We start from the raw sequence: 144179 nt of genomic DNA, 5'->3' as shown, positions 1-144179 counted from the left end.
GTTTGGAACAGTTTATGTCTCAAAATGGTCCAAATGGCTCTCAGCAATATGGGACTTAAGATCTGAGGTCATCAGTCCTCTAGACTTAGAACTACTTAAACCTAACTAACCTAAGGACATCACATACATCCATGCCTGAGGCAGGATTCGAACCTGCGACCGTAGCAACAGCGCGGTTCCGGACTGAAGCGCTTACAACCGGTCGGCCACAACGGCCGGCAGTTTATGTCTCATATAATTCTGAATCTGATACGTATTATATGCTCATTCTGGGGTTTCTTAGCGTTTACTCAATTCCTAACAGATCTCTGCAGGTTTCAGTTGTGCAGCAGTTTACGTTTACACAGGACTGTGCATGAAAAAGCGAATGAAGTGGGTGAATTCAGGGAGCAGCGTATATATGTTCATTTTATTTTAGACTCTTCGGTGAAACGCAGTAAGAACAGCGCGTGTGTCTTTTTTATGAGGGCTGCTAGGAAAGTATGGAGCGATCGGTCGCGATATGGAAGGCACAACGAAAATTAAAACGTTTTTATTTGCAACAGTTAGGTACAGCTTCCAGCTACATCTCTACATAGTCGCCTCTCCCTGTCGTAATGTTGTATCAACTCGCCAATACTCTCCCCATAGAAGGCAGCTTCCTGTGTTTTCCAGCAATTTTCTACATTGGACCCCAGCAGCCTATTGTCTGTGCCAAAACGTTGTGTTCATAGCGAGCGGTTCATCTGAGCAGAGACGAAGATCAGAGAGCCAAGTTCGGGCTGTACGATGGATGATCAAACACTTCCCATCGAAAAAGCTGCAAGAACGTCCTCATTGCCCCTGCGGTTCGCGGCCGAGAACTTTCATGGACAAGGAACGGCCAGCCATAGTGGCCGAGCGGCTCTAGGAGCTACAGTCTGGCACCTCGCGACCGCTACGCTCGCAGGTTCGAATCATGCTTCGTGATGCCTGGGTGTTGTGTGATGTCCTTAGGTTGGTTAGGTTTAAGAAGTTCTAAGTACTAGGGGACTGATGACTCAGAAGTGAAGTCCCATAGTGCTCAGAGCCATTTGAACCATTTGACAAAGAACGGCATGACAGTTACATTATGTGGGGTTGCATGAAATCAGGCGAAATCTCTCGTCAGGCTCCCTTATAAGGCAGGACACACTATTTTCTAGGCATCTTTACGCGCTCACTGTTCTCTCTGAATTGAGAAGAGCGACGTGAAATTATCTATGGGCATACTAGAAACACTGTCCCACACTGCAAAGCTTCGTCGGATTTTCACAGTGCTTTCCTAATAGCCCTGTCGATTCCCGAAATAATTTAAACCTCTATAATACTTGAGGAATAAAAATCCCACTTTTTTTTAGAGTTACAATTGATTCGCTTATCGCATTAGTCTCATCGTATGCCCTGCTAGTAACATTATATTTGTTTAAGACGATATTATCTTATTCAATCTTGACTTGAAGCATGCCACCAAAGTTTCATTTTGCTCATTTTTTTTTTCTTTCTCTGAACAATTATTATAATTTGTCATGTATTTCATTAACTCATTGTGTCATATATGTTACCTACGAAATGACAAATTCTTTGGATGCTCCTATTTTATATCTTTGTTCTCACAAAATTCATTTATTTATCTGCAGTTTTGTTGAAAGGCTCAAAGTAAAAAATCTTTTACATAATAACTGTACAAATTTTGGTGTGTTCTTTATTGTTAATATGTAATATAATCTACCAAGAACCAACGGAACAGTCAGTTAACGCGCCATCAATACAATAGATGATTTGTCACAGAACTGGGAGTGATACATTTTGTCTCCTCTGAGTGGACGGTTTGAACCAGCGATTCTGTCTTCTGTTTTGTGCTGTCAGAATTGAAGCGAGCTGGCGGGGACGGCAAGAAGACTGCACAGGATAAACAGTTTAATGGCCAAGACTAACAGTTTTACGGTAGCGAACTAAGAGGTTACTGCAATCGAGGAATCGTATTTATAACTACTGAGGTAAGTTCTAAATCTCATTTCATTAAGTGCGTTTCATTAACTTTACTTGTGGGTAAGTCACTCTGGCGCTTCTCTGAACAATTGATCGCTTTACAAACACTGCACATATTTTAGGGTATTAACGACTGAACAAACAGACTTTGTTCTACAAGTCGGGACACTACCCTCAATCGGTCTATGCGTTTCCAGAACAGTTTTAAGGTTTCATCACATATCTTCCTTATGCACAAAATTTTGCCGCTTACGATTGCAGCCAGCCAGTGACAGAACCTTGTAGTTCTTCCTGGAACTTAAAGCGTTTGGGGCCAAGTCACTTTTCACATGCACTGTACGTAATCGACTCATAAAAAAAAAAAAAGGCTCTCAGCACTATGGGACTTAACATCTGAGATCATCAGTTCCCTAGAACTTAGAACTACTTAAACCTAACTAACCTAAGGACATCACCCACATCCATGCCCGAGGCAGGATTTGAACCTGCGACCGTAGCGGTCTCGCGGTTCCGGACTGAAGCGCCTAGATCCGCTCGGCCACCACGGCCGGCATCGACTCATCATGCGGATAATGGAATCTCTCATACGAAAACAAATGTTCGAGAATACCGCATACATGACCGATACTATTACTATTTCTGGCACAAAACCTAATATTACAGTCTATACTACTAACTGGTAGATAATTGATGTATGTGGGTACATACATGACAATTTGTCAGTTTACTTTATTATGTGTAAAAGAACATTTCTCGCAGTATTCGCAGCTAATAAATAATTCTGACTCTGTATAGTTCATTGTTTAAAGCTATGTAATGCTGTAATTGTTTATATATAATGGGACGTTATTCAAAGAAACTAAATTGTGCACAGATTTTTATTTTAGTCTTCAGTCTTTTTATTGGTTTCACGCAGCCCGCCACGAGTTCAATTCCTGAACCATCCTTTTCATCCCATAGTGGCACAAACGCGCTATGTCCTCAGTTGTTCGTTGGTTGTATTACAATCTCTGTCTCCCTATACGTTTTTCCCTCTGCCGCTCCCTCTAGTAGCATCGAAGTCTTTCACCACTGTCTTGGCGCACGTGCTATTAACCTGTCTCTTCTTCTTATCAGCTTTTTACATACGTTCCTATCTTCGTCAGTTCTGCGGAGAACCCCCTTAATACCCATTTTATCAGTTCACGTCTCACACGCTTCAGTACTCTTCTTTTACGGTTTTTCCGTAGTGCATGATTCACTACTAATATACATGCTGTGCTCCAAACGAACGCAAATTTCGTCCCCAAATTAAAGCTTATGTTAAATGCAAGCAGACTTCTTTGGACCAGGAATGCCCTCTTTGCATGTGCTAGCCTGATTTTTACGCTCTGATTGTCTCGTGTGTCGTGTGTTATTTTGGTTCCAAGCTAGCAGAATTCGTTAATTTAGTCTATTTCGTGCCACTAATTTTGATATAAAGTTTCTCACTACTCTCATTTCTGCTACTCCTCATGCCTCCCGTATTTCACCAGTTACCTCTTGTTAGTGCGTATTATACACTCGTTAGACCTTTTCATTTAAAATATACTCTATAGACTTTTCGGAGATATTTAGAGTATGTGGCGAAGTCTCATTAGCTGTCCTGATCAGTCTTATTACCACGGCAGAGAGTTAAATGAAATTATAGGCGCGTTTTCATTCGCGGAGTCGTATTGCTTACGCATTCAAGAGTTCATTAGGGCTGTTAATTAGTTAATTATAATATCAATAAACGTAATCTGCTTATTAATGCATTAAAATCAATTTATTCGAGCCAGCTAAGACCAGCGGTATCTTTCCTAAGTAGAGGAATAACGAATTCCCAGAGGCAGACGCAGAGGCAAGTGGGTGCTTCTGGAGAGGTAACAACAGCATCAGCAGTTGTCTCATACAGAATAATTTAGTCATTTTTTTCCAAGTTCTTCTGCGAAGAAGTCAACGACTTTTCCACAGTGGTAAGACCTGTTCCCGTCAGATCATCAAAGTGCTGTCGGCTGTGGCTAGCACTTGGGCGGGTCACCGTCCTGGTCCACCGAGTGCTGTTGGCAAGCAGGGTACACTCGGCCCTTGTGAGGCCTTACTGAGTAGCTACTTGATTGAGAAGTAGCGGCACCCGCCACGAAAACTGACGACGCCCGAGAGAGGATGTGCTGACTACAAGCCCTCCGTACCCGCATCCAGTGACGCCTATAGGCCGAGAATGACACGGGGGTCGGTCGGTATCATTGGGCCTTCCGAGGCATGATCAGACGGAGTTCTGCTAACAAGGGAACCTCCCCATCACAGCCCCCTCAGATTTAGTTATAAGTTGGCACAGTGGATAGGCCTTGAAAAACTGAACACAGATCAATCGAGAAATCAGAAAGAAGTTGTGTGGATCTCTGAAAAAAATAAGCAAAATATACAAACTGAGAAGTCCATGTGCAAGATAGGCAACATCAAGGATGGTATGAGCTAAGGAGCGCCGTGGTCCAGTGGTTCGCCGGTACGGTAGCTCAGCGTGTTCGGTCAGAGGGTTAGCAGCCCTTTGTAATAAAAAAAAACTGAGCTAAACGACGTCCGCCCCGAGCAGATGCAACGAACAAAAGCGAACAAAATGAGATTTAAAAAAGTGGTTAGCGTGAGCAGCTGCGGAATGAAGGATCCTTGGTTCAAGTCTTCCCTGGAGTGAAAAGTTTAATTTTTTATTTTCAGACAATTATTATCTGTCCGTCCGTCCGTCCGATGCGAGGTAACTGCGCCGTAGTATGGGGACGCTACACATAAACAAACATCGAAACACACGACGTCAGTTGACTGCAGCGCACGGAAGAGAGAGTATTCCTGCTAACGAGGCTCCCTGGCTGGCAGTTGACTGGTTCTTAGCACTATGCGACTTAACTTCTGAGGTCATCAGTAGCCTAGAACTTAGAACTAATTAAACCTAACTAACCTAATGACACCACACACATCCATGCCCGAGGCAGGATTCGAACCTGCGACCGTAGCGGTCGCTCGGCTCTAGTCTGTAGCACCTAGAACCGCACGGCCACTCCGGCCGGCGGCAGTTGACTGTTCGCTAATTTGGACGAGAGTGCATTAAATACGTGAGATGTATTCCGTGGGCAATATGAATCCAGCAAATATAGCTCGCGACTTCAATAACAAGGTCAATGAATATTTTCCGAACTGTAAGGAATCGGAAAGTTCCTTAAGGAATCGAACGATTGTCGAACATTTGTATGATTATTTCCTACATTTGTTGATAAACAGTACATGTGGTGATGACGATACCTTGCTGATTGCTGCGGGGCTGTATGTACCAGCTGTATGTACCAGATGATGAGATTGTTGACGATCCGTACGAAGAACACGAAGAGGAAATACTGCGACTTCAATCTGATGGTATTTCTTTGTGTTACATGAAGGAAATGCTCCAATACAGGTTACTGTCCAAACCAATCAAAAGACGCAAATATAGATTATGGAGTGAAGTAACAAATAAATTTAAGAAATTTAAAGGGATGGAGGAAAAAAGCACAATTAAATATTGCAAATGTTTTCAGTTCCCATTGGAGAGGCACGTCCTTTCGTCTACTAATCGCACGGTTTTGCGGTGCGGTCGCAAAACACAGACACTAAACTTATTACAGTGAACAGAGACGTCAATGAACGAACGGACAGATCATAACTTTGCGAAAATAAAGAAAGTAAACTTTTCACTCGAGGGAAGGTTTGAACAAAGAACCTCTCGTTCCGCAGCTGCTCACGCTAACCACGCGACCACGGCACTCCTGAGCTCACACTATCCTTGATTATATTGCACATGGACTACTCAGTTTTTGTCATAGTTCCAGACAACTTCTTCCTCTTTTCTCGATTGATCTGTGTTCAGTTTTTCAAGGCCTATCCACTGTGCCAACTTATAACTAAATGTGGGGGGGGGGGGGGGTGCGATGGGGAGGTTCCCTTGTAAGAGAGGGGAACTACATCTGCGTACTTTACTGTGTAAACTAGAGTTTAGCAGATTATTCCAAGTTTCTGTTTCTGCGTAATCTCAGCGCTCATCCTTGTGTGAGGAGGCTTCCTCGTGTAATTGTCCGCCATCAGAAGAACTATGTTGCGTCTCTACGTTTCAGTCTCAAGTTAGTTCACAGCTTGTAGTTACGATCAATGCACTGGTGTTTGTATATGTATTTCCTGCAGTAGCTTTCGAATAAACAGAGTAAAGAGTAACTGTTGATATATCCATTTTCAGTAGTGAAATTTCTATCTGGTGTTAATAGTTTGCGGATCTTACGGCGTCGGGCTATAGCGAGAACGCTGTAGAGTAGATTTTGGTGTATGTTTATTTTCCTCGTTATATTTCGCTTACATTCCAACTTCAGTAGCGCCACAGTCGGGTAATTTTTCTCTCTTCGGTGCGGGGGGCGAGGGAGGGGGGGGGGGGGAGTTTGCCAGTACTTTTTAATTTAATCTTGACTGCTTTGTTTATATTTATTGAGAGTTTACATCAATTTTTTACACTGTACAGTATGGCTAGAGACTGTGCTTGTTGTTAGTGGATGTTGTTGTTGTCTTCAGTCCTGAGACTAGTTTGATGCAGCTCTCCATGCTACTCTATCCTGTGCAAGCTTCTTCATCTCCCAGTACTTACTGCAACCTACATCCTTCTGAATCTGCTTAGTGTATTCATCTCTTGGTCTCCCTCTATGATTTTTACCCTCCACGCCGCCCTTAAGTGCTAAATTTGTGATCCCTTGATGCCTCAGAACATGTCCTACCAACCGGTCCCTTCTTCTTGTCAAGTTGTGCCACAAACTCCTCTTCTCCCCAATTCTATTCAATACCTCCTCATTAGTTATGTGATCTACCCATCTAACCTTCAGCATTCTTCTGTAGCACCACATTTCGAAAGCTTCTATTCTCTTCTTGTCCAAACTATTTATCATCCATGTTTCACTTCCATACATGGCTACACTCCATACAAATACTTTCAGAAACGACTTCCTGACACTTAAATCTATACTCGATGTTAACAAATTTCTCTTCTTCAGAAACGCTTTCCTTGCCATTGCCAGTCTACATTTTATATCCTCTCTACTTCGAACATCATCAGTTATTTTGCTCCCCAAAGAGCAAAACTCCTTTACTACTTTAACTGTATCATTTCCTAATCTAATTCCCTCAGCATCACCCGACTTAATTCGACTACATTCCATTATCCTCGTTCTGCTTTTGTTGATTCATCTTATATCCTCCTTTCAAGACACTGTCCATTCTATTCAACTGCTCTTCCAAGTCCTTTGCTGTCTCTGACAGAATTACAATGTCATCGGCGAACATGAACGTTTTTATTTCTTCTCCATGGACTTTAATACCCACTCCGAACTTTTCTTTAGTTTCCTTCACTGCTTGCTCAATATATAGATTGAATAACATCGGGGACAAGCTACAACCCTGTCTCATTCCCTTCCCAACCGCTGCTTTCCTTTCATGCCCCTCGACTCTTATAACTGCCATCTGGTTTCTGTACAAATTGTAAATAGCCTTTCGCTCCCTGCATTTTACCCCTGCCACCTTTAGAATTTGAAAGAGAGTATTCCAGTCAACATTGTCAAAAGCTTTCTCCAAGTCTACAAATGCTAGAAATGTAGGTTTGACTTTCCTTAATCTATTTTCTAAAATAAGTCGTAGGTTCATTTTTGCCTCATGTGTTCCAACATTTCTACGGAGTCCAAACTGATCTTCGCCGAGGTCGGCTTCTACCAGTTTTTCAATTCGTCTGTAAAGAATACGCGTTAGTATTTTGCAGCTGTGACTTATTAAACTGATAGTTGGGTAATTTTCACATCTGTCAACACCTGCTTTCTTTGGGATTGGAATTATTATATTCTTCTTGAAGTCTGAGGGTATTTCGCCTGTCTCATACATCTTGCTCACCAGATGGTAGAGTTTTGTCAGGACTGGCTCTCCCAAGGCTGTCAGTAGTTCTAATGGAATGTTGTTTACTCCCGGGGCCTTGTTTCGACTCAGGTCTTTCAGTGTTCTGTCAAACTCTTTACGCAGTATTGTATCTCCCATTTCATCTTCTTCTACATCCTCTTCCATTTCCATAATATTGTCCTCAAGTACATCGCCCTTGTATAGACCCTCTATATACTCCTTCCGCCTTTCTGTTTTCCCTTCTTTGCTTAGAACTGGGTCTCTATCTGAGCTCTTGACATTCATACAAGTGGCTCTCGTTTCTCCGAAGGTCTCTTTAATTTTCCTGTAGGCAGCATCTATCTTACCCCTAGTGAGATAAGCCTCTACATCCTTACATTTGTCCTCTAGCCATCCCTGCTTAGCCATTTTGCACTTCCTGTCGATCTCATTTTTGAGACGTTTGTATTCCCTTTTGCATGCTTCATTTACAGCGTTTTTATATTTTCTCCTCTCATCAATTAAATTCAATATTTCTTCTGTTACTCAAGGATTTGTACTAGCCCTCGTCTTTTTACCTACCTGATCCTCTGCTGCCTTCACTACTTCATCCCTCAGAGCTACCCATTCTTCTTCTACTGTATTTCTTTCCCCCATTCCTGTCAATTGTTCCCTTATGCTCTCCCTGAAACTCTGTACAACCTCTGGTTTAGTCAGTTTATCCAGGTCCCATCTCCTTAAATTCCCACCTTTTTGCAGTTTCTTCAGTTTTAATCTACAGTTCATAACCAATAGGTTGTGGTCAGAGTCCACATCTGCCCTGGAAATGTCTTACAACTTAAAACCTGGTTCCTAAATCTCTGTCTTACCATTATATAATCTATCTTTTAGTATCTCCAGGATTCTTCCACGTATACAACCTTCTTTTATGATTCTTGAACCAAGTGTTACCTATGATTAAGTTGTGCTCTGTGCAAAATTCTACCAGACGGCTTCCTCTTTCATTTCTCTCCCCCAATCCATATTCACCCACTATGTTTCCTTCTCTCCCTTTTCCTACTCTCGAATTCCAGTCACCCATGACTATTAAATTTTCGTCTCCCTTGACTACCTGAATAATTTATTTTATCTCATCATACATTTCATCAATTTCTTCATCATCTGCAGAGCTAGTTGGCATATAAACTTGTACTACTGTAGTAGGCATGGGCTTCGTGTCTATCTTGGCCACAATAATGCGTTCACTATGCTGTTGGTAGTAGCTTACCCGCACTCCAATTTTTTTATTCATTATTAAACCTACTCCTGCATTACCCCTATTTGATTTTGTCTTGTTCCTCCTGCCACCGAACTTCACTAATTCCCACTATATCTAACTTCAACATATCCATTTCCCTTTTTAAATTTTCTAACCTACCTGCCCGATTAAGGGCTCTGACATTCCACGCTCCGATCCGTAGAACGCCAGTTTTCTTTCTCCTGATAACGACGTCCTCCTGAGTAGTCCCCGCCCACAAGGACGATTTACTGCTGTATGTAAACGCCTGGAAGCTGCACTGATTGCAGTTGACAGGCTTCTGGCTCAAAGCTGCGGCGACATCGGGACGCCAGTGACGAGACGTGCGACACCACTGGTGCCGTCGCAATTCCCTGGTGACCTGCTTGTCGTTGCGTCTTCTGACACACGACATCTGACCGGTCGGTTATCGCACTGGACTCGTACTGGGGGGGACGACGATTCATATCCACGTCCGGCCATCCAAATTTAGATTTTCCGTCATTTACCTAAATCGCTAAAGGCAAATGCCCAGGTGATATCTTTGAAAGAGCATTGCTTATTTCCTGCGCCATCCTTGGCACATTCCGAGCTTGTGCTCCGCCTCTAATGACGTCGATGTCGAGGGGACGTTAAACCGAATCTGCCTGATCTGACCGGTCTGGCCGGCCGGAGTGGCCGAGCGGTTCTAGGCGCTACAGTCTGGAACCGCGCGACTGCTACAGTCGCAGGTTCGAATCCTGCCTGGGGCATGGATGTGTGTGATGTCCTTAGGTTAGTTAGGTTTAAGTAGCTCTAAGTTCTAGGGGACTGATGACCTCAGATGTTAAGTCCCATAGTGGTCAGAGCCATTTTTGATCGGTCTGTCCTCACTTGAGAGTGAGTGGCGGACAGTGGTGCGCTATCCACTGGACCCTCTTACCACTAAATCTGAGGGGGGTGAGATGGGGAGTTTCCCTTGTAAGAACGGTGATCTTTTTTTTTTGTGAGTCATCAATCTTGTGACTGGTTTGATGCGGCCCGGCTCCAACTCTTGTTCTGTGTAACCTTTTCATCTCAAAGTAACTTTTGAAACCTACGTTCTCAATTATTTGCTGGATGTATTCCATTCTCTGTCTTCCTTTACAGTTTTCAATCCCTACAGCTCCCTCTAGCACCATGTAAGTAATTCCGAGATGTATTAACAAGTGGCCTATCTTCTTGTAACTCTTTTCCATATTGTGCAGAGAACCTTCTCATTTCTTACCTTATCAGTCCGCCTAATTTTCAACACTGTTACGTAGCATCGTATGTCAAAATGCTTCGATTCTCTTCTGTTCCGGTATTCCCACACTCCATGTTTCACTACGATGCAATGTCGTGCTCCAAATGTAAACTCTCAGCAATTTCTTCCTCATATTAAGGCCTGTGTTTGGTATCAGTAGACTTCTCTTGGCCAGGAATGCCCTTTTTTGTCAGTGCTAGTCCGCTTATTGATACCCTGTTCGGAAGTACGAGGGGGTATCAAAATGTTTGGAGTCTAGCTCTGTAACACGTCAACAGATTAAACTGGTGCATGAAGATCCTCGGACAAGAATCCACAACATTGGTGCGATTGCCAGTGTGTTGTGTGGAATAGTGCAGGCAATCCTCACGCGTGATTTCTTCATGCAGCGTGTTGCTGCCAAGTTCGTTCCCAAGGATGCTGACCCAGGGGCAGAAGTAACACTGCGTCGAAGTCTACCAGAACCTCGATTAGCGTGTTATAAATGACCCGTCCTCAATGTAGGGCAGCGTAGTAAACCTTTTTTACCTACCGCCTACATTTGTATCTCTGATAATAGTAAAATTTTCTAACCGCCCACAAAATGGTGATTTATGAAACAGGAAAGTAACTATATAAAATTCATAAAACAGATTTATAGTAAGTTAAAACATATAATAATAATTACCTACCAAATATTTTATGTCAAAATTTTATGAAACCTCATGCAAATGTTTTTAAACCCCCCATCGCCTACCGCCGACCTCGAGAGCTGGGACGGTTACTAGTGGGCGGTAAGGACCACGTTGACCACCACTGATGAGGAGGATCATTGCGGATGACTAAATGTCAAAGCTCGTCGTTTTGGCATAAATGCAAAAATCTCGCTCGATTCGTAGAAGATATTTGACACGTTTCGAGAAGAAAACTTCCTGGACACATTTCAGCAGTGGCTGAAAAGCTAGGAGGGCTGTGGTCCTGTGTAAGATGACTGTTTTGATGGTGAGGGTGTGTAATTGTTGATTTGGAGAGTGTAGTAAAAATTGCTGGTCTCGAAACTTTTTGATACCCCCTCATCGTTGCTCTTGGAACAGTAGGAATCAAGGAGCAGCAATACCGTTACTTAAGAAATAGGGCCGGCCGCAGTGGCCGAGCGGTTGTAGGCTCTTCAGTCCGGAACCACGTGACTGCTACGGTCGCAGGTTCGAATCCTGCCTCGGGCATGAATGTGTGTTAATCAGGTTTATGTAGTTCTAAGTCTAGGGGACTGATGACTTCAGACCCATAGTGCTTAGAGCCATTTCAACCATTTTAAGAAATAGGCTGCTTCGCATATCAACCACTTATTTTAAGAATTTGTTTGGTACAAGTAATAAGACGTCATTGTCTGAAAAGTATGAATTTATTATGTTTCTTTGTGTTAAAAGGAAGGTGAGTGTACTATGTTCAAAGAGTTGGAGGGCAGTGCACCGATGTAACATTACGTCTCCCTGCACCATAACACCTGGATCCCGTGGTGGCCACGCGGTTAAAGGCGCTACAGTCTGGAACCGCGCGACCGATACGGTCGCAGGTTCGAATCCTGCCTCGGGCATGGATGTGTGTGATGTCCTTAGGTTAGTTAGGTTTAAGTAGTTCTAAGTTCTAGGGGCCTGATGACCTTAGAAGTTAAGTCCCATAGTGCGCAGAGCCATTTTTTGAACACCTGGATCCTGTTCACCAATGTTCCTGGATGAATTAAATGTTTCCACCTCTCGCCATGTGATCTTCAATCTGCTCTCATCTGAGAAGAGAAGGCGCACTCACTCCTCAACGGCACAGTCCTTATGCTCTTGGCACAATCGCAAATGGTGGTGCTCATGTGCTGGTGTCAACGGAACACAGCGTACTGTCTCAGGTAAGGAGACCACCCCCATACAGTCGCCGTGCCATAGTGGAGTCCTCTTAAATGTGTCTGCAACTGCACCCGATGATTGACGTGGATCCTTTCTTGCCTATTGCACAATGTAGTGGTCATCTGCTACTGTAATTGAATGTCTTCGGCCTCCACTTCTCCTTCAGGCAGCAGTGCCCGTTGTTTGGATCACGCCCCAGACACGTGAAAACAATGCTGTGAGCAATACGAAACTCCTGGGTTACATTCGTTAGACTTCCAGTTTCCCGACGATTCTTCCCCATGTGAAGTCATCCAAATGTTGTCTCTGGGCCACACTGCAGTGAAGACCACCACCACATTGCACAATAAGTGCTCGCTGATCGAAACGCGCTGTCTTTTCCCATTCCTTCACCTGCATCGTGTTGCGGGGCCAGCTCCAGTGGCGCTATGTCACTCTGACCTCACGCCATGTGGCGTCTAGCTTTCTCGCACAACTAGCGAAAATCTGGAAACAAGCTCCCACACTCCGATTCATTCCCGCTAAGGTATTAATGCGTTATGTTAATTTATCTATGTCTCTGTTACCTTTGGCATAACAGTATATATAGCTTCTTCCAAGGCACCATCTGCTAGCGGCAAGCCTTCCTTCCAGGACTTGGTGCAGTTGAGCTTCTGGGCCAATCCAGGCTTGCAGCCTACAGCAGCTCGACTCCTGTCCAGGGGCCAACGGATCACAACCAGGTGGCGCCCCGGTGAGGGCTCCGTGGTGCCTCACGATGCCACTCACAAAGGTGGGATTCACCATAGGGTGCCTGTCATCCTCTGAAAGTGTGTCACTGACGCCACTCGCGCACAGCGCAGCGCGTGTAACTGGGACACTTCCCGGAAGAAGGCTGTGGGTGTCAGCATTCAGGGAGCATACGACCAGACCTGTCGGCTGGTTGCCAGCTGACACCATGCGCATGTGCCTACCTTGCCACTTGCTGTGAGAGTCGTGCCCGCCACACTGCAGCATCTTAGTGTAGCTGCATGGGGTTTAATAAAGAGATTGACTTGTTAGTATTGTTTTAATGAGCTGATACAGGCCTGCATCTTCGCTACGACTCTCCACCCCTGCACGATCCTGCACCGAAGTGGCCCGCCACCGCTGGGTCTGCTTCAGTTGGCGACTGAAGATGAAACTACAATGCCTACAACCACCATAAGGAGATGAAGAAGTTGGCTCAACTGCTGCGGGGACTGAGTGCAGTCTTTTTTATTTTGGGTATCAAGGGTAATCAACAAGTCTTTTGCCAAGTATGTAATTGTGGCGACTAGTAGCACGCTATGTTCTGTAGGTGTATAGATAAGAATGTTAATTTTGCGATATGTGTGAAAGACGAACAAAACGTAGGTCATTTCCTAGGAGGGTGTAAGGTGTTAATCATGTGTAGCGATTCAGGAGAAGAAGCTGAGTGTTGTAATGAAGCACTCGTTTCTCTCAGTGTATAAAGTAAATATACGAACACCTACTCAGGCATAGCACACAAGAACCTCGTGTATTCGGCCCTCATTCCGGATTTCCGGTTAATCCGAATTGGTTTTTTGTTTCCTTCTCCTTTTCTTTAACACAAAAATGTACCGTGCAAAGCTGATATAGTACGGTATATGAACAGTTATGTTAGGATTGCAGGCAGCGTTCAGATCGCCGGTCCCATGCTTCTAGCTACCGTTACAAAAGTGAGCGTCGATCGGTTCCTTTCAGGATTAAGAAGCTGTACTGAAGCAAACGAAAGTGGCTGTTTCGACAGACAAAAAGGTGGGAGCATTAAACAAAAGAGAAAAAGAGAACATCTCAGAAATATAGTGGCAGAATACGGTGTTGGGGAATCGAGTACGTCAGACCGGAAGAAGAACAAAAAAGACATTGAATATTTCTGCTGCAAAATGATCACTAAAGACTGAATGATAAAGAAAGCAAGGAATGAACAGTGGATGAAGCGTAATTCTTTTGGTTCAGTAAGAAAAGAGAGCATGGTGTTCCGATATGTAGTCCAGTCCTACAGGAAAAGGCGCTACATTTAAACAGCAAGCTATCGGACGCCAGCCTAGCTTCACAGCCAGCCAAGATTATTGGAAAGACGGAAAGCTCGTCGTAGCATACGCCAACTTTCAGTAACAGGTGACAGTTTTGCGGGGGGTGCAGTGGCTGGAGAAAATTTCGGGAAAGAATGTAAAGAAGTTATTTCCTCCGAAAACCCACATCAGATTTGTAATGCAGATGAGTCTGAATATTTTTGTCGGATGCTACCTGTTAAGGTGCTGGCTTCTAAATTAGATGACCCGGCAAGGGGTTATAAAAGGTGTAAGAATAGAGTTACAATTATGCAACTGCAGCAAAGCACCCAGAAGACATAAATTCCCTGTCCCGTTTACAGGAAAATCGAACCATCCAGGGCCATTGAAACATTTTAATCAGGCCTATTTGCCAGTGGTCTACAAGTCAGATATTTCCAGATTATCTGGATTTTCCGTAATCCGGATTACATCCTGTCCCACCCAGTCCAGGTAACGAGGCTCCTATGAAGTTAAGTAACAGTTAGAAGTATTATGGTAATGTTACTGTGACGTATCCTTCTCATAATTTGATATTGTTTGCCACGCTGCTATATTCTTTGAATAGAGTTCTGATGGAGTTCTAAGAAATTTGCGTTGACTTGCACTGTTTGGAACGGGGAGTGGTTTTGAACGTTGTAATATGGTTCGGTACGTAAGCATGTAAAATAGTAAGAAATGTTGGGTTAGTGGTTTGCTTAAATATTGGTTTGCTTAAATGTCTTTATCATGCATGTGTGTGTGTGTGTGTGTGTGTGTGTGTGTGTGTGTGTGACTGAGAAAGGGTAATCATATTCTGGTCAGTATCACTGGAAGTGGGGTTTCAGTACCACAAGGGGCTATGATGTAGAAGGTGTTTAAAAATTGTAGCAGCCGAAAGAGATAAGTTACAAGCGGGCAATTAAAAGCTGTTGAAGAGCCCGGAAACACTTCGGGCAAGGAAGAAGCAAAAAGCTAATCGCACGTCTCCGGAGTATATGGAAGATCTGCTGAGGACATATAAGGAAACAAAGAATAGGTTCATGAGAGACAGAAAGGAAGCGGAGAGAAGGAAAGGGAGTAGCCAGAGAAAATGAAAGTGGAAAGGGAGAGGAATAAACTTGTTTAGTTTACATGTGCCCGTTAAACATACGACTACTACTGGTGTACTTAAGCCTGTCAACTCAGTGAGGATTAGGCTAGAGTCTTACGCCTGGTGGGACGATATCGTGAATGGGAAAATTAGATAATTTGTGAATAGTGTAACGATGTTGTGCAGAGTTAGCCCCAAGCGCGGAGTACTACTGTTGTGGGAGTTAAAAGGAGTAAAGTAGAAAACAGCTCCATTATTGCGTGGACTGTAGTGGCTGTAACTTAGCGAGTTTTGGGAGAAACGCTTGGTGGAACTGAACATAACAAGTAGTTAATGTTTGCTGAGCGGTCGAGGACGCTCTTACAATAGATGACTGTAGCTTAACGAGTCTCAGGAGCCCGACACTACAGTGAAACGTAACGGAGAGTTACGGGTAAGTGGGATTTTATTCTGAGTAAATATGAACAGAAAGCTAAAGGCTTGGAAATGGTTATCTCTAAGCAGGTATGCAGAGGGCCTACGGCCAATGACGAGATTAGCGCGAGCAAGGGACAGGGTTTTACCGGCAGGGCTATTACAGGCGGCCCCAGGACAGCAGCGATGGACCGCAAGTAGATGCATCCTCAAGTATAGGGCTGGCTAACGCCAGACGTAGTATTCACTTCAATAACATGAAATGATTCTAGGAAGAATAGTACAGTTAATACAAGAGCCAAATCAATCAACTGAGTGCATTACATCGTATAAAAAATTGCCAACTACAATCATAAGTAAGTTTACAATTCATTATACCACAAAAGTTTATTGTTACTGACCGATAAATACTGTTATGATACACAATAAACCATAAGGCCGTTAATGGCATTGCACAGAAGCCATCAGCGAGACAACAACGAATATTACAGTTTTGTTGTTAAATGTTCTATAATATTAAGTTTTATATCTAATGGTACTGCACCAGACCGTTCTCCACAATTACATTGATGAAATGAAGCCGTATTAAATTACAAATGAATGGGTTTATTAATCTATGATCAATTCTGATGACAATATGAGTGAGGGTGAGCTAAAAGCACAAATAGGTCGACATTAATAAGATATACAATTAAAATAATAAGAATTGGTGTCAGCAGACATGTCATGACACAATTTGTCAATTAGAATCATTAGTGTAGGACTGGTGGTCCACTCCTATACCAGTCAAGCACACTACGAAGTTTGTAAATTGGTGGGGAGCCGCCAGAGCTCTCATTGGCTGAAGCGTAATGACGATGGGGGATGCTGGTTGTGGATGAGGTGCTCGTGGGAAGAGAAGGAACGAAAAACAGGGAGATCAGTTGGGGACATCAAACGAGAAGGAGAGACTTTAGTTTTCTGCCATACGAGAGTACGACAGAGTGGGGTGATTAAATTTACCTACAGACACTTTGCATCGCTTATTCGACCTAAGTTATGAGCATCTAAGAATGCCGGTGAAGCAACACGTATTGTACACTATGTGATCAAAAGTTTACGGACACCTGACTGAAAATGACTTACAAGTCCGTGGAGCCCTCCATCGGTAATGCTGGAATTCAATATGGTGTTGGCGCACCCTTAACCTTGATGACAGCTTCACTGTCGCAGGCATACGTTCAATCAGGTGCTGGAAGGTTTCTTGGGGAATGGCAGCCCATTTTTCACGGAGTGCTGCACTTAGGAGAGGTAGCTAAGTCTATCGGTAAGGCCTGGCACGAAGTCGGCGTTCCAAAACATCCCAAAGGAGTTCTATAGGATTCAGGTCAGGACTCTGTGCAGACCAGTCCATTACAGGGATGTTACTGTCGTGTAACCACTAACCACTCCGCCGCAGGCCGTGCATTACGAGCAGGTGCTCGATCGTGTTGAAAGATGCAATCACCATTCCCGAATTTCTCTTCAACAGTGGGAAGCAAGAAGTTGCTTAAACATCAGTGTAGGCCTGTACTGTGATAGGGCCACGCAAAACAACAAGGGGTGCAAGCCCCCTCTATGAGAAACACGACCACACCATCACACCACAGCCTCCGAATTTTACTGTTGGCACAAGACACGCTGGCAGATGATGTTCACCAGGCATTCGCCATACCCACACCCTGCCATCGGTTCGCCACATTGTGTACCGTGATTCGTCATCCCACACAACGTTTTTCCACTGTTTCTATCGTCCAATGTTTACGCTCCTTACACCAAGCGAGGCGGCGTTTGGCATTTTCTGGCATGATGCTTATGGGCAGCCGCTCGACCATGAAATCCAAGTTTACTCACCTCCCGCCTAACTATCATAGGTACTTGCAGTGGACCCTGATGCAGTTTGGTATTCCTGTGTGGTGGCTCGGATAGACGTCTGCCTATTACACATTACGGCCCTCTTCAACTGTCGGTGGTCTCTCTCAGTCAACAGACGAGGTCGGCCTGTAAGATTTTGTGTTGTACGTGTCTATTCACGTTTCCACTTCACTATCACGTCGTTAACAGTGAACCTAGGGATGTTTAGGAGTGTGGAAATCTCGTGTACAGATATATGACACAAGTGGCACCCAATCACCTGACTACGAAGTCCTTGAATTTCGCGGAGCGCCCCATTCTGCTCTCTCACGATGTCTAATGTCTACTGAGGTCGCTAATATGGAATACCTGGCAGCAGGTGGCAGCACAATACACCTAATATGAAAAACGTATGTTTGTGGGGGGGGGGGGGGGGGGGTGTCCGGATACTTTTGATCACATAGTGTATATGTATCGCAGGCTGATTTGATTGGGGAGTCTGTCTTCTTTCGTGTCACACTATACAGCGGAAGGGGTGTGATACATTTCAATAATTAACTTTAGTTACGTGTAAAACTGCTCATAGGATATCCATTCACTGGGAACTTAGACCTTACTGAATAAACCATCTGATTTTAAAAGATAAATCTGTAGTGTTGCCTATGTTTATTACAAATGTTTCCCAGGTCGTTTATTTCATTAATTTATAAAGTGCATAACAATTCTGCCCTCAATTATTCTATCACAGGATCACCTTTTAGTAAAACATTTTGCCAATACAGCAACAGGGCGTAAAGCAGACAGTGTACAGCTCGTCCAAATGACACTTACGAGCCAAACTTTATTCAGAGCCGCACGTTTGTCCCTCTGTCGCATAAAATGCGGGGCACTAACGTCGCACATCTGAGGTAGGTGTAGTGCCATATGGAGCGTGAGCTGCACTAAATTGAATAAGTATGAGGATAGCAACATGTGTTATTTAATTGCCGTAGTTTCTATCCCACTGGGTGATAATGGGTGCTGTTTAGAGACCTGGGACGTGGGCCAGACGTAGAGAGAAGTACATGTGTCACCGATTTTAGTGTCGTGGAGAGTGGAACTGCAGGCAGTGATGGTATGGTAGATACTAAGAAAATGTGCAGGATGTTGTTACACTGATACAGTGTGCTGCAGGTGTTGTGGAAGAAACGTTACAGTCCCAGATATGTACTTCCTCAGAAGTGGGATTAATGTAGCGTCATCAGATTGGAACGCAGACAGTGATGGCGTGGTAAATACTAATGGCTCTGAGCACTATGGGACTTAACTTCTGAGGTCATCAGTCCCCTAGAACTTAGAACTACTTAAACCTAACTAACCTAAGGACATCACACACATTCATGCCCGAGGCAGGATTCGAACCTGCGACCATAGCGCTCGCGCGGTTCCAGACTGCAGCGCCTAGAACTGTTCGGCCACTCCGGTCGGCGGTAAATACTAAGGGAAATGTACAGGAGTTATTAAACTGATATGTTGCAGATGTAGAGGAAGCTGTACAGACCCAGGTATTTCCTCAGAAGGGGTGTGAACATAGCGTCATGCAGAGTGGAACTGTAGACAGTGATGGTAAGGTAGATACTAAGGGAAATGTGCAGGAAGTTGTTATACTGACATATTGCAATTGTTGCGGAAGAAACAACCTTGCCGAGCTAGCTGCTGACGCGTACTGTGATTTGTTTACAACGCAGCAGCAGTCTGATACGTGCAACGAGCGTATTAGTCGAACACAACATTATTGCACCTTGGAGTGAAGGCGTTTCGGCCGGCTTATCGTGCGACAGCGCGTAATGGGGGTTGCGGAGGGAAGGAAGGACGATACGATTACATAAGCAATGAAAACTAGTTCACCTTGGTCATTTGCGTTGTGAAGTGGATGGTCCATCACACAAATGATAGAAGCCGAGTTACGGGTTTCACTGGAATCCGTTCCAATTTCATTCGCCGTATCAGTTTCCACAGCATTGTCGTTGTCATGTGCTGCATTTTCATCTTCACTCTCCGGACCGTTATTCATTGTTACATTCCCTATTGCTTGTCCCGCCAACTCATATCCGAGTCAATATTCAATCTCAATTCTTTTACAGGTTCGCATAGTTTTAATCAATCATATTGGGTAATCTTAGGTAAAGACTCTTTCGCTAATTATTTTAGGGTAGTCAAATTAATGGTTTTACTTTGCAGTTTTTTGTTTCATTGTGTTCCACATCAGCTCTGTAGGGTTCAAAACACAGTGCTTTTGGTGGGAGCCTCGGAACAGTATATCTCTTAAGCATTAAAACTGCATTTGTTTTAAAAACAGGCATCGGCTTACTATAATGCACAAAGCTTATTTCTTGTTAAGCTCAGTTAAAACTGATTTTATTCTGAATTTCTGAATGAGACATTCGGTTATATCTTTTTACGAGTTGCAGAAGTAGAGGGCTACATTTCTCTCGACAGTATGATACAGAGTTTTATTGCCAGGTGGGGCGTTAGGAATCAGTTTATCCTCTAACAGTTTGTGACAATTAGCCTCCATTTAAATCATCGTGATTATCTTGGGATTTAGATTTCGAATAGTAAATTAAGTGTGCTCCCTCTATGAAACCCATTGCTCTTCCAGTGTGGTCAACAACAGCTCTTTGGCCTGCCCTGCTGTAAACCATTATACCCGGTACTTCTTCATACTGCCAGCTCTGTTTCATGCTATAACGCGTGTGCATCAATGTTCCGTCCGTGAATGCTAGAGAATACTACTGCTTCATTTGGCCCCTTTGCATTATTTCCGATTGCCCTCAAGGTCAGGATGATTCTCTTATTTTTACAATTTTTGAAATGAGATCCATTCTTGTTCAATATTTGCGGAAATGTTTCCCTTTCCCCTGAAAATATATCTCAATGTTGAACATATAAGCAACTTTCTTAGCAATGAGATTTCCTTCTTCGGCTCGTAAGATTCCAAAAATTTTCTTCGAAAAATTGCTTTAACGAAGTAATCTAGAGAAACTACCCCTCTTCCCCCCTTCCATCCTGTTTTTCCCCACCCACCCTCTCTTTGACTCCATTCTCTCTCCCGAGTCCTTTGGCTTTCCCCTCCTTTGGCTTCCCCACTCCTTCTCGAGTTCACCCGGCTCCCCTTTTTATGTGTCCTCTCCCTCCATTGGCTCCTCCCCTGTTTGCTTTTTCCTCTCCTCCCCCTTTTTTCTCCTCATCTGTCCGGGGCATCCCCCCCCCCCCCCCCAATCTGCCTTAGGCTGTGGTGTGTCATCTTCATGTTTATTCTATAGTGCAGTGTTTAGGTGAGCGTTCAGTGTTGTGTGTCCCCTTTTTTACATGCTGCGAACAGAAACCAATAGGTCACCGCTAAGTGACTTTTTATCTCTTGCGAGCAGAAACCTGACTGTCGTCGTGTTTTTTAATTGTCTGTCGTACTATTGTACCTGTCTACTGACTGTGTGTCCTAATTAGCATCACCAACCCTTTGCTTTTATATTGTAACTTCCACAACATTCCGCTATTTTACTTTTTCAAAAAGTCGGCGTTTTTATCGCCTGTTTTTATTGTTTATTACCTTCTTGTTATGTTTTCAACTATTCTGTAGGCTGACGAGCGGCGTAATAAGCTGCTGCCAGCCCGCCCCCCTCTGGGGGGGAATCTAAACTCAATAAAGGAAAAAAAATAGAGAAACTACCTTTCTGAAACAGCTTCGTTTTCTAGGAGTTTTAACTTCTCCTCGGTTTCCTCCGCTTACTTAATGTCTTTCAAAATATATTTTTCTGACTTCCCTGCCATTGTTGCCACCTGCACGATTGCTTTCTGTAGAGGTATCATTATCTGAGTGAATTTTTTTTCTTCCCAGCAAAATTCTACAACTCAGAGTATTAAGCTGTTTTCCACTTGAATGTGTCCACTTTCGCGACATCTTCCCCTTTTTTTTCACCCTCAGGGATATTCATGATTATGGATTACACCACACCGCAGTACTGACGATATTTCATGAGGACACGCTGAACCACTTGACAATAAAGACATAACTGAAAGCCATTGAACGTGCGATGCGTTTTCCTGGGTCACCACTGTACTTGGTTATCGTAACATCACCGCGTGTTTCGGATAAAGGCCACCTTGACCAAGTGCAATAATATGGTGACTGGCTATTAATGTAGGTGAAACATACGAGATAAACCTGAGATTAAACTTTGTGCAAGAACATAATGCCAAAATTGACCTTCAACGACGGGTGGTGGAAACTAGTGGGACACCATTCCAGCTAGGGCAAACTGTCTCCAGCAGACTGCTGTCAAAGGGTTCATCCGTCATTAAGCGACAAATTAATTAAACTGTAGACCAAACCGCTAATCCTTAATTCGTGTGGTATTGTGGCAAAAGGCACTAGGAAGTTGCTTTGAGTGAGCAGAGGTATCAGAAAGTTGAGCATTTCAGGAATAATTCAGTCTGAGTGGTAGCACCGTACGCGATTCATGTTTGAGGATAGGGTGGGGAATATTTTTTCTAGGAAAGCATAAGGGGAACTTTTGTCACAGGAACAAAGCTCCAAATGTCGTTACAAAACAAAGGGTTAAAAAAATCTGTATAGACGAAACAGATCTTGAGTGTAAGGGAGTCAGTCAATATTCTGTTAAAGGACCTTTGTTAAGGATAATGTGTAAGGGAGAAAGAGTTTTTCAGTATCATTCTAATTGTAAGTGGAATGTGAGGAGTAAGAGATAGCTTTTGCATGCATGACATTGTAACAAGTGTAGTAGTAAGGAATGTATTTCCTAGTGTTTAAGATGTTATAAGACATTAATTTTAAACTTTTCGTGGCAAATAGAATGTTCAAACAAATTTATGGCTTGCAGCCTGTCGTCGTTTTTCATACCGTGATATTTCGGTTAGGATGCTGGCAGCAATCTCAAGGTGAGCCATTGAAGGCTGACAAAGGCGTGTTTTTTTTCCTCTTTATTGTAATTTCATTCCCTGCCCATGTGGGCAGGGGAGGGCTGGCACTGGCGCAGTCCACCACTCTTCAGCCAATTGGCTTTACAAAAATACAGAAAAGTGATCGCATGAAAAGGGGCCATAAAAAGGGAGACATAAAAAACACAGTAAATGGAGATGATGGGAGTTGAAATATATTCTAAGATGGGGACATGCACTGGGGGGACAGTTAAAAAGTCGACATACAGTTAAAAGAACTCAGCTGGCAAATCAATGTGCACTTAAAAACCACTGGAGGCAAACACAAGTTAAAAGTTGGCCACTGGATAAAAATCACACAGAGCAAGACACTTAAAAAAACCACTGGAAACGACGGAGCTCTCATGAAGAATAAAAAACTGCTGGTAGGGACCTGCTGAGGGACTGGAGGCTGGAGGGGAGGGAAAAAGAGGGGAGGAAGGTGCGGTGGGGGGGGGGGGGGCTGGGGCGGTGGGAGGAAGAGGAAAAAAGGGGGCAGGAGGTGCACCAAGAGGCAGGAGATGGGCAGGGCCAGAGATGAAGAGGGAAGAAAAGCCATGAGGGAGTGCAGAGACACTGAAGGGGAACATGGGAGAGGGAGAGGGAGAGGGTGTAGGAGGGGGAAAGCCACTCAGGAGAAGGGAGGAGAGGACAGGGAGGCCTTAGGAGGAGGCAGGAGGAAGGTGGGGTTAGAGTTTGTAGGAGGGGTAGACATCAGGGCGAAGCTCATCATCTGGGAGGGGGTAGGTGCTGGATGTTGCACGTTAAAGGAGCGGTAATGGTCTGGTGGTGGAGAGGAAGGGGGACACCAGGGGGTGGGAGGGGGGATCGAGTCGGTGGACAATATACAGGGTGTGATTGTGTTCGAGGAAAAAGAGAAGGTGGGGAAAGGGGATGAGGTCATAGAAGATGTTCATGGGGGATGGAAAGCGGATATGGAAGGCGAGGCAGAGTGCATGGCGTTCTAAGATTTGGAGGGCTTTATAGAACCTGGGAGGGGTTCCAAGTGACACTGGAATAACAAAGGATGGGGTGGATCAAGGATTTGTAGACGTGACAAAAACGTGCTCTGTTCTGCCTTATGTAGTGCACTGCGAATGTTCTGCGCATGCGTCAAACTCAGGTTGACAAACAGACCACACTTTCCAGCGGCAGCACCCTCCCTCATGGAACCGCAGAACTCAGATGTCCTCTCTTTATCGCTCGCCACAGCTGTTGGCGCACTCTGTTGTCTTCAATTAGAGCATATACTGGAGATCACAGGGTCCCATGCTCTGTTCAGCTGGTAGACACTATCACAGTTCAACTGCTTTTCCGCCAGGCGTATTTCCACGGATTCTTTAATAATGGAGTCCCAAAAAGATGTTGCTGTGGTGAGAAACATCGTTCTGTTATACTCCATTGAATGTGCTGTGGACATACAGCGTTAAGCAACAGCGGATTTGGCAAGAACAACGTTGATGTTCAGTGTAGCGCTATTTGTGAGTGCGTATGGTCTTTCCTCTGTAATCCCTACCACATTGATAAGGTGTTTTGTAACTTCTGGCCTTCCGCAATAGCAAGTCCCTTTCACTGGAAACGATGGAGCACTCATGAAGAATAAAAAACCGCTTGTAGGGACCTTCTGAGGGACTGGAGGCTGGAGAGGAGGGAAAAAGAGGGGAGGAAGGTGCGGTGGGGGTGCTGGGGCGGCGGGTGGGAGCTGGTGGGCGCATAATCTCTTTCACCTGAAGTTTACAGAATATTTTTGCTATTTTAAACGAAATGTTGCCCACAAGAGGAAGAAAAGCTACAGATTTTGCCACTGTGTTCTCCTCTGTATCCTCTTCCAGATTCTCGGTTTTAAATGACAGTGCCCTGTTAATCTGCTGGGTAGAATACCCATCTTTCCAAACAGTGTCTTTAGATGGCTAAGCTCTTTAGGCAAACTATCTTGATCTGAAGCAGTGCGAGCTTTAAGTACGAGTGTTTTAAGTACGCTCATGGCTTGCGACGCATGATAACTTGACACCTGCAAATACAAATCAGTATAAGTGGACTTACGATAAACTGAATGGCCTAGAGAGCCATCATTTTATCGTGTAACCAAGACATTCTAGAAAGGCGAACCACAATTTTTCTTTATTTCCGCAGCGAACCGAATGTTGTCATGAAGGAGGTGAGGTGATGGAAAAACTCCATCAATTTATCTTCTCCATGAGACCGCACTATGAAAAAATTGTCCACATATCTTCAAAATACAATTGGTTAAGGGTAGATGATTCAAGTGCTCTCCTCGAAACCATCCAGAAAAGGGTTGGCTATCAAGGGAGACAAAGGGCTGCGCAAGGCGACAACGTCAGTCTGTTCAAAATATTCTTGGTTGAACATAAAATAGATAGAAGATAGATCACGTCGAAACAAAGCAGTGATGTCCACCTGAAACTTTTTGTCAATTAGTGGCAAAGAATCTGAGAGAGGAATGTTTGTAAAAAGTGACACCACAATTCAAAACTAACCAGACGGTCATAACAGCTTAGAGGGAGAGCCCCCAGTCTACTAATAAAGAGCTGAGTTACGGATGCGATGTGAGCATTTGCCCACCAACGGTCTGAGCAAAAAAGCTAGATGTTTGGCTAAATCATATTTAGGAGTTCCAACGTTGATCACTATTGGACGTAATGGAACATTTCCCTTAAGAATCTTTAGAGGACCGTAAGTCTTGCCGGTATACAATCACGTGTTCTTAACCTCTTACTGATCTCTTGTGGTAAGGAGGAGGAGTTCAGTAGTCAGAAGTTTTCCGTAGCACTAGTTCTGTAGGAATGACTGATTACGACCCTTTCTCGTATAAGTAGCTGCGACTTTTTAGTAGAGATGTTCACAGTCTGGAAGACTACCTATGAGGAGGAGACTATGGCAGGCACCGGCACACCACGGGCCCGGCTGGCTGCTACCATGGCGCCATCCACCACCATGCTCGTGGGCCAGCCCAGGCTTGCCCAGTAGCAGCTGGACTCCTGCCCAGGTTCGGCGTTTCATGACCAGGGCGGTAAAGCTGCTCTCCTTTGTACGCTGGTGCGGTCAGGCATCTTGGTGCTTCGTGCCACCACTCGCAGATGCAAGACTCCAGCCAGTAGGCTGACATCCTCCGTAAGACTTCAGGTCGTCTTTCTTGCCTCTGATGCAATTCACTCACGCACAGTACGGCACGCCTGATTCGGATGTGTGTCACGATCAGGCTGCAGGCGTCAGCATTCTGGGGCACGTACTGCACATCAGGACTTGCCTACTGGCAGCTATTCACCAACTGACCCACACCATGTGCGCCGATTTCGCCACGTATCCTAAGGGGCATGACCACTACACTACAGCATCTGAGTGTAGCTGCTTGGGTCCGAATAAAAAGTGGTGGACTTGTTAGTATCGTTTTAATGAGCTGCCGCCAGCCTGCATCCTCACCACGGCCCTCCGCACACAATGGCCCGCCACCCCCGGGTCGATTTCATTGTTAATGTGTTATTGTTATTTACAGACCTGCAAATTATCGATCGAAATTATTAATCATATGTGACAATTTGGAACAGAGACTGTTAAATAAATATATTTTTAAATACACAGTTGCCTCATTTCTCATTACAGTATGACATCTGTTATCAACATTTTGTTCATCTCTACAACTACGATACACTTCTCACTACTGATGTAGTTGAGGAACTTTCCAACGAAACGGTATACAGGTCTGTGAACGAAACACACTATAGGCACCGCTCACGTGAATTAATGACCCGAGCGACCATCAAGTAAAGTATTAAGAGTTTCTTAGCTTACAGACAGACTGCACCAGAGGAGAAATCTGGTGAACGCGTTGACAAGGCAAGATTATTGGACCATTTTACTTCACTACTGGTGCCCTTGTCACATCTTAATTGTATACTAACATTCTCTGGATGTCTTCCATATACATTTTTTTAAAGGTAATGGATGATAGGACATTTGTTAAGGTGTCAGAAATTAACCTCCATAGTCCTTGAGGAAACTGTAGAGGGTAAAAATTGTAGAGGAAGACAGAGATTGGAATACATCGAGCAAATAATTGAGGGCGTAGATTGCAAGTGCTACTCTGAAATGAAAGGGTTGTTGGCACTGGAGAGCTAGTCGCGCTGTGATGCATCAAACCAGTTAGAAGACCGATTACTAAAGGAAAGGATGATGAACTTCCTTCTTCAAGTGGAGGTTCATGTCTGTCTCGATAACTTTCTCTTACTTTGTCAATGTCTTAGCCTGCACTGACTCTTGATAAAATCCCATTTGTTTTCGTTGGAGCTATGCCAGTGGTAATGGCTGCATCACTCCACTTCCAAATTAGAATCTACATCTCTGTAATAAAGATATCATTGCACTGGTACCTCCTATGGTATTCACAAATTGAGAGTTGAAGCTGAATATCATGTAGATGGTCTACTGCTAAAAAGATAGCATAAATGGAGACACTGCTGTGTTGTCCTATCTTACACTGAATGTAAGTACTCGTATCTGTGCTGTAGTATGACATTAGTTTCATCCCTGTGGCAAGTTTAATGCAAAAGGTAAATAAAGTTTGCAGTCAACGAAGGTCTTTTTTTAGCCTCTCTCGGCATGTCTTATCAGTTAGAAATTGTAGTTAAATGATAACTCTTCTTATATGACTTCCCGTTATTTTCAGACTAATTCAATCATTTGGGCATTAACGTTCGTCTCCGCCCAAAATGGACCAAAAATTATTAATACTTTCTCTTACCAGATTATTGTCCTCCATTCATTATTCGCTGCTCAGTGACCAACAGGTTCGAAAATGACGTATAATTACGTCATGTTAGCACCTGTGCATAGAAGTGAATTGTTGTACACAAGATGCCTCTGCCTCAACAACCAGAACGCTTGCGCTTTGATATTCGTGTGCCTGTCTTTCTGTCGGCGCTGCATTACCTGTAATATTTCTTAGATTTCTCACCTTTTCATCACGGAATCGATAACTTCGATCGTAAGGTATTTATGATCACAGAGCGTTCCTTATCGTTCCTTGTTATCCTTAGGCGCATCCGAAAACAGGCACATTTACGACAGAATCAGACTTTCTGGTTACTCGAAATCAGATGAATTATTAAGGCACATTCATCAAACGCTGTTTCGGACAATCAAATGATAAAAAAATGACAGCTTAGTTCGCACTGACGTGAAAGGCACTCCGGCGTCCCATTATTGGATAATCCGATGTAATAGCGATAAATTTTCACTTCGCTGCCTAGTGTCACAAGTGATTTAATCAGGTCTGTGATCGGATTTTGGAAAACCTACCATCTGAAACCGACACTGTAATTTAAAGTTAAGGATAATAAAATGAACCGGGTAGTTAATCATAGAGAAGTACCAGTGAAACTGTAGAGGGAAATTTCTGTTTTCACACACCTATTGCACGGCACACTCTTAGACCTACACAATCACCTACAAAATCTGTGCAACACACAGATTTAACGCCGCGTTTTTCTTACGGTCTACACTTTCCGAATCCTTCGCATTGAAACTACCCTGCCAACTTTCCAGAATTAATTCTTCTTCTCCTTTATCTCATTTATTGTAATTTCCATCGTTTTCATGATGTGGTTTCAATAAACTTGTTACATAGAAGAAAATATACGACCAAAATCTACCCATCGAAGCATCGTTATACCTTGGAGAATTGTTTCGATAGTGACTCGTTTTTAACGCTTGGTATGTATCAAGCTAACATGAGCTGAACTTCTTCCAGTTCAGCCTCCTGCTACCTCCTATGGTATTGACAAATTGAGAGCTGAAGCTGAGCTAACAAGATGGCATAAATGGAGACACGTTTGCTGTCGATGAAGTGCATCGTACGACCATGAGAAGTTTTGTTCAGCAAATATCATACTTGCCTTAGGACTGTTGACTGAAGTCTGCTACTTCATAAGTTTACATCGTTACGAGTGTCACTTTATACAAATTCAATAAAACTGAAACGATATGAAACAGTATACAGGGTGTAAATTTTAAGTTGACAAACCAGAATAACTCGAAAAATACGCTTCACACAAAAAAATGTGTAGAATCCAAAGTTGATTATTTTCGAGAGGGACATCTGCTGATGCTAAAATTAGCCCGCCACCCCAGCCCTCTGGGGGTGGCGCGGGAGGCAACTTTAAAATTTCAAATGGGAACCCCCATTTTTTATTGCTGAATCAGATTCTACATAAAAAACTAGGCACATTTTGTCTTAAACATTTGTTTTGATTCTTGGTAGTTGGCGCTGTAATTCAAGAAAATCCATGTTCTCATTTTTGCGTGGAAAATGGTTACGGACAAATAAAAAATACTTAGTTACTTCGTAAATTTTGATTCGGTTAGTTAGTTAGTTAGCTATTCAGGTGATTTGTTTGATAATTAAAAGCTGTGTGGCCTCATGACCACGAAACAAACAAAACTTATCCGAATCTACGGCAAAAATTAATATGTGGGTCAACATTTATTAAACTCTAATTCCTCTCTCTCAAACACCACCCTATGGGGAGAGAGAGAGAGTTTTAGTTTTAGCGAATCAAAATTTACGAAATAAATAAGTATATTTTATCTATCCGTAACCATTTTCCACGCAAAAATGAGAACATGGAATTTCTTGAATTACAGAATCAACTACCAAGAATCAAAACAAATGTTTGAGACAAAATGTACCTAGTTTTTTATGTAGAATCTGATTCGGCAATAAAAGAAATGGGGGTTCTCATTTTAAATTTTGAAGTTGCCTCCCACCCCACCCCTAGGGGGCTGGGCTGGCGGGCTAATTTTAGCACCAGCAGATGTCCCCCTCGATAATAATCAACTTTGGATTCTACACATTTTTTCGTGTGAAGCTTATTTTTCGAGTTATTCTGGTTTGTCAACTTAAAATTTACACCCTGACACTGACAATGTTGAGTGTTTATGGAAAAAGTTCAAGGCAATCGTAAAATGGTTCAAATGGCTCTGAGCACTATGGGACTCAACTGCTGAGGTCATTAGTCCCCTAGAACTTAGAACTAGTTAAACCTAACTAACCTAAGGACATCACAAACATCCATGCCCGAGGCAGGATTCGAACCTGCGACCGTAGCGGTCTTGCGGTTCCGGACTGCAGCGCCTTTAACCGCACGGCCACTTCGGCCGGCAAGGCAATCGTAAAATGCGTTTTAGACACGTACGTGCCGAGTAAAACTGTGAGGGACGGGAAAAACCCACCGTGGTACAACAACAAAGTTAGGAAACTACTGCGAAAGCAAAGAGGGCTTCACTCCAAGTTTAAACGCAGCCGAAACCTCTCAGACAAACAGAAGCTAAACGATGTCAAAGTTAGCGTAAGGAGGGCTATGCGTGAAGCGTTCAGTGAATTCGAAAGTAAAATTCTATGTACCGACTTGACAGAAAATCCTAGGAAGTTCTGGTCTTACGTTAAATCGGTAAGTGGCTCGAAACAGCATATCCAGACACTCCGAGATGATGATGGCATTGAAACAGAGGATGACACGCGTAAAGCTGAAATACTAAACACCTTTTTCCAAAGCTGTTTCACAGAGGAAGACCGCATTGCAGTTCCTTCTCTAAATCCTCGCACAAACGAAAAAATGGCTGACATCGAAATAAGTGTCCAAGGAATAGAAAAGCAACTGGAATCACTCAACAGAGGAAAGTCCACTGGACCTGACGGGATACCAGTTCGATTCTACACAGAGTACGCGAAAGAACTTGCTCCCCTTCTAACAGCCGTGTACCGCAAGTCTCTAGAGGAACGGAAGGTTCCAAATGATTGGAAAAGAGCACAGGTAGTCCCAGTCTTCAAGAAGGGTCGTCGAGCAGATGCGCAAAACTATAGACCTATATCTCTGACGTCGATCTGTTGTAGAATTTTAGGACATGTTTTTTGCTCGAGTATCATGTCGTTTTTGGAAAGCCAGAATCTACTATGTAGGAATCAACATGGATTCCGGAAACAGCGATCGTGTGAAACCCAACTCGCTTTATTTGTTCATGAGACCCAGAAAATATTAGATACAGGCTCCCAGGTAGATGCTATTTTTCTTGACTTCCGGAAGGCGTTCGATACAGTTCCGCATTGTCGCCTGATAAACAAAGTAAGAGCCTACGGAATATCAGACCAGCCGTGTGGCTGGATTGAAGAGTTTTTAGCAAACAGAACACAGCATGTTGTTATCAATGGAGAGACGTCTACAGACGTTAAAGTAACCTCTGGCGTGCCACAGGAGAGTGTTATGGGACCATTGCTTTTCACAGTATATATAAATGACCTAGTAGATAGTGTCGGAAGTTCCATGCGGCTTTTCGCGGATGATGCTGTAGTATACAGAGAAGTTGCAGCATTAGAAAATTGTAGCGAAATGCAGGAAGATCTGCAACGGATAGGCACTTGGTGCAGGGAGTGGCAACTGACCCTTAACATAGACAAATGTAATGTATTGCGAATACATAGAAAGAAGGATCCTTTATTGTATGATTATATGATAGCGGAACAAACACTGGTAGCAGTTACTTCTGTAAAATATCTGGGAGTATGCCTCCGGAACGATTTGACGTGGAATGATCATATAAAATTAATTGTTGGTAAGGCGAGTACCAGGTTGAGATTCATTGGGAGAGTCCTTAGAAAATGTAGTCCATCAACAAAGGAGGTGGCTTACAAAACACTCGTTCGACCTATACTTGAGTATTGCTCATCAGTGTGGGATCTGTACCAGATCGGGTTGACGGAGGAGATAGAGAAGATCCAAAGAAGAGCGGCGCGTTTCGTCACAGGGTTATTTGGTAAGCGTGATAGCGTTACGGAAATGTTTAGCAAACTCAAGTGGCAGACTCTGCAAGAGAGGTGCTCTGCATCGCGGTGTAGCTTGCTCGCCAGGTTTCGAGAGGGTGCGTTTCTGGATGAGGTATCGAATATATTGCTTCCCCCTACTTATTCCTCCCGAGGAGATCACGAATGTGGCTTTCAGACAGTCGTTCTTCCCGCGAACCATACGCGACTGGAATTGGAAAGGGAGGTAATGACAGTGGCACGTAAAGTGCCCTCCGCCACACACCGTTGGGTGGCTTGCGGAGTATAAATGTAGATGTAGATATACGCCTAGAGATAATATAACGGTTTACGTTATTTCTTAATAAATTTAATGCTACATTAGCCAATTTTGTTTTGTAATGGTGAGACGAGGAATTAAATGCGGAAACCACTCAAAAGCTGAAAGCTGCTGAGGGAGCAATGGAGAGACGTGTGTTGGTAATTACTTGGAGGGGCAGGGAAAGAAACGAAAGCATCAGAGAACACACTGGCTTGGCAGATGCAATTATGACTAATTGAAATAAAGGTGACGTCGCCAAAAAAAAACTATCTAGATGAACAGATGGAAGACGTATCAAAAATGTTTTTGATGGATTCCAAGAGAAAAGACAACACTGAAAACCGCTTATCAAAACGACAGCTTTTAGAACTGATACTTCTTCTGCGTATTCTAAAATTCCAAACATGCTACAAGGATATTTGTGAAGCATGCGGTCGATCACAAGAGCGGTATAGTGCGCGCAAAATGCCGTCGCCGCTAGATGCGTAGTCAGCTGGGGATGCGGGAGAGAGCGGCAGTGGTGATGGGGGGGTCGTTCAGAGCGCTATCGTTCTAAAGTGAAGCCTATGCTCAAATTTTTTGTAAATAGTAAGTGAGGCCTTTCCACGCCCGCATTTGCATGGTAACCATTCAGAAAGATCTGTCACATCTGCTTTCGTTAGTATCTAAGATGAATTCCTCCGAAAATGAACGATTTATTTTCGCCTGGCTTGTTCACCATTTGTAACTTTCAGAGTAGTGTCACGGGTGGAGAATTTGGAGTAAAACCTACACATTTCTCTTGTTGCCGTGTCAAAATGTGTTTCTTTTGCCAAAACACAGCGTGGTTCACACTGTCTCACCTCACTAAAACTTTGTGCAGACACAGTTGCGAGAGAATTCTGAAATAGTGCTTTATCAGGTTTATTAAGTGAGGTACTGAAGAAAAGTAAAGTCATTAGCTTATGAAAAAGCACATCTTAGGTGCAAAAAAACGTGTAATGTCTTCACAAATGTTGTTCCAAAACCTAGAGCATTTCTCGTTCCACCAGCTATCGATGGCCTTTAAAAATTACATCTTTCCACTGAAAAAGTCTGTAGTTACTGGAATAATAAGGTAGATAATGAAGTTTTACGTGATAACGATACAGAAAATACTCTCCTCTTTGCGTCCTATCATTTGCCAATATCTGAAACCGTTTGTGAAATATGAAGAATATAGTGGATATTTCACTCTGGCATGTCGTTGGCGCGGCCCGGTCGCAAATGAGTGCGCTATATCAGATCAGTTTTCTCCCAAGTTTTCTACCCAAGTGTAAAGAAAAATTCAATATGTTAGCTAAATTTCAAACGCAGCCACATATTATGTAATATGCACCAAACCCAAAATCATAGCGACCACTATTTTTCATTGCACACTTTTCCGATTATTGCGCAGTGTCTTACTTTCACGTAAATATCACAGTAACTATGACCATTAACGAAATGATGGGCACATCATGAACCTGACATATAAAGCTATAAGTAAAGCAAAAACGATTTTTTTGACCGAATAGTTGCTGTAAAATCATTTGAGAAAGATGTCAGCCTCGATTCTGTCATCGCTGACCGGCCGAAAGACAGAAAACACTTACCTGCCTTCCCTTCCGAACAAACGAATGAACTCGCCCAGCGCTTTGGACGAAAACTGGTCACTGTGCTTCGAGCACCGTATCCTGTGAGAGCTACAACACAGTGTTTTACGAACTTAGCAGGAATTTTGAACTGATATAGATGTACGTAAGTAGATAAGATTTTCTGTTGGAATGTATCGTAAGGTTTTAAAGAAAGAGAATCCACTTCAGAGACGGTTAAGAAGAGAAAGCATAATCATTTTCATTTCCTGTTGACTTTATAATAATGCTGAGTTCTTTTCATTTAACAAAGTCAGACTTAATAGTTTTTACCATAAGACATAGGATTTAAATCCAGACCAAAATGGTGTTTCTTGGTTAACGACCCGCTTGGTGAGGAATAACCATAAAGTTAATGGGACTTCGCGAAAAGATGCAGGTTCGACTTTCGTATGGTAAAGAATTAACGATAGAGTGTTAATGACGCTGTCGTTGCATCACCAAGCAAGTCACAAGCAACTGAAATTAAATAGCAAAAAAATTACCTAATCAAAAGCGAAAATTACTTAATTAATACAGATAAAACAGGATAATTGAAAGGTAGATTATTACAAATTAAAATAAATTTTTAAATAAATTGTCCAGTTATTATTGGTAAAAATACTGCAAGTGAGGCACTCACATCAGTTTCGTGCCGCTGCCAAGAGAGGAACAGGGAGGCAATAACAGAACCCTTTCTACACAAATAAGGTAATTGTGCTTTCATGAAACAAACATTAAAACAATGTCAACGTGTTATAAGGACTAGTTTAAAAAATACTTTTACTTTTTTACAAGTACTGATCTTTACCGTCCATTTATTCAGGCTAAAGTACACAACGTACACAAACACTTTAATCAGGCGCAAGAGCCTACTTTCTTACTTTTTGTAAGATACGCGCTATAATATCTCAAGTGGAACACTTTGGCGAGCTGTTGAGCTAACCGTTGGGTAACGAGCCCGACCGTTCGTTTCACTGGGAAGTGTCCGTTTGAGAGGCACAAGGCAAGTGGAGTCTAGTGTTTCCTTGTCTCGGCTTCCTGTCGGTGCTTTCCTACTGCAGTGGCGCTGCCAGCAACGTGCTAAGTTGCATTGAGATCGATTTATATCGATCATTCTCTCGCGTCGAACAGCTTCACGTATCATTATTTACAGCATTTCCAGATCTTTAATGTGTATTTATCGATGTTCAAACTTAACGTTCACTGTTTGGTGAGGCGGTCAGCTTTCGAGGCATTATACAGAATCATGTTTACTAGGGCCAATGAATTCATCACAACCTCGTCTAGTAAAAGGTTTTCCACTAGTTTCTACTGAATATGGAACTAATTTGTTCAATTCGTTATTTTGTAATAGTCTATTACACAACGTGTTTCACCCAAGGTCGCTTGCTTTACCATAGCAATGTCAATGCTTTAGATGGATTAATAATTACTTCAATCAAAATTTATGAGTTTTCTTAGTAACCCCATGCTGCTGTTTAGAGGTTCTATTATTTTCACGATAGTGTGTGCACTTTGCAACATATGTCAAATGACGACACGGGATTTTTCAGACTCTCTGCCTACGGTAGAGAGACCAGTCTTGGTGAACAACTATTACACTAAATATGTGTTGTTGTTGTTGTGGTCTTCAGTCCTAGGACTGGTTTGATCCAGCTCTCCATGCTACTCTGTCCTGTGCAAGCTGCTTCATCTCCCAGTATCTACTGCAACCTACATCCTTCTGAATCTGCTTAGTGTATTCATCTCTTGGTCTCCCTCTGCGATTTTTACCCTCCACGCTGCCCTCCAATACTAAATTGGTGATCCCTTGATGCCTCAGAACATGTCCTACCAACCGATCCCTTCTTCTAGTCATGTTGTGCCACAAATTCCTCTTCTCTCCAATTCTATTCAATACCTCCTCATTAGTTATGTGATCTACCCATCTAATCTTCAGCATTCTTCTGTAGCACCACATTTCGAAAGCTTCTATTCTCTTCTTGTCCAAACTATTTATCGTCCATGTTTCACTTCCATACATGGCTACACTCAATACAAATACTTTCAGAAACGACTTCCTGACACTTAAATCTATACTCGATGTTAACAAATTTCTCTTCTTCAGAAACGCTTTCCTTGCCATTGCCAGTCTACATTTTATATCCTCACTAGATATGAATGTTCCTAAAAACTTCAATCGGCACTACGCTTCAGTTGTTTCTTTGCATGCTTTTCAGATAAGAAGGTAAGTCATCATCTGGAGACGCAGAGAGTGTTGGCGGTACATCGCCATACGTAAGACGTCATCTCTGTGTCTTTAGATTTCAGGGCTCTAAATAGGGAGAATTAGATTAACAGATTGGTCCACGCATACTCACAGCATGTTACTTGCTCACAGTGTGGGTTACAAGCACGTTGTTGAGATCAAATGTTCATTCATGGCCCCTACTATTTCGTTACGCACAGTACTTATCTTTCAATATGTTCGATACCGTTTAATTTGCATTCAGATAGCTCTATAAAATAATTTCATGGGTCTAAAACTCTACGAGGAAGAGGACATTTATTCGAGGCATTTTTCAAGATACTTATTTGCATGTAATCAGAATTTAAACAGGAGATACGTAGCTTACAAGACAAAGACGACGACCTAGCGAAAGATGGAAAATGATATCATAATAGCATGCAGGATGTGATGCAGTCAAGTGTAATATATGTTATGAACTTTTGGCTAGCAATGGGTACCGATATTTTCATTTGTAAGTTAAAACTGTCATATAAAAGTACGATTACTAAAATTTATTATTTCATGCATGACTGTTGATGTTTATGTGACTAGGATAATTCTGAAACTTTAACACGAGAAACGTAAATTTATTTTCACTGAGTATCGTTAAATAAATTAGTTGATTTAAATAAGATCTTGACCAGAGATGTAAATAACTGAATTCTTTGCATTTTTATGTAATCTTTGTTATGTCTTGCATTTGGTGGTAAGCTTGGGAGAAAGTGAGTTATGTTTGAGGTATTTTAAGGAACAGTTGCGAAAGAATTTGTGGAATCTTTTGTGAATTATAGGCATGATTTGTGTAAGTGTAACAAACATAATTTTGTGGCTCCTATATTTAGTGAACCAGTCAACCGAACCAATAAAAATACAGAAGGTATGATGATGAAATTTTTTATTTGTTATTTAGTGAATACTCTCGATCCTTACAATCCTGGAAATAATATAATTTTTCGTAGAAGTAAAACCTGCAGCTATTGTCATATTTTGAGAAAAAACAACAAAGCCAACATCAAAAATGGTTCAAATGGCTCTGAGCACCATGGGACTTAACATCTGAGGTCATCAGTCCCCTAGAACTTAGAACTACTTAAACCTACCTAACCTAAGGACATCACACACATCCATGCCCGAGGCAGGATTCGAACCTACGACCGTAGCAATCGCACGGTTCCGGACTGAAGCGCCTAGAACCGCTCGGCCACCGCGGCTGGCAAAGCCAACATCAAAAGATTCAGATCGGTACCATTTTAATAGTTTAGTACTCTGTGCACGTCTTTTCAATGTCATTCAAAAATAACTGCTATCCATACTGCGGATAAGTTATCGCGTAAACATTATTCAAAGAGGCTTGTTACAAGGCGCAACTTGGGTGCGTGTAGATGAATACAGTAATGCATGGAAAAGTATAGTTGAGGCATTACCCGGGCTGAAGCTGCTGTTGTTAATGTCATTATGAAAAACATGATCATAATGACGAACTGTGATATGTCACCATTATTATCAACCATTAGACATCCAGTGCTACACAAACGCCTCTTCTACTCTTTTCCATGCCCTACCGTCTTCAGTAACATACATCCACGTTGCATGTGCACGTTTTCTAATGTGATCCATCTACCTTTTATCAGCTTGTCGTCAAGGCCTTTTCTTGGGATGAAGTAATGAACTGCCATAGCTGATCAACCACCCTTTTCCCAGGTACGTTTCATTTTCATTAGAGTCGTAATAACGTCAGCTTATTATTTAGTGATCCATTCATTTACTATCAAGTTTTTATTAGCAAATCGTAACTATAAGCTCCACCCCAGGAAAGGTAATTAAAGATGAAGTAGACCTTATTTTTACAAAAATAATAATTTAGACTGCAGAGTTGAGGCAGGATCCGGAAAAAGAACGTAAAATGTGATTAATATTGTTCATAAAACAATAATAAACTATTTTATATACCTTCTTCGTTTATTCTTTTTCCAATATTCGCAGAAAAGTATGTGACGTCTAACTATTTATTTCGTCGATTTAATCAGTCTTAATTAATTCAGTTAGGTCCGCTTAATTCTTCATACTGATACTATAGCAACTATAGATCATTTGCGTGTGCTTCTTGCTAATGGCAGAATCAAACTCTTCCTTAAAAAATTGACACTTCTTCTCTTCCTCTACGGGACAACCTAGTGCTTGCGTGGAAGTGACATCAAAATGATGTCAGTCGACGTGATCACGAAACTCGGTAACAATCGACAAAGTGTCATGATCGGCTTACTGTGAAGTGATGCCATATTGGATTTCTTCGCATTTGCTTGTTTTGTCGGTACAAGTAAGACAGTATGTCGTTCGAAGGCAATGGCACATTGAAGGTTTACCACAAAGACGTCAATCTTGGTACGATTTCTTGTAATTAAACGTCAGTTGATGACGCATTGGCTATAAAAGTCTTCAGGAGAACGTAAGACGACCGATATTGTTGTTGGAAGTTCAGTGTGTTCACCGTGGTGTGATGAATGACTTATTCAGCGTCTCGTATGATAGGGTTTACATAACAGCCAAGCTGAAAAAAACATGTCCTGCAAACTGAATATGGCCCACCATATTTTCAGACAGCAAAGCTCGCACATGCACCACGGACTTAAGGAAGAAGAGGGGAAGAGAACTGCAGAGGCCGGATCCTGATCCGGATACCATGAAGCTTTCAACAACACGTGGAAAAAGTGAGAGAAAAAATTACCTTCATACGACTCAGCAATCACATGGTGGACGAAATGCCCGAACCCACTATAAGAAAACAGATGATAAATTATTCCTGGGAGAGAAAAAATTGGCAGAAACTAGGAAATGAATTTTACTTTCAATAATTATGAGACCTATAGGAACTTGAAGCATCAGTAATCAACGACTACGTGTCAAAACAAAATCTTAATGTTAAAATGGAAACAACTTGAAGGCTGCAAAATTAGACCCCGACGTCAAAATGCAGTGCCAGGAGAACAACATCACTATACTATGCAATACGTGAAAGCAAGTGCAAGACAGGAAAAACAAGAAACCAGTGAGCATCTCCCGACGGATAGATACAAACAAAGCATCATGAGATGAAGCAAGAAATACGCACCCACCCTAAATAGTTATTTTCTAATATAGTAACTAACATAAGGCCTCAAAATGACCTGATAACAGGAATAACAGGAAGACTCGACCTGGAAGAACTCAACAGCCTGTTAATGGAGATACCGGAAGAAGAGCAGAGGACGGTATAAAATGAAACCAGCAAAACAAGTCGCCAGGACTGACGGCATCACATTCACAGCTGCACCAAACATTTGGAAAACAAATGACAGCAAAGCTAAAGTGCGTGAGTAATGAACTGATGGGCTCTCATAATGAAATCCCATATGAATTGTGGGAAGGAACAATAGTTCTCATTCCAAAACAAATGACAAGGAATCAGCAGCAAATTTAAAACCTCTGGCATTTATAAACTGTGATTACGAATGATGCGCACGCATTATACTCGTAAATGAAAGTCAAATCTGTAACGAACTTCATAACTGGACCATATTCATCGACCATGGGCAAAGACACAACACTATGTGACTATAAGGATACCATATCGACCGCTGAAGCTTGTAAAATGAAATGCGCCATGATATTTATGGATTTCGAAAAAGCATTCGAAATAAACCGTGCTCATAATTTGCCGCAAATTACACAGAAATTTTCGCCGTTATACGATACACTGCATGTCAATACATTCTGAGTATTGACGTAATACAGATAGTGGATTTAGTGAACTCCAACGTAACCTCCAAATTAAATTACGTGGCACAAGTCATGCATTGCCAAAAGATGTAGCTAAACGAATTTCATCTGCTCTTGGCCACTTCGTCAGCTGTAGACATATTTTGAAGATCAAATATGAAAAACTAACATTAACAGCAACTACTCACCATAGGCTGTCGTTAATGTTAGTATTTCATATTTAAACCTTACAACTGTGTACAATAAACTGCTAGGTCTGTACATCTGTAAGATTTACAAACAGTGGAAGAAATCGCCGAACAACATGATGGCAACTCTCTTAAATGGAACAGATTCCACGTATCAAGTGAATTATACACTCTGAAGTATTTCGTCATAGAATATAATTATATTAAAATGAGAAACTTTGAAAATACATGACCAAAGTGAAAGAAGTGCACAAGAACTTGATGCAAAGTAAAAGTAGGGATGTCATAGAACACATGTATAAAGACTTTTAACTGGCACAAAGTTTGGAAGATTAGCCGTGACCCAACCCGCTATTGCCTATCAACGTTAAGGGCAGAGGGGTACTACGCTGTCAAAAGAAAAATTCCAAAAATCTCAGGATCACGATCGATTCATTGGGCAGATTCTCCATTGTGTACCACCTGCAATCTCATTGACACTGAAAAGCAGCAACTTGTATGTGGAAATGCAACTAACTTATGGTTTCCCACTACAAAAAAATTGCAAATATCCAAAGAATGTAGTCCAACATGTTAACACTGATGAGTCTTCTACACCCAGATAAAGAACCTTACCATAACATGCAAAAAACTTTCGTCAGCCTGTTAAAGTAACATACAGTACTTTACACACTCTCAAAAAGAGACGGGAATGAAGAAGACTGCACAGCACCAAAAACTATAACAAATTAACAATTATTATGGGATTCATCCTCAAAAAAATTTCGTGTGATTTGTATAAGTCTATCACGCAATAAATTACTCAGTGGACTATTTCTTACAGATTCCCGTATTAAAGATTAAAATGCGACTGTCTTGTTCAGTACATGATTATTTACAAACTGTGGTTTAGTTTTTTTCTCACAATCGATTTTAATTCTAATAGCAGGGTATTTAAACCATTAGACAAATTGTTACTCTGGTATGAGTTGTTTCCTCGTAAGGTCAGACATTCAAATACGTTGGAACTAATTTACGATCAGAGTTGATACGCTTACCACACATTATCCAAAAAGCGAAAGATCTCTGTCTGTAATACTATATGAAGACAAGTTGTTTAAATTTGTTACCAAAAATCTTAAAAAGATATATAGATATATAGGGTGTGTCAAATGTATACACACTTTGAAGCGTCATAGGAAATGTATTTCCCATTCTACAAATTTCTGGAAATGGAAAGCTTAAAGTCCAATTGGAAAAATAAATGTACTTTGCAAATATGATTAATGTTCAAACTCGTGGCCTTCAGCATCAACACATTTCTGAGTCCGAGTCACCACTGATTCTGTACATCATACCAAAGTGTCCAATGAGATTTCTGCGCACACCGCCTGAATCTCATTCCAAAGTGTGTCCAGGTTACGTGGTTTACGCTTGTACACCTCATCTTTTCCTGTGCCCCATAAGAAGAAATCCAGCGGCGTGAGGTCTGGAAAGCATGCAGGAAACTCGATTGGCCCCTGCGTCCTATCCACTGGCCTGGCACATTGTGATCCAGGTATGCTCGTACATCCCTATGATAGTGCAACAGGGCGCCATCTTGTTGGAAATAAAACTCATCATTACCGTATAATGCACGAATGGCAGGGAATATGGGATCAGCAAGCACTGTTAGGTACGTTTCTCCAGTAACAGTACCTTCAAAGCGGAAAGGCCCAATGAGTCCCCTTGCAGACAAACCACACCACACATTTACACCAGGCAAATTCACACCCTTTCAACCGTAATGTGAGGATTATCTTCAGCCCAGTACACACAATTGTGCCCATTGACAGTTCCATTGAGTTTGAATTGGGCTTCATCCGACCGAATTATGCTTCCCATGAATCTCGGATCACGTCTCATCATTTCCTGAACCCATTAACAAAATTCTAACCTTCGATCTGGATCGTCGTCACTTAGCTGTTGCACCAGCCTTGGAATGTACACACAAAACCTGCCTTTCTTCAGAATGCGTAGCACACTATTAGCACTTACATTACTCTCACGTGCCGCTTGCCTTGAAGATTTTTGAGGCGAACGCTGAAACAATTCCAAGACCGCAGTTGTGGAATCATCACTTGTAGCTGTACAAGATCGCCCTGATCGACCTCCATGCACATCACACACTGTTCCATGAATTTCGAATTTGTGTCGTAGACGTGTAGTTGTTAACCTTGAAGGTGGTTCTGTACCATACTCACTTCTCTACTGTCTTCGAACCGCAGCTACATTCTCAAACTTCCGGTATCGCTTAATTATCTGCTTCCGCGCTTCAAGGCTCAAACGCACGTCCACCATGTTGCACTTACTTCCTTGCCACTGCTGCCACCTGTTGAAGAAAACATTACTTTCTCATGGATATTTAACCCCGTAGAACGGGAAAAAAATTGTCTATGACAGTTCAAAGTGTGTATACATTTTTTTTAACCATAGATACGTGTGTTTGTGTGAAGTCGCGCATCATGCACCCTATTGTACACGGTATGAACCGTAACACGACGTCCTGTGGCTCCACGAAAAGCATTATTCAACACGGTGGCGTTGCTGTCAGGGTTCCTCTGAGCCATAATTCGTAGGTAGCGGTCATGCACTGCAGTAGTAACCCTTGGGCGGCCTGAGCGAGGCATGTCATTGACAGTTCCTGTCTCTCTGTACCTCCTCCATGTCAGAATAACATCGCTTTGGTTCACTCCGAGACGCCTGGACACTTCCCTTGCTGAGAGCCCTTCCTGGCACAAAGTAACAATGCGGACGCGATCGATCCGCGGTATTGACCGTCTAGATGTGGTATCGATAGCTATGATGCCACGGCGTAGGTACAAGTTCATATGTTGGCACTACGAGACACCGACGACAGTGCCCTCTAGCAGGGGCTGTTGAGATCTACGAGCTCCGCTGCAGATTCTGCCCATTTAATCAAGAGCAGACGGTCTGGAGACATCGCTTCAACCTCAGCTTGCTATTGAGACTATGTACTACATACGACGGGTCTAAGGCTTCGCACTTCAGTGGAAAGTTATGTAATCAATTACTATTGTGATATAGTAAAACCATTTCTAAGAGCAGTACCGAGAATCTTACCTCACCTGCTCCTACTCACTTCCTACATTCGGCCTACCCTTCAGTTTACAGAAGCAGACGCACGCGCCGCCTTCCAGGCGGGATACATAACTAGGCATGGTTGAACTACAGACAACACGAGCCGTGTACCTTCTTCCTGGTGGAATGACTGGAACTGATCGGCTGTCGGACCCCTCCGTCTAATAGGCGCTGCTCATGCGTGGTTGTTTACTTCTTTGGGCGGGTTTAGTGACACTTCTGAACAGTTAAAGGGACTGTGTCTGTGATACAATATCCACAGTCAACGTCTATCTTCAGGAGTTCTGGGAATCGGGGTAATGCAAAACTTTTTTTGATGTGTGTATATATGAGAGTTATTCAGTAATTGAAGAGACAAATTGGTCTGGATAAAAAGGCGTCTATTTTTACAAAACAATACTTTTTCAAGTTTTCAGCATAATCCCCTTGAACATTTATGCACTTGTTCCAACGGGCTACAGGATTTTTTATTCCGGCTGCAAAGAGCTCTTTATCTTAGTGTTTGAACCAATTTCCCACAAACTTTTTCATGTCCTCGTTGTCCTGGAACCTCTTCCTACGTAATGCCTCCTTCAGTGGACTAAACAAATGAAAATCATTAGGTGCTAAATCAGAACTGTAAGGGGGATGAGACTGTACTTCCCAGCCCAATCTGTCGATGGTTTCACAGGTTAGTTGAGCAATATGAGGACATGCGTTTTCTTGCTGGAGAATCACACCTCTGCTCTGAGATCCACGACATCTCTCTCTCTCTCTCATGGCTGGCTTCACCTTGTTTTAAAGCAAGTCCGAGTAGTATTGGCTGTTCATTGTACGCTGTTCTTTGAGGTAATCACAAAAAACTGGACCTTCAGCATCCCAAAACACCGTCACCATGACTTTTCCTGCTGATGCTTGGGTTTTGAATTTTTTCTTGACAGATGTGTCGGTGTGCTTCCACTCCATGCTTTGTCTTTTTGATTTTGGCTCATAATAGTGAACCCATGTTTCATCACAAGTTAAATATTTTGTTGAGGAAGTGCTCCTCTTCTCTTTCATAATGTTCCCTTAGCTCTGTGCACACTCTCAACCTTGTTTCCTTGTGTAGCCGCGTCAACTCCTTTGGGATCCATCTTGCACATGTTTTGCGGTACTTCCGTTTGTTACAGATAATGTTATGAATTGTACCAGTACTAACTTGAAACTTATCAACTATCATTTCCACAGTCACAAAGCGGTGTGCACAAATAATGTCATCAATTCGACTTTCAAGTGAAGTAGTTGAAACTGCAACTGATCGGCCAGAACGGTGTTCGTCAGTCACTGAGTCGCGACCATTTTTGAACTGCTCTACACACTTGTAAGAATTTCCACGATTCATACAACCTTCACCATAAACTGTAGACATTCTACAGTATATATTCATTGGTTTCTCGCCTTCAGCAAGTAAAAAACGAATAACAGAATGTTGTTCAACAAATGTGGACATTTCAAGCTGACTCTCAATCTTGAAATGTATTTTTGATGTTATTAACAAAACAATGTTGATACATCACAGTGATGCCAACTTAAAGCCATAAAAGCATCAAACTTGCCCTACTAACAGTTTTTTCCAAAGACCAGTTTGTCTCTTTAATTATTGAATGACCCTCTACATATATAGTAGGGGAGCTGTTAGAGAAATCTCCAACTTTTCTTAGCTATCTTCAATTTTTTACACTATACTGTAATAAGCATTCAGACAAATAAAAGCCATTTTTTTAAACAATAATGTACAGGTTTTCTGTTAAAACAAACTGAGAAGAAAAGTGCTGCGCTGTAAAAATGAACAGCTTCATTTTCTTTCTTGCAGTCAGTGTTAACTTTGACAGCTGGGCCTTTAAAGCACTTGATGAATTGTTTCTCCCATATATATTCTTTCTCCTTATATATAATTTTAAACATAAATTGTATACACAACTACATGCTGTTTTGTTTTCTTCCTTGCAGCTGGTTTTAACAGAAAAAGTGTATTTATGCCTTATCAACTAATGATTAGAATGCTACTACACAACCTGAATCCTACCCATTTGCAGCAAGTTTTGCAGGAAGTTTTATGCAACTGCATTTTGTACATCTTTTTAAATCGTTAAAAACAATAAAAACCAAAAAACAAAAGAGTCTCTTTCAGTTTTCATTCACTTTCTATATTATTTATTGTAATTTTGAGTTTCATATCTTCAAAGTGAGGGCAGTCGCAACATGGAGCCGAAATTTTCCTTCTGACACAACTCCAGTTATACCTCAGACTAGGGCCTATATCCAGTTCTAATATACATAGTGTCTCAAAAGGTACATTACAACTTCAATGTATTTTAGCACCCAAACTAATTAAGATATTCACACCATATTTGGCTTATGTGACAGACAAAATAACAAAGCTTTGTTTGGTAGGTTGTCGTGCATGAAGCATAATGGCAACAGTTCAAGAAAAGGCTCAATGTGTGGAATGGTATATTCAGACCAAATCGGACACATATGTTCAAAATAGCTTCCAAACATGGTATAGGGAGCACCAACCGTCATGGACATAGATACGCCAGTGGCACTGGAATTTTATGCTGACAGGAAACGTTGATATGAAGCATCGTACTGGACGACTTGGAACAATTGAAGCCGACACAGAACGGCTACGGTTGGCTTTTCAGCATTCACCGCAGAAGTGTTTTTGGACGGCATCGAATGAGTTGCAAATCTCTAGGGGGACCGAGTACCAGGTCCTTTGGAAACGCTGACAGATAAATCCATACCGATTGCAACTGCTGCATGGACTGAAACTAGACGACAAGTCACTAAAAGTGTAATTCACTGTGGATCTTTAACGGTTAGAGGAGGATGGAAATTTTCTAAAGACCCTAGCATTTTCTGACGAAACAATATTCCATGTGCGTGGTGAGGGAGACAAACGCATTGTTCGAATAAGGAAACAACCAGTCCGCATTCTGTGACGGAAGAGCTACTTAACAGCGCGAAAGTGAATGTGAGGTGTTGTTTGATGATTAGCTGCAGTGTACGACCATATCTTCTCAGGAAAATAAAAATAAAAACAGTTAATTCTAGCAATTGCCTTGGTATGCTGGAGCTGTTTGCGATACCACAACTGACTGACCGCCAACACACAGTGGTTTTCCAAAAAGATGGTGAACCGTCACACTGGGCTCAGACTGTGCGAGATGTTCTAGACCAGGTGGATTGGTCAGGGTGGTCCAGTTTATTGGCCTCCTAGGTCGCCCGACAATACAGCTGTGGGCTTCTTTCTAGACTTCTTTCTATGGGCATGTGCCAAGGACAAAGTCTACCAAACGCCTGTCAACCACATCAGTGATTTAAAGAGCCGAATCGTTGCTGCCATTGCCACAGTTGTTACAGATGGGTTGCGCAGAACGTAGATAGAGTTTGAATACAAACTGCCACCAAAGCCCACAAGTTGAAACTGACTGACAGGCATAAAAACTTTTTGACGTAGAGTGTCAAGTAAGTCAAGCATACTGTGAATATCTTAATTAGTTTGGGTGCTGTAGCACATACAAATTGTACCGTAACTTTCGGTGAGACTTTACTGGGTTAAATAAAATTAAAAAAAAAAAAAAAAAAACTGGTTAAGGAAGTCAAGTAACGGGGCCGAAGGAAGTAGGTTCGCATACCACTATATTCTTTTTTTTCCATTTTCGCGTTTGTAACAGATCATGGGACGCCCTTATTATAGTGACAGAAGTATATTTTGTAATGTTCGATGTTGTTTACGAGTAAGAGCAGTCTTTCTCAGGAGTGAGTTTGTTCGGCTTTGTGACTCCAGTCTGATTAAAAAACGTAAGATTAAATTGCAGCGAGAAAAGCAAGCAGTAATGAAATTTATATTCATGCTTGTCACGAATGTTTGTTTATTTCCGAATATGTCGCGATTTCAGAGGTTGTGGTTAGGCAGGCATCTAAGAGCACAGCTTAAATTGTTGCGAGTGGCGCTAGCAAAGCTAGCGTCATTATCGGCTTATTGGATTAACTGCCAATTTGGCGGTGGCACAGAGTGTTATGTCTTTTTGACGTCATTTCTGCGTAAGATTCGAGTGACACCAGCTTCTCCCTTCCTATACAGAAGGGAAAACATAAGAGGTTAGGCAGATATGTACATTCGATCGTTATCTGCGTGGAGGTACACTGAAGAGCCAAAGAAACTGGTACACCTGGCTAGTATTGTGAGCACGCGGAAGTGCCGCAGCATGTCGTGGCTTGAATTAGACTAGTGTCTAAAGCAGTGCTGGAGGGAACTGACTCCATGAATCTCGCAGGGCTGTCCATAAATCCGTAAGAGTACGAGTACGTGGAGAGCTCTTCTGAACAGCACGTTGCAAGACATCCCAGATATGCTCAGTAAGGTTCATATCTGGAGCCATTCTATAGCACTTCTGGACGTGTGGGTTGTCGCATTGTTCTGCTGGAATTACCCAAGTCCGTCGGAATGCACAATGGACGTGAATGGATGCAGGCGATCAGACAAGATGCTTACGTACCCGTCACCTGTCATGGTCGTATCTAGACGTATCGAGGGTCCGATATCACTCCAACTCCACACGCCCCACACCCTTACAGAGCCTCCACTTGCTTGAACAATCCCTTGCTGATATGCAGGATCTATGGATTCGATGCTGAAAGGCAGGTTTACAACGCCGCCCTCAGGCGAGAAGGCACAGTCCAGCGGGTACTCTATACAAGTGTGAAATAATCAGGGCAGCACAGGGTACTGACATGCTGTGAAGAACCCATACGTTGCAGTTACAATAGCGCCTATTGACCTTTGTTTCGGGGCCTAAACAGGTTGAAGAAAGATTACATTGTAATTATTAAAGAACACCTCACTTCTCCCCTTGAGAGGAACAGCGTCAGAGGTGTAGGGGAAAAATGCATAAATAAGCAAGCCCAGAGGCAAATCAGGCAGTTGTGACACCATTCTGTCTGCATCTAGAACCAGAGAGAACGACTGCTTAAGTTGCCCGTCAACCACGATGACCTCTGGTGATGGATATCCGCAGCCAGCCAGCCCACTCAAACTGCCACCAACCTCAGCTGAACGGATGCGTCATAGCTGTGGCAGGACGGGCCGTACCTTGGAGATGCACTGGTGCAAAGAGCGAGAGGGCTACTGGACTCCGCTCTCTGAGTGACCTAGTCTGGCATATTGCAAGCTGTCTTCCGCAGAAGCGGGGCCAGGGCGCGATTTCATAGTTTTCCGGGTGCAGAGCTATCTGGAGTCACTGATCAAGCTGCCCTGGGCAGACGGCCGGAGCTGCTAAGGCTCACTGCAACGACAGGGGACGGCTTTAATGTTCTACATGGGTTCCACGAGTTGTGCTTGAGGGAGCAGCCAGTTGTGTCCCGGGTTATTGGAGCATCCAACACACATGGTGGCCACTTAGCCCTGGCGTGAGTGGGAGTGCTCCATCTGCAATGCTGGGCAGCTAGACACCAACACAGCAGATTTCAGCATCGATATTGGTGCTGACACCCACACGCACGCCGCTCGTCGCCGTCACCGGGACCAGCGAAAGGCCGGCTGTGTACCTTCGATGCAATAGTCAGTGACACACTTGCCGATGTTTCTCTGCATGCTTTGGGGTGAGTCATCCGTCTTTCCCAAACCATACCTCTCGGTCGTTCTGTCATATTGTAACCCATGAGCTCATGGGGCTGTAGCAGTGTGGTGTCAGAAAGTGATCGTTCTGCTCTCCTGCGAGCTTCTGTAAAGTTTGGAAGGTAGGAGACGAGGTACTTGCAGAAGTAAAGCTGTGAGGACCTGGCGTGAGTCGTGCTTGGGTACCTCAGTTGGCAGAGCACTTTCCCGCGAAACGCAAAGGTCCCGCGTTCGAGCCTCGGTCCGGCACACAGTTTTAATCTGCCAGGAAGTTTCATTTCAGCGCACACTAAGCTGCAGAGTGAAAACCTCATTCTGGAAACATACCCCAGGCTGTGGCTAGGCCATGTCTCCGCAATATCCTTTCTTTCAGGAGTGCTAGTCCTGCAAGGTTCGCAGGAGAGCTTCTGTAAAGTTTGGAACGTAGGAGACGAGCTACTGGCAGAAGTAAAGCTATGAGGAGGGGGCGTGAGTCGTGCTTGGGTAGCTCAGTTAGCAGAGCACTTGCCTGCGATAGGTAAAGGTCCCAAGTTCGAGTCTCGGTCCGGCACACAGTTTTAATCTGCCAGGAAGTTTCATAATATGTTGTGTTGCAAAGTGTTCATTCCACATCCAACACTACATTTTGGTGAGAGTTGATTATGGTGAGTGGAGAGTGAGTCAGCAGCACTTGATCTATGTTGGGTGGTACCAGTTCAACACATGTGGTGCGATGAGTCTGAGTTTTATTTTTGTGATTTTTGATGTATGTTCTAGTTGTCAGAGTTAGTTGTGTGAGCTAGGGTGCAATACGTTTAAAGTTACTTTTATGAAGCCAGAGGAAGCCGTGGACATATCTTTGTTTAGAGGTAATAGTAGACATGCTAATTTAGTGCCAGTGAGGTGTTCATTTTGCAGTTTGTTTGGGCGCGAATTGCGTTATAGCAGAGCTGCAGCAGATGTTTGTTCTGTATGTAGGCGTACTGGTCATCTGTCTAATAGTTGTACTGAGTGCAGATGAGAGATGATTCGCCAGAGGAATTAATTTTTTTTGACGGGTTAAGTGGGAATTTGCGTTTTTTATTTTATAAACAATTGCATTAAGGTGGAAGCAGAGTATGCAAAATGGTGGAAACATGTGCTACCACCTCAGATGCAGTTGCCACTTTAACTCAGCGAGTGACATTTCGAACTTAATCGTGAGTTAGAGACTCTTCAAGAGAGTCACGATCAGTCGCAATCAGAGTCATGGGAGAGTAAGTCTTGATTGGGAGTACCTTTTGTCCCGTATGACCTAGCAGTGGTCGCACTGATTGATCCCTTCTCGGACAAGGCAACAGAGGAAGTGACAATTTTCGTTAAGGCTGTTAGGGTCGCTGCAGAAGCATATGGTGCTCAGATGAAGTATCCCCGTACGTTGCTAATATGGATATGGCAGGGGGTGTCAAAGCATATGTCGTATACCACGAGTTGTTGTTGTTGTCTTCAGTCCTGAGACTGGTTTGATGCAGCTCTCCATGCTACCCTATCCTGAGCAAGCTTCTTCATCTCCCAGTATCTATTGCAACCTACATCCTTCTGAATCTGCTCAGTGTATTCATCTCTTGGTCTCCCTCTACGATTTCTTCCCTCCACGCTGCCCTCCGATGCTGAATTTGTGATCCCTTGATGCCTCAGAACATGTCCTACCAACCGGTCCCTTCTGCTTCTATTCTCTTCCTGTCCAAACTATTTATTGTCCATGTTTCACTTCCATACATGGCTACACTCGATACGAATACTTTCAGAAACGACTTCCTGACACTTAAATATATACTCGATGTTAACAAATTTCTCTTCTTCAGAAACGCTTTCCTTGCCATTGCCAGTCTACATTTTATATCTTCTCTATTTCGACCATCATCAGTTATTTTGCTCCCCAAATAGCAAAACTCCTTTACTACTTTAAGTGCCTCATTTCCAAATCTAATTCCCTCAGCGTCACCCGACTTAATTCGACTACATTCCATTATCCTCGTTTTGCTTTTGTTGATGTTCATCTTATATCCTCCTTTCAAGACACTGTCCATTCCGTTCAACTGCTCTTCCAAGTCCTTTGCTGTCTCTCACAGAATTACAATGTCATCGGCGAACCTCAAAGTTTTTATTTCTTCTCCAAGGATTTTAATACCTACTTAGAATTTTTCTTTTGTTTCCTTTACTGCTTGCTCAATATACAGATTGAGTAACATCGGGGAGAGGCTACAACCCTGTCTCACTCCCTTCCCAACCACTGCTTCCCTTTCATGCCCCTCGACTCTTATAACTGCCATCTGGTTTCTGTACAAATTGTAAATAGCCTTTCGCTCCCTGTATTTTACCCCTGCCACCTTTAGATTTTGAAAGAGAGTATTCCAGTCAACATTGTCAAAAGCTTTCTCTAAGTCTACAAATGCTAGAAACGTAGGTTTGCCTTTCCTTAATCTTCCTTCTAAGATAAGTCGTAAGGTCAGTATTGCCTCACGTGTTCCAATTTTTCTACGGAATCCAAACTGATCTTCCCCGAGGTCGGCTTCTACCAGTTTTTCAGTTCGTCTGTAAAGAATTCGCGTTAGTATTTTGCAGCTGTGACTTATCAAACTGATGGTTCGATACCACGAGATAGTGAGTAAATCACAAATCAGCAGTGGGGCGCTGGATTGCCCTAGCAGTACCAAAACCAGAAAAGTGCGCGATTTTTGCGGGACAGATTAAGTATGTTGTCGATGCAGCACAATGAGTCTGAGGAAGTGTTCAAATGGCTCTGACCATTATGGAACTTAACATCTGATGTCATCAGTCCCATAGATCTTAGAACTACTTAAACCTAACTAACCTAAGGACATCACTCACATCCATGCCCGAGGCAGGATTCGAACCTTCGACCATAGCGGTCGCATCGTGGGTTGCGCAGATTGTGCGGGCAGCATAACGAGCTGGGCTCGGATGGGTAAATGTGGCACGGGGCATGGCTCTGCTCCTGGGTGCAGGGTTGTTTGTGGTCACTAACCGAGCTGCCCTGAGCGGATTCCCGGAGCTGCTAAAGCTCACTACGACGTCGACAAACGGGTGTTTCACGTCAGTGCTCTACCGGGGGTCCACGAGTCACGCTTGAGGGAGCAGTCAGCCATGTCCTGGGCTACCGGTGCAGCCAACATACGCCGCAGTCACTTAGCCTTGGTATGAGTAGGAGCAGTTCGTCTGCAGTGCTGGACAGGCAGACGTCGATGCAACAGATTGTTGCATTGGCATTGGTGCTAACCCATGCATGCACGCTGTGCAACGCCATCACCAGGATCAGTTAAAAGACCAGCTGTGTACCTTCGATGCAATAAAGTCAATGACGCACTTGCCGGTGTTCTCTGCATGCTTTAGTCTGAGTCACCCCTTTCTCATACCTCTCAGTCATTCTGACGTATTGCAACTCCTGAGTTCTGAGAGTTTGTTTCACAGGATTTGCTAGCCATACTCTCTCAGTGTGTGAAAGAGAATATTCAGCCACTGAATTAGAAACATTACCTATTGTCTACACTTTTAAAAAGTTCCATTACTAGTTTTAGGGTAATCATGTCACTGCCTTCTGCTATTATCAGGCTCTGAGTTTTGTTCTAAGCCGCAAACAATTACTTGCCTACTTTGCATGCTGGTCTTTATTTTTACAAGAGTGTAACCCTCAAATAGCCGTTTTAGTGGAGTAAGTATTGTGTTAGAAGATGCCTTATCCCACCGTAACCAAGACCCTCGAGAATTTTCCGAGTTAATTGACCAAGCATCAGTTTACGGAATGTTGCTCATCAAAGGTATCAACTACAGGCAATATTACATAGGCATGTGTAGGAGTGTGGAAACTCTCCAGGATACTGACTAGTGGTGGCAAAGAGTTAAACAGTTACTACTTCAGAATCGTGTTGCCAAACTATCACATCACTGCGGAATCCATAATAATATATTACTCTACAGAAAAATCCACAATCTGATTCTTGGTGTGTGTGTATTCTCATAGCCTGTCAGCCTAGTTTAATATTAATTATACATGGGGGCAGAATGGTACTGCAACCTTTTTCGCTACTTTCCAGATATATTTAGAACAGTGCAACAATTTTTAGAACTTGTGTGATCTGCCTGGAGACTAAATCATCGAAGAAATGCTGTCAAATGGAGCTACATTCAATATTGCCATCTAAACCACTTCAAAATCTGTTGATTGACATCTCCAGCCCTCTACCTCAAGCCCAAGGTGGAATAAAATACTTGGTTGTCCTTTATGATATCGTCTCTAAATATGTCAGGTTGTACAAATCAAAAAATGCCACATCATTCCCTATCACTAAAAGAATTACAAATGATTATATACAAAGATTGGTAAGCCTGGCACGTTACTGGCAGACACGGTTCTAACATTACAAGTGTAAGTTGGAAAGCATTTCTACGACAACAACAAATCAAGTAAATTTTAATTTCATAATTTCATCTGTGGCAAAACCAGTGACTGGATCTGCAGTGGATTGATTAGCACCAAAATTGCTAATCAGCTAACATGCTGGATTAAATACCTTGGGCCTTTGGAACAAATTAATAATTTGTCACATACCTCTACACAGTACACTCCAGCTGAATTAAAGCTTAGACAGTCAGAAAGAAACGAGTGGCTAGTCCCACTTCCCCAAATCCCAAGGAAGGAAAAATCCAGGGAAGAGAAAATAAGATAAACACTTACTATGTAGACCGAAAACACTCACCTAAGGAAAACATGCTATGATAAGAAGTAAAAAAAAAGACTCAAATGGCTCTGAGCACTATGGGACTTAACATCTGAGGTTATTAGTCCCCTAGACTTAGAACTATTTAAACCTAACTAGCCTAACGACATCACATACATCCATAACCGAGGCAGGATTCGAACCTGCGGCCATAGCAGCAGCGGGGTTCTGGACTGAAGCGCCTAGAACCGCTGGGTCACAATGGCCGGCAGTTAAAAGATACTCAAGATTTCCATGTGTGTGTGTGTGGGGGGGGGGGGGGGGGATACGATACTCTTAAGAACCCATCCAAAGCCATCCCTTTTAAAGGAGAAATCGCAAATGCCACCTGACATATTTAGGACGATTTACAATGGCTAGAATACCACATGAGTGGAGCTACTTTTTAGCCTTATGTGACTCAAACAAAATTAAAGACCTACACCCTCACCAAGATCTAAACAAGTACATATAATAACATTAAGTAGAACAGAATAGAATCTTTATTGTCACAAGACATGTTAGATACAATCATTTGACTGAAACATTGGTGACTGATCAGTGAATAGTTCTATGCCAAACTAAGTATACCTTAAAATGAGATATATTAAAATAAAACATATGGATGCTCCCAGAAGCAGATTACAACATAAAAACATAATTAAGTGTTAGATTCTTCCTGTATCTTAAAATTTCCACAGTGGTTTAAAATCATTCTTTTTAAGTACTTCTCACGTTTGTTTCTCTAGTTTATATATATGGACATCCTTTACAGAACATACACTTTCATAAAAGTAGTATCTAGATATTTAGATACATAGTTCACATGACACATAGTATATAAGTATGGTCAAACATAAAAGAACATATATCCCCATTAAAAGGGAACATAAACATACACATAGAACATAATGGAGAAAAAACAGGAAAACAAAACAAATGTAATATCTCCTACTTGTCTTTCTCGTTTATAAAATCATTCACACTGTAGTAGCATTTGCTTTTTAAATATTTGTCAGTGTTTACGCCTTTGGGTTCTAACTTGCAGTCTTTCAACTTTGAATGTATTTTGTTGCTAAGCTTCAAAGCCATGTAATATGGAGTATTTTCAAATAATGTTAGTCTGTGGCAAGGTAGCATGTTTGTGTCTTGTTTCATAAGCATATGTAAATGAATTTCTCTCAAAAAGATGTTTCTTTTTTAACTCAAAGAGAAGTGTTTCGTATATAAACATGGAAGGAATTGTCAGTAAGTCAAGGCTTGCAAATAAAGGTTTGCATGATTGTCTCTTGTCTGTTTCAGTCATAGCTCACAGCTTGAACAGTCTGAGGCGGCTTCCTTTTGGAACTCCCCAAAATATTATGCCATATATTACAAGTGATATAAAATATGCATGATACACAAATTTTCTAACAGCTAAGTCAGTTACTTTATTTAGAACCCTCATTGCTTCAGTAAGCAATCCACATGATCAGTCCATGAGAAGTTTTTGTTTATGGTCACTCCCAGAAATTTAACAGATTCTGCAGTTATCAGTTCTCTACCTTCATAACTTAACTGTGTTATATATTCAACAGTTTGTTTGGTACTGAAGTGCACAATTGGTGTTTTTGTTAGGTTTAGTTTCATAGCATTATTATTTACCCAATTTTTTAGTTCTTGAAGAGACTGTTTAGTTTTCTGTGCCAATTCTTCAATGTTTTTACAGCAGACAGTTACCTTACCTGGCATGTCATTTATATAATATAGAAATAGTAATGGGCCTAGTATGGACCACTGCAGCACAACTGCTTGTATTTCCTCCCAACTAGAGCAAGCTTTCTCGCCCTTATGTTATATAACCACCCTCTGTTTCCTATTTTTGATATACAATGTGAACCAACTTAAAGATTTTTCATGGAAGCCACAGGAAGCTAACTTGAGGAACAGCTGCTTATGGTTTACCATATGAAATGCCTTACTGAGGTCACAAAAGATACCAGATATGCTCTACTTGTTATTGCTTATTTTAGTGATTAGTTTATTAATACCATGCCCAGTGCTTTGGCCTTCCTAAATCCAAACTGATTATTAAGAATAATGTTATGTTTTTTGTTATATTTTTTTCTAGTAGGTTACACACTACTCGCTCAATTGTTTTAGAAATAATGGGTAATATTGATACTGGGTGACATTTTCCTATCTCCTCTTATCTTCCCTTTTTGTGGATACGTCAAACTTCCATATACTTCAGTCTGTCTGGAAAGCTGCTCTCATCAAACGATTTATTTATTATGTGACAGACTTGGGGTGCAATATTATCACATCCTGCCTTTATTATTTTTGTTGGAACTTCATACCAAGCCACAGATTTGATATTTTTTAAGGATTTTATAATTTAGCCAATGCATAGCAGGATACATGAGTGAATTTGAATTCTACTGATCTGTGCCACATTGTATTGGGGCTTGTGTGTGGAGGAGGGAAATCGTCAATTTTGTTAGAATTTATGAAATATCTGTTGCATTCTTCGCAAATATGTCTGGAGCTTGTAATCATTTCGCCATCTATTTCTAATTTATGATAAAAACTTTTTGTTTTTTGAGCCCCTATTTCAGTCCTGACAACCTGCCATACAGCTTTTGATTTATTTGTGCCATCTGATATGTATTTACTGTTTGCCCTTTGTTTTGCCTGTTTAACTACTCTACCAAATATTCTTTTGTATTTGTTTACATAGCTGACAAACTCTGCATCATGGTTGTTCTTTGCTTCCATGTGCAGTTTCCTCTTTCTAATACTAAAGATCCTGAAACCTTCAGTTATCCATGAGTTCTTTTTACAGTTTTTGTCATGTGCTGTTATGAAGGAGAAGCATTCATTGACAACACTCATGAATTCTGGTATGAAGGCATTGCAGCTTGTGTTTACTGAGAACCACTTGCTGAATGGCAAGGACGTTTCATTTTGTCTTGAGGCAAATGTATTCACATTGTGTTGTGTAAAGTTCCTGACTTGTTCTACTGTTGCAGTTTTATCTAAATTTGGCAATGAGATAAAAAAGGGCTGAATGATCAGATACACCTAATTCTAAGATGAACTTTTCTGTAGCACCATATCTGATGCTGCTCACTATATTATCTATATATGTTGCAGAAGATGCAGTTATTCTAGTGTACTCACAAAAGTTTAATGTTAAGCCATTTGTAGATAACGCAAACCTGTCATCAGCTCTTACATTTATGTTGAAGTCAGCACAAATTATGACCATTTTAAAATAACTTTTCTACCTGCAACCTACATAAAAAGGTTTCAAATTTGTCTAAACATGCACAAGTAGCTGAATAGCCAGGGATATGATATATACTAATAATTAATATGCCATATTCCAAAAGTTCAATGCAGCAGCTTTCAAATAATAGTTCCTCGTTCAAGCAATTAAAAGTCTGCCTGACTTCGAAGCTTAGTGATTCTTCTACTAAAATGCACGATCCTCCAAAACCGCTTTTTTTAGTGGGTTTATCAAGTTTATATTTTCACTTTTAAGCCAGTGCTCCTTTAAGCATATAACTTTTACAGAACTTGTGTCCTCAGGGAAAAATTTCTAGTTCATACAATTTGTTCGTCATTCCTACTGATTGACTGCCTATGTTAAAATGCATTATGAAATTATTACGAACTAAATCAAATAGAGAATTATTTAATTGCTCATCGAAAGTGGCACCTAAGTGGGTCTTTAATTCTGAACTGCATTCCCTTATTTTGTTTCTCGTGGACCAAATTCCATGGGAATTGGTCCACTCTGTTATAGTCTGTCTGTCAACTGAAGAGCGAGCAGCGCTTTTGGTGGGGGAAGTGGCCTTTCCCAGAAGAACCTTGCCACTGGCCTACAGGGCATCCCAAAATCAGTTGCCCGTTACCTGGCTAGCGGTGTAGTTCGGCGTGCTGTGATATACGTCCTTTCTGTTCGTGGGATCTTAGTTGCCAATCTCAGTCAGTTGACTTTGAGTACTCACTGATATACTTCAGTATCCGGAAGTGATGGATAATCGCCCTGCATTGCAAGAAAATGTGGAGAATACGAAGGAGATATTTGCGCAGAACGAGCGTTCGATCGTCTCGAATGTAATTACAGCTTGTGTTAAGGAGGCAACATAAAAAGAGCTGTTGGCTAATATTACCAGTCCCAATCAAAGTGCTGAAGTTTATGCAAACGTCAGCCTCGCCAAAATAGGACGCATAAGGAAGGAACGCGAAAACAAGGCGCATGGTTTACTGGGATCGCCGCGAAGAAAAACTAATAATTTAGGTAGGAAACCCATCGTTATAGACAGTTTCACACAATCGGTCATTCGACAAACGATGGAGGTCTTTTACATAAACCAAAAAATAATGCCCACATTACGGAAATTACTCACTGGCGTGAAACAAAAAATACATTTTCGTTGCAGAAAGATGTTTTACACAAGACATTGCGTGAAATGGGATTTACCTGGAAATACTTTTCAGACATGTTTACAAAGACAATGACAAAAAAAGCAGGGCGAATCGAACTAATACAACACACGTAATTATAAATTTCTGATTAATTTTTAAACACTCTTCGTGTTGCAAGAATTGTTAAATTTTAATGCAGCCCTTCAAAGAAAACTTCTACCTTTTAGTAGAAACACAAAGTAAGAAGAAGCCTTAAATTCTACAGACTGATTGCACTATATCTGGTTCGTCTTACGAATAGAGGAACATACATTCATATGAATAGGCATTCGGTTCTATGTTTGTAGTAGAATCCTGACTTCTGTTCTTACGTTAATATTATTTACTCTATAATGTTTTGTTTCGAAGAAGCTATCGTCTTTTGTTTTCCTTGTACTCTTAACGCATTTGTCTAAAAATAAACGCAGACAGGACGTATCTGTATACGGCGTCGCCAAGATTTAAAGCGCGCGCCGCGGCAGGGACTGTACTACGTTGTGGAGCAGCCTGTAGAAGCGCCCTGTGACGTAGCAGGGTAGGCAGAGTGGGGACTCGCGCGCTCGCTCTTCAGTTTACCGACAGACTATAGCTTCCCTGCGAAGGATCGCCCAACACAATAACAGACTTATTTCTGCTTTCGTTGACGAGAGAGATCTCTTCAAGAGCATTGCTTATATTAGAAGCTTGCAGGCTTTCAAATATTATGAAATGAAATGATGTGGTGGCCGTCAATTACGTACCCTCCGACTCAGTGTTGAAATAGTAAAAGTTTTGGCTGGTTTCGTTGTCTAGGGACTGGGATACGTAGTGGCCACATTAGAAGCCAAATACTGCTGAGTCTATAGTATACAATATGAATATACACATGAATCAAATGCTCGAAGGTTCCTATCACTCGGCAATTGCGAATGTAATGTAGAGATTTTGCAATTAAATAAAATCTGCAGGTACTATCTTAACGACTTTAAATGATGAGTACCGTAGTAGAAGTACTTTCGAGAATGTGGTATATTTCTGCAAAACACTTATTGGTGTCGATGGTCCAGCAATTAAATAAAATGTAAGTTGAAGAACCGGGAAACAATAGATTCCTACTGCACGTAATTAGTTATGAACAACATAGCTCGCGAGATATTCACTTCTAAACCCACACTACGTCTTCACTGTAGATGCCACGGAAATCTCAGAAGTGCACAAGTCGGCACTCCGAAGTATTTCTATCTCTCGCGACAATGTGCGAACTGCTCCACTCTCCAAGTCTTTCCCCCGCCTGTACGTCGCGCCTTCACTTCCAGCACTCCCCCGTGACCTCTCCCGTGCTGCCCTCTCGTGTCCTCTCTCGAAACGATGCTCCTCTCCCACTTCCACCCAGTTTACCCATTCACGAGTGCTGTGATTGGCTAGAGTGCTCCTGCCATATCTTCAAGCCAATGCACATTCACAAACATAATTAAACCCTTTCGAAATACTGGATTTACATTTAAATAACTTGAAATTAAATAAATGTTCCTACGGCTGGACCATAAACACGCCCAAATACACTTTATTAAATGCATAAGCAAACTGAATAAACATATATCAAAGGAATAGCAACAAAAGATAGGCCAGTAACATAATGTCTCTGTGCTTTCTAAAACACAGTAAATATTTAACCAATTCCTTCATGAATAGTATATATTGGATATAAACAAAATAAATAAAAACATAGACGAATAAATATAGTTATAAGCATGCTGCTACCGTTTTTTCGTGTAACTGTGGAGAACTTATAGTCTGACGCAATCAATATTAATCGGCTACTTTGACCTCCAAGAACTCATGTACAATTCAAGTTACATGCCTGTAATTTATACCAATTTAGGCTTACACTAATAGCTTTCTAAGGACACGTCGATCGACAAAATCGGATGAACCGTTTAGATTTTGGAAATTCGTTGCTGGATGTTACTTGCATAATTTACAGTCAGATACTAAACTTTAAACTAATAAAGATATTGAAAATCTGATTACACCATCAAAATCGTCGTGCAAACAATGGTAATGTACATGTTTCTTTTTAAGGTATCATGATTCCTCTGGCTACTATTAATTTCTATATGAACTGTGAAATGTCTGCCATTAAGGTTTCACAAAGTCCGCCATCTTTGGCACTCCCAGCGTACGAGGCTCTTTCATCGGCACAGCGTCACCAAGGAATTCCCAGCCACGCAGCTGGACCACGCGCTGGGGCTACCGCCTGTTGCTCAGCTAATGTTCAGCACCACGTGGCTGCTGCCAGGTCCCAGCTTGCCGAGTGGCCCGTGCGGACACGCCAACTCCGAACTTAAGAATATTTTCAGGGCGCCACGACTCGCCTGCTACCTCACAAGCTAGCATCCTTTTACCAAATTTGTTGAGATGCATTCCATGGTATGTGAAACAGTTTCTTTCATAGTTACTAATGTATATCACATTAACATTCAGAAACTTGGCGCAGAAGTTTTTCAACTTCAAATTAGTAAGTCTAATTTCCCTGTTAACGCACGACCAGTCTGGTAAGTCATTCTTACAAGGGAACCTCCCCATCGCACCCCCCTCAGATTTAGTTATAAGTTGGCACAGTGGATAGGCCTTGAAAAACTGAACACAGATCAATTGAGAAAACAGGAAGAAGTTGTGTGGAACTGTGAAAAAACAAGCAAAATATACAAACTGAATAGTTCATGGCAAGATAGGCAACATTAAGGACACTGGGACCGCAGCAGCGCCGTGGTCTCGTGGCAACGTCAGCAGCTGCGGAGCGAAAGGTCCTTGGTTCAAATCTTCCATCGAGTGAAAACTTTAATTTCTTATTTTCAGTTTATGTGACAAACTCTTATGTTTTCATCACTTTTTTGGGAGTGATTATCACATCCACAAGAAAACCTAAATCGGGCAAGGTAGAAGAATCTTTTTACCCATTCGCCACGTGTACAAGTTAGGTGGGTCGACAACATATTCCTGTCATATGACGCACATGCCGTCACCAGGGTCGTATAGAATATATCAGATGTGTTTTCCTGTGGAGGAATCGGTTAACCTATGACCTTGCGATCAAATGTTTTCGGTTCCGATTGGAGAGGCACGTCCTTTCGTCTACTGATCGCACGGTTTTGCGATGCGGTCGCAAAACACAGACACTAAACTTATTACAGTGAACAGAGACGTCAATGAACGAACGGACAGATAATAACTATGCAAAAATAAAGAAAGTAAAATTTTCGCTTGTGGGAAGACTTGAACCAATGACCTCTTCTTCTGCAGCTGCTCACTCTACCACGGGACTACGGCGCTCCTGTGTTCACGTTCTCCTTTATGTTGCTTATGTGGCCATGACTGATGACCAGTTTGTATATTTTGCTTATTTTTTCACAGTTCCACACAACTTCTTCCTGTTTTCTCAATTGATCTGTGTTCAGTTTATCAAGGCCTATCCACTGTGCCAAGTTATAACTAAATCTGAGGGGGGTGCGATGGGGAGGTTCCCTTGTTAGTGGCAATGTTGCTACGATGACATTGGTGAAACACAGGAACCCGCACTAGCCTCATTCCTGTAGACGTTATTAGCACCCCTCTATGAGCACAGCACAGTCAGTCCTTGTGAAATCAGAACATTTTTCGTTAACACTCACCGTTACGCTATCGAAATTTGCTCCAGGTTTTACGATGCCAGAAACTTGAACGCTGTCATTCAGACTGTTTGTCGATAATTCCGGAATATTTCGTGCATGACTATCGCCAAATAGTTTCAATTTCTTCTTTTGTAGCCGTTTCTCCACTGGTGAGCCGTTATTTGACTTACATTTAGCATATTCCTTTGAAAAACCGTTATTACACGAATACAAAAATTATTACAAAAATTAAGTTACTTATTTGATAAATGTGCCAAATCATTTTATTCAAGTTTACGTGAAAATACTACATCTGTACACATTGGAATACTAACGCCTTAAAGTTTGTTGTAGGACAAGACTTGTCAGGCAGAGTGGTCATGGCCCAGATGAGGGTTATGTGGACATTTTTGAGGGTCACGTAATGATCTGGAATAAAACTGTTTTGTACTGTGTTTAATTTTGTGTTTCACTTTCAGAAAAGTGTTAACGTTGTCTGCATGCAGCGAAAGATGAGTTATAACGATTCACTTTTTACAGACATTGGTTTCAATTTTTCAAACGTCAGTAATTATGAACAACTCAAACTTATGCGTTGTGCTATTCGGGCACTTCATAGCCTCTGCTAAGATCAGTATTTAGCTGCTAACTTCCCACCAGATTCCAACAACTGTGCTCATGAACTAGCTGTGTTGAAGTTTATGGCTCGTAACATCTATAACTAATTAGCCCTATCTTTGGATGAGATTGATCTGATAAGACTAGAAATGATATTACTGACTTCAGAAAATTAGTTCGATATTTTAGTTTTGTCTTTCACTAAACACGCAAAGTTGTGCAATATGATACAACGTGGGATTTACTATGTGGAGCCCGATGGCACGGAACTTTCAGGCAGTATTTTCGTGGACGACCACAAGAAGTGGCGGACAGTATTGGTTGGCTTAAAGTTTCCTATATAATAGGTGAAGCACATTCTGTCTTATGACTGGCTCTTGGTAGAGAACAGATAGTCCCTGTTCTAGTTGATGGCAGTCGGTCGGTAGAGTAACAGAAGCTCTTGCGTTTAGATCCAATTTCGTGGCTGTGCATTTGTTAGCGGTGCAAATCTTTAGAATCGGAAGAAATTTTTATTTAAGTGTCCAAATGGCTTCAATACTGCAAACGAATCTTATATATGTGCATTTGTGTGAAATTAGTTCGATATGCTGGGCTACTGTCATGGTTTCCACGTTTAACCAAGCTAACACAAGATTCATGCTCAGTTAAATAAATGTGATGGTATCCAACACTAACTGTACACGTAATCATTGCCAACATGGTATTAAATATCAGTTTAAACTTCTACAGCAATTCTTTTATCATCAAAGGTGAGTGAAAACATAAGATCACTTGTGGTCAATCACAGCATATGGTCTAAGAAACGGACATCTTTAGAAGATTCGAGGTGAATGGAAAAGAAATTGTTATGGACACGTCCATCTCCATTGTCCACCTGAACTCTCAGAGAAGAAACAGGCAGCTCTCTCAATAACAGTGTCTTTAAATGTTTAGTGAGTGATATACAGACATGCTCAAAAGTATCAGAACGACCTGAATTGCATTTCGCCTGATTCGCATGTAACCGGCATAACGCAGCTGTCTAGCAGGTCCTCTAATCGCTCCTTGGTACAGTCGTTTGACTATTGAAAATGGCTCCAACATGTCACCACTAGAAAACACTGCTCTGTCTCGCAATAACTCATGATCTAAAGTAATACCGCGACACTGAAAATATCAGAGAAAACGTTATCACAGATAAGACTGTCGTTAAGGCTTGTAAGTTCACATTTATTACAATAAATGACATACCCGAAATGTTACCACTCTTATTATTACGTCAGATAGGTAATGCACGTGATAAGTTCGTCGTATTCATGATTTCCTCTGCAAAGTAACATACAGGAGGAGGAGGAGATTAGTGTTTAACGTCCCGTCGACAACGAGGTCATTAGAGACGGAGCGCAAGCTCGGGTGAGGGAAGGATGGGGAAGGAAATCGGCCGTGCCCTTTCAAAGGAACCATCCCGGCATTTGCCTGAAGCGATTTAGGGAAATCACGGAAAACCTAAATCAGGATGGCTGGAGGCGGGATTGAGCCGTCGTCCTCCCGAATGCGAGTCCAGTGTGCTAACCACTGCGCCACCTCGCTCGGTAACATACAGTACTTATTATTTAACACAAAATGACATTAAAAATTTAAGTTATTCACGAGCTGCTAGTTGAGAATATGTATGAACTTCAAATGACACGACGAACCGACTCGTTCTGCATATGGATTCAAACCCAGGTCAGGCAGACTAAGCAAATACTCGTGACTGACGCAAACTAACAGTCATTCCTGGCTAGGCATACAGAGACAGTATCAGTTAGCAAATATCAACTTTAAATTACATAACGCAAACATTTTTAACGGACGCGAATTCCTCCCCAGCATCTCTTGTCCCTGTTAACGAACTACGAGAGATGTTAAATATTGCTTCTTCACAAGTAGCTTACTTGAAATGCCGTGAGGTAAAGCTTTGTGTTGGACAGGGATTCGAACCCAGAACCTAAACGGATTGATATCGAAACACAAACAACTGTGACATATCGGATTTTCTCGGCAGTAGCTAGATGTTTTAACTGAAATGACGAGACGAAACATTAATTTTTTCCTTCCCAGGACTCCAACCCGGCACCTATCGCTGTTATATTCTAGAGAAAACGAACGTTAAATACGGGTTTGTTACATCAGCAGCGACATGTGAGTATGTTTGAACTAGAAATAATATGACGAAGAGTTCGGTGCTGACTGGGAATAGAGCCCCACACATATCGTTGTTGACTACACACAAAGAGACGTCAGCTACCGAATTTTTCTCCACCAGCAGCTCGGAATAACATCTTGAACTTACAGTGATCTCGCAAATAGTTCTGTGTCCCACTGGGAGTCAAAAACGTCAGATATCGTTAGTGTTGACAACGAATGAAAAAACATTAAAAATCAAAATTATTATCCACCAGCAGATAGGTGTTCTCATGCTAGAGTTTGATAATACATAATAAAATCTTTAGTGCCGGGCCAGGATTCGAACCCATTCACATGTAATATGTGGAGATGTTGAGGAATCTGCAGTTTTGAACAAACGACGAATTGTAGCCGAGCTGTATTGCCACGAAGGGATCAAATTCCGCGTTAAGGGCGGTCTGAGTTGCATTCTCAGGTCAGAACCAATTTTATCGACATACAGAAGCTCAGATAAAAGATGGACTAAGTGTCCTGTGACCCTTCATAGCGTTTTTTTCGTCACTAGAAATAAATAACTAGTATAAGAAAGGTTACTGGTGATAGAGTTTCTACATGTCGCCACTCCAGACTTTATTGTGGTTCAACCTAACGTCGGTATTTTATTCTTCATCAAACATTGTTTGACAGCTTCAACTCAGAACAAGTTTTCTACTTGCATGTAATCAATAAACTGCATGTGCATCGTCAGACTGTTATACACTCCTGGAAATTGAAATAAGAACACCGTGAATTCATTGTCCCAGGAAGGGGAAACTTTATTGACACATTCCTGGGGTCAGATACATCACATGATCACACTGACAGAACCACAGGCACATAGACACAGGCAACAGAGCATCCACAATGTCGGCACTAGTACAGTGTATATCCACCTTTCGCAGCAATGCAGGCTGCTATTCTCCCATGGAGACGATCGTAGAGATGCTGGATGTAGTCCTGTGGAACGGCTTGCCATGCCATTTCCACCTGGCTCCTCAGTTGGGCCAGCGTTCGTGCTGGACGTGCAGACCGCGTGAGACGACGCTTCATCCAGTCCCAAACATGCTCAATGGGGGACAGATTCGGAGACCTTGCTGGCCAGGGTAGTTGACTTACACCTTCTAGAGCACGTTGGGTGGCACGGGATACATGCGGACGTGCATTGTCCTGTTGGAACAGCAAGTTCCCTTGCCGGTCTAGGAATGGTAGAACGATGGGTTCGATGACGGTTTGGATGTACCGTGCACTATTCAGTGTCCCCTCGACGATCACCAGTGGTGTACGGCCAGTGTAGGAGATCGCTCCCCACACCATGATGCCAGGTGTTGGCCCTGTGTGCCTCGGTCGTATGCAGTCCTGATTGTGGCGCTCACCTGCACGGCGCCAAACACGCATACGACCATCATTGGCACCAAGGCAGAAGCGACTCTCAACGCTGAAGACGACACGTCTCCATTCGTCCCTCCATTCACGCCTGTTGCGACACCACTGGAGGCGGGCTGCACGATGTTGGGGCGTGAGCGGAAGACGGCCTAACGGTGTGCGGGACCGTAGCCCAGCTTCATGGACACGGTTGCGAATGGTCCTCGCCGATACCCCAGGAGCAACAGTGTCCCTAATTTGCTGGGAAGTGGCGGTGCGGTCCCCTACGGCACTGCGTAGGATCCTACGGTCTTGGCGTGCATCCGTGCGTCGCTGCGGTCCGGTCCCAGGTCGACGGGGACGTGCACCTTCCGCCGACCACTGGCGACAACATCGATGTACTGTGGAGACCTCACGCCCCACGTGTTGAGTAATTCGGCGGTACGTCCACCCGGCCTCCCGCATGCCCACTATACGCCCTCGCTCAATGTCCGTCAACTGCACATACGGTTCACGTCCACGCTGTCGCGGCATGCTACCAGTGTTAAAGACTGCGATGGAGCTCCGTATGCCACGGCAAACTGGCTGACACTGTCGGCGGCGGTGCACAAATGCTGCGCAGCTAGCGCCATTCGACGGCCAACACCGCGGTTCCTGGTGAGTCCGCTGTGCCGTGCGTGTGATCATTGCTCGTACAGCCCTCTCACAGTGTCCGGAGCAAGTATGGTGGGTCTGACACACCGGTGTCAATGTGTTCTTTTTTCCATTTCCAGGAGTGTAGATAACATCAGAGAATTCGCATACATCGTTGATGATTAATTTCGCTGTCATCGTTACTATTGTTTCAACAACACTAAAGGAAACCTTACGAAAACTGTGCACTGTATTAAAACAAATGAAATAAAACTAACCACGATAAACTTCCGACGAAAGGCTGTTTTAATGAAACTGAGTATCTGTACACAAGCATGCCTCTATCGACACGAATTAGTAAAATACTACTCACTTAGATTTTGATTGTGTCTGTGTTTAATTGGTATGCTGTGTCACACTCAAGAGGTATGCAAATGTGGCATTTCATAAATATAGTTATGCATTTCTAGAAACCCAAACTTTGCTTGTCAGCAGCGGAAAGAGGCGTTACCTGTTGTGCAGCATTGTAAGTTTTTCACCATTGCACTATGAGCCGAAAGTATTTTCTTGCGATTTCCTTATTGATGTCTGATCTGACTGCTTGTAGCTCTTTCACGGAAGGGGTAAAAAAACGTTGAAGCCAGTGAGACTGGAACTGCGAACCATAACAGACGCTTTTTCACAGGTCAGCACGTTACCACTGAGCTGGCGAACAGGTATGTGTGTGTGAGCTTCCTGTTACAAGGCCAATAGTGGCTAGAACTCATAAACCACTATTTAAAGGACGAGATTAGTTGCGATTTCCACCTGCAACGACTTTCCTGGGCTGAAAACCGTTAAGTTTACAATCTTTTGTTATACCTCAAGCGATAATAACTGAGATTATTCAATGGAAATGACAGGTAAAATCAAGTGAACTTTGAGGTTTAATTCCGTGCACACAAGGAAGTAACTCGTCGATCACAGAGTTGCCAAACATACGTTGCCTTGTTGCCAAACCTCAGTTACTCGTAGATTACATTAAAACTAAAGTAATTGATGAAGACATTACTTGATAGCAAAAACGCGCTGCCTTTGTTCATTTACTTGCGCCTAGAAATGGCTGTCGAGTACTGCCAAACCAAAAGGCAAGAGATCTTACTGTAAGTAAATTAAGATAGGCAGCGCGTTTTTGTTATCAAGTACTGTCTTCATCAATTACTTTAGTTTTAATGTAATCTACGAGTAATTGCTGATGTTTGATATTAACATGAAAAGGATTCCATAGACAGGGAAAGAACCTGTTCTTGGGAAACTACTTCTATACTGATCAAAAGGCATTAAATGACCTTCAGCACGTGTGTTCCAGCAGCGGTATGAATAAAATGATAGTAATAATGACGGTAATAATCGAATTATCTGGTAACTTCACAATTCACAGTGGATTTTCTTGAATTAAGTAATTTTGTGAAAATTCAAAATGGCTTTTCTTCCAGCCTATGATGCCTACAAGAGTCTTTACATCCTGCTGACATGAGAATAGCATAATCTCCGCGTCAGAAGCTTACTTCTACTTAACCATTTAATAGACTCGCATTTTTTCCACCGTGACTAATTTTGTAAGCTAAGCACATCATCCGTTTCAGCACACTCTTGAGGCCGGGAAATGTGGCCACAATGGTCTGGTGCAACGAGTTATCACAGGTGCACTGCGTGGGTTCAGGAATTTACTTTTAAGAGGCAGAAACAGATTTATTTTACCTCTGGTAACCTCAAGAGGAAGGCGTTATAATCCCAATCCGCATTAAACATCACGTTCCTTCATTACCACCTGGGAAGAGCCGGTTTACGTTGGGAAATGACATAGCGGAAGTCATAGCAAACAGAAATACAGTCGCCAGTAAACCCACTTACATTAGAAAATTTTATTTTATTTGATGAACCGATAGCCTTTTAAAGGAACAGGTCTCTTATTTTACTTGTACTTGATTGAACTAGAGGCGTTGAAAAATTTGGTGCTGGACTGTGATTCGAATTCGTATCTCCTCTTTCGAGGATCTGAATCTCTCAGAACAGTGTAGTTCCATCATTTCGTTCCTTTTCCCAAGACTGCAATCTTCTCTAGGTCCCCTCCAAAGGATCCAGTACGAAAATATTCATAATTTCATTTCAAGCCCTATCAAGTGCACACCAACCTGCTAGTGAAAATTAACGTGCATTTTTAATGTCTGTTCATGTGTTGCCAACAAACGCAATAGGTGTCGTTATTTATGGTCAGACACACACACATCTTACTGTTGGTGAGTAAGCAACTGATACTTAAGCTATATTCGTGAATGCACCGTAGGTGTGCAGTTCGATTGTCGCTTAGGCAAAAAACTTTGTATCCTTATTTTAGATTCAAACACCTAGCAGCTCGTAAGAAAAACCGATACATAACATTTGATTTTTCTTAGTTAAGAATCCGATTACGTGTTGGGTTCGTATCTCCGTCACACAACTTCACATCTTGCACTTCATCTTTAAATGCATGCACACTTTGTTACTTCAGAATGGAGGTATATCAGACATCTTTCGTGGTTAGCTAAGAGGGACGAAAGGGTCTTGATAGGGGTCCCAGTTTATTACAAAAATTGTCGTCTTTTATTTTCAAGTTTAGATTTGGTTACTGGTATTGGTAAAAATTTCGGTAATTCATGACTCTTCATGGCTAGTCATCAATATGATGTGATTAGATTAGATTAGATTAATTCTTGTTCCATAGATCATGAATATGACATTTCGTAATGATGTGGAATGTGTCATTTTAAATGAAAGATTTCTTTACATATCATGATTCAATTTCTTTACAACAATTTTTTACTCTCTCTCTCTCTCTCTCATTCTTTTTTATTTATCTCTCTCTCTCTCTCTCTCTCTCTCTCTCTCTCTCTCACACACACACACACACACACACACACACACACACACACACACACACTCATTATTATTTTTTTTTTTATTTGCTTGTTGTGCTCGACTATCGGCGAGGCACGAAAAAGCCTGTGAATGAGTTTCTTAGTTTTGAGTACACTTGCGAAAGAAATATAAAAACAACTATGAGAGCCACTGATTTATTATGCTTAATTTGCAGTCAATTCTGCGTATTTTTAGTAACTATGCTCAAGTCCCTAAACCTAGTTACAGAAATGCGAATCAGTCGCATTACGTATTCCAGGCCATAGCAGCTGCGACTTGGAGACACCAGCTATGGTCACTTCCCAGCCCGCTGTAGGATCACATCGGTTCGTCTTCTTCCTGCTAGTACTGTAACTGAGATTTGGCAACAAGGCAACGTATGTTTGGCAACTCTGTGATCGACGAGTTACTTCGTTGTGTGCACGGAATTAAACCTCAAAGTTCACTTGATTTTACCTGTCATTTCCATTGAATAATCTCAGTTATTTTCTCTTGAGGTGTAACAAAAGATCGTAAACTTAACAGTTTTCAGCCCAGGAAAGTCGTTGCAGGTGGAAATCGCAACTAATCTCGTCCTTTAAACAGCGGTTTATGAGTTCTAGCCACTATTGGCCTTGTAACAGGAAGCTCACACACACATACCTGTTCGCCAGCTCAGTGGTAACGTGCTGACCTGTGAAAAAGCGTCTGTTATGGTTCGCAGTTCCAGTCTCACTAGCTTCAACGTTTTTTACTCCTTCTGTGAAAGAGCTACAAGCAGTCAGATCAGACATCAATAAGGAAATCGCAAGAAAATGCTTTCGGCTCATAGTGCAATGGTGAAAAACTTACAATGCTGCACAACAGGTAACGCCTCTTTCCGCTGCTGACAAGCAAAGTTTGGGTTTCTAGAAATACATAACTATATTTATGAAATGCCACATTTGCATACCTCTTGAGTATGACACAGCATACCAATTAAACACAGACCCAATCAAAATCTAAGTGAGTAGTATTTTACTAAATCGTGTCGATAGAGGCATGCTTGTGTGCAGATACTCAGTTTTATTAAAACAGACTTTCGTCGGAAGTTTATCGTGGTTAGTTTTATTTCATTTCTTATAATACAGTGCACAGTTTTCGTAAGGTTTCCTTTAGTGTTGTTGAAACAATAGCAACGATGAGAGCGAAATTAATCATCAACGATATATGCGAATTCTCTGATGTTATCTATAACAGTCTGACGATGCACATGCAGTTTATTGATTACATGCAAGTAGAAAACTTGTTCTGAGTTAAAGCTGTCAAACAATATTTGAAGAAGAATAAAATGCCACTACCACAAGACAGCTAATGTAGAAAATACTGTTCTGACGTATTTGGGCACGATTTTATTATGGTTATCACTGTTAGCATTCAACCGCGATTCTTATACATATATTTTATCAACTCGTTTCAAGAGACAATGCTCTCATCATCAGGTTGTAAAGTCTATGTCATGAAATTAAACGGACTAAAAAGACAAAATGCCATCACAAATAGTTGGGAAGTCCATAGAGTAAAACAGAATTAAAAGTATATTGGACTATGGGTCCTCGTCTTACATTGAAGTTGTTGACGCAAGTCGATGGCCGTCCCATAGCTACCAAGTATGCTGTCGCACTGTGCCGGCTCGGGAGCTGTTGTGGACTGACGTGTCTAGGTGTTGTGGCGTGGTTACAGCCGTGTGCTTGACGGTAACGCTATGCTATTGGGCGCCTTATTTCCTTATTGCATTGGTCTGCCATCGTTAGCCTCTAGCAACAGTTTTTTAACCTTATCTATTCTGTAACCGTTATTCCTCGCTATTCTCTTAACGGTATTAATTTCAGTCTCCCTATCTTTTTCGCTCGTAAGTATGTTGACTGCCCTATGTACGAGACTACGGAAAGCAGCTTCTTTATAAGTCTGCGGATGGCATGAATCATTCGGGATCACGGCATCAGTCGTAGTTTGTTTTCTATAAACGGAGAACGCATGTTTGTTGCCCTGCTTTTTTATAGTCAGGTCCAGGAACTGTAAACAATTGTCAGTTTCATACTCCACGGTAAATTCTATTTTATTATGTGCATCGTTGAACTTTTTTACTATTTTCTCAATGTCCTCACGGGAACCATGTATTATCAAACTCTAGCATGAGAACACCTATCTGGTGGTGGATAATAATTTTGATTTTTAATGTTTTTTCATTCGTTGTCAACACTAACGATATCTGACGTTTTTGACTCCCAGTGGGACAGAACTATTTGCGAGATCACTGTAAGTTCAAGAAGTTATTCCGAGCTGCTGGTGGAGAAAAATTCGGTAGCTGACGTCTCTTTGTGTGTAGTCAACAACGATATGTGTGGGGCTCTATTCCCAGTCAGCACTGAACTCTTCGTCATATTATTTCTAGTTCAAACATACTCACATGTCGCTGCTGATGTAACAAACCCATATTTAACGTTCGTTTTCTCTAGAATATAACAGCGATAGGTGCCGGGTTGGAGTCCTGGGAAGGAAAAAATTAATGTTTCGTCTCGTCATTTCAGTTAAAACATCTAGCTACTGCCGAGAAAATCCGATATGTCACAATTGTTTGTGTTTCGATATCAATCTGTTTAGGTTCTGGGTTCGAATCCCTGTCCAACACAAAGCTTTACCTCACGGCATTTCAAGTAAGCTACTTGTGAAGAAGCAATATTTAACATCTCTCGTAGTTCGTTAACAGGGACAAGAGATGCTGGGGAGGAATTCGCGTCCGTTAAAAATGTTTGCGTTATGTAATTTAAAGTTGATATTTGCTAACTGATACTGTCTAAAATCGAGGTATATCACTCTCTGCATGCCTAATCAAGAATGAATGTTAGTTTGCGTCAGTCACTAAATCTTTGCTTAGTCTGCCTGACCTGGGTTTGAATCCATATGCAGAACGAGACGGTTCGTTGTGTCATTTGAAGTTCATACATATTCTCAACTAGCAGCTCGTGAATAACTTAAATTTTTAATGTCATTTTGTGTTAAATAATAAGTACTGTATATTACTTTGCAGAGGAAATCATGAATACGACAAACTTACTACGTGCATTACCTATCTGACGTAATAATGAGAGTGGTAACATTTCAGGTATGTCATTTATTGTAATAAATGTGAGCTTACAAGCCTTAACGACACTCTTATCTGTGATAAAGTGTTCCCTGATATTTTCAGTATCGTGGTATTACTTTACATCATGATTTATTGCGAGACAGAGCAGTGTTTTCTAATGGTGACTTGTTGGAACCATTTTCAATAGTCAAACGACTGTACCAAGGAGCGATTAGAGGACCTGCTAGACAGCTGCGTTATGCCGGTTGCATGCGAATCAGGTGAAATGCAATTCAGGTCGTTCGGATACTTTTGAGTATGACTGTACACCATTCTATACAATGTAGTCTAATATCGTACCGTGTTTCGTTGTAAAAAGTCGGAAATGAACGAGTGAACAGAGTTATGTTACCAGCTGCCATTCTTTCAGAGACACAAACAATTTAAAAAATCTTAACAATGAAAAAGCGGTTAAATTTGTCACCGATCAACACAATAGATTGCTGAACCCAGAGATCCTGCAATACCGGACTTATCTGGCTAACAGATGAGTGCAGATAGATAAAACTGCAGACACAGCGCCTTCACTTTCAACAGGTGAAAATGCATATGTTTTTGCAACATTGATTTGCTTTTAGATCCGCAAATACTGAAGACAGACCTGTGTTGTTAATTTATAATTAACGCTTAACGAGTGAAAGCATGAAACCCGCAAAATTAAAAGATTACCACTTACAGAATATGCCAATAAAACTGTGTCTTTTGGGGGGAAGCTACTGAAATAAAAGGAAATTAAGAAAAAAAAACAGTTTATTGAATTCCATTCATGAAGACTATGTTATGAAGCAGCCCAGTTAATAGTAAAGCCTGAAAAACCAAAGGGTGTAGGCTGCATCTTGTATTACCAAGACTAAATGAAATAGTACTAGGCCAAAATTAGCAGATGAATTTTTAAAATATCGGACTAGTATGAGTAGGACACGCGTTCTAAAAGTTCTGTACAAACTTAATTATGTATACAGGTAGTTCATTAGGTTTTGATGGACATACGGACAACAAACTGATTTATTAGTGTTTCGATTTTTCCAACTATCGTACAGAACTCTAAAAATTACGTTTTCGAGTCATACAATGGTAAACGTATTTTTTAAATTAGCAATGACCAGTGTGAGCAACTTATTTGAGATTTAAGGAACTTCAAATTTGAAATTCAATTGGTTGGATCGTCTGATGAAACTAACATCGCGCAGCTCTTTGTATTGGCAGGCATTGCTATGCTGGGTCTGTACATAAAGATTTAATGTTTTATCAGGCATTAGTGGAGCATTGTTACAGGTAACGAGATTTTTTTAAAAGTGAATGAATTTTTCTGTGAAATGAACACAAAATGGAATAAATGTGCTTGAGTATGTACTGAATGCGCAACAGCAGTAACGGGAAGAATTGTTGGTTTTCATGTTGAAACACCCCCGTTTAAATTCCTTTGCTGGATTTTATGTAATTTATCGAAGCCGCCAAACAGTTAATTATTATGATTATATGACTGTGTGCTTAATGGATGAAGGCTATCGGTTTTCCTGCTGTGGTTTTGGGGGGATTTCAACCGAGTGCGGCTGTTCTGAGACTGAATAGTGGAATGATTGAAAGTTTGTCTATTACTAAGGACCACAAAGGTTGCGTTGTACAAACTGATATATATTTTCTACGAACACACAAATTATGAGGCAGTTGCTACCTTCGCCTTACACGCCTAATTGCGGTTATATCTTTCTATTGGTTGCTGATTTTTAGTACTTCGTCACACGCAATGCTGATGGTTAACATTCATAACAATCCTCACTGCAATCCATGGTTGTTGCTGGCCGACGCGGTTGACGCGAAACACGTAATTCGGCACTTGTCACTTTCTGTTTCATATCACTCGCGAATCGGTATTAGTGAGGGTCAACCCCACGACGATCAGGGGGACGTGCTCACTCGTCATCCTCCGGTGAATTTTACCGTTTACAACTCACTCGACCACCATTCTTGCCTGTCTCTCCAGCACCACCGCTCGCTCGACACTCTCTACTACTACTCCGCACTCGACACTCGTCTCACTGCCTCCTGCAGCGCTCGACAATCGAATCCTGTCTACTATCGACCTGGGTGTCGGATACTAGCATCTATGTTCGTGGGACCACGGATCCCTTACAATGTTAAAGATAAATCTGCTAGCAATTGTTCTACAACTTGACGTCTTGGCATTACTCATCGAGAAGCGTTAGTGAGTAAACAAAAGAATTAACCCTTTGGAAGATAACAGGGAAATTAATTCATCTGAAACGTTTTCATGTACCAACGATTTTATCGATGACAGCAAGTTTGATTTCATTTGATTGAGCATAACATAACTGATCAGATGATACGTTTGGAAAACAATTTTTAGAAGTTTTTACTGCCCCAGTAGGACAACAATCAGTGAGATTGGATTTAGGCTCCTTCTGACATAGAAATGAATCATATGAAACATGTCTCACTTCATCAGACCAGAATCTATACACACTAGTGAAAATGTGAGAAAGGCTCGCTACCATATAGTACACTACATCTGTCGTTGTTACACGAGTACACACACTGCATAGTTTACCACAGCAGTCAGAAATCAGGATACAGCGTCCATACTTAGCTTTATGAACCTGTAAATTACTCATGCACAGAGAGGGATAGTTACTCTTAACGATAAGAAAGAATTGTGTACGACTGAAGTATTTGATTATTCTCACACTGATGTATCATTGATGGCACAAAGAAAAATCTTAGCAACATGTGTCAACAAAAAGGCGTCTCGCTAAATGTGCATCTGTTTTATGAGCCATAACAAAGGAGTGGCTAGGAAGAGCAGAAACAATTAGCAGGAATGCTGAATATAGTTACTATGCTGTTCTCAGATTCATTTGACAAATAATATAAACCACATGGATCTCAGTAGTTGTGACTTAACTGAAGTTACAGTAAAAGCCATGAAATTGTATGTTTTCTATGCACATCTTCTAATGAAAAAAAAACTAATCTTAACGCAGCAGAGGATGATAACACTGAGTGTATAACACAGGGGATGGAATAAACACAACTTGATCTCATAATCAGCTTCCAGTTTACGAAAAAAGAGCGTTCTCTGAGACTTCGTGATATCATGCGCCTGTATACCAAATTACGTTTCAGTTCACTATACGTTTTGCACGTAGAATGATTGCAAAATAAGTGTACAAACATTTGTGTCAAATGACTAAAATGATCTCAGCATCGCCTATGAACAACGACGTCAAAATAGCTCAAGTGTGTCTCTACGAAATCTCCAACATTGCAGACGTCGCCTCCTAGCTGCCTCATTTCAAATTCACGAACACAGTGCACTCTCCAGATACACACGGCCGCACGGCGCAGACAGCCACCAGCATTCCAGATTGACTGAAGGCCTGGACGGCACACCAAAGATGGAAACTCGCTTTAGCGGCACCAAAACGAGACTATCCCAAGAGTTGCATGACTAATCGAAGCCAGTCACTGGATCATTTGCTGAATAGTGCGATATCTGCGAGATTAAGAAAATAAAAAAATGTGGGTAAAAATGTACGTGTAGTTAAAAACAAAACAAAAAATAGCATTAATGTGAAGTTCTGTAACTACACTCCTGGAAATGGAAAAAAGAACACATTGACACCGGTGTGTCAGACCCACCATACTTGCTCCGGACACTGCGAGAGGGCTGTACAAGCAATGATCAGACGCACGGCACAGCGGACACACCAGGAACCGCGGTGTTGGCCGTCGAATGGCGCTAGCTGCGCAGCATTTGTGCACCGCCGCCGTCAGTGTCAGCCAGTTTGCCGTGGTATACGGAGCTCCATCGCAGTCTTTAACACTGGTAGCATGCCGCGACAGCGTGGACGTGAACCGTATGTGCAGTTGACGGACTTTGAGCGAGGGCGTATAGTGGGCATGCGAGAGGCCGGGTGGACGTACCGCCGAATTGCTCAACACGTGGGGCGTGAGGTCTCCACAGTACATCGATGTTGTCGCCAGTGGTCGGCGGAAGGTGCACGTGCCCGTCGACCTGGGACCGGACCGCAGCGACGCACGGATGCACGCCAAGACTGTAGGATCCTACGCAGTGCCGTAGGGGACCGCACCGCCACTTCCCAGCAAATTAGGGACACTGTTGCTCCTGGGGTATCGGCGAGGACCATTCGCAACAGTCTCCATGAAGCTGGGCTACGGTCCCGCACACCGTTAGGCCGTCTTCCGCTCACGCCCCAACATCGTGCAGCCCGCCTCCAGTGGTGTCGCGACAGGCGTGAATGGAGGGACGAATGGAGACGTGTCGTCTTCAGCGATGAGAGTCGCTTCTGCCTTAGTGCCAATGATGGTCGTATGCGTGTTTGGCGCCGTGCAGGTGAGCGCCACAATCAGGACTGCATACGACCGAGGCACACAGGGCCAACACCCGGCATCATGGTGTGGGGAGCGATCTCCTACACTGGCCGTACACCACTGGTGATCGTCGAGGGGACACTGAATAGTGCACGGTACATCCAAACCGTCATCGAACCCATCGTTCTACCATTCCTAGACCGGCAAGGGAACTTGCTGTTCCAACAGGACAATGCACGTCCGCATGTATCCCGTGCCACCCAACGTGCTCTAGAAGGTGTAAGTCAACTACCCTGGCCAGCAAGATCTCCGGATCTGTCCCCCATTGAGCATGTTTGGGACTGGATGAAGCGTCGTCTCACGCGGTCTGCACGTCCAGCACGAACGCTGGTCCAACTGAGGCGCCAGGTGGAAATGGCATGGCAAGCCGTTCCACAGGACTACATCCAGCATCTCTACGATCGTCTCCATGGGAGAATAGCAGCCTGCATTGCTGCGAAAGGTGGATATACACTGTACTAGTGCCGACATTGTGGATGCTCTGTTGCCTGTGTCTATGTGCCTGTGGTTCTGTCAGTGTGATCATGTGATGTATCTGACCCCAGGAATGTGTCAATAAAGTTTCCCCTTCCTGGGACAATGAATTCACGGTGTTCTTATTTCAATTTCCAGGAGTGTATATACTCTGAAGAACCAAAGAAATTGGTACACCTGCCCAATATCGTGTAGGGCCCCCGTGGGCACACAGAACTGCCGCAACTCGACTAGTGTCTGAAGTAGTGCTGGAGGGAACTGACACCATGAATCCTGCAGGGCTGTCCGTAAATCTGTAAGAATATGACAGGGTGGAGATATCTTCTGAACGGCACGTTGCAAAGCATCGCGGATATGCTCAATAATGTTCATGCCTGGGGAGTCTGGAAGCCAGCGGAAGCGTTTAAACTCAGAAGAGTGTTCCTGGAGCCACTCTGTAGCAATTCTGGACGTGTGGGACGTCGCATTGTCCTTCTGTAATTGCCCAAGTCCGTCGGAATGCGCGATGGACATGAATGGATGCAGGTGATCACACAGGATGCTTACGTACGCGTCACCTGTCAGATTCATATCTAGACGTATCAGGGGTCCCATATCACTCCAACTGCGCATGCATTACACCATTACAGAGCCTGCACCAGCTTGAACAGTCCCCTACTGACATGCAGGGTCCATGGATTCATGAGGTTGTCTCCATACGCGTACACGTCCATCCGCTCGATAAAATTTGAAACGGGACTCGTCCGACCAGGCAACATGTTTCCATTTATCAACAGTCCAATATCGGTATTGACGGGCCCAGGCGAGGCGTAAACCTTTGTGTCGTGCAGTCATCACGGGTACACGAGTAGGCCTTCGGCTCCGAAAGCCCATATCGATGATGTTTCTTTCAATGGTTCCCTCGAGGACATTTGTTGATGGCTCAACAATGAAATCTGGAGCAATTTGCGGAAGGGTTGCACTTGTGTCACGTTGAACGATTCTCTTCTCTCGTCGTTGGTCTCATTCTTGCAGGATCTTTTCCAGCTGTAGCGATGTCGGAGATCTGATGTTTCACCGGATTCCTGATATACACTCGTGAATGGTCGTACGGTGAAAATCCCCACTTCATCGCTATCTCGGGGATGTTGTGTCCCATCGCTCGTGCGCCGACTATAACACCACGTTCCAAATCACATAAATCTTGATAACCTGCCATTGAGCAGCAGTGAACGATTTAACAACTGTACCAGACACTTATTGTCTTAGATAGGTGTTGCCGATCGCATCCTGCCTGTTTACATACCTCTGGATTTGAATATGCTTGCCTATACCAGTTTTTTTGGCGCTTCAGTGTATGTTTGAAATATCTCTTCTCAAATAATTTTGACGTGTAAGAATTTACACGATCACGGTTTCATTAACAGATTTGTTTGGGTGTTGTTCATACTGAAAAGGACGTGTAGAAACTTGAGTGTTGGTTGGTTGTGTGCACTGATAGTACCAACTATATTTAAAACTGTGTGTCAGTGATGAAGAAATGCATCTAGACGAAAGATGTTCCCAAAGAAAAACTTGGAGAAATCCTGTTGTAGGATGTAGGCCATGTTTAAACAGTAGTTATTAACGTATATGAGACAGCTAATAAGACAGGTGTGGTAATTTAGCGGTACAGCACATTCCTGGAAACCAAAAGGTCACGAGGTTGAATCCCAGTCAGACCACGGATTTCTTCAGTCTGTCTTTAATCCACCACTCACCTCTCAGTTATGTGAAGATCCACCAAAAACAACTCATGGTTTGGATTCCATGTTAAACTGTAAGTCTGCTCTCCATGGTTGGATAACTGGGGTAGACTTGGAACACGTAAGTCACTGAAGAGGCGTCTAACTCAAAGACTTGCACCAGGCAACTGAGCCACATGCATTTATTATTATTATACTAACAAAACAAATAATTTGATTAAAAATAAATGAATCCCGAAATTTACGTAACTTCATAGCATCTATTTTATAAGATAGTAGTGTATGAACTAGCAAATGTTGAATATGATGCTGAAATTTTATACGAATACTCTCTAAATGTTATTATACAAGATGAGTAAATATTATTCAGTACAAAGAAACAGTATTGTTTAAATGTAATAAATATATGGAGTAAAACTTCAGTATCTAGAAACTGGACATTAACACAGTTCAAAAGCCTTAGCAAGCACGTAACTCATTGTTACACTAGTAAGAAGCGTGAGATCCAAAATAAGACCATAAATTTGAATTATATATAAGAATTACTGCAGGAATTGAAAATTAAGAGTGCTTTATTAAGCTCAAAAATGTGTAAAACTAGCCAACATTTACACATATCTATGAATTGCTACTCAACATTTGGAAACAGTAGTTAATTAAATGAACACTTTAAAAATAAATGTTTCTTAAAAACAATAGCATTAATTTGAAAGAAAGTTATTTGAATTACTCCAAATCATGCATAACAATTTAAATTAATTTATATAAACTTGATTTTTACTGTATGGATTAGAAAAATTGACAGTCGTTGCTGTAAGGCAAAGGAGAGGAGTTAGACGGTGAAGAATGTGGTTCGTGGGTCTGGGGTTATTGGGCTCAGGAACGATATATATATATAGATCGTTCCTGAGAAAAAGAGTACAGTGAGAAAGAAGTGGGAACAAGGGAGATCTTAGAAAGTAGTTGATAGCAAACAAAAAGAAAAGAACCATGTTTACCCTCATGATATGAACTACACTGCCAATTATCAAAGTTTCCTTGACTACGGTAAATACTTAGGCATCTGTGTGACCCTCTTCCTGCATTTTTTGAACTTACGGTCGGAGGTATGATGTGTTTTGTGAGTGTACCGGAATAATACTCTTTCCCATAGCACCAGTACAAATGAAACAACAATAGCAAAGAACATTATTGCTAACAAAGGTGCTGCGTTTTTGAACTGCACTCGTTTGAAATCACTGCCCTGATCTGGCTGCGCTGGATTACAAGACGTCGATTTAAGTCTCTTCAGAATACCGCTCGTTCGCAGTTTCTCCATTCTGAAACAACACAGTTTGTCGTTAAGTATTTAATTGCGTTATGACCCACTTTCTATAGAAAAAAACTTGAATATGTTGTGATTTACTTGTAACTGATGATACGTGTGAAAGGGCTCTGTTTTCTGAGTGCAAAGCCCAAATAGACGGATGACATCGAGACTGAAATTTCAATGGCGTCACAAGGGTGTTGCTGCGAGCACCGTACGGAATTCCTCTCTGACACAAAACAAGTCTTCTTCCAGTTGCACATGTGCAACAGCCCTTCGTTAATGGTGACGGGAAGATAAAAATATTTTGGCTGAATCATCTCGTTGTTAATGGTTTGTAGGATTCCCTCAGATGCATACTGAAAAAGAAAACAAACTGTGAAATGAAAGTTTTTATACTTTATTTGCAAAGGCGAACTGATTTTTCGTGAGAATTTCTAGCCTAAATTACACTTCAAATGGGATATATTTCAGCTTTTATAGTAGTTTGAAATGAATATAATTACGAGAAAGTCAAAAAATGCTTCGTTTCCATCGCTACATTTTATCCCAAATCACAAAAAAATTGGAAGAAAATGTGACCCAGTTATTATACAGTAGAACATTTCAGGCTTTAAGTCCTGAGGATTAACTGTTACATTCTCTCGCTGAAATAAATTAACAAACTGTCTTCCATGATCATCATAAATGTGAACACAGCCACTCTCTTCTCAAAGGCGCTAATAGTTTTCGTATTTTAAAAGAGAGTACATATTCTGGGTTGCCTGTAGGTGTAGCGGCCATCGCTGAAACGACCGGTTTTAAGTTATGTCAGTTTTGTTCGATGGCAGTGTAACCTAAGTGTTAACACCGCTCAAAGTAACCAGTGTCTCAAATAACTGATTTTCAGTTTTTCCTGTAGTAAACGTAGAAAACTAACAAAGATTAAAAACTTTTGACTCCCTCAGTTTCATGATACATAGAAACAAAATATTAAATTAAATAGGCAAATAAAAGATAACTTAATCTGACCACCGTTCGCTGCTTTTCTCGAAAAATGACAAGTGGCTGTATAATACAAAAAATTACCAGTATTCTCCTACAGATTCTAATTTTTTGAAACTCTGCTCAAAAATCGTGATGTAATTATAATTGCACTATTTGGCCACTACGAATAGTCAATGCTAACGGATGAAAACTGAGGTCGAAGAACTATTATTTTCATGTTAAGCTGTCGATTTTAGAAAGATACAATCAGATACAGGCATATTTGTAGACACAGGCAACAGATTCACTAAATTCTATTTTTATTACAAACTATGAATGATTTGTTAAATTTTTAAGATTACTCCTTATGTGATGTCTCAAGTTTGTTGTGGCTCATACCGTTCTTAATATTTTAGGGCAAATGGGACACTGTTCTTCGCTGATACAGCGCTTCGTAAAGTACTCCAGACTAGAGAAGACCGACGACAATCGCGGGAAACACCTACTGACCAGATGGGGCAGCTCTTGCACAGTGCATGCACACACGTAGCATCAAACAGGCCACGCCATGTGACGATAGGCACCTTATTTTTCAGCAATGTTGTACCAGGTCTTACGTCATGTGTTTGTTGTTTGTTTCTGTTGTCATTGTTATTAAAACAGCGTTCATCGCTTTTCCCATTTTCTATAATGACGCAATATTTCAAAGCTATGGAAATGTTATGAATAAAAATTACTCATTTTTAAAAAAAGCTTACTTAAAAACCAAAATGTTGTAGCAGTACTGCTATGGCTAACTGATATTTCGGTTTTCTTACCCGCTTAGTAGTAAAAAATGAAGAATACCTGTTATAGCCGAGATCAGACAAATACCGGTTATTCAGAACTAAAATACCGGTATCGTTTTTAACTGGTCAGTTTTTCCTTTTCCTAGTTGCTAGGCAGACACAGTTCTGCCGTGATACAAACAACAGGTGCATGGCAGTGTGGGAATGAAGTGGCGTGGCACCTGGAAACGCACTCCAGGGCTGAAGAACGAGGAACAGTACGATTCTTGTACGGAAAATACCTAAATTAAGCACAGATTCATTATGAAATTCTCGAGTTACGTGGACCAAAAGCAATATCGCGTCAACCTGTAGTCAAATGTTTCAAACAATGTCAGCATGACCGCTCAAAAACGGTTGATGCTGATCGGGATGGAAGGCCATCGAGATCGACCAAAGACTACACTGACCATGCAATCGAAGAGCTGCTTCACAGCAGTCGCAGATTTACCAACGATGAGAATGTTCACAAAGCGGTTCTCGAATGTCTCCGTCGGCAAGGAGCAGAATTGTATCTTCGAGGAACTGCACGATTGGTAGAACGTTTCGACTGTCGTTTACAGAGACTCTGTGAGTGCGTTGAAAAATAGTGTCATGTATTTATGTCACTTACAAGGGAAACTTCTCAACGCAACCCACCCCCCACCCTCAGATTTACGCATCAAGTGGTCTTCTTATTGGTGTGCTGATGTAGGAGGAATGCCGTAGACATTGCTCGTATGTACTACCGAATGCCGAGTATACCACACGTAGTCCAAACCGTACGCGCTGCCGAAAGCCCAATATACACGCGTAATTTGAGCCAGCGTGACTCAAAAGCCCAACCAACTTATAATTATACACAACCTATAATTATGCACAACCTTATGAACGCTGTTGTTAGTGGATAGAATCATAAAATGAAAACGCCAAATAAACGGATGTGAACTATGTTACAACAAAGAAATTCAAGAGTCGAAACTTCCATAACGGAACGCAACTTAAACGTTAAAAACATATGTTTTTGCAGAGCACAGAGAAACCGTGAGTGAGCAACAGTTGCATTCATCTGTTGCAGCTTATGTGACAAAAACTAACTCCTAAATCGAGCAAGGAGGCATACCTCACTCACTCTCCAAGCTTACAAATTAGGTGCGTCTGTAAGAGATTCCTATCATACGACAGTCACTAATGTGTGTGACACGCCAGACGTGTTTTCCGGTGGAGGAGTTGGTTGACTTTTCGCCTTGTCATCAAACGGTTGCGTTTCCCATTCGAAAGCCACATCCTTTAGGCTGCTAATAGAGTAGTTGTCCAGAATCAACTTTCATTATAGGCCCCTTCCTTACACCACGCTGTTGCAAACGGACTTAACAACAGGATACAGACGCAAATCTGAATACAGCGAACAGCGAAAGAAACGGTATGAGAGAATTTTGAACAGGGTTCGCCAACTTGGGAGCAGAGGCGGTGGTAAGGAAGGTGCTATGGGGGCTATAGCCCCCCCTCCCCCCACCCACCGACCCCACAATGGAGTATCACATTCCACTGGATAAAAGGACTTCAGAAATCAGCGATTATATTACTCCAACAGATTCAATTTTTTTTTATAATTATGTAGCAATATAGGTTGCAATGTAGTTCAGACACATTTTAACAAAAGAATAAGAGCGGCACATAGCTTTCTACCCAAACCAACAAATATCATTGAACTTAAAATGGGCGTCTTTTTTTTGTATTTTTTACCATGAACTCCAAAACGGTTACCAGAAACTACTTTAAGCACCACCAAATTTCACCAGTTTGTCAGTGGAGGACCCAAACTTTCCTTTTGTTAAGCGATAAGGGATATACCATTCCCTCCCCCTCCCCCCCCCCCCCCCCCCCCCATTTGCTCCGTCCCTTGATCGACTTCTAGAAGCGCCCGTGTTTGGGAGTCCAACACCACACGCCTTGGCTGTTCCATATTGTTCTATGTTGTACTCCCCGTGCTTGGGCCATTCACTGTTTCTATTTTGCTTTTTTTTTCATCGGTTTGTGACGGGCTATCCACTGGACCTTCTTCCCACTAAATCTGAGTGAAGTGCGATGGGGACTTTCCCTTGTTAGAAGTGCAGTGCAGCATTCAATAAAAATTACTTGGCCTGTTATAGTAATGTGTAACCTAATTTTTGAAGTCCCCTGGTAATACATGTTCCTAGCAGATGTAGCCATTTTAGTCTTAGGACTGAAACGTCGGTGCACTCTTGGATCATGAGACCTACAGACGTAGCGGCAACACAGTTTCTGACATTGTAGCCGACAAATCCGTGTTATTGTTAAGGAACAATTCCAACATTCGCCAGAAAAGGCTTGAAGGAACAACGTACCGAGATCCCAATTTGACTACTCCAAAGTGTGGGATCAATTTATCATTATTCACTCAGTCGAACTCACATCTTGAAAGTGTTACACGGAAAATACTATTTACAATAAAAACAAAACTTTCACCAAATAGTGACGCTACTGAAATCAAGCGACATTTGTGTTATTCTATAGTAGTATCCCAGATCATGTAAGAAACAGATTGACCGTCCTTACGGCGGAACAGGCAACCGTAAAAATAGTTTTCCCGTCGGTCAACAGATGTCGCAGGCGACGCTTCAATGCTAACTGACCTGTCCACGTCGCGGAATTGGCAACGCTGTATCTTCGGTGACGTGAATGACGCTGATTTGTGTTCGGCTAGAGCGCTGCGCGCGAAATGCATTCGCCACACAGCTGACTGTAGACCATGATCGGCTATGGTTTTTCCCGAGTTTTCAATCGAAGAATGTAGATTAGTTCCTGTAATTCCACAAACCAAGTTTATTTCTACTGTAGGGATACTTCTCACAATCATAAGCGAAATGAAAAGTAATACACAATCTGCTCTCGCGCAGACATGTTACTATAAGCAGTGTTGTTTTCGAGTGAAAGCTGTGTGACGATTATTAAAAAAAATTAAAATAGGCAGCGTCTATAGTTTGCATGCTATGCTCGTTCTCTTCTATCCTCCTCCCTTCATTCCAGTATAAACGTTTGTTCACATGTATGAACGAATGGCACTGAACATTGGCGAATTATCTATGAATACTCATTTGCAGCAGTGTAAACGAGGTTTTACACTCGTTCACTTCGTTCGCTCTAGTATATACCAGGATATAGAGGGACCGATGACCTAGCAGTTAGATGACGTCTATTATTCATTTATTTCATTGTTGCGATCTCAGTTCTAGAGCCATTTTCAAGTACCAAGGGAAAGGTCCTGTAAGGTAATGCTTCTTAAATTGTTTACCAAACGCTACCACACTATGCTTTGCGTTTTGTTATCCATATCTTATATTGGTTTTAGTTTTCACATTGCACACAAAAATGTCTCTACAGCCAAAATTACAATAGTGAAGTGAATAAACAGTTTAAAAAAAGTCCAAATCGCAGCAAAGATTTCACTTAAAAATTATATGATATGATTCTTGTACAGGAAGGGCTGCCACGTTGTGTCAGAATATAAGATCGACAAAATTTAGATAGGATCGAATGCTTAGGGATCTTTATTTATTCTTACTCGTAACTAATTTATAGATTTACCTGAATTTAAAATCCACTCGCGTAATCTTTCTTTATTTTGGACGGGAATCTGAACATTTTCAGTTCAGGATTTGTTCGTCTACTCCTTCCACAGTTGATATACTCGCAGGCCCTCAGCGTGACGACTCGATCAGAAACAGCTGTAATTCACAGACGCCAAATAGTGGAAAGCTGCACGCGTTCGGCCGATGTTGCCACATATTTCACAGAACGGAATGCCATCTAGTGGTTGATTCCACAAGTAAGGGCGTGACGCTGCTGCCGCCTGGTGGCCGTTCCCTGACAAGGGTTGCCTGCTAGACCAAGCGATTGGGCAATTGTTTCTTACGTGATCTGGGGTAGTATGCAACAGCGAAGTCGGATAGCACTGGAACAATCGGTTTTCGGTTACATCAGTTGTTTTCAATGCCAGTTTAACCGTACTGTTAAAAAGGTCAAAGTAAACAAGTTCTGAAATACCCGAGTTTAGGTTCTTGATTCCTATTATTTCCTGTAATAAACGCAGAAATCGAACGAAGTTTTAAAAATTTTGACTCCATTAACTTCAAAACACATATAATAAAAATATTAAATTAAATATGCAAATACATCTACATTTACATCTACATGGTTACTCTGCAATTCACACTTAAGTTCCTGGCAGAGGGTTCATCGAACCATTTTCATATTACTTCTCTACCATTCCACTCTCGGATCGCATGTGGGAAAAAGGAACACCTAAATCTTTCTGTTCGATCTCTGATTTCTCTTATATTATTATGATGATCATTTCTCTCTACATAGGTGGGTGTCAACAAAATATTTACGCATTCGGAATAGAAAGTTGGTGATTGAAATTTCGTAAATAGAACTCGCCGGAAAGAAAACCGCCTTTGCTTCAGTGACTGTCACCCCAACACGCGTATCATATCAGTGACACTCTCACCCCTATTGCGCGATAACACGAAACGAGCTGCCCTTCTTTGGACTTTTTCGATGTCCTCTGTCAATCCTACCTGGTAAGGATCCCATATCGCGCAGCAATATTCCAGAAGAGGACGGACGAGTGTAATGTAGGCTGTCTCTTTAGTGGGTTTGTCGCATCTTCTAAGTGCTCTGCCAACAATGCGCAATCTTTGTTTCGCCTTCCCCACAATATTATCTATGTGGTCTTTCTAATTTAAGTTGCTCGTAATTGTAATCCCTAGGTATTTAGTCGAACTGACAGCCCTTAGATTTGTGTGATTTACCGTATACCCAAAATTTATCGAATTTCTTTTAGTACTCATGTGGATGACCTCACACTTTCTTTGTTTAGTGCTTATTGCCAGTTTTCGCACCATACAGGAATTCTCTCTAGATCATTTTGTAATTGGAATTGATCGTCTGATGATTTTACTAGACGGTAAATTACAGCGTCATCTGCAAACAATCTAAGGGGGCTGCCCAGATTATCACCTGCATCATTTATATAAATCAGGAACAGCGGAGGGTCTATGACACTACCTTGCGGAATGCCCGATATCACTTCTGTTCTACTCGATGATTTACCGTTCATCACTACGAACTGTGACCTCTCTGAGAGGAAATACGAATCCATTAACACAACTGAGACGATACTCCATATGCATTCAAATTGATTAATAGTCGCTTGTGGTCAACGATATCAAAGGCCTTTTGGAAATCTAGGAATATGGAATCGATCTGAGACAGCACTCATTACTTCATGGGAATAAAGAGCTAGCTGTGTTGCACAAGAACGATATTTTCTGAATCCGTGTTGGTTATGTGTCAATAAGTCATTTTCCTCAAGGTGATTTATAATGTTCGAGTACAGTATATGCTCCAAAATCCTACTGCAAATTGACGTCATTGATATGGGTCTGTAATTCAATAGGTTACTCCTATTTCCCTTCTTCAATATTGGTGTGTCCTGCGCTTCTTTCCAGTCTTTAGGAACAGACCTTTCGTCATATGAGTGGTTGTATATGATTGCCAAGAAAGGCGCTATTTTGTCTGCATACGCTGAGAGGAACCTGTTGGTATACCATCTCGACCGGAAGACTTGCCTTTCTTAAGTGATTTGAGTTGTTTCGAAACACCTAAGATATCTACTTTTATGTCACTCATGCTAACAGCTGTTCTGGTTTCGAATTCTGGGATATTTACTTCGTCTTCTTTGGTCAGGAATTACAGAAAACTGTATTTAGTAACTCCGCTTTAGTGACACCATCATCGGTAACATTTCCGTCGCTATCGCGCAGTGACAGTATTGACTGTTTTTTGCCACTAGTGTACTTTACATACGAACAGAATCTCTTTGGGTTTTCTACCATATTTGGAGACAATATTTCATTGCGGAAACTATCAAAAGCATCTCGCATTGACGTCCGCACTAAATTTCGAGCTTCCGTGAAACTTAGCCAGTGTTGGGGATTTTGCGTTCTTCTGAACTTGGCATGCTTTTATCGTTGCTTCTGCAACAGTGTTCTGACGTGATTTGTGTAGAAAACTTAGTCCATTCACTGTTTGCTGCGTTTCTTGAAAAGATATAAGTGGTTGAATAGAATAAAAAATAGCAGTATCCACATACTGATTCTATTTTTTTAAAACGCTGCTCAAAAATCATATTGTAATCGGGGATCATAGCACTATTTGGACATTAGGAATAGTCAAGTGTTAAAGGGTGAAACTGGAAGTGAAGAACTCCATGTTAATTTGGCCGTTTTCAAGGGCTGCGAGCAGATAAACGCATGTTATGTAGACGCAAGCTGCTTGCTATTTTATTATAACTTTGAATAATTAAATTTTTTTTAAGAATTATCCTTATATTATGTCCCAAGTATCTTGTGGCTTCTGCCGTTTTTACTCATTTAAAGCAAGTGGAGCATTGTACTTTACTGGTGCCGGACTTAGTAAAATACTTCCAGATTAGTGAAGGTGTCATCCTTTAATACAACTAATGTCCGATGTCCGACGATGACAGTGACATATACACTGAGGCGCCAAAGAAACTGGTGTATGCGTGCGTATTCAAATACAGAGACATGTAAAGAGGCAGAAGACGGCGCTGCGGTAGGCAACAAGTGTATGGCGTAGATGTTGATCGGATACTAATGCTACAATAGCAGATTATCAAGATTTAAGTGGGTCTGAACGTGGCACTATAGTCGGCATGGGACACAGCATCTCCGTGGTAGCGACGAAAGGGGGATTTTCCGGTACGACCATTTCACGAGTGTACCGTCAGTGTCAGAAATCCGGTAAAACATCAGATCTCTGACATCGCTGCGGCCGGAAAAAGATCCTGGAAGAACGGGAGCAACGACGACTGAAGAGAACGTGACAGAAGTGCAACCCTTCCGCAGATTTCTGCAGATTTCCATTCTGGGCCATAAACATGTTAGCGCGTGAACCATTCAACGAAACATCATCGATATGGGCTTTCGGAGCCGAAGGCGCACTCGTGTACCCTTGATGACTGCACGACACAAAGCTTTACGCCTTCCCTGGACCCGTCAGCACTGACACTGGAGTGTTGATGACTGGAAACAAGTTATCTGGTCGGACGAATCTCGTTTCAAATTGTATCAGGCCGATGGACGTGTACGGGTATGGAGACAACCTCATGAAACCAAGGAGGCTGCTTGTCAGCAGGGAACTGTTCAAGCTGGTGGAGGCTCTGTAATGGTGTGGGGCGTGTACAGTTGGAGTGATATGGGACCCCTGATACTTCCAGATACGAGCTCTGACAAATGACAAGTATGTAAGCATTCTGTCTGGTCACCTGCAACCATTCATATCCACAGTGAATTCCGACGGACTTCGGCAATTCCAGCAGGACAATGCGACACCCCACACGTCCAGAATTGCTACCGAGTGGCTCCGGGAACACTCTTCTGAGTGTAAACACTTCCGCTGGCCCCCAAACTCCCGAGACATAAACATCATTGAGCATATCCTGGATGCTTTGCGACGTGCTGTCCAGAAGAGGTTTCGACTCAGTCGTACTCTTACGGATTTACGGACAGCCCTCCAGGATTCATGGTGTCAGTTCTCTCCAACACCACTTCAGACATCACTCGAGTCATGGCACGTCGTGCTGCTGCACTTCTGCGTGCTCGCGGGGGGCCTACACGATATTAGGCTGGTGTACAAGTTTCTTTGGCTCTTCAGTGTAAGCCAGATGGGGCAAGGCTTGCACACTGCACATACAAACGTACGATCTACTAGGCCATACTACATGGTAAAGGGTACATTCCTGTCACGTGTTTGTTGCATGTTTCTGTTGGCATTGTTATAAGATAGTACTGATCGCTATTCCCATTCTCTGTAATAACACAATATTTCAAAGCAATGCAGATTGTACCAATAAAAATGAATCATTCTTTAAGAAAGGATTATTTAAAAAAGAAACATTTTTGCATTGCTGGTGTGGCTAATTGATGTTTGATTATTTACGCGGTTATTAGCAAAAAATATAAAACCTTGTTATAACCGAGACCATGCAAGTACCGAAAAATACCGGTTATTCGGAACTAAAATAGTGGTATCGGTTTTAACCGGTCGGTTTTTCCCGTCCCTAGCATAAAGTTGCAAAGGTGTTTCAATCAAGTGTCGCCAATTGTTTCGCTAATAGACAGCTATTCGATACTGCAGACTGTTTTACGCCGTGTGTAAATAATGAATATAAAGATTTGTGGAGTTAGCAGAGGAGATAATGATTATTTAAATAAAATCTTTTTATCATAACTCGTTTTTGAAGCGGACTAAGAAGTATAAAATAATTTCTTCTAGCCCCATACAGATACCTAACCTCATACAGAGAGTCCTGATAACTTGTACTTGTGATGATAATACTTGTAGAATTTAAAACGAAAAATGTGGGGCGCATGCATTACATAATACACATATCAAAAAAAGTTTTGCATGATCTCGGTTCCGTGAGTTTGGGAACCTGTACAGAAAAGTGGAATAGAGATAAACATAACCATCGTTTCCGCCCTTTTTATTGCTCATGAAAGCCACATTTTGCATGTTGTACCACCATACAGCGAGACCTTCAGAGGTGGTGGCCCAGATTGCTGTGCACGCCGGTACCTCTAATACCCAGTAGCACGTCCTCTTGCATTGATGCATGCCTGAATTCGTCGTGGCATACTATCCACAAGTTCATCAAGGCACTGTTGGTATAGATTATCCCACTTCTCAACGGCGATCCGGGGTAGATCACTCAGAGTGGTTGGTGGGTCACGTCGTCCATAAACAGCCCTTTTCAGTCTATCCCAGGCATGTTCGATAGGGTTCACGTCTGGAAAACATGCTGGCCACTCTAGTCGTTATCCTGAAGGAAGTCATTCACAAGATATGCACGATGAGAGCGCGAATTGTCGTCCATGAAGACGGATGCCTTGCCAATATGCTGCCGATATTGTTGCACTATCGGTCGGAGGACGGCATTCACGTATCGTACAGTCGTTAAGGCGCCTTCCGTGACCACCAGCGGCATACGTCGGCCCCCCATAATGCCGCCCCAAAACAGCAGGAAACATTCACCTTGCTGCACTCGCTGGACAGTATGTCTAAGGCGTTCAGCCTGACCGGGTTGCCTCCAAACACGTCTCCGACGATTGTCTCGTTGAATACATATGCGACACTCATTGGTGAAGAGAACGTGATGCCAGTCCTGAGCGGTCCATTCGGCATGTTGTTGGGCCCATCTGTACCGTGTGCTGCATGGTGTCGTGGTTGCAAAGATGGACCTCGCCATGGATGTCTGGAGTGAAGTTCCGCATCATGCATCCTATTGGGTACAGTTTGAATCGTAACACGACGTCCTGTGGCTGCACGAAAAGCATTATTCAACATGGTGGCGTTGCTATCAGGGTTCCTCCGAGCCATAATCCATAGGTAGCGATCATCCACTGCAGTAGTAGCCCTTGGTCGGCCTGAGCGAGGCATGTCATCGACATTTCCCGTCTCTCTGTATCTCCGCCATTTCTGAACAGCATCGCTTTGGCTCACTCCGAGACGCCTGGACACTTCCCTTGCTGAGAGCCCTTCCTGGCACAAAGTAACAATGCGGACGCGATTGAATCGCGGTATTGACTGTTTCGACATGATTGAACTACAGATAACACGAGCTGTGTACCTCCTTCCTGGTGGAATGACTGGAACTGATCAGTTGTTGGACGCCCTCCATCTAATAAGTGCTGCTCGTGCATGGTTGTTTACGTCTTTGGGCGGGTTTAGTGACATCTCTGAACAGTCAAAGGGACTGTGTCTGCGATACAATATCCACAGTCAACGTCTGTCTTCAGGAGTTCTGGAAACCGGGGTGATGCGAAACTGTTTTTGATGTGTGTAGTAAGACGCGAACTATTCATGCATCAATTATGTATCAAGGAAATACATAATTGATGCATGAATAGTTGTTCACGTAATAGATATTAGTAAGGATGTGAACTATTGATGCATCAATTGTGTATCCAGGATATACATTATTGACGCATGAATAGTTGACATCCTTACAATTATCTACTGCATGCGCCCAGCACTGTTTGTTTTAAATTCTACAAGTATCCATTTCATACCTATTAAAAATTTACAAGTACAAGTTATCAGTGCTCTCTGTATGGGGTTAGGAATGCGTATGGGACCAGGAGAAATTATTTTATGCGTCGCAGTCCATTTCAAAAACTTGTTATAATAAAAAGTTTTTATTTAAATAATTATTATCTCCTTCGTTAACTCCACAAATTTGTATACTCATATTTTGCACACTATGTAAAACTTAGTCTGCAGTTCGAATAGTAGCCCATTAGCGAAACAATTGGCGACACTTGATTGAAACGCCTTTGCAACTTTATGCTAGGGACGGGAAAAACCGACCAGTTAAAACCGATACTGCTATTTTAGTTCTGAATAACCGGTATTTTCGGTATTTGCATGGTTTCGGTACATAACAGGAATTTTTATTTTTTACTAATAACTGTAAATAATCGAAACATCAATTAGCCATACCAGCAGTGCTAAAAATGTTTTTTTTAAATAAACCTTTCTTAAAGAACGATTAATTTTTATTGGTAAAATTTGCATTGCTTTGAAATATTGCGTTATTATAGAAAATAGGAAAAGCGATCAGTACTATTTTAATAACAATGCCGAAAGAAGCGTGCAACAAACACATGGCAATAATGTGTCAGTTACTATCTTTTTACCCACACCCCTCAACCCTATGAAACATAAAAACATTCCCAAATTTTGTTAATCATTCCTATTATAAATTTCATAATTCGCTTGGCTGAAAAGCGGTATATTTCTCCGCCGATAGCCCCCGCCCCCCCCCCCCTCCCACACCCCACCCAGCGCCCATACGTGGCGAGGGAGATGAAATAACAATAAAGGGAAAAAATTTCTCTTAAAACCAAAAAATGCCTATTAGACAGCAGAAACTCTGAGATTTTGCTGAAAGACGTCGGATATCTACTCAACAACATGAACAACCGCAATTTTAGCTGAAAGGAAAAACACACAGATGTAATAATAAAACGATGAAAGCAATAAAACTGTTTCCAAACACAAAAGAAACCAATTCTGCAACTGTTGCTATCTCTGAACCACAAAGGACGATGACCGTCAACGTATTCCGTTTCGAAGCAAAAGTAATAACATTTATGAAAATATTCGAGTATTAGAAAGTCGAATGAAGTGTAAGAGAGGGCGAATCATTAGACTATATACAAAACTTATGTGTCAAGGAAAGTGGTTATCAATACAAGAACGGAAACAACAGAAATATATCCATATGCTTCTCATGCATTAACTATGTGCTTATATTCTCCTGCTTTTTCAGTGGAGGAAGCGATATTACATCCGTATTCGAAAGAGGAATTTCTTCATGAGTAAGGCGTAGCATATGTTGGTGATTCAGTGATATTTGGCTGGTTTTACATTTATCTCACGATCATTCATGTCTCTTGATCAACTACTAATGCTTGGATCGCAAAAATTATAATAATTATTTCGTTACTTAAGTAAAAAATAATTAAAGGCAAACTTAATATTAAAATTCGCTTTCTCGCGGCTATGGGGTGCTGGTGTCGTTCCAGCTGTCATATGGTTACAATTTTCACAGCAGGGAGTTTCGCGACTGTTCGCAGCTCTATATGTTTGTTATAAAACCAACACATAGGTACATATCTTTTACGCAAAGTTTCACAAGAACAAAAACTTCCACTGTGAAACTTGTGTACCTCCTGGCATAGACTGGCAGTTACTTTAAGATTTCTGGTCATTTGGGAAACATTTCAGTCGTTGACATATGCAACAAGAATTGCAGCAAACACATTATCCACACCAATATTATAAATGCGAAAGTAACTTCGTCTGTTACATTTTCACGACTAATTTGCTGAACCGATCTTGATGAAATTAGGCGTGGAGATAGCGTGAAATATGAGGACGGACATACGCTAGTTTAGAAAGTATGTAGTAGACGACATTTATTCATTTGATGAACATTACATGAATCAAGGAAAAACAGAGATAGAGACAGAGGAAGAGTTACAAGACACATATGAATTGTCAAAACCACGCTAGAGTTTTGCAGTAGCAAATAGGTTCGCAAAATGTGACTCTTTTCGAGAAATGATAGTGTCACGAATATTATTTGCCAGTGGCTGTAATCTACGTCTACATCTACATGGATACTCTACAAATCACATTTAAGTGCCTGGCAGAGGGTTCATCGAACCACCTTCACAATTCTCTATTATTCCAAACTCGTATAACACGCAGAAAGAATAAACACCTATATCTTTCCGTACGAGCTTGGTGATCGTTCCTCCCTATGTAGGTCGGTGTCAACAAAATATTTTCGCATTCGGAGGAGAAAGTTGGTGATTGGAATTTCGTGAGAAGATTCCGTCGCAACGAAAAACGCCTTTCTTTTAACGATTTCCAGCCCAAGTCCTGTATCATTTCTGTGACACTCTCTCCCATATTTCGCGATAATACAAAACGCGCTGCCTTTCTTTGAACTTTTTCGATATAGTCCGTCAGTACTATCTGGTAAGGATCCCACACCGTGCAGCAGTATTCTAAAAGAGGACGGACAAGCGTAGTGTAGGCAGTCTCCTTAGTAGATCTGTTACATTTTCTAAGTGTCCTGCCAATAAAACGCAGTCTTTGGTTAGCCTTCCCCACAACATTTTCTGTGTGTTCCTTCCAATTGAAATTGTTCGTAATTGTAATACCTAGGTATTTAGTTAAATTTACGGCCTTTAAATTTGACTGATTTATCGTGTAACCGAAGTTTAACGAGTTCCTTTTAGCACTCATGTCGATGACTTCACACTTTTCGTTATTCAGGGTCTACTGCCACTTTTCGCACCATTCAGATATTTTTTCTACATCGTTTTGCAGTTTGTTTTGATCTTCTGATGACTTTATTAGCCGATAAACGACAACGTCATCTGCCAACAACCGAAGACGGCGCTCAGATTGTCTCCCAAATCATTTATATAGATAAGGAACAGCAAAGGGCCTATAACACTACCTTGAGGAACGCCAGAAATCACTTCTGTTTTACTCGATGACTTTCCGTCAATTACTACGAACTGTGACCTCTCTGACAGGAAATCATAAATCCAGTCACATAACTGAGACGATATTCCATATGCACGCAATTTCACTACGAGCCGCTTGTGTGGTAGAGTGACAAAAGCCTTCCGGAAATCCAGAAATACGGAATCGATCTGAAATCCCTTGTCAATAGCACTCAACACTTCATGTGAATAAAGAGCTAGTTGTGTTTCACAGGAATGATGTTTTCTAAACACATTTTGACTGTGTGTCAATAGACAGTTTTCTTCGAGGTAATTCATAATGTTCGAACACAATATATGTTCTAAAACCCTGCTACATATCGACGTTAACGATATGGGCCTGTAATTTAGTGGATTACTCCTACTACCTTTCTTGAATATTGGTGTGACCTGTGTAACTTTCCAGTCTTCGGGTACGGATGTTTCGTCGAGCAAACGGTTGTATATGATTGTTAAGTATGGAGCTAATTCATCAACATACTCCGAAAGGAACCTAATTGCTATACAGTCTGGACCAGAAGACTTGCTTTTCTTATGTGATTTAAGTTGCTTCGCTACTCGGAGGATATTTACTTCTACGTTACTCATGTTGGCAGCTGTTCCTGATTCGAATTCTGGAGTATTTACTTCATCTTCTTTTATGAAGGCATTTCGGAAGACTGTGTATAGTAACTCTGCTTTGGCAGCACTATCTTCGATAGCATCTCCATTGCTATAGCGCAGAGAAGGCATTGATTGTTTCTTGCCGCTAACATACTTCACATACGACCAAAATCTCTTTGGGTTTTTTGCAAGGTTTCAGACAACGTTTCGTTGTGGAAACTGTTATAGGCATCTCGCATTGAAGTCCGCGCAAAATTTCGAGCTTCTGTAAAAGATCGCCAATCCTGGGGATTTTGCGTCTGCTTAAATTTGGCATGTTTGTTTCGTCGTTTTTGCAACAGTGTTCTAACCCGTTTTGTGTACCAAGGAGGATCAGCTCAGTCGTTTGTTAATTTATTTGGTATAAATCTCTCAATTGCTGCCGATACTATTTCTTTGAATTTAAGCCACGTCTGGTCTACACTTATATTATTAATTTGGAATGAGTGGAGATTATCTCTCAGGAAGGCGTCAAGTGAATTTTTATCTGCTTTTTTGAATGGGTATATTTTTCGCTTATTTTTCGTGGATTTGGGGATTACAGTATTCGATCTCGCTACGACAACTCTGTGTTCACTAATCCCTGAATCGGTTTTGATGCTCGTTATTAACTCAGGATTATTTGTTGGTAAGAGGTCAAGTGTGTTTTCACAACCATTTACTATTCATGTGGGCTCATGAACTAACTGCTCGAAATAATTTTCAGAGAATGCGTTTAACACAATTTCGGATGATATTTTATGCGTACCTCCGGAATTAAACATGTATTTTCGCCAACATATCGAGGGTAAATTAAAGTCACCACCAACTATTATCGTATGAGTCGGGTACGTTTTCGAGATCAAACTCAAGTTTTCTTTGAACCTTTCATGCAACTGTATCATCTGAATTGGGAGGTCGGTAAAAGGATCCTATTATTATTTTATTCCGGTTGCCAACAATGACAACTGCCCATACTAACTCACAGGAAGTATCTACTTCAATTTCGCGACAAGATAAACTACTTTTGACAGCAACAAACACGCCACCGCCAACCGTGCTTAGCCTATCCTTTCGGAACACTGTTAGGTTCTTCGCAAAAATTTCGGCTGAGCTTATATCCGACTTTAGCCAGCTTTGAGTGCCTATAACGATTTGAGTATCAGTTCTTTCTATTAGCGCTTGGAGCTCTGGTACGTTCTCAACACAGCTACGACAATTTACAACTGTTACGCCAATGGTTCCTGTATCTGCGTTCTTCCTGTGTTCAGCCTGCTCCCTTTGTGACTGAAGCCCATCTTGTGTTTTCCGAGACCCTCTAACCTAAAAAACCGTCTAGTCCACGCCACACAGCCACTGCTACCCTTGTAGCAGCCTCCTGCGTACAGTGAACACCTGACCTATACAGCGGAACCCGAAACCCAACCAACCTTTGGCGCAAGTCGAGGAATCTGCAGCCTACACGGTAGCAGAACCGTTTCAGCCTCTGATTCATTAAAAGACATCTCCATGGGATCCTACGCAAGTTTTTGGCTGAATTCCAAATCGCTGACACGATTTCTACCAAAAAGCGTTACACATTATCAGCGACTTTCGTGTGTGCCTATAGAACCGAGACCACTTCTTATGCTGGGTGACGGTGACATAGTCGTTGTGATCGTGATTTAACAGCTCGGTTCTTATGTGTAATGTCTGTTGCTGGCGGTAGAATCCTTCTGTGGTCAGCTTCAAATGTCGGTTCTCAATAGTGTTCCTCGAAAAGAATATCGTCTTCCCTCCAGGGATTCCCATTTGAACTACCTGTTGAGTGTAATCCGACTACTGAAAAAGAAAAATTACTCGCCATGCAAAGTGACTCTTATTATCGATTTAATTAATGAGCCTATCAATTTGATATCAGTGACACGCCGCCTGGCGGGTGTAGGCGATGGCTAGGGCATCAAAATGGTTCAAATGGCTCTAAGCACTATGGGATTTAATATCTGAGGTAATCAGTCCCCTAGACTTAGAACTACTTAAACCTAACTAACCTAAGGACATCACACACATCCGTGCCCGAGGCAGGATTCGAACCTGCGACCGTAGCAGCAGCGCGGTTTCGGACTGAAGCGCCCAGAACAACTCGGCTACAGCGGCTGGCGCTAGGGCATCACGGATATGAATCTTCACTTGGTGGTTTTTTTTTTTTTTCGTTGCGGCAATATACAGAGAGAGACAACCATCGTAATAAAATGTGTTACCGAATTTATAAAGTGATACGTAGTGTAAAACTTACGTTTACAACTTCACTGTGCTTTTACCTTAAGATATTTCGTATGTGGTGAGACATTTGGTTACCTTAAGAGAGTCCGAAAGTGAGGAGGCGTCCTGCGACAGTGGTAGATCTTAGCTCTCCATCAATAGTCGAAAATGAGTTTAATATTCTAGTCCTGTGACGCAGAATGTGACAGACAAGAAAAGATATTTTTCTGTCGGATGAAAGAATACTTAGAGGGAATACAGCCTAAGCCATAGTCTTCTACAGGATTTTGACAACAAGTGACGATACTTTAGCGATAAACAAAAATGTCATGTCACTAGGACCTCCCGTCAGGTAGGCCGTTCGCTGGGTGCAAGTCTTTCGATTTGACGCCACTTTGCTGACTTGCGTGTCGATGGGGATGAAATGATTATTAGGACAACACAATACCCAGTCCCTAAGCGGAGAAAATCTCCGACCAATCCGAGAATCGAACCCGGGCCTTTAGGAGTGACATTCTGTCGCGCTGTCCACACTTTTTTTCATTATTAATCTCATTTTGTTCGATTTCGTTTGTTGCATCTGCTCGGGGCGGACGACGTACGACACCCGTTTAAGTTCGTCGTTGATCGGTTAACTCAGTTTCTTTTATTACAGAGGGCAGCTAACCCTCTGACGAACACGCTGAGCTTCCCTGCCGACACCATTCATCTACAGGGGGCGGCCACTTTAGCTATGTGAGGTGTGTATTGTCTGATTTCTTCTACCTACGAAAATAACTCAGATAAACGGGAGGGATTCACATTTCGCATGAGAAGTTCGAGATGCATGGTCAACAACATCGTTGCCTCGGATTGGGTAAAGTGGGTTTTTAAAAGTGGGTGGTCTATTTTTGGGGTGGAATTGTTTAGAGCTACTGTATGCGTCCAAACTGCTGCTGCTCGTTTCACAGGCATCGCGGCTGCTTGAAAGGGCGGTCACGAGGAGTCAGCAACCGGCCTTTGACATTTGCAAGGAATGGCCCTACCTGTGTGATCTCGCCCACGACAGCGAGGGCAGGTGAGTATTGATAACATCCGAATTCCTACCACTCCAATCATCCCCGGATGCCCTCCATGGCCAGGGTTGGTGCACTCTGGCATTGACGCGCGACCATGACCGTGACTGCGGCCGCGGGTGTACATTCTCCCGTCCCTGAACATTGATAACGGTGGCGTCCGAGGGGTTTGGCGCTCTGTGTGTGGCCCTCGGTACAGGTGTGCGCGGGATGTGCGAGTGTTTCAGCCGTCTCCGACAACTAGCCATGACAGCTTACTGCTATACACTGGATCGCGGTCTAAGTGCTTCGTGTTTAGCGCTTCTCGGTACATCGCAGTGGACTCTGTCTTGCAGTAGTATTTGCAGTTTCTATTCTGTCACACAGTACGACCTTCCTCCCTCCTTCCGAATGTAGTAGAGAGAATCAGTTTAGAAAGTCTATAGTACCTTTAAAAACCCAATCGCGACGGCAAATTCCCGACTGATCAATGTTGTTGTTGTGGTGGTCTTCAGTCCTGAGACTGGTTTGATGCAGCTCTCCATGCTACTCTATCCTGTGCAAGCTTCTTCATCTCCCAGTACCTACTGCAACCTATATCATTCTGAATCTGCTTAGTGTATTCATCTCTTGGTCTCCCTCTACGATTTTTACCCTCCACGTTGCCTTCCAATACTAAATTGGTGATCCCTTGATGCCTCAGAACATGTCCTACCAACCGATCCCTTCTTCTAGTCAACTTGTGCCACCAACTTCTCCTCTCCCCAATCCTATTCAATACCTCCTCATTAGTTATGTGATCTACCCATTTAATCTTCAGCATTCTTCTGTAGCACCACATTTCGAAAGCTTCTATTCTCTTCTTGTCCAAACTATTTATCGTCCATGTTTCATTTCCATACATGGCTACACTACATACAAATACTTTCTTAAACGACTTCCTGACACTTAAATGTATACTCGATGTTAACAAATTTCTCTTCTACAGAAACACTTTCCTTGCCATTGCCAGTCTTCATTTTATATTCTCTCTACTTCGACCATCATCAGTTATTTTGATCCCCAAATAGCAAAACTCCTTCACTACTTTAAGTGTCTCATTTCCTAATCTGATTCCCCCAGCATCACCCGACTTAATTCGACTACATTCCATTATCCTCGTTTTTCTTTTGTTGATTTTCATCTTATATCCTCCCTTCAAGACACTGTCCATTCCGTTCAACTGCTCTTCCAAGTCCTTTGCTGTCTCTGACAGAATTACAATGTCATCGGCGAACCTCAAAGTTTTTATTTCTTCTCCATGGATTTTGATACCTACTCCGAATTTTTCTTTTGTTTCTTTCACTGCTTGCTCAATATACAGATTGAATAACATCGGGGAAAGGCTACAACCCTGTCTCACTCCCTTTCCAACCACTGCTTCCCTTTCATGTCATTCGACTCTTATAACTGCAATCTGGTTGTAACGTGCCGGGCTGAGTCCTTGTATTAGTGCCACTTAAAGTTCACGTCACAACCGGATGTAGTGAAACATTTCCTCACCCAGTAGATAGTGCGCAGTGTTCCTGACCTACCTTGCTTTGCCTATTCAATATTGTCTTCTCGGTAGCTGCGTCGGTCTCACCTAAATCACACTGCAATTAAGAAGCCAGGATCCTAGATTATGTTTTCCAAAATCAAAAGTAAAGACCGTATTCATTGTTGAACACTTATGACAACCACAGCGCGATTTATTTGTTATCACTCGCACAAACAATATTCATGTGACCAGACCTCTTACACTTAATAATCGTCACATTAGGTAGGTCAAAAACTTCCAGTCTTTAACAATGTTCACAATACGCGTTATGTTCAAAACCGAATACAACTACACTTTTTTGGTACCGACCGGAAAAGTTAAGCTTCTGTTTCAAGTATTATCACATCACATTCCGGCACCGACTTGCCGCACTTTTGCTCCATGTGAATCTGACCGAGAACTAACTGAGAACTGCACCAGCTCGGACCTTATATAAACGAGTGATTGAATATTTGACTATTTCTTTTAATATATTATAGTTTACAATTTTCCAGGGTTAAAATGATCCATTATAATTGGTTTTGAAGTTAACTATTGGGTTTTATTACTTAAATAACATGAGTGAGCTGTACCAATTTAAATACGCAGAACTAACTTATGCATCCGCAGTGGGAATTCCAGACTTATAACCAGAGCAGCCCTCCTGAACAATAATTTTTACTTATTCAAATTTACTTAATTCTTAATTAATGCACTTACAAAGTTGAGACTGGAGTCATTTTACGTAGAAAAAATATAGGTATCAAAAGTATCAAAACAGATCTCGGAATTATTCAGTAGTTTGGTCACAATTGGCACTGAAAGCAATACAGGCTACAGATCTCAAGTCTTAATATCTGTTTAACTAATAGACTTTAGATTAATTTAAACAATTTGCTGGAATCAGTAAAATTTAGGCTTTCTTTTGGATACAGTCATAGATGAATTCGATTTATTACCTCACTCGAATTTTACTTAATATGTATTGTACAATATACGTCATTGTTCATAACTTTTAATAGGATGCATTTTGAATAAAAGTAATTAGCTCATTACTTTCAGAATAGCCATTAGAATGTACTGAAATAATAGATTTTACCAGGGGAATTTTATTTAAACTGTTTCTGAATTCTGTGCTATGGGGCTGAAGGCCACAGAATCTGTAGTCGGAATCTGAGTAGTGAAAATGAAAAAAAAGAAAAGTTCATTGCTTAACTAAGTTACTGAAGGAGTGTAAAACCAAAACAGGATAGCAGTGGGCAACCCTACTTCGTTACATAGTTGCTGTACAAATTGTAAATAGCCTTTTGCTCCCTGTATTTTACCCCTGCCACCTTTAGAATTTGAAAGAGAGTATTCCAGTCAACATTGTCAAAATCTTTCTCTAAGTCTACAAATGCTAGAAACGTAGGTTTGCCTTTCCTTAATCTAGCTTCTAAGATAAGTCGTACGGTCAGTATTGCCTCAAGTGTTCCAATATTTCTACGAAATTCAAACTGATCTTCCCCGAGGTCGGCTTCTACCAGTTTTTCCATTCGTCTGTAAAGAATACGCGTTAGTATTTTGCAGCCGTGACTTATTAAACTGATAGTTCGGTAATTTTCACATCTGTCAACACCTGCTTTCTTTGGGACTGGAATCATTATATTCTTCTTGAAGTCTGAGGGTATTTCGCCTGTCTCATACATCTTGCTCACCAGATGGTAGAGTTTTGTCAGGGCTGGCTCTCCCAAGGCTGTCAGTAGTTCCAATGGAATGTTGTCTACTCCCGGGGCCTTGTTTCGACTCAGGCCTTTCAGTGCTCTGTCAAACTCTTCACGCAGTATCATATCTCCCATTTCATCTTCATCTACATCCTCTTCTATTTCTATAATATCATCCGCAAGTACATCGCCCTTGTATAGACCCTCTATATACTCCTTCCACCTTTCTGCTTTCCCTTCTTTGCTTAGAACTGGGTTTCCATCTAAGCTCTTGATATTCATACAAGTGGTTCTCTTTTCTCCAAAGGTCTCTTTAATTTTCCTGTAGGCAGTATCTATCTTACCCCTAGTGGGACAAGGCTCTACATCCTTACATTTGTCCTCTAGCCATCCCTGCTTAGCCATTTTGCTCTTCCTTTCATCAGTTAAATTCAGTATATCTTCTGTCACCCAAGGATTTCTACTGGTCCTCGTCCTTTTACCTACTTGATCCTCTGCTGCCTTCACTACTTCATCCCTCAAAGCTACCCATTCTTCTTATACTGTATTTCTTTCCCCCATTCCTGTCAACTGTTCGCTTATGCTCTCCCTGAAACTCTGTACAACCTCTGGTTTAGTCAGTGTATTGTTTCCAATAGTTTTATTCCGTTCACGCAAGCGTTCGGGTGTGGGTCTCTCTCTCCCAGCCAGCGCGGACGGGGATACCTGCAGCCGGCGTACGTGCTTCGTGACCGCGAGTTTGCGTGATCGTCAGGATTTTTTTTTATTTTTTTATCAGATATGTTTAGCGTAAGTGTTGTGGTGGAGGTGGGCGCATACAAGACACCGTATATACGAGGGCTGGAACTTAAATAGTGGCAACTATTTATTCACAACCGATACAAAAGTATTATATGTTTGCACCTGTTACTGTCCTTCAAAGTAGTCACCAGCGTTGCGTAGAAACCGTCGCCAGCGATGTGGATGGCGTAGTATACCATTAGCAGAGTGTAAGAGGTCCATGGCTAAGGAATTTATTGCTAGCGCACTCGAGCAGATGTAACTTCGATGGATTGCTCACGCGCTGCCTGCGATATGGAAGTTACAGTAGAATCACAGACCAGAGCAGTGTCGGCAGCAGTAGTTAGCAGTAGCTCGCAGTCGGGCGGTTGCGTCAGGTCGCTCTTAGAGAGCAGTTGTCGAGTTGTATAGTTCACAGAGAGCACTTGTATCCTGTATGGAATTACCAACGCCGGTCGTGGAGATCGATGGCAGTGCCTAAGCGATGTAGCATAAGGTAAAACCAAAATATTTTATTATTTATTGCCGCGCGCATATGTTAATTGCTGCAACTGATTTTTGAACTATTGTTATATCAAAATCTTAAGTAAAAGTTTTCAAAATGATTCAAATGGCTCTGAGCACTAAGGGACTTAACATCTGAGACCATGAGTCCCCTAGAACTTAGAACTACTTAAACCTAACTAACCTAAGGACATCACACACATCCATGCCCGAGGCAGGATTCGAACCTGCGACGTAGCAGTCGCGCGGTTCCGGACTGCGCGCCTAGAACCGCGAGACCACCGCAGCCGGCTAAAAGTTTTCAAAAAAAAAAAATCTTTGAATAATAATCTTTCTTATAAAGATAACTTTTGACAGTCATTCATCTGAATTTAAATTTTTTACTAATTTCACCCATCCATAGTCATGCCAATTATCGTAAATAAAATCAGTTGATTTTTCATACATAACAAAATCTAGTGGCCAGCGTTGCACTCGGCTGTGCCACAAAAATTTCTTATAGGAGCAGATATATACGCGTTATCCAGCGGCGTCACTGAGGTAAGAATTTTCAGTTTATTCAGAATGACTTTTGAGGGCCATGACGCAGCACTGCTGGCATCCAGATTTACCAGTTTAGATCCACAGTCAGTTGATTATTGAAAGGTTATATATGAGTCACATTTTTATTGAGAGGTTAGTCACATTTTTATTGCGAGGTTACGGAATTTATCTGTTGGGAGGTTACAAGAGCCTCTTCTGTTGATGGTGCGAATGAAGCGGTCTACTGCCTGTCGAATCTTTGGAACAGTTCTGAAGCGAACGCCACGAAGTGATTCCTTCATCTTTGGATTGAAATCAGAGTCACAAGGACTTAAGTCCGGGGAGTATGGTGGATGGTGCACTACTTCCCAGTCCCATCGACCGAACAGAGCAGCCACAGCTTGTGCTATACTCGCCCGCGCATTGTCGTGCAAAATGATGGGTGGGTTGCGCAGAAAGTGTCGCCGCTTCTTTCGCAAAGCTAGTCGCAGGCGATGTCCAAAAACGACCAGTAAAACTGTGCATTGATGGTCTGCCGTGGAGGAACGTAATGCAGGATAACACCACAGTCGTACACGAGAATAACCATAACTTTAGACCGCTCCATTCGCACCATCAACAGAACAGGTTCTGCTAACGGTATACTACGCCTTCCACATCGCAGGCAACGGGTTCTACACAACGCTGGTGACTACTTTGAAGGACAGTAACAGATGCAAACATGTAACTACTTTGTACCGGTTGTGAATAAATAGTTGCCACTATTTAAGTTCCAACCCTCGTATTTGGCGTTACGATCTATTTGCGACGGAAATTTCATTACTTGATTTGCGTAATATTTGCGTGTGATACTCAAACGTTGAAAATATGTTTTATTATGAAGAAGGATCATCGTGAAGTGGAAGTGAGTGTTTTAAGCGATCTATTTAACTCCTGCAAATTGCTAAACAATTAATTTGGCAGGGTAGTGCAAATGGATTGTTTCATTCTACTGATATCAAAACTGCGTCAGCGTAACCTTCGTGTCCAGCATTAAGCAACAGGAATACAGTATTCTGAGGAGAGATAAACACCTCCATCTTCGTGTTTGGAGACTTAGGTTCAAACAGACAAGCAGGAAGTGACCTCCGGAGAGACATAGAGACGTGAAGCGAGTCTGGAATTTGCCGATCAACAAAATGCCGCCGCTTGATGCTTTGATTAGGGGATGCGAGATCAAAGGAGGTCGATATCCGGTCCGTGATCGGTTTAGTAACGTGATCTGCAATTAGAACATTGGACTGTTTTGACCTTTGTGGCGGCGCCCTGACGATAGACACACACACGGGAGATCTCAAACGGTGGCTATTGTACCACACTTCGTTCCATTCATGATATATAGATCCCTTTTGCAGGGTTTAACTGTCAGTGCAATAAGTGTGAATGTTTCTCGAGCTGTACAAAGTAGTTTGCCGATGAAATTCTCGTAATTTGCCCGTCTGCAGAAAGCGGCAATGAGTTTCGAAATACGACGTCCGACAATAAAGTAATGAGACTGATGTGAAAAAAATGTTGCTTACCGTTTTAGTCAAGTTTAGTATTGTCTCCTTCAAGGTAGTTCCCTTCTGATTGCACACACTTTTTCCAGCACTTCTGCCATTGATTGTAACATTTCTGGAACTCATCTTCTGTAATATCCTCCAAGACCCTCGTCACAGCTTTTTGGACATCTTGTGTTGTTTGAAAATGGTGTCCCTTGACCACCGTTTTGACTCTTGGAAATAGAAAAAAGTCGCACGGGAGCGGTATCTGCTGAATAATGTGGCTATGGTGGTACTGATATTTGTTTTGAGGTTAAAAATTGCTGTACTGACAGAGTAGTATGGGATGGCGCATTATCGTGATGCAGAATCCAATTATCAGTAATACTGGCACGGATACGAAGCACTCTTTTACAAAGTCTTTCTAAAATTTCTTTGTAGTAATATTGGTTAACTGTTTGTCTAGGAGGCACCCACTCTTTATCAACAATTCCCTTGGAATCAAAGAAGCACGCAATCAGGCATTTCACTTTTGACTTTGATATGCGAGCTTTATTTGGTCTGGATGATCCCTTTGAGCACCATTGCGAACTTTGGCGTTTTGTCTCTGGATCGTACTGAAAAAACCAACTTTCATCACCAATGATAACACGGCTCAACAATTCTGGATTGATTTCCGTTTGCTCTAACAGATCGGCTGCCACATTTTTCCGTGAGGAGAGACACAAACACATGTTAACTTATTACAGCGCAACTCACGGCTGAGCGGTTGCATCGATGTGCCGCTCGGACTAGAAGCAGCTTATAGACAAAGGTGAAAGATACTGTGCCTACGAAAGCCTGCATGGTTGACTCATCTTGCAAAGAAAATCAGTCTCATTACTTTAATGTCGCACCTCGTATGTCATGAACTTTCACATATATCATTGTCCTGATATTCCCGTCTGTGTTTAGATACCAGTATGCTTCGAAAAGTTAGGAAAATGAAAAATAAGAGCCTTAACATCCCTAACTCCAGCAGAAAATATAAAATAAGCCCACTCAGCGTTTCCATGCTCAATCAGAATAAAAAAGCGCCACAATTGTTTGAATATTCCTTATTGCCTTGTCACCCACAAACTGTTTAAATAAAGAGTATTCCATACATTGCAGTCAATTTCCCGACAAATTCTCTAACTAAATCAATAAACTATATTACATACACCACCTTGTATCTCAAAAATTGTTTAAATAAACAATATTCGACACATCGTCTAAATTGTTTAAACAATATTCCGTACACTGCAAGCGATTTCCCTCCAAATGGCCGATCAGCTGAGTTTTTTTCCGCCAATTTCCGGAAGGGGGAGGGCTGGGAGTTTTCCCAGAGGGTGGATTTAATTAATTGATCGATTTAATTAATTAGTCAATCAAACTGGTATCAAAAGTGTGCTTGTATCAGCGATAGGTGTTCCCAGAGGGATGGGGAAGGAGGAGGTGGAGGGGGAGGAGGAGGATGGGGAGGGGTGGGGGAGCAGTTAAGGACCTCTCAACCAAAAGGAAGGATTATCTCCAGGGTGTCATAACCTGTTCATCAAAAGGATGGATTATCCCCAGGATGTCTTAATCCTCTTAGCAGAACAATAGGTTAAGGACCTATCAATCAAATGAGAACAATAGGTTTATCCCTGATATAGGCAACCCGCAATGTGTGCTGAAAACGGCCTTGCCCTACTGCTCGCGGTTTATGACACTATCGCTCATACTACAGTTTGAACCTAAATTCAGTATCGAAGTAATTTTTACAAATAGCTAAAGGCTGTAACCACAAATATCTGAATGTCTTTATTTGATATTTAACTCTGACAAATTGTACCAGAAGTGACACACTTTTCATAAATTCTCATTGTGCATAGCAATGAAATGACATACTCTCTTAGTACACAAGTTACAATACGAAAAGCCTTTAATTACCAATATGTAGTTTTCTGTCAATTTAATGTAAAAAATCGTACTACAAACCATTGATTTTCATGAGATCCTCAATGTGCTTGTGCTTTGAAATAGCTTATATTGATTCTATGTCTGCTACAGTATAAAAACCAACAAACATGGAGTACAACTCCATATTATAACTTCATACAATATAGCGTCTCCTAAGTTACGCTTGTGGCCTAAAACCAATGTTGTATCTCACTGGCCACAGTTCTCTCCATGAGGCAAAAAGCTGGCATGGCAGATTCTTCCTTTGACGCCTCATAATGTAGTGGAATTATTAGTTGCACACTGTGACGTCACCAGCTCCTCGTCATTGCCAGTGAGGTATATGAGCCCATGGCGTGCGTCATAGCACGTGACACTACAGGTCTTATGAGTTCCAGTGGCCGTCTCCTGATGGGAGTGAGTTACTATTTCAGATGAGTTTAATAATTCTTAAGTCCATGTTCTTGGTAATATACGACAAACTTAAGACATTTCTTTCATTGACATATTGAATTCCTGTGGGCCCTGCACAGAGCCGAGTGTTCAAGAAGTATTGAAGGCAAGGCGACTAGTGTGACATTACAAGCTCGGTGCGGGGCCCGTATTTCTCGTGGGCCCTGCGTCCTGTGAGAAGACAGCCTAATGAACATTTTCCTTAAGATATTTGAGGAATCCACAGGGCAGCTAAATCTGGGTGGCCGGTTAAGGATTTCAATTGTCATCGTGCCATATACGTGTCCAGTGTCTGACCACTGTATCAATAAACGTGATGTAGATCGTTCTGCCAGTGGAATAGGGGAACGTGTGACTCGTTGTTTATGTGATGTAATAAACTGATTTAAATCTAGGTACTTGCTGCCATTGTGGGGTAATAGCACAGTTCACTATAAAATTTCGTGCCTGATTTCTGTAGCACAGACCTAAATATCATGTTTCAGCATCCTTCTGGAAACTTGACCCAGTGCATATCTGAAGTACTTAAAAAATGCTGTCTGTTCCAATCCAATGCATGGTAATTAATACGTAACACACTATCTGTTAATTTAAAGATGGCTGATTTTAAACGCAAGCTGACCCAGACATTCTAAGATTGTGATCTGGTACTTTTTCAATTCTTATCTCTTCTTAGGGAAACGCAGTGACGGTTCACGCGTTCTTTGTCATATGCTTCACAACATTTTAAAAATATAATTTCAAGCTTAAATAGGTTTTATCACTTGGTAACGTTTTTCATCTGTCGATGTAGCGATATTGCTTTCATCTTCCTTCGATAACTTAGTGATCTAAAGCTTTAAGCCCCAAAATTAGAAAGAGGACCTCAGATGTGCAGGGAAAAAATTCTGAGTCGTATTAATTTAGCGGTTCTCACTTTGTTGTACGGTGTACGATATTTATTGTCATCTCCATAATTGTAACGTGCATAGGAGATCATATTTATATGAATCAACAATATAGGAAGTAACTGATTGTGTCGTGAATGTTGAGATGTACGCGTTGCAACTAGCGCTGTGGATCAGTGTCGCATCTACCGAGAGTCCTTAAAATATAGGTGATAAATACTATAAATCATCTTGCAGTGGCACCCTCTGAGCGTGGTCTACGTATTTCAATGGAGAAGTGAGTGTTCAACGTCTTGTTTGTATACATCTGCGCCAGACGTCCCTTGAATGTTGTGCCGAAAGGACAAACACAGTTTCGTCACCACCACTTTTATCTAATATGTCCTTATTTGGTTGTGTGTTTGGAGGTTTGTGCAATATCTTGTGTACGATTTCGAGTCTCGATGCAGCACATATTTTCAATCTGCCGGAGTTCTGAAAAATATCTTACACAACTTGACTGAGCAGAAACACACATATCAGATTAACCGCATTATCTTTGTTCTGTATTGTATTGCAGTTAAATCTAATCAAATCACTGCAAAAATGATTTAGCTCAGGATTATTTTTCAAATTATATGTGTGAGGAATACCTGAAACGTCTCAGCAGCAGATGTTCCGGGCACGACTTGTATTTCGTAGCCAGAAGCGTACGCCTCCTCCAGATTTGTGAAAGGCAGAGATCTGTTCGAATTGGCCAGGTGAGAGACAACTCTGGCGCAGTAAGCGGCGTTGAGGATTACGGCTGTGACGAAAGCCGACATGTAGACGAGGCGAAGAGACCACCGTTCCAGGTGCACGTTGTAACCTGCGACAGACAAGTGGTAACTGTATTCGCATCACGAAGAAGAACGACAAGAAAGAAGAAACTGGAGCTGCACCTTTATCGAATACACAAGAAATACGAGGTGCGACAATAAAGTAATGAGACTGATGTGAAAAAAAACGTTGCTTACCGTTTTAGTCAAGTTTAGTGTTGTCTCCTTCAAAGTAGCTCCCTTCTGATTGCACACACTTTTTCCAGCGCTTGTGCCATTGATGGTACAATTTCTGCAACTCATCTTCTGTAACATCCTCCAAGACCCTCGTCATAGCTTTTTGGACATCTTGTGTTGTTTGAAAATGGTGTCCCTTGACCACCGTTTTGATTCTTGGAAATAGAAAAAAGTCGCATGGAGCGATATCTGGTGAATAAGGTGGCTGTGGTAGTACTGAAATTTGTTTTGACGTTAAAAATTGCTGTACTGACAGAGCAGTATGGGATGGCGCATTATCATGATGCAGAATCCAATTATCAGCAATGTTGGCACAGACACGAAGAACTCTTTTACGAAGTCTTTCTAAAATTTCTTTGTAGTAATATTGGTTAACTGTTTGACCAGGAGGCACCCACTCTTTATCAACAATTCCCTTGGAATCAAAGAAGCACGCAATCAGGCATTTCACTTTTGACTTTGACATGCGAGCTTTTTTTTGGTCTGGGTTATTCCTTTGAGCACCATTGCGAACTTTGGCGTTTTGTCTCTGGATCGTACTGAAAAAAAAACAACTTTCATCACCAGTGATAACACGGCTCAACAATTCTGGATTGATTTCCGTTTGCTGTAACAGATCGGCTTCCACATTTTTCCGTGTTTCTCGTTGTTGTGGTGTGAGGTTTTTGGGGACCATTTTTGCGCAAATCTTTCTCATACCACGATCTTCAGTTATTATCAGACAGTTGATGTTCAGTTCTTCTGCTATCATTTTCACGGATAATCTTCGATCATTCGTACGAGTTCATGCACCCTGGCCAAGTTGACATCTGTCCGTGAGGTTGATGGTCGTCCACTGCGGTCTTCATCTTCAACATTCGTTCTGCCTTCATTAAACATTTTATAATAACGAAAAACTTGAGCTCTTGACATAACCTCCTCTCGAAAAGCCTTCTGAAGCTTACCGTAAGTTGTCGTCATGTTTTCACCGAATTTAATGCAAAAAGAAGTGGCATACCGTTGCGCATATTATGCGGTTCCATTTCCGTGACGAGAGACACAAACACGTGTTAACTTATTACGTCACAACTCACGACTGAGCAGTTGTATCGATGTGCCGATTGGGCTAGAAGCAGCGTGGACTAGAAGCAGCTTATAGACCAAGGTCGAAGATATTGTACCTACGCAAGCCTGCAGGGTTGCCACATCTTGCAAAGAAAATCAGTCTCCTTACTTTATTGTCGCACCTCGTACAGTATCTACACTACCTAATCAAAAGTATCCGAACACCTCTAGGTAATCCAGAATTGGCCACTAAATGTGATGAGAGGCAGTCCCGCGAGTATAAAAGGAGGCGGCGACTGTGCAAGTAGTGCAGCGATAACAGCAGAATGGGTCGGTCAGGAGAGCTTAGCAACTTCGAACATTCGAACGTGGACTAGTCACTGGGTGTCGCCTGGGTAACGAATACATCAAGTACATTTCAGCCTACCTGCAGTTCTGCAAGTCGATTCCCATGACATGATTGCGAAGTGGAAATGCGAAGAAACAACCACAGCTAAACCCAAACCAGGAAAACCTCATGTGGGACAGCAGTGTGGTGGGCGGTTTTAAGTAATTGCATGAAATCAATCGCTCGTGAGTTCCAAAGTGCTACCAACAGTTCAACTAGCGTGATGTGTGTAGGGCTTTAAAAAGAACTGGGCAGGTCGGTCGAGCAGCTCCTTATAAGCCACACATTTCTGTAATCAATGCTGAGCGAAGCTGAGGTGGAGCAAAGAGCGACCCTGTTTGACAGTGGATGGCTGGATCCCTGTCGCAATCCGATGGAAGGGTCTGGGTTTGGCGGAATCCTGGAGAACGTTACGTGCCATCACATGTAGTAACAACAGTGAGATACGGACAAGGTGAAGTGTGGTATGGTGGTGTTTTTCGTGGTTAGGATGTGGTCCCCTTATTGCGCTTAAAAAAGGGCTAAATGTGGAAGATGTTAACACCTTTTACAGTATTGGGTGTTGTGCACAGTAGAGGAACACTTCGGAGACGATGATCGTAACAGCGTGACAATGCATCCTGCCATAAATTAGCATGCGTGAGGCAACGTTTTGTGGACAATATCATTCTCGAAATGGTCTGGCCTGCCCAGAGTCCCGGCAGGAACGCAATGGAACACCTTTGGGCAGAGTTAGAATGTCGACTTCGCTCCAGATCCCAGCGTCTAGAATGACTGCATTCTCTGATTTCGGATCTTGAAGAGTATCACAGACCTCCAGACACCTCATTGAAAGTGTTCCCAGCAGTGTCCAAGCCGACATAAAGGGGAAGGGTGTTCACTATAGGTGTCAGGACAGTTTTGATCAGATAGTGTAAATAAGCTCTTACAGAGATGAGAAGCTGCCCATGGTGCGAGATATCTGCCAGTCTGATTACTTGGGTCATTTGGTAGAATTACTTTGTTCAGAATTGTAGATAAGCCTTTCATCTAGACATGTTCGTGTGAACATCGTACGTCGGTGTGTAGCGTATGGAACTGGAACTTTATTTCAACAAAGCCTGTAACAAAAAAATCGTCTGTTGCCTTATGGAACAAAAAAATTGTTGCTCCTTTATGAGAGCACACTGGTCGCTCAGGAACGCTATAGATGGTGCATGATTGGTACCAGTAAGTCACGTGACCCTCCACCATTGGCATAACTCGTGACAATGAAGTGATGTGTTTTCGCTAGTTGTATAGATTCAACGTAGTATGATGGATCGTGAAAGAATAGCAGAAAGGAGCTGTCGTGTCTGGAAGTACCGATGGTAGTGCCTTAAATGAAGTTGCTGGATCTTTTGATGTACTAAAGAAGACCGTCCAACGTTCCTACAAGGAACTGTGTACAGCTCGCACACATGTAATGCAACTTAAGAGAAGCAAAAATTCCCTAACCCACAGGGACCAGAGACTAGCATCACGCCTTTCCAATAACAATTGGTTTCAAACCCGACACGAACTGCTGATTGTCAATGAACTCAGATCCACCCCAACCATTGCGGAGGCAAGTGCACATACTGGACATTTCGATTCGGATACCTCACAAAAGGCCGTTACCCATAGAGCCACTTAAAGTTGCGCGTATTCAGTGCGACAGACAACACACAAACTGGACAGTAGGTGGATGGAGGCGTGTAGTATGGCCCGACGAGTAACAATTTTGCGTATTTTCAAATGATGAAAGCTGTAGAGTGCATCGACGGTCCAATGGCATGTTTAATCCGCAGTGTGTGGACGGTACATGTGAAGCTGGGGATGGCTGTCATGTTTTGGACGTGTTTTTCTTATCATGATTTGGACTCTCGTATTCAGATTACCCCAAACATGAAGTAGGGCGTTTCAGTATTCTCAGTTACCGAGAGTTGTCCTTTTTTCTACAGGCGGCGTTCAATAAGTAATGCAACAAATTTCTTATCGGCCAGTTTCGGTTGGAAAAAGCGGAATTTGTTGCGGGATGACGTAGAATATTCCTGCTTCGGCCCCTCCAGTTTCATGAAGTTTCGATAGCTGGCGGCGCTATACTTAGCCTTCAAAATGGCGTCAGCAGTGCAGGTGCGTTCCAAGCAGAGAGGTGTCATAGAGTTTCTTTTGGCGGAAAACCAGAGCTTCGCAGATATTCATAGGCACTTGCAGAATGTCTACGGAGACATGGCAGTGAACAAAAGCATGATGAGTGGTTGGGCGAGGTGTTTGTCATTTTCGTAACAAAATCTGGCAAACCTCTCAGATATTTTGCACACCGGCTGGCGCACACAGATGTGACTCCTGCATTATAGGAACGAGCGGACACACATTCGGAGTGATCGACTGTTCACAATCAAACCCTTCGCTGTTTAACTGGACGTTTCTGTTGGTACTGTTGGCACACCCGTCCACCAATTGGGGTACTCAAAGGGGCGTGCCCGCTGGGTTCCTCGCCGCTTAAGACTATAAAGAGCAACAAGGGAACATCTGTGCGGAATTGCTTGCACGTAACGAGGCTGATCGTGACGATATTTTGTCGAACACCGTCACAAGCGATGAAACATGTGTTATCACTTCGAACAAGAAACATCCACCCTACATCCCGGATCTCGTACCTTCCGACTTCCATCTATTTGCCCCAATGAAGGATGCATTCTGCTGGAAGCAGTACATGAGTGATGGGGAGGTTATTGGTGCAGCAAGACCATTACAGTAGTACGATGCGGGCAAATAGGCCCTCCGCGCCTGGTGGCTAAGGTCGTCTCATTAAACGGGGGTTATGTTGAAATATAGGGTTTTGTAGCCAAAAGAGTTGGGGAAAATGTGGTGTGTTGGAATCCTGAATAAAACCAACCTGCTTTCAGAAAAAAAATGTGTTGCATTACTTTATGATGAGTATGCTGTGGTCACTCCCACGATGACGAATTATCAAGCGCCGTATCACACCTCGACCGGTCTGCTAAATCACTGGACCTTAATTTGGAACAGGAGGTGAAACCTAGCAGTCAACAACCCCACAATTTGATATAAATGATTGCATCAGCAGTGAATGCCTTCAGCTATATATGAATTACCCGAGAAAACTCGTCGATCTTTTCCTCGCAGAATTGAGGCCATTGTCAAGGCTACACATTATTAGTGTGGTATCTTCTGGAACTGATTAATCTTTTGTCTGGGGCGACAATAAATAACACTTTAGGGTCAGTACGAAAATTTTTACTTTTAAATCGAGTGTATTAATTCACATTAATGTGACTTGATGGTTTATATCACATTTGTGCGTGTAAACACTGCCAAAAGCCTGAAGACACACCTTTTACAGGGCGATCGGCTGCGACATATGGACAAAGAGAGGCAGTGAGCATCTGGAAGGTGGATGTGGAGCCACGCGTACTCCAGTACCTTGGCCAGCTGCGCTAGGTTTCTCAGTTGGTGAACCATGGCATAAGCAGCCCAATCGAGGTGGTCCCACAGATTCTCGATTGCGTTTAAATCCGAGGAGTTTCATGGCCAGTGGAGCGCAGTAAACTCATCCTGTTGCTCTTCGAACAATCCACATACACTGCGAGCTGCGTCACACATTGCATTGTCCTGCTGGTAAATGCCATCCTGCCAAGGAAGAACAAACTACACGTGGGGGTTGACACAGTCCCCAAGGATAGAAACGTATTCATCTTAATCCATGGTGCCTTCCAGATTGACGAGACCATCCAGGCAGTGCCAGGAAAACTTTCCCAGAACATAACGCTCCCTGTTCCAGCCTGCTCCCTTTGCTTCCAGACGTTTCACGCCGTACACGACACTGGTCATCCGTCCGATAGAGCATAAAACGCGATTCGTCTGAAAAAAAAAAAAACACCTGTCGCCACTCAGTGGATGTCCAGTTGCGGTACTGGCGTGCAGATCCCGGCTTTCGTCGCCGATGAACAGCTGTCAGCATGGGTGCGTGAATCAGGTGCCTGCTGTAGAGGCCCATTAGCAACGACGTTCGCTCTACAGTCGTTGCGGAGACATTGTTCGTAGACCCTTGGCTCATCTGGACGGTCAGTCGTTTCAACAGTTTCACGTCTATTTGCCCATACACATCTCCGCAGCCGTTATTCACCCCTGTCATCTATGGCCTATGCTGAACAACAGTTAAATCGGCACTAGTTTTGGATAGCGCCATTTTGCCATGCACGGTATTCTTTAACCATGGCAGCACGCGAACAGTTTATAAACGTTGCCGTTTCGCAAATGCTTCCACCATTGGTTTGAAAGCCCAAACATAGGCGTTTCGAAACTGCTTCCACCCTTGACCCGATAGCCAGTGATCGTACCCTTTTGGAGGTCAGATAAATCGCTTCGTTTCCACATTATGTCAAAAACTGCACTGATTTCCGTGCCCTCCCCTCCCCCCCTTTCGCGACGCACTCTATATACCCTACACTGCTAGTGCTGCCAGCAGCAGTCTGTGAGTGGTACGGCACATTGACGTCGAACATAGGCGGTGGTCACAAGGTGACTGGACCGTGTATACTTTTGTATTAACTGCAGATAAATTCTTCATGTTCTGTATTAAGACGTATAACGTAAAAACAAGGTCTGTTCAGAAAAAATAACTTTATTTTTTTAAAGCTCGTTATTAATTTTGCAGATCATTGGTCCTTGTCGCCTTCAAAGTACTTCCCTCCCCTAATCACACACTTTACCCAGCTGTGTTTCCACTTTGCGAAGCAGTCCTGGATAGCTTCATTTGAGATGTTCTTTAAGGTCGGTGACGAATTTGCTTTGATGTCATCAATATCTGAAACGGCGTCCTTACAGTAACGATTTTAGTTTTGGGAATAAGAAGAAATCTGAAGCACCCAGGTGTGGCCAGTAAGGAAGTTGCAGGGAGAAAGCTGAATGTGCGGCTGCATTGTCATGGCGCAAGAACCATGAGTTGACTTGCCGCAACTCTGGTCTCTTTTTGCGGATTTTTCAAAAAATGTTCAAATGTGTGTGAAATCCTATGGGACTTAACTGCTAAGGCCATCAGTCCCTAAGCTTACACACTACTTAATCTAAATTATCCTAAGAACAAACCACACACCCATGCCCGAGGGAGGACTCGAACCTCCGCCGGGACCAGCCGCACAGTCCGTGACTGCAGCGCCTCAGACCGTTCGCCTAATCCCGCGCGGCGCGGATTTTTCACGTAACCGTTGCAAAACGCCTTGCTAGAATATTCGGGTACTCATTCACTTTGAGGCAAGAATCAATGCACAATTCCATGAAAGATGAAAAAACAGAAACCACCTCTTTGACACAGGATCGAGACTGACGGGCTTTCTAGGGGTGTGAGGGTCCTTTGCCAATCCATTGTGATGACTGAACTTTTGTCTTAATGTCGTAGCCGTAAGCCCAGCTTTCGTCTCCCTCAATGATCCTTTTCATGAATGTTTCATCGCCTCTTGCTAGTTGAAGAAGTTCCTGACAAATGTCCCCTCGGATTTCTTTCTGTTATCCTGCCATCAAACCAGGAATACATTTTGCTGCAACTTAAGGAATGTTCACTTTTCCAATCAAAATTTCATATTACGACACAGCCGAAAGATTAGCCTCTTCTGCAGTTTCTCTGACAGTCAATCGGCGATTTTCACGTACCAAATCGTTGATTTCCTGAATGGGTGAGTCATCTGTCGAAGTGTAAAGCCTTCCTGATCGACGATCATCTTTAACTGACTGACGACCACTTTTAAATAGTGGAAACCATTTGTAATACTCCATACGACCTCCGTAAGCCTCATTCAAAAGCGGGAACGTTTCTGTAAAAGTTTTCCCTATAGCTGAGTCGGCGTAAGTTGACCCCTGACAGGTGCAGTGGGCTGACAGCTCTGTAGCCGGCAACTGTTTTCGCCTGCAGCCGTTAGCGCTTAACAGCTGAAAGCTGGCATCGGCGCTGCGACCTGTCAGGGAACTTCTTACAGCGTCTCGACTTTTGCGATTTTTTGTTCAGACAGAAAGAGTACATTTCAAAACTCTCCAGGAAAACTTAAACACTTTCCAATCAAAAATATCACGAAAACTACACGAGATATCAACTCTCCTAGAAAACGTCCTTATAAAGAAGATAATGCGCAAGACAACCTTCTCGCCGCATATCTCTAAATAGCTACATTGGGGCGTAATTTAGAATGTTCGTTATTTTCTGAACAGACCTCGTATTTCAGTAGTATGTGTAGGATCACATTGTGAAAACACTGCAAGATTATCGTGAAGTTAAAATTTCTGTATTGCTAATAAACCATGTTTTGTAGGGAGGAGCAGGGAGAAACTTTACGCTTGTTGGTAGCTCGCATGGAGACGAACGTTGAAGTAAACTGCTGCTCTGGATAAGCATTACTGCTGCGAATTTTCTAAAAGCAAACATTTATTGGACGTAAATCTTACTAGAATCTGATTTTGAAATTTTACTGTTATTGTGTTTAACTGTGTCTAAGCTTCATATAAATCTAAATGAGAGTGAAATACAAACTAACACAGAATTAGAAGTAAAAACGTTTATACCTATTCAATCTAGAAATCGACTTTGTCAACTAAAGTGAGCTTCTGGGAAATGAAAATTATTTATGATATTATAAGGTCTGATCGATGACCCTTACAACAGACCTGTATGTTTAGTGTTTCTATATTATCCTTCGTTCTTTATCGCAAAACTCGCTACTTATATCTCATACACATTCCAGAAGTTTCTAATTCCTTCCGTAATATATGGTGCCCAGTTTCTCAGACCTCCTTTCTTCATGTGTTTGTTTTCCAAAAAATGGCTTTTATTAGTGTTTTTCGTATAGTGTTTTCAGTATGTTGCGGTTTTTGGTGTACACCTCTTGCCTCCAAACAATCGAACCAAATTTATTCATTCCACTGGGGTAAAGGGCCTATAGGTTTCATGTGCATCTCCCCTGAAACAACTTTAAATGTTACCTCACTTTTTCTTACACTTTTAATAAGTTCCAATTTTTTCGGCTTTTATGTATTTAAATACTTATTTCCATAAAAAAGTGACGAGGCCGTATCACATCATCGTTATAAATACTCTGAGGTGACAAAATCATGGGATAGCAGTATGCACATATACGGATGGCGGTAGTATCACGTACAGAAAGTATAAAAGGGCAGTGCAATGGCGGACATGTTATTTATATTCAGGTGATTCATGTGAAAAGATTTCCGATGTGTTTATGGCCTCACAACGGGAATTAACAGCCTTGAACGCAGAATGGTAGAAGGAGCTAGATGCATGGAGCATTACGTTTCGAAAAGCTTTAGGTAATTCAGTATTCCGAGGTCCACAATGTCAAGAGTGTGCCGGGAATATCAGATTTCAGGCATTAGCTCTCACCACGGAGAACGAGTGACTGACGCCCTTCACTTAACGACCGAGAGCAGCGGCTTTTGTGCAGAGTTGTCATTGCTAACGAACAAGCAGCACCACGTGAAATATCTGCATAAATCGATGTTGGACGTACGACGAATGTATCCGTTAGGGCAGTGTGGAGAAATTTGACGTCATTGGGCTATGGCAGCAGACGATCGACGCGAGTTCCTTTCCTAACACCACAGCATCTCCCGCAGCACCTCTCCTCTCCCCGTGACCACATCAGTTGGAGCCGAGACGATTGGAAAGTAGTGGGATGGTAACATGAGCTGATAGTAGGGTTCGACTGTAGCATTTATGGGACGCAATCGACAGATCAGTCCGTGAACAAAATCCTGCATCGGTAACACTTTTGCAGTTTTGGATGGCCATAGAGGAAGCATGCCTCACTATTTCTGCGGGAGTCCTCCAAAGGATTGTTGAGTCCATTCCACGTCGAGTTGCTGCAGTACGTTTGGGAGAAGCAGGTCCGGCACGGCATGAGGAGGTATCCATAAGTTTTCTGACCTCAGTGCATTTCTAGGTACCGATGGATCAGTGGCGACCGCCAAGCGGATCCAGAGAGTGGATCCTCCGATATTGAGAGATGGAGGAGCTTGGCTCGCTCGTCCAAGCATAGTGCATAATATTAAAATGCTTGTAAGCGGAAAAAGGCAGCTGTTTGGTAGTGCACGTACATATGTCCTGCGTAATAGAACAATCGATAAATTTCAGTGCATAATTTAAGACACTTCGCAATGTTTATAACCTATATTTGTATAAGTCTGCGGTGCTGCGCTCATTGAGCCTTATGATTAAACAGCGAACCGTATCATAAGGATAAAGTGAAAATACCATACTGTGTATTATTCGGCGACCATGAACGAATCATTGCGATATTTAGAAACGAATTGAGTATCGTAACAGAAAAGCATGCTAACACTCATGAGAAAGAGATCGATAGCCTTATGTAGTTTGTCTGTGAAAGTGATTTCAAGTTACGTTCAAGAATAGTGCAGCCGCCGGCCGGAGTGGCCGAGCGGTTCCAGGCGCTATAGCGTGGAACCGCGCGACTGCTACAGTCGCAGGTTCGAATCCTGCCTCAGGCATGGATGTGTGTAATGTCCTTAGGTTAGTTAGGTTTAAGTAGTTCTAAGTCCTAGGCGACTGATGACCTCCGACGTTAAGTCCCATAGTGCTCAGAGCCATTTGAACCATTTTTGAATAGTGCAGCCCCCTAAAAGAACAATTTTCAGATCAGAGTTGATATTACAAGAACTATGTTACTTTAATTGCTTTAGTAGTACCCATTCCCTCTGTTTCGAATTTTTGTTCTATGCTGAAACATTTGAGCATTTCCACGAAAGAAAATGCCACACACGAGGGAGCACCTCGCGCTGCAGCTTCAGGTAAGTGAATTAGTCCAAGGTCGTTAAACAAATTTCCCCGTCACCAACATATTCTTTCACCCGGGCCACTGACTGGTTCTTGCAGTAATCTACCTGCGTAGCCACAGAATAGCTTTCTAGAAAACCTAATTCAATAGTCCGGAGAGCATTCTGTCCACGGGAGTCGCGTATTACCTCACCTTGTGACATGTCAACCAAAAAAAGCTATACAGGAATGCGCATAGCCACTCCCCCCCCCCCCCCCCGAAAAAAAATCGGTTATGACACCGTCATATGACAGAATAGAATTTAAAGGTTTTTGTGTATCGGTATCGCACATCCTTTCTCTTTGCTACAACATACCGTACCAAAATGGCCCGTTTTGGAGAGCTCCTTAATGCCGTGTCCCATTTAAACTGCTTACTTTCGTAATACGCAAACATTAGTTCGAAATCCACCAAAAATGGTATGTTAGCTTCGCAAGCACTGAAATCGAGTTTGCGTTGCGCTATTTGCTTTGCCAGCCAATCAGAGGACGTGATCTCGTCATGCAATCACAGCACAGAGTAAGACCACAAGATATGAGACACAATCAACCAGCCACAACACCACGAACGCAGAACGAGGTGTGATTAATGTATTAAATCAATATACATACTATGTAGTAACAGGTAAAGCTATGCCTTCACATGTAATCTTGGTTGGCATAAACATTTGTCTCGTTTTTTCCGAGGAACCTAAGAGCACAGCTTAAATTCCTGCGAATGAAACGAGCAGCGATGACATCTGTATCCTGGCTTGTCACAAATACTAGGCTGTTTTGTGATTTTAGGTTCTCGCAGCGTAGGAAAATGTTGAACAATGCTCGGCTCGTCCAAAAGGCGATATATTAGTTCTTGCCACCTTCAGACGTTCCTGATGACTAGCTAGTATCTCTCTCTCTCATCTGTTACTTTCCCCTCTTTGGGGAAGTGTTTTGAGGAGTTTGTAGCCTTGCGGCTTTTACTCCACTTGGTACTTGTGTGTGTGTATATTTCTGTGATTTTGGTTGTTTGTGTGATGTGATGATTGTTCTGTATGTGTTTGGTACTTACCTGGGGTTGGTGAGATGATTGATATTGTGTGTGTGGGGGGGGGGGAAGAGGATCAGGAATTGGGTGTGGGGATTTTCTCTTCGACTTAATCGTCGAAGATCGTAATTGGTCGTTTGTGCTTGTCACGGGACATGTCATACCGGCCTAGGGAGTGGATGAGGACGTTTCCTGACCTGGAAGAGCTTTCATAGAAGGCCCTTGCCAGATCTTGGAAGCGCTCTTTTAGGAGTGGGATTTCAGCTGCGGCGTGCAGATCGTCAATAGGGAATCCGAGGGGTAGGTGCAGTGCCCTCCTGAGGGCGCGGTTCTGCAGCCTCTGGAGTTTGTCCAGGTGCTGCTTCGCCGCGTATCCCCACACAGGGCGTGCATACTCCATTAATGGCCGTAACAGGGCCTGGTATACGTTCACACCCACAGAGCAGGGAATGGAACTGGTTGAGTTGAGGATTGGCTATAGAATGGGCATTCTGGCGCAGACCTTCCTGTGGACCTCGTCTATGTGGGGTTTCCACGTAAGAAGAGAGTCCAAGGTTACGCCAAGATACTTGGCGGTTCTGCGCCAGGGGAGTTGAGTTCCGTTTAGGTGAAGGTGGAGGGGGCGTTGAGGAGGTCCGCGCCTTCCGAGCCTTCGGATGATCAGCATTGCCTGCGTCTTTTCAGAATTGATGGTAATGCGCCAGCGAGGGGTCCAGGTTTCTGTGTCATCTAAAACCCTTTGTAGCCTACGAATGACCAGGCCCTTATTCGCATTACGAGTGTAAAAGGCGATATCGTCAGCGTACTGTGTGGTGTGCACCAAGGGGGTCGTTGGAGTGTCCGCAGTGTACAGACTGTACAAAACGGGCCCCAGGACCGATCCCTGTGGTACCCCAGCACGAATACGTCTTTTGGTGGAGGTGGCGGTTTCTACTTTGACAGAGAAGGTCCTATTCGTGAGATAGCTTTTGATCTGCTTAACTATGTTCCCGGGGAACCCTTGTGTGTATAACCTGTAGAGTAGCCCTCTATGCCATACGGAGTCGAAGGCTTTGGTTGCGTCTAGTAGCACTATCCCGCAGTATCCTCTGTGGTTGAAGCCCTCTGTGTCTGCTTCGACCACTCTCATGATCTGTTGTGGTTCAAATGGCTCTGAGCACCAGTCCCCTAGAACTTAGAACCACTCAAACCTAACTAACCTAAGGACATCACACACATCCATGCCCGAGGCAGGATTCGAACCTGTGGCCGTAGCGGTCGCGCGGTTCCAGACTGTAGCGCCTAGAACCGCTCGGCCACTCTGGTCGGCTGATCTGTTGTGGGGCAGAGTGGTTCTGCCGGAATCCGAATTGGAAGTCCGGCAGAAGTTGCTCTCTGGTAAATGTTCCTGTATGGGTTTTAGCATGAGGCGCTCATAGATCTTGCTAAGAGTTGGCAAGAGGCTAATCGGCCTGTAGTGCTGCGGGAATAGAGGGTCTTTCTCTGGTTTGTGTATCGCGACCACTTCCGCGTGTTTTCAGCAAACTGGGAACTCGCGCGAACGAGTAATCTCGTTGAAGACGTTCGCGGGGTGTGTGATCGCCGAGGGCGGGAGGTTTTTGACTAACTGATTGGTGACACTGTCGTGTCCTGGCGCCTTTTTTGTGGGGAGAGACCTAATTACTTTTGCCACGTCCTCGGGGGCAAAAAGTGTGGGTTCGTCCTCTGGGTCCTCCTCAGCGTAGGAACTGGTATCTGCTAGGTACCGCCTTTATATCCTCCCCCCCTACCCCTTCCGAAGCCACCAGCCTCTCGCCTCTGGGTGCAGACCTGTTGCGGTGGTCAGAGAAGCGCCACGTCGGAAGCCGATCCAGGGTCCTAAGTAGCGTCGCGGCCGTCGCCGGACGCCGATCTCTGTTGGCATGGGGGCAGTGTGTCCTCGTCTTCTTCAGATGTCACGTCAGTGTGGTTGTACAAGCTGTCTCAGCTACATGATTGCACGCAGTATGGATTGGAATATTTTAAGTGGCTGAACAACTAAACTAACGAATGTACGGGAGCGTTCAATAAGTAATGCAACACATTTTTTCCTCTACCAATGTCGGTTTTTAACGAAGAATTTTTTGCGGGACATCGTGGAATATTCTCGCTTCAGCCCCTATAGTTTCATGAAGTTCTGATAGGTGGCGGCGCCATACATAGCCTTCAAATGGCTCTGAGCGCTATGGGACTTAACTTCTAAGGTCATCAGTCCCCTAGAACTTAGAACTACTTAAACATAACTAACCTAAGGGCACCACACACATCCATGCCCGAGGCAGGATTCGAACCTACGACCGCAGCAATCTCGCGGCTCCAGACTGTAGCGCCTAGAACCGCTCGGCCACTCCGGCCGGCCTACATAGCCTTCAAAATGGCGTCAGCAATGAAGGTGAGTCCAAGAAGAGAGCTTTCACTGAGTTCCTTTTCGCGAAAAGTCCGCCTCCGTAGCGTAGCGGTAGCGTTACTGACTACCACGCAGTGGGCCCAGGTTCGATTCCCGGCAAGGGACTGGGTGTTGTGTGTCCTTCATCATCATTGACTCCCAAGTCGCCGATGTGGCGTCACCTAAAAAGGATTTGCATTACGGCGGCCGAACTCCCCCGAATGGGGCCTCCCGGCCAACAATGCCATACTATCATTTCATTTCATTTCATTTTTCGCGGAAAACCAGACCATCGCAGGTATTCGTAGGCGTCTGCAGAATGTCTACGGGGACCTGGCAGTGAACAAAAGCACAGAGAGTCGGTGAGCGAGGCGACTGTCATCATCGGAACAAGTTCCCGCAAACTTGTGCAGTCTTCAGCAAGTCGGCCAACTACACACAGCTGGGACTCCTGCAGTGCTGGAACGTGCGGACACTCTCTTTCGAGTTGACCGACGGATCACAGTCAAACATCTCGCTGCACACCTGGAAGTCTCTGTCGGTAGGGCAGACACACTCATCCACTACCCGAAGTACTCAAATGCGTATGCCTGCTGCCACCTATCAGAAGACCATAAAGGGCAACGAAGAACCGTTTGTGCCAACGAAGAACCACTTGTGCGGAATTTCTGACACGAAGAAAATTTTTTGTTGGAAATTTGTGGTAAGGTCTTATGGGACCAAACTTCTGAGGTCATCGGCCCCTGCTAAGAAAACGTTCAAATACCCCCATGTGGCGAAGGTCTTGTGATACTCTCAGGGGCTGTTCTGTTTGATGCTCTCCGTCAGGAAGCAACGATGAACTCTGAGGTGTATTGTGCTACCCTCAGGAAACTGAAGAAATGGTTTCTACTTGTTTGTCGCCACAAAAACGCAAACGAATGACAACGCAAGGCCTCACACGAGTCTGCGCATCCACAGAACCTCACAGAACTTCACTGGACTGTACTTCCTCATCCACCTTACTACCCGGATCTCGCACCTTACGACTTCCATTTGTTCAGCCTGATGAATGATGCACTCCACGGGTAGCAGACGTGGATGGTGGGGAAGTTATTTATGCACCCAAACGTTGGCTCCGACGTCGACCAGTGGAGTGGTACCACGCGAGCATACAGGCCCTCCTAGTAAGGTGAGGTGAAACCACAGCACTGAACGGAGATTATATTGAAAAATAGGGCTTTTCAGACAAAAGAGTAGGGAATAATATGGTGTTCTAGAATCCTGAACAAAACCAATCTTATTTCAGAAAAAATGTGTTTGCTTATTGAACGCCCCTCGCAGTATAAATGTTCACTCAAGTGTCCATAACACTTACCTCTCAGACAAAACGCTGCATATATTCCCATGCGAATTTCTTTCGCAGAACTATGGGGATTATTGTCATTAGACGCATAATACATGACTGTCACCCAGATCATATACAACAAGACTGTTCCTATTACTGCCAACCACAGATTCGTTTCGAAAGGGGACGCATAACTCCACCGGTTGGCATCAGTATAAACTTCATCTTTGATAAAGAGGCCAAAACTGTAAGCAAAGTAAGTAATATTAGAATCATAGCGATTTGAATAGACTGATCAGAGGAACTTTACTAAATGTCATAAACAAAAAGAAGCCATTGAGAAACATGACATGGGACAATTCACAGACATAAAAGTCTTTCATCAAAACATGCAATTAATAAAACACATAATACAGTAATTTGAGGTTTAACTACAAACTTTGAACTGTACATTAGATTGTGTCACTGACTACTGAGTAGAGACACAGAAATCCAGCACCAGTATTGTCATTGTACAAAAGGATAGACCCTTATTGTAGGACTGCTTCAAACCGTGGAGTGTCGTGTATTTATAGTAGAAAACATTTTAAAGCAAGACCTGATCTTGGCTCAGTAAGTGAAGACAAACACTTTGAAATATCAACAGGTCTTGGTATCACCAAGAAATTAATCATTTTGTGTGCGTAGCGATCACCCAGTGATACTGAGAACACTTTTTTCAATAAATTAACAGAAGTTCTGCATAAAGTTTCAACTACAAAAGTCAAGATAATTTCGTATGGAGATATAAAAACAAATATAACAAATGAAACTAGTAGAAACTTCAGAGTTCTAGCATATGCCTGTTGGCCACAAATAGGATAGGGAAAAGTATGCTGTATCTGTAAAAGATCTTGATCCCAAATTCCATTTCCTCCAAATAATAACAGCAAATGCAGGAATCTAAAAAATCCCTAAACTACAGGTCCTACAGGTCTAGAAAAGACATTTACTAGAAGTCAAAATTCAAGATTTTTCAAGATAAATAGCAAACCAAAGTTGTGTTGTAGTGTGCAGAGGAATCAGTGTGAATGTATAATCCTGTAAGTTCTTACCATTTTTTAAATTTAGCTTCGAAAATGTATTTCCAAAAGCTTGCACGTCATTAGAAGTATTTCACAAAAACAAATAGATAACAGCAGATATTAGCTAGTCTTCCCAAACCCTGAAGTACGCCACTTTCATGAAAAAGAATCATAAGTGTTGCAAAAAAAGCCATTCAATGACAAAACGATATACAACGCCGAGAATAAAAGCGAAGTATTTAGGGTGGCATTAAACAGGAAACAAGGAGAGACAAACATTTAGTGATAATGGCGGGTAATAAAGTAATAATTGACCCACATCACCTAGCAAACTATATGAATGAGCATTTAGAACTACTACAGAGAAATTACAACAAAAATTCCTAAAACAAATATAACATCTGTAAATAATTATGCACTAAGTACAATGATGTTACTACCAACCACAGATAGTGACCTTAAAGACAAAAAGCCGTAGGCTTAGATGGGCCACCAATATGTGCGTTGAAACAATGCAGACAGTGTACACAAGCTCCTTTAATAAATATAATAAATGAGCCAATCGCATCATAAAAATTTCAAGAGTATTTAAAACAGATAAAAGTAGTGTCTCTGCTAAGGAAAAGCAACACAGAAGACATATACAACCACTAGGTCATTTGCCTGTCTCCATCATCCTAAAAAATAATGGAATCATTTATGGAAGACAGATTAATGAATTATTTGAATAATAATGACCTTTTAAGTGAACGATAATTAGGGTTCGAAAGTGGTAGAAGTACAGTATCAGCCATTGTAGAGAAGTTGCGACTAGAATGAATGGGTCCCTGGCATACTGTTAGATTTTTCTAAGTATACTGTTGGCCATAAAATTCTACTAAATGAGCTACTAACATTAAGAATAAGAATTTAAGTTAATGAATGATTCCAGTCATATGTAACAAATAGGGTACAAAGAGTAGAGAAATACAAACCTCACATAAAGCTACACTTATAGTAAAACACTTACCAGAATCGAAACACGTTAATGTAGGGACTCCCCACAGTAGAATACTATAACAACTACTACTTTTCATATACATCACTGACATTCCTGGTAGTGTTAGTCAAGGGCCAACACTTTTGGCTAATGATAACAATATTATAGTTATTGATAAAACAAGGATAAAAATACTATAGTCATTGATAAAACGAGAGAACTTCTTGCAGAGAATGTAAAAAATTCACAACTGGTCAGTATGCAGTATAGTGACATTGAACATAAAGAAAACACCTACCATGATTTTCAGTATGAAGAGGAAAACTCATATTGTGAAATTAACTGTAGATATCATTTTTATTGACTACTTAACAAACGCAAAATTTCTAGGAATGAATATTGGGTCTCAGTTGAAGCGATGTGTACACACAAAGATACTTACAAATAGACTGTCACCAGCATATTATGGCATTAGAGTCCTGTCATCAGTGTGTAACATCCAATGTCCTTTAGTTACGTACTACTCACATGTACAATCAATTCTTAGCAGTAAAATTATTTTCTAGGAAACAAATGCACTAGATATGAACACATATTTAGAAATATACAAAACGGCTACGAGGATAATAACCAAAAATAGCAGTCGAGTTCTCTGCAAAGATCTCCCACAAACACTGGGAATTTTGACCACGCCATGTAAATATGTTCCTATCAGTTGCACACATCGAAAATGACTCATAATTACTGCACAGCAGTTCTGTCAGTGACCATGGAACAAGCTCTATATTGGACTTACATTTACAAAGAAAGACTAAACAAAAAACTGAAAACAGCATTTTCTACCAAGGTATAAACCAGTGCAATAAAGTTCCTAAGGGCATTAAAGAAACAACAAAAATCGAACACATTTAAAAAGGCAAAAAAGTACATTTTAAGTAGCGCATTCTATACAGTAACACAAAGTAGGAGTTTGATAGAAAATGCAAGTAAATAGTAATAGCGATAATATTAATAACATATCTTTGACTAATCTTACTTCCAAAACTAAGCAATTTGCAATACTAACACCTTATCCTCTTTCTGAGCTCAACATTCCATTAATTACAGAGGTTTACTGACTCCATTTTTTAGGCTAGCGAATGGGGAGCTGCGGCCCACAAAACATTGGCGCTATGGTCCTGACGTCAGCCGATAGCGCGTATTGTGTTAAACTATGAAATAATGTGTGTGCATAGTATTTCCAGTGTGTATAGCGACCGTCGGAAATGAATGAACAGTGTACTAATAGCATTTTACACTATTATTAAATAAATTCGTTGCACAACAATACCGTACAATAGGAGTAGCACGGTTTTAAGCAGATTGGCCTTATGTTCTGGGAGGTGGAAGCTCCAATATTCTTTCGACCATTCTGATTTAGATTTTCCACGGTTTCCCTACTAAAGCACAGTGGTTAAAGCAGGCCAACTTGGGTTTCCACTAGCATTTCAAGGTTCACAAGACGCATTCAGCGTGCTGCACGTGACAACAGGTTGTGCCGTCAAGTCAACGTGACTAGCCAAGTATAAGTTTGCGTAGGAATTTTCACTACAGTTCATTTATCATAACGGTGGGAGCAGCAAAATGAGCAAACCAAAATGAATGGAGATTGAGGAGAAATTATGAACTGGGATAAATCAGTCACGAAACAGAGTCCAAGCAGAGCAGAGGAAAAGTTGTTGTGAGTTTATGAGGTGCTTCAAATAAATTGGTAGGTGTCTTGTATAAAAAGATATGAATTACGTATTCGGGAACATCGAGTATTTCCAAGACCCAGGCAGTCATCGTAGGTCATACCACTCGCTCCTTCCAGCTCCTTGATTTCTCCCTTACCATCTGTGCCCGTCCAGTCCCCCTTTGTCCCACCCTCAGCTACCTTGGCCTCACCATTGACTGTCACCTCACCTGGATCCCTCATCCTGCTCTATCCAATCCAAAGCCCACAACCACTTCCGACTCCTCAAACTCCTCTCTGGCCAGACATGGGGGTTGAACCACTCTACCATCCTCCACACCAACAAATCCTTAATCCATCCCATCCTCTGTTAGGCCAGTCCCACATGGATATCCACCCTCCCCCCAAATTCTATAAGTCCCTCCAGATCCTCGAGTGCCATGCATGCCTTCTCACCTTCCGTATTCACCTCCCATCCCCCATGCGGATCCTCTACGACCTGATTCCTTTCCCCTATATGCTCCTTTTCCTCGAACATATCGGTGTCCTCTACAACTCCCGCCTCCTTGGTCCCCCTCATCTCCTGGTTGCTCCTCTCCTCTACAAACCCCGCCCTCTGCTGCGCCTTCACTGTTGTGTCCCCACTACCCTCCATCTCTACACCCTTCATCTCCTTTCCCAAGGTGGCTTCAGTCAACTCAACCTCCCGGACGATGCCCTCTCTCCCTCCATTTATCCCTCCTATCAACTCTGATCCTCTCCTGCCCCTCCCTTCCTCTGTCCTTTTCCTGGGCTCCTGCCTCCCCTTCCATCCTGTTCCTTTTTTCCGCCTACCCTCTCTCTGGCTCCCTTCTCTCCCTCAAGTCCTTTTTGCTCTCCCCTCCACTGCCTTTCCCACTCCTTCTAGCGTCTGCCCAGCCCCCCCTTTCTTTTCTCTGTCCTCTCCCTCCATTGGCTCCCCCTTTTTTCACCTTTCCTCTCTTCCCCCTCCCTTTTTCCCCTCATCGGTCCGGGTCCTCCGCCCGCCATCTGCTGCCGTGTCGCCTCTACAGTGCTGTTTTAAGTGAATGTTCAGTGTTGTGCATCCCCTGTGAGTGTTGCGAACAGCCACCATACTGTCAGCAGTTGTGTTTTTATCTCGTGCACACAGAAACCAGAGTGTCACCATGTTTTTTAATTGTGCCTGTCTCCTTCCTGTGAGCCTTCATCCACATCATCAACGCTGCGTATTTGTATTTTAAGTTCCGCAACTTTCCGCCATTTTATTGTTATTCAAAAAGTCACTCTTTTATCGCCTTTTTTATATTGGTTGTTCTCTCACCATTGTTTGTTTAACTTTTCTCTCGGCTGTACAGCAGCGTATTAAGCTGCTGTCAGCCCACCCCTCCCCAGGTGGGGGGAATCGAAAATCAATAAAGGAAAAAAAGAAAGCATCGAGTAGGTTAGGAAAGGCTGAGAAGTATGGGCCAAGGACTTGAGGCCACTTAGCAGTAGATATTCTTTCTAAACTTTGGGCAAACAGACTGAAATAAGAAAAAAAAATGGCTCAGTGGCTATTAACGGCCACATTTTGGAGATATGCAACGTAGTGCGAAAAAATCTTGATATGAAAGGAAAGCTTCTTCTTTCAGGCGTGTACTTTTTAGACTAACTTAGTGTGAGCTTCGTGTTTGCTAAAATGCATTTGGGAAAATTATACTGAACTATTTTGGCCACTTCAGTTAATTCAGCGCACCTGCAACACACATCCTGGAAAAGGTACTTAAAATTGGTATAACTGGGGTCATGTTTGGCTGGAAGACACTAAGGCTGCAGAAACTAGACTTCTGAACCTTACTTTAGTTGACGCTGCAATATAACAGACATCTCCAGTTTCTTAGGTGCACAGGATCTCGACTTTCAGAGATGGTTCTGATTACTACAGAAAACATACTATTAGAGGTGACCTGATGGTGGCTCGAATTGACAGAAGACGGTGCTAGTCGAATGACGATGAAGTTGCAGAGAAAAGCATTCATACTGAAATAAATAAATAAGCCGGATAAACCCAAAGGAAAAAAGAACAAATAAAATCCGCCATTTGGTGACCCACAGTGACCCGAAATGAACATACACTTCATTGAGCTTCGCCCCGTGATTTTCGGTTAAAAAAGACTTTTCATCAACTTCTGAACCCTATTCATAACACTACACCATATGGAAGCGTACAGAATAAACTGCCAGTTAGCGTAGTACAGAGGGAAGACGGGCAGACAAGCAAGATTCTTTTAACCAGTTTGGGTTGGGTATAGCTTCGTTTGAATGGAACTAAAGCAGCCTGCCCGTTCCGCTGATAACCTGCGGCAGCTTGCCTGCCTGGCTAATAGGCAAGCAAGGGCAGATTACAAGCGGAATGCGCACACCCTAGTAACAGGCAACGCAGGGGTGAGAGCTACACCGGACCACTCTTTATGCTTCTGACTGCCAGGCAGAATTTATCTTCTCGGAAAACCGTCGCTGTCGCTTCTTAACGTAATAGTTGCCGTGTTTGTTTTATGTCACACCCATAATGAACACTACATCGATTTTTAAAAAATGTTCATTTGGTAGCGCATATCTTTCTGAAAAAGTTGATATATAAAACATATATTTTCCAGGAAATGTACGACATGTTATTTGATCTTAAGTGTGCCAAAGTGCACTGCCACGCCTCTTCACACAGCATTCATCTATCGCACGTAACTATATTTCGTTCTGTGGAATACAAGCGTGTATATTTTGTAGTGGGAAGCATCAAACCTATATTTGGGACAGTGGAAATTAAAATGTCCTTTGGTACCTCTCCTACTCAGTCGGCCAGTTTGACATCCTATCCCCCTTAAAAAGAAAGTCACAATCAATACTGAGTGGGATTATTTGTGACCAGGAGAATAAGAATTCATCAGAAAATTTGCACTCTTTATTGCCTGTTATCTAATAACATCTCTTTTGTGGGACATAAAATTAAGTAAGACAAGTGACAAACAAGACAGTACACATTTCTTCAGTCCTTAGGTCTCAGCATTTTTGTCTCTCTAGTCTTGCTAGCGCTTTACACGGTGTGTTTCCTTTCTGCGACGTTAGTCAGACATTCTAATAACGAAAAGTAGGTGTGGTTTCTGATTTGATTACGTCTGTTTTATCACTATCTGCTAGATAAAACGAAGTAGGCATTTCTAATATTGCAGCAACTGTAACAAACGCCAAATAAGCGAGACCGTTTTGGCACATATGGTCATTTTTATCTACACATAAATAACACGACAGAACACAATTCACGAAATACTAGTATCAAATGCCTGTTGGCCTACTATAAGCAAAAAGTTTTATGTTAGCAAACAGTTTCACATTTCATTCAGATGCTCCAGTTGCTCAAGCATGAGATCGAAAAGTAGTAATAGTACGAAATTTTTATATAAATTTGGACTCATCATATTCTTCCATATAATTTGTGCGATGTCTCCGTTTCTTCTTCTTCCTCCTTCTAACAAACAATCCAGTCGTCACTAATTATGTAGCTATTCCTGCCATTGTCAAAACTTATTCTCCAGTTAATTTCACCAATCCCGCCAGAAACGCCAGTTCGCGTTTATTCTCCGGTTAGGCGTTATTACGCGTTCGTACAAGGCATTTTCTGCACTGTTCGGAGAACAGAACTTAAGCGGCTGCTAACCGGGAACTGTACAGCTGGCCCTTAGTTCTATAGCGATCTGCCAAAAATGTCTGTAAAAGCTTCAATTTCTTGGATACACCGAGAAGATAATATGTAAGCTTTCTTACCTATTATTCCTGTCAGTCGTTTAGTTCCTTTCTGGTACCTGTTAATTATAACAACGCTTATCATACGCACATCCTACCAACTATATAAACAGACAGCGACTGATATTCACCCGTTCGGGTGTCTTCGGCTCAGCTCTTATAGCCCCATCCCCTTTTGTCTGCGGGAAAGTTTTTTATTTCGTGATGCGACGGGATTTCCTGGGGACATCACATACACTACGCACGCAACGAAAATCAACTTACGATTCGCCACTCTCATGAGGGATGATTAAATGATGAGGACAGCACAGATACTCAGTCATTCCGAGACCCCGACGGGAATCGAACCAGGTACCCGTGTTCGGGAAACGAGAACGCGACCGCGAGTCCACGAGCTACGGACAATAGTTCAGAGCACTACATTTCCTGTAACTACGCGTTAGTGTCTTTGTTGTATTTTCCGCGCTGCGAGCAGTGCGTTCGCTGTAGAACATACTCAAAAAGGGCGGTTTTGATTGAGCGTCATGTGAGTGGTAAGTTGCCGTGAAGTGGCTGCACCTTTTGGTAAAAAATGGCTCTGAGCACTATGGACTTAACATCGGTGGTCATCAGTCCCCTAGAACTTAGAACTACTTAAACCTAACTAACCTAAGGACATCACACACATCCATGCCCGAGGCAGGATTCGAACCTGCGACCGTAGCAGTCGCGCGGTTCCGGACTGAGCGCCTAGAACCGCTCGACCACCGCGGCCGGCCTTTTGGTATAAGCGGGCGCTGAGCGGCGTCCCGAGTCACATTAACGAACCGTGAAAAGAAGAGGGATTGGTGTCTGTCGGGCCGCTGTGCGCCAACTACTTGAAAATCTGGTGGTGGTTGGGTCAACAGTGCCGCCGCACGCTTATAGAAACTAAGCAATACGTCCAGGCTATTTCAAATATTCACTGAAAACACAAAAACCAATTCCTGATATGCTACATGGAATCCAATGGCAGCGCTGAAGACGCAATAAACAGACGAACTTACCAAAATTATTATGGCATTTACGATGGTAAGCTATCCGCAAAGTAGTTATAAAATGTTATTGTAATCAAATATGAAACTTACACGAACATAATTTTTCGACAGTCTCCTTGCGTTTCAGCGCACTTAGTCCATCGTTGTACAAGCTGTTATGGGAAAATGTTCATATGGAATTTACCCACTTTGCTGATGACGTATGTCTAGGTGTGGTTGCTACTGTAACTGAACAGCCAGAAAGTCAGCTGGAGTATTATCTGTATCTAAAGGATATTTCCAGATTTATTGCCTATCCGTTTTCGTTTATTAAACATTACTTTAAAATTTGTATATCAGAATGACGTAGATGCGTCTGTGTGTAAGGATTGGTGCAGGCCAGTTTTGGCGCGAGTATGACCATGGCGAGCCTTCTGATTGGCAGCGAGTATGGTTAGCCAATCAGAATTGAGACGGTTCCCACTCGTTACCTGATAGTTATACTGGGAGCGAGGCTACATGGGGGAAGTCGCTCGCAAGCTTTGAACGTGGACGGTCATGTTACTAGTGCTCGTCAAAATAATGTGCAAAATGAAGGAATATTGACTTCCTCGCGTTTGATACGTATCGTGACTAACGCTGATGTCGTTACAGACAGTTTTGTGAAGTTTGGAAGCTCTAGAATTGTTGTCTTGGGCAGATATTCGCATGTGAAAATTTGGCCTTCGTATTATCTGCGTGGCAATGTTGCAGTATCCAACCACTGAGCATTTTTTGGCGAGTAGTTTTTTTTTTTTGAGAAATCCACAAGAAGGACGGAATGTAATAACTCATGTTAGTGGTGAAATTAATGACTGTGAGAACGATGTTTAATTCGGGCCGGATTTAGACATATTTCTGGCTGCTGTGTGTGCGAAATGATTGTACGAATTGTGAACTTGACGAAAATACCCAATAGTTTAAATGTGGACTGAATAGTACCGTTTCTTTGGTTACAAGAGCAAATAAACGTTTTTGTGTGGAAATTTCGGATATTATTTTCCAGGAGCCAATCCGTTATCTTGCTGCCTGATAAATTTTTTGCTGACAGTTTTTCTACAGAACTTTATTTCATTGCGCGGCCTCAGTATTTGCAGATTTTAGATGGTGCTTTTTATCAACGCTGCTTTTACATCGTCTTCTAAATATCTACATTGCCGAGTGAAGAAACATCGAGCAGACGCCATTCTGAGGTAGGTGAATTACTAATTTGCAGCCTGCACAACACACGGAATTACAAACCCCGTCACGCCGCAAAATGCACGTTGGTGGTAACAGAATCATCCTGCAGTCAGCTGCAAATGTCCGTCCTCTAAATTCTCAATTGGGTATAGCCAAAAGAAGGTCGTCTTCCCACCCGGGATTCCCAGTCGTGTTCACTAAACATCGAATCTTCCGTTAATAAATCTAGCAGCATGCTGCTGAATTGATTCGATGCTCTCCTTTCACAGACCTGGTGGAAATCCCAAAACACTAGAGCAGTACTCAAGAATGGGTCGCACAAGTGGTCCTATACACGGTCTCCTTTGCAGATGAGCTACACTTTCCTGAAACTATCCCACTGAACCAAAGTACAACATTCACCTTCCCAACTACCGTCCTTACGTGTTTGCTCCTTTTCACATCCGACCGCAACGTTACGCCTAGATGTGTAATCGCCGCGGCTTAGTAAGGCACCACCACTAATACTCTATCCGAACATTACAGGATTGTTTATGTTACTCATCTGCATTAGCTTACATTATTCTACCTTTAGAGCATATTGCCATTCATTACACCAAATAGAAATTATATCTAAGTCATCCTCTGTTCTTCTACTGTCACTGAACAACGATACCTTCCTGTATACTACACCATCACCTGGCAACAATACAAGCTGTTCAAAAACTTGGTCACATGACCAAGTTTTTAAATAGGCGGTCAGAGCATTTTTCGTGATCTTTTAATTTCGTGTCTTGGTGGATAAGGTTGTTTGGTGAGGTATGCGTGGCCGATGAGCCGCATCAGTTTACAAGTTGGTTGGGACATAGCATTATTTCGATGTGCATCTATACGGGACTTAGAGGAGTATCAAGGACTTACAAATATTTTAAACAGTGCGTGATAGTACAGTTATTAGTGACTGACCTTGCGCCATATAGTCTTGAATGAACTTAATGGATTTCTACATCTACATTTACATCTACATGGATACTCTGAAAATCACATTTAAGTGCCTGGCAGAGGGTTCATCGAACCATCTTCACAATTCTCTGTTATTCCTATCTCGTACAGCGCGCGGAAAGAATGAACACCTATATCTTTCCCTACGAGCTCTGATTTCCCTTATTTTATCGTGGTGATCGTTCCTCCCTATGTAGATCGATGTCAACAAAATATTTTCACATTCTGAGGAGAAAGTTGGTGATTGAATTTCGTGAGAAGATTCCGTCGGAACGAAAAACGCCTTTCTTTTAACGATTTCCAGCCCAAATCCTGTATCATTTCTGAGACACTCTCTCCCATATTTCGCGATAATACAAAACGTGCTGCTTTTCTGTGAACTTTTTCGACGTACTCCGCCAGTCTTATCTGTTAAGGATCCCACACCGCGCAGAAGTATTCTAAAAGAGGACGGACAAGCGTAGAGTAGGCAGTCTCCTTAGTAGGTCTGTTACATTTGCTAAGTGTCCTGCCAATAAAACGCAGTCTTTGGTTAGACTTCCCCACAACATTTTCTATGTGTTCCTTCCAATTTAAGTTGTGCGTAATTGTAATACCTAGGTATTTAGTTGAATTTACGGCTTTTAAATTAGACTGATTTATCGTGTTATCGAAGTTTAACGAGTTCCTTTTAGCACACATGTGGATGACCTCACACTTTTCGTTATTCAGGATCAACTGCCACTTTTCGCACCATTCAGATATTTTTTCTAAATCGTTTTGCAGTTTGTTTTGAAATTCTGATGACTTTATTATCCGATAAACGACAGCGTCATCTGCAAACAACCGAAGACGGCTGCTCAGATTGTCTTCCAAATCGTTTATTTAGATAAGGAACAACAAAGGGCCTATAAAACTACCTTGGGGGACGCCAGAAATCACTTCTGTTTTACTCCATGACTTTCCGTCAGTTACTACGAACTGTGACCTCTCAGACAGGAAATCACAAATCCAGTCTCATAACTGAGACGATATTCCATAAGGACGCAATTTCACTACTAGCCGCTTGTGTGGTACAGTGTCAAAAGCCTTCCGGAAATCCAGAAATACGGAATCGATCTGAAATCCCTTGTCAGTACAACTCAACCCTTCATGTGAATAAAGAGCTAGTTGTGTCTCACAGTAACGGTGTTTTCTAAACCCACGTTGACTGTGTGTCAATAGACAGTTTTCTTCGAGGTAATTTAGAAAGTTTAATTCAGTTGAATGATTTGGTGCTTGCACATTACCTATGACTTAAATTCATTGCTGTCTGTGAACACTGTGCTTGCCCTGATAGGTCACATGATTTCTGATTCCTTGACTGTGTTTAGGTATCAGCCTATGTAAGGCCACAATTCAGTGTAACTTTGCAGCTGATCCGAATAGTGAACTCTAATTCTGTGGTTGGGTTATGTCATTATCTTGAGAGGTCGTCCCTTTAATATTTTTTTATTTTAATAACCCTTTCGTTAACTTATGTTGTCACATACACTGTACACTGATTGAGTGTGATAAATTAATGTGCCTCATGAAAGATCGATGCTTCTACAAGGACTTGAAGCAAAAGAGCGTGACCGAACCCCTAACGTACAGATGAGCCACATAAAAATTTAAGATAGTGTACTCGCTCTCTGGTGGTTAGGTAAAAACAAAGCGATCCCAATGGCCGATTAATTTCACATCATTCTGCTTGTTACCAGTCTCAGAAAAGTTTCAGTCATTTCCATCGCACTCTTCATTGTCATATCGTTTACCACGGTCGACGTGTAGGCGTACTGTGTACGCTCACGCTTATCAGAGCTGGTAATTCTTTTGCAGTAGTTCTCTCTGGACTGCCTCCCCTCTAGACCGTGTTTGGACATTATCGCAGGGCAGACAATGTGAGGTCTGTAGAATAAGGTTCATGGTCACATTGGTAGAGAGTTTGTGAGTGGACTCGTACAGTTCGATCAGCACACAGGAAAAACGCATAATAACATCGCTGATCTTTCACACAGATTGACTTATATCAAAGTTCTATATTCCCGGCGACGTTTGAAGCGCTGTCGAGAATTATAACGGACAAATCGTATTTTGTTGTAACTATTTAACATTTACGCAAGGTTCCGCAACGAGACTGAAGTGATTGCCAGACAAGTTTAGGACCTTTACAACAAAATTTTGCTTTCGCAATCGGTTAATGTTAAAACTTTTTAATAGTCTCGACGAAAATAAAATATGAAATTGTGATTTGCCGGTAAACGGTTTGGGGTGATTGACAACCTTATTCAGATCAAGTTTACTAAAGACTCATTGTCATGTGTAATGGTGGCCACAAAAGCATGCAATCTCAGAACCTTGCTTACGAAGGAATCTGTACCTAAGTGCAATGTTGGCGTTATCAGCCCCAACAACAAAAATATGGTCGAAGCATGGCTGTTAACGTTTAAAACCATCAGGAGACTCGTGTTACCCGTAGCAACGATGATATGGCTGATGTAGTACTTTGGTAGAGACTCATGATTTTGAGTTAAACTCAGTGACGATTTTGTTGTGGCCAACGGTGTGCTTATGTGCTGGCTGTTTAGAGATACATACACTGATAAGCGAGAACATTACGATAACCTACCTTATAGTAGGTCCATCTTTGACACTGATAACAGGGGCGACGCGTCGTGGGGTGGAAGAAGTGAGGCTTTAGTAAGTTGCTGGAGGGAGTTGGCAGCACATCAGCCCTTCAAGTCATCTAATTCCCGTAAATTCCGCAGAGGGGGGCAATGAACTGTGATGCCACGTTCAATCACATCCTAGATGTGTTCGATCGGGTTCAGATCTGGCGAGTTGGAGGCCCAGCACATCAATTGGAACTCGCCACTGTGTTCCTTGAACCTCTCCATCGCGTTCGTGGGCTTGTGACATAGCCCATTACCTTGTTGGAAATCGCCACTGCTGTCAAGAGATCTGATTGTCATGAAGGAGTGTACGTGGTCTGCATCCAGTGTACGATACTCCTTGGCCATCATGGTGCCTTCCACGAGCTCCACTGGACCAATGGATCCCACGTGAATATTCCCCAGAGCATAATGGAGCTGTCGCCAGCTTGTCTCCATCCCGCAGTACAGGTGTCAAGGAGCTGTTCCCCTGTAAGACAATGGATGCACGCCCTCCCACTGGCATGATGAAGAAGGTAGGATTCATCAGATCATGCAACGCTCTGCCACTGCGTCAAAGTCCAGTGCCAGTGGTCACGTGACCATTACAGTCGTAGTTGCCGCTGTCGCTGTGTTAACATTGGCACATGCATGGGTCATCGGATGCAGAGGCCCATCGTTATAAGTGTTTGGTGCACTGTGTGTTCAGACACAATTGTATTCTGACCAGCATTCAAGTCTGCCATTAGTTCCGACACAGTTCGTCGCCACTCCTATTTTACCAGTCTGCCCATCCTACGATGTCCGACATCTGTAAAGAGGGATCACCGCCCAACCCTATGACGTCTGGACGTGGCTTCACCTTGGTTTCGCCACGTGTTGAAGACAATCAATACAGCACTACTCGAACATCCGATAAGTCGTCAGTTTCTGAAACGCTTGTGCCAAGCCTCTGGTCCATCAGCATCTGCCCTCGGTCAAACTCGGATAGATTGCGGGCCTTCCTAATTCTACTCATGGACAGCACGCTCACTGATACTACATGCACCTTGCTTGTGTCTGACTAGTAGTCATTCCTCGCCAGATAACACTGCTGTCACCTGGATGAGTTTATTTCGATAGTAGGTCGGGCCGTTAAGGAGGCGAAACGATACCCTGAAGAAATTGAGTTTAATATTTCTGAACGAATACCGTTGAAACGGTAACAGATACCAAAAAAAAATCTTTGTGGTATCGATAGCAACGCATAGTTTCAAAGGTTGGCGCTACTACGAGACACAGACGACTGCGCCCTCTAGCTGGTGCTGTCGAGTTCTACGAGCTCCGCGACTGCTTCGCCCCATTTCATCAGCTGCAGCCAGCCAGGAAACTTCGCTTCAGTTTGCTCTCCATACGACGGGTCGAAGACTTCGCATCTGTACAAAGTTATGTATTCATTCTTGCACCAGTAAACCATTTTTACCCACTGCAGTACCGACGTATTTTTCCTGCTCCTTCTCCTACCCACGCGCCGCCTTCCAGGCAGGATACAAAAATCTTGAAATAAAAGTTTTATGGTTTTTAATGTACGTTACAACGGTGTACCCAGATTTGTCGAAAGAGTCAATGTTGCGGAGATCACTACCCCTCCCCCCACCAGCAATATTTTGTTTTTTATTTCGACACCTGACTACCAGCAAAACGTATAGCACAGTTAATACAAAATTCAGTTATGTGTGATGAAGTGGTGTCCCAAAGAAGCAGTTTTCAAAAATAGCTCATAAGGAAATAGTTTGAACAGGTTTATACACCCAATACAAATAAAAATTCTGTCTGGTATTTAGATTCATAGGACAGGCTAAATGAAAAAAATATTTGACACCATCGGTAAACACGGAATCGAGGTGAATATTTTAACAGTTCTTGCCGGAACGACTGGTATGATTCAACCATCAGGCATACAAATATTTCGGCCTTGAAAAATTTCTTCATTAACTTGCATTTAAGAAATAATATTATAAAAATTCAATCCTTCATCCACGATCAGTTTTTTTCTCCCGGATTCGTCAATCTTTTTAAGTGTGTAAGGTATAAGAGTGGTTACACTGAACAGAGATCACCGCATCTGATCACTTACACTTTAAAAACTGTGATCGTATTAGTGACTCCTGTAATGTAATAGCACTTGTCCGATATGCTTGGTGCGAAAATCGAAAGTGCATTCAGCATTTTTTTTTAGTCCAAGAATTGTATGCTTCCTCATTATGGTACAAATTCACAATAATGTTACATCAATAACAAATCAACTACTTCAAATACAACAAAAAATGGTTCAAATGGCTCTGAGCACTATGGGACTTAACATCTATGGTCATCAGTCCCCTAGAACTTAGAACTACTTAAACCTAACTAACCTAAGGACATCACACAACATCAAATACAACATATTATAATTAAATCTGAAGAGGTTAGAACTTTAAAAAAGAAAAAAATATATCAAATGTAAAAAGAAAACACAAACAGAACACAAGATATTTTAATTTCATAAATCTGAAAGAATATAAATATATATGCGCAGAACATACATTTAGAACATAATATTAGGCGCGAGTACAGCGATGCAGAGATATTTCTAGCTTATTTCTGACAAATGCGTCTTTCGAATCCCACTTCATCATATATGATTGAATTTTGTATTAACGATGCTATACGTTTTGCTGGTAGTTACATGTCGAAATGAAAAACAAAGTAGTAGCGGTGTAGGGGGAGGACGGCGGGGATTTCGGCAACAATGACTTTTTCGATTAATCCTGGTGCACCGTTGTAATGTACATTAAAAACCATGGAACTTTTTCTTCACTTTTTTTATATCTGTTACCATTTCAACAGCATTAATTCAGGAATGTAAAACTCAATTTTATGAAGGGGGTGTTTCTCTCCCTTAGCGGCCGTATGGGCATGTATAAAAAAATATGGATCTCTTATTTCGCTCTACACTACAACATATTTATAACCAATCAAAATCGAAGTGTATCCCTTGGTTAGGTTTACTTGTTAGTGTGTTGTGGCCGACACTGAGGTCTTTAGTAAGCCTGATCTGAAGAAAGTTGTCAATAGTTCGAAACCAGTTATAATCAAATTGCAATTTTATATTTTATTGTGATCAACACTATTAAAAAACCTTCAACAAATTATACAGATAGCTGTATCTCCGTCACCCATGATGACAGGTCTTAAAAGCGATTGATCTATCCAGAGTACCGAACTTACATTAATCAGTTTGAGAGAACACGATAAACACATGTCCCTGCTAATGTACCTATTCTCATAAAAAGCCTAGTCAACGTGTGCGACTTTAACTTGATAGGAATGATTACTTGGCCCTTACCAAATTATTTCAAAGAGACGCTGAGATAAAAATCTGGAACTCTTCTTATTTCAAATTTTCTTATCTCGAATGTTACATAACTTTTGTTGTAACTGTAACTGTGACAACATGTGTCGGGTCACACAGTCATTATTACAGACAAATAGTCCTTACAGAAACGAGTAGCACAGGTAGTCAACCAGCGTGATGCCTAAATTTTGATGAACTTTAGTAGTAAATTCTGGTATCGGAATTACAGATGCTTCCCCCTTACCTGCAATCTGTCTCTCATATACAAAGCACAAGGAATCAGCCCGAACATCTCTGTTCCCCTCTACCATCTATAGAAAAGTCTGCTGACAAAAAATGGTCCAAATGGCTCTGAGCACTATGGGACTTAACATCTCAGGTCATCAGTCCCCTAGAACTTAGAACTACTTAAACCTAACTAACCTAAGTACATCACACACATCCATTCCCGAGGCAGGATTCGAACCTGCGACCGTAGCGGTCGCGCGGTTCCAGACTGAAGCGCCTAGAACCGCTCGGCCACCAGAGGCCGGCAGTCTGCTGACAGAAAGAAGAGAATCCCAGTACGAGAACCCTTTGATCTCCAAATTGCGGAATGTTTATTCAACTTTTATTAAGCCTAGTAATCTGCCAGTGAAGTTTTAGCCGTAAAAGTCGTCAAGAAGTAAACATTTCAACCACGCGCAAAACTGCATGGTTTCCATTTATCACTAACGTGATAGGTTTTGTAGGACGTAAAATACTTGTCTGTAATGGCTGGTGAGGAAAAGTCGACTGCATTCATCCTCGAAGCCGTTACAGTCAGCAAATCGGTTATAATCTCCGCGCTACCCTGCTGCAGCAAGCCGATCAAACCCGTCCAGCTTTTATCCTTTTTCTGATTTCCTGGTACGAGTCCTGTAAACGTTGCAACTTCATACCTGCAAAAAAGATAGACTCATAATTAGTTCAAATCAAGATGAGACAGCACTGAAGTTTATAATGAGAAATTAACTGGATAGTAGGAAGATGTAACGGACTTAGTGAGGTTCCACAGTTTCAATAAAATCACAGAAACTCTCTTAACAAATAAGTTATAAAATTGTTCTATACGTCAGACACATGAAAGTTCTTCTTTCACACTGTAATTACTTGGGAACTAGACTTAATTATAAACACTGATGAGAAAACGTTATTGCCACCTGTCTAATAGCTTGCCGGTCCACCTTTGAAACGCAATACAGCAGTTATTCTGCGTAGTATAAATTCGACAAGTTCAGATGGTTCAAATGGCTCTAAGCACTTTGGGACTTAACATCTGAGGTCATCAGTCCCCTAGACCTCGTACTACGTAAACCTAACTAACCTATGGACATCACACACATCCATGCCCGAGGCACGATTCGAACCTGCGACCGTAGCAGCCGCGTGTTTCCGGACTGAAGCGCCTAGAACCGCTCGACCAAAGCGGCCGGCGGTTGGTTTCCGAAGGCATGTGACATCATATGTCTACGTACAGTTCATGCGACTGCTGTAAATAATGAGCCAGTGATTCGTGGTTCTAGAGGTGCCGCCCGATAGAGTCCCAAATGTGTCTCAACGCGAATTTGGTGGCCAAAACTACGTCGTGAGTTCATTATCAAACAACACAAAACACTGTAACACGATTCTGGCCTACTGACGTAGATAATTATCCTGCTTTAAGTTGCTTTTGCCATTGGGGGAGACATCAAGAATGAAGGGATGAATTTGGTCCACAACAATGTTCTCGACGTCCTCATGTGTCTTGGTATTTTCCATTACTACCACAGGTCCATGGGAGCCCATATGAACGTTCCCGATAGCATAATAAAACTTCCACCAGACTGCATACGTGGACCGATTAATGTTATAATCTGCTGTCCATCTGGAATGGCGAAATATAGACATCGATATGGTGTATCAAACAACCGTATTCATCCTATCAAGCAACGCGTTTCCATCGATCCACAGTCCAATGTCGATAATTCTATCTCCATAGCATTCTTAACTGACGCACACACAACAAGAGGAAGGTGCCCAGCAAGCCAAGAACAACCGAACTTTAACAGGGAAACTACGCAACAACTTAACAGCAGAAACAGCTTCTTAGTACAGTAATGAAGATCTTCCGGATCTACAATTACGGAAAACGTTTCTGGAAGGTGCAAGTGAGTCTACAGGTTGTAACAGTCGAGATAACTGTCCCAAGCACGGTTGGTATAGGCTGCACTGGTGATGTCCTGGTTCTAATGAATGTGCTGGATTTACAGGAAGAGTCTAACAGCAATTCTGAAGTGTACTTCAGTGCCGAGGCTGGATTCGCATAGTCTGGCGAGCTGCTGGGCGGCTTCCTATAAAGACCACCCCGTGGAAAAATACGAGGAAATAATGTTGTGTAACGTGGCCAGCAGCGTGAGAGCCAGTGGAAGGTGGTTGTGATGGCAGCAGAAGGGCTCCTGGTGGTTGGGGCAGCGACAAACGG

The 144179-nt window shown here is 42.4% G+C and overlaps 1 protein-coding gene across 3 annotated transcripts; it reads right to left on the bottom strand.

Annotated features, from left to right (window-relative positions):
- Positions 1 to 75641: 75641 nt before the first annotated feature.
- LOC124622627 lies at positions 75642 to 142516 on the bottom strand. 3 transcript variants are annotated; one of them, XM_047148396.1, is made up of 5 exons: positions 124970 to 125088; positions 109491 to 109705; positions 80205 to 80464; positions 79898 to 80118; positions 75642 to 75702 (listed from the first exon to the last, which is right to left on the bottom strand). In XM_047148396.1, exons 1-5 carry the CDS (start codon positions 125070 to 125072, stop codon positions 75680 to 75682), a joined length of 822 nt encoding a protein of 273 aa, XP_047004352.1. In that variant the 5' UTR covers positions 125073 to 125088; the 3' UTR covers positions 75642 to 75679. The 3 variants fall into 3 exon arrangements, with proteins under 3 accessions (XP_047004352.1, XP_047004353.1, XP_047004351.1); XM_047148397.1 differs by lacking the exons at positions 75642 to 75702; positions 124970 to 125088 and adding an exon at positions 142441 to 142516 and having other exon boundaries at positions 79522 to 80118; XM_047148395.1 differs by lacking the exon at positions 75642 to 75702 and having other exon boundaries at positions 79522 to 80118.
- Positions 142517 to 144179: the final 1663 nt, after the last annotated feature.

The sequence above is a fragment of the Schistocerca americana genome, chromosome 7 (assembly GCF_021461395.2).
Source record: "Schistocerca americana isolate TAMUIC-IGC-003095 chromosome 7, iqSchAmer2.1, whole genome shotgun sequence".
Taxonomy (NCBI): Eukaryota; Metazoa; Arthropoda; class Insecta; order Orthoptera; family Acrididae; genus Schistocerca; species Schistocerca americana.
Note: the sequence above shows the minus strand (reverse complement) of the source record. Positions and strands in the feature narration are given on the sequence as shown.

Excerpts from the sequence above, each read along its gene's own strand:
- LOC124622627 (XM_047148395.1), bottom strand. The coding sequence starts at position 125,072 with ATGATCTGGGTGACAGTCATGTATTATGCGTCTAATGACAATAATCCC. Across the intron at positions 80,465-109,490 it reads CTGCTGCTGAGACGTTTCAG|TATGCATCTGAGGGAATCCT; the intron begins GTATTCCTCACA and ends TTTCTTTTTCAG. Across the intron at positions 80,119-80,204 it reads ACACGTATCATCAGTTACAA|AATGGAGAAACTGCGAACGA; the intron begins GTAAATCACAAC and ends GTGTTGTTTCAG.